General features: G+C 34.1%; 14 protein-coding genes, 3 long non-coding RNA genes and 1 pseudogene across 25 annotated transcripts in view; 8 read left to right on the top strand and 10 right to left on the bottom strand.

Moving 5' to 3' along the window:
* LOC144571695 (dihydroorotase, mitochondrial-like) overlaps nucleotides 1-2,872 on the bottom strand; it is a 4,189-nt gene extending 1,317 nt beyond the window's left edge. Inside the window, exons 1-5 of one of the 2 annotated variants that reach the window (XM_078321059.1) lie at nucleotides 2,656-2,872; nucleotides 1,134-1,390; nucleotides 861-1,042; nucleotides 97-233; nucleotides 1-19 (exon numbers count right to left, since the gene is read on the bottom strand). The exon at nucleotides 1-19 is cut by the window's left edge and continues 147 nt beyond it. In XM_078321059.1, coding sequence (XP_078177185.1) covers nucleotides 1-19; nucleotides 97-233; nucleotides 861-1,042; nucleotides 1,134-1,381 — 586 coding nt within the window. In that variant the 5' untranslated portion in view covers nucleotides 1,382-1,390; nucleotides 2,656-2,872. The remainder of the gene's footprint in view (nucleotides 20-96; nucleotides 234-860; nucleotides 1,043-1,133; nucleotides 1,391-2,655) is intronic. The other variant, XM_078321065.1, reaches the window with a different exon arrangement.
* A 2,070-nt stretch (nucleotides 2,873-4,942) lies between these two features.
* Nucleotides 4,943-14,779, bottom strand: LOC144571684 (Transducin/WD40 repeat-like superfamily protein). Of its 2 annotated transcripts, none has more exons than XM_078321039.1 (16): nucleotides 14,499-14,779; nucleotides 14,192-14,380; nucleotides 13,367-13,546; nucleotides 12,835-13,234; nucleotides 10,882-11,000; nucleotides 9,901-9,978; nucleotides 9,352-9,495; nucleotides 9,178-9,222; nucleotides 8,735-8,901; nucleotides 7,928-8,006; nucleotides 7,320-7,408; nucleotides 6,552-6,681; nucleotides 6,108-6,240; nucleotides 5,813-5,961; nucleotides 5,465-5,651; nucleotides 4,943-5,335 (listed from the first exon to the last, which is right to left on the bottom strand). In XM_078321039.1, the coding sequence occupies exons 1-16, from the start codon at nucleotides 14,616-14,618 to the stop codon at nucleotides 5,127-5,129; spliced, it is 2,418 nt and encodes an 805-aa protein (XP_078177165.1). In that variant the 5' UTR covers nucleotides 14,619-14,779; the 3' UTR covers nucleotides 4,943-5,126. The 2 variants fall into 2 exon arrangements, with proteins under 2 accessions (XP_078177165.1, XP_078177174.1); XM_078321048.1 differs by having other exon boundaries at nucleotides 4,943-5,329.
* Nucleotides 14,780-17,640: 2,861 nt separating this feature from the next.
* Nucleotides 17,641-20,221, bottom strand: LOC144571675 (metal tolerance protein 4-like). Its single transcript, XM_078321026.1, has 4 exons — nucleotides 19,955-20,221; nucleotides 18,427-19,131; nucleotides 18,199-18,332; nucleotides 17,641-18,058 (listed from the first exon to the last, which is right to left on the bottom strand). The coding sequence occupies exons 1-4, from the start codon at nucleotides 20,139-20,141 to the stop codon at nucleotides 17,879-17,881; spliced, it is 1,206 nt and encodes a 401-aa protein (XP_078177152.1). The 5' UTR covers nucleotides 20,142-20,221; the 3' UTR covers nucleotides 17,641-17,878.
* Nucleotides 20,222-25,850: 5,629 nt separating this feature from the next.
* On the bottom strand, nucleotides 25,851-29,499 carry LOC144571664 (uncharacterized). Its single transcript, XM_078321016.1, has 7 exons — nucleotides 29,038-29,499; nucleotides 28,096-28,151; nucleotides 27,939-27,984; nucleotides 27,541-27,624; nucleotides 26,897-27,022; nucleotides 26,601-26,680; nucleotides 25,851-26,214 (listed from the first exon to the last, which is right to left on the bottom strand). The coding sequence occupies exons 1-7, from the start codon at nucleotides 29,464-29,466 to the stop codon at nucleotides 26,112-26,114; spliced, it is 924 nt and encodes a 307-aa protein (XP_078177142.1). The 5' UTR covers nucleotides 29,467-29,499; the 3' UTR covers nucleotides 25,851-26,111.
* Nucleotides 29,500-30,644: 1,145 nt separating this feature from the next.
* On the bottom strand, nucleotides 30,645-33,142 carry LOC144549347 (peroxidase N-like). Its single transcript, XM_078298058.1, has 4 exons — nucleotides 32,880-33,142; nucleotides 32,413-32,595; nucleotides 32,089-32,254; nucleotides 30,645-31,079 (listed from the first exon to the last, which is right to left on the bottom strand). Exons 1-4 carry the CDS (start codon nucleotides 33,108-33,110, stop codon nucleotides 30,664-30,666), a joined length of 996 nt encoding a protein of 331 aa, XP_078154184.1. The 5' UTR covers nucleotides 33,111-33,142; the 3' UTR covers nucleotides 30,645-30,663.
* Nucleotides 33,143-36,029: 2,887 nt separating this feature from the next.
* LOC144549341 (peroxidase N-like) lies at nucleotides 36,030-37,678 on the bottom strand. Its single transcript, XM_078298051.1, has 4 exons — nucleotides 37,425-37,678; nucleotides 36,957-37,139; nucleotides 36,650-36,815; nucleotides 36,030-36,515 (listed from the first exon to the last, which is right to left on the bottom strand). The coding sequence occupies exons 1-4, from the start codon at nucleotides 37,644-37,646 to the stop codon at nucleotides 36,100-36,102; spliced, it is 987 nt and encodes a 328-aa protein (XP_078154177.1). The 5' UTR covers nucleotides 37,647-37,678; the 3' UTR covers nucleotides 36,030-36,099.
* Nucleotides 37,679-45,225: 7,547 nt separating this feature from the next.
* Nucleotides 45,226-47,793, top strand: LOC144571655 (LisH and RanBPM domains containing protein). Its single transcript, XM_078321006.1, has 6 exons — nucleotides 45,226-45,420; nucleotides 45,838-45,994; nucleotides 46,691-46,797; nucleotides 47,059-47,190; nucleotides 47,293-47,449; nucleotides 47,551-47,793. The coding sequence occupies exons 1-6, from the start codon at nucleotides 45,418-45,420 to the stop codon at nucleotides 47,664-47,666; spliced, it is 672 nt and encodes a 223-aa protein (XP_078177132.1). The 5' UTR covers nucleotides 45,226-45,417; the 3' UTR covers nucleotides 47,667-47,793.
* Nucleotides 47,794-49,473: 1,680 nt separating this feature from the next.
* Nucleotides 49,474-51,335, bottom strand: LOC144549331 (small ribosomal subunit protein eS4z-like). The gene is made up of 5 exons (XM_078298047.1): nucleotides 51,182-51,335; nucleotides 50,742-50,819; nucleotides 50,441-50,621; nucleotides 50,204-50,301; nucleotides 49,474-50,069 (listed from the first exon to the last, which is right to left on the bottom strand). Exons 1-5 carry the CDS (start codon nucleotides 51,182-51,184, stop codon nucleotides 49,626-49,628), a joined length of 804 nt encoding a protein of 267 aa, XP_078154173.1. The 5' UTR covers nucleotides 51,185-51,335; the 3' UTR covers nucleotides 49,474-49,625.
* Nucleotides 51,336-56,440: 5,105 nt separating this feature from the next.
* LOC144547384 (expansin-B15-like) lies at nucleotides 56,441-58,202 on the top strand. The gene is made up of 3 exons (XM_078296018.1): nucleotides 56,441-56,630; nucleotides 57,375-57,681; nucleotides 57,863-58,202. Exons 1-3 carry the CDS (start codon nucleotides 56,441-56,443, stop codon nucleotides 58,182-58,184), a joined length of 819 nt encoding a protein of 272 aa, XP_078152144.1. The 3' UTR covers nucleotides 58,185-58,202.
* A 1,354-nt stretch (nucleotides 58,203-59,556) lies between these two features.
* LOC144571640 (uncharacterized) lies at nucleotides 59,557-64,269 on the top strand. The gene is made up of 3 exons (XR_013517545.1): nucleotides 59,557-60,048; nucleotides 62,633-62,741; nucleotides 64,001-64,269. It is a non-coding gene; the product is annotated as an uncharacterized LOC144571640 (long non-coding RNA).
* Nucleotides 64,270-68,537: 4,268 nt separating this feature from the next.
* Nucleotides 68,538-73,250, top strand: LOC144571634 (uncharacterized). The gene is made up of 3 exons (XR_013517543.1): nucleotides 68,538-69,029; nucleotides 71,614-71,722; nucleotides 72,982-73,250. It is a non-coding gene; the product is annotated as an uncharacterized LOC144571634 (long non-coding RNA).
* Nucleotides 73,251-79,915: 6,665 nt separating this feature from the next.
* On the top strand, nucleotides 79,916-82,730 carry LOC144549320 (glutamate decarboxylase-like). Its single transcript, XM_078298037.1, has 7 exons — nucleotides 79,916-80,051; nucleotides 80,644-80,848; nucleotides 80,939-81,139; nucleotides 81,224-81,438; nucleotides 81,574-81,827; nucleotides 81,966-82,018; nucleotides 82,123-82,730. Exons 1-7 carry the CDS (start codon nucleotides 79,966-79,968, stop codon nucleotides 82,561-82,563), a joined length of 1,455 nt encoding a protein of 484 aa, XP_078154163.1. The 5' UTR covers nucleotides 79,916-79,965; the 3' UTR covers nucleotides 82,564-82,730.
* A 914-nt stretch (nucleotides 82,731-83,644) lies between these two features.
* Nucleotides 83,645-85,161, bottom strand: LOC144549311 (fasciclin-like arabinogalactan protein 21). The gene has a single exon (XM_078298030.1). The coding sequence runs from the start codon at nucleotides 85,121-85,123 to the stop codon at nucleotides 83,894-83,896; it is 1,230 nt and encodes a 409-aa protein (XP_078154156.1). The 5' UTR covers nucleotides 85,124-85,161; the 3' UTR covers nucleotides 83,645-83,893.
* A 565-nt stretch (nucleotides 85,162-85,726) lies between these two features.
* APC6 (anaphase promoting complex 6) lies at nucleotides 85,727-93,168 on the bottom strand. Of its 2 annotated transcripts, XM_078320969.1 has the most exons (16): nucleotides 92,802-93,168; nucleotides 92,556-92,690; nucleotides 92,373-92,446; nucleotides 92,242-92,281; nucleotides 92,110-92,155; nucleotides 91,836-91,915; nucleotides 91,120-91,301; nucleotides 90,726-90,851; nucleotides 90,366-90,440; nucleotides 88,112-88,237; nucleotides 87,746-87,815; nucleotides 87,554-87,636; nucleotides 87,264-87,377; nucleotides 86,863-86,962; nucleotides 86,701-86,736; nucleotides 85,727-86,042 (listed from the first exon to the last, which is right to left on the bottom strand). In XM_078320969.1, exons 1-16 carry the CDS (start codon nucleotides 93,045-93,047, stop codon nucleotides 85,950-85,952), a joined length of 1,626 nt encoding a protein of 541 aa, XP_078177095.1. In that variant the 5' UTR covers nucleotides 93,048-93,168; the 3' UTR covers nucleotides 85,727-85,949. The 2 variants fall into 2 exon arrangements, with proteins under 2 accessions (XP_078177095.1, XP_078177104.1); XM_078320978.1 differs by lacking the exons at nucleotides 92,373-92,446; nucleotides 92,802-93,168.
* Nucleotides 93,169-95,901: 2,733 nt separating this feature from the next.
* LOC144571601 (transmembrane 9 superfamily member 2-like) lies at nucleotides 95,902-100,549 on the top strand. Of its 2 annotated transcripts, XM_078320959.1 has the most exons (9): nucleotides 95,909-95,995; nucleotides 96,027-96,156; nucleotides 96,550-96,590; nucleotides 97,021-97,297; nucleotides 97,850-98,158; nucleotides 98,542-98,679; nucleotides 99,127-99,283; nucleotides 99,373-99,857; nucleotides 100,035-100,549. In XM_078320959.1, coding segments are annotated over exons 1-9 (1,758 nt in total). In that variant the 5' UTR covers nucleotides 95,909-95,994; the 3' UTR covers nucleotides 100,255-100,549. The 2 variants fall into 2 exon arrangements, with proteins under 2 accessions (XP_078177078.1, XP_078177085.1); XM_078320952.1 differs by having other exon boundaries at nucleotides 95,902-96,156.
* Nucleotides 100,550-102,039: 1,490 nt separating this feature from the next.
* Nucleotides 102,040-105,842, top strand: LOC144571571 (uncharacterized). 5 transcript variants are annotated; one of them, XM_078320937.1, is made up of 8 exons: nucleotides 102,040-102,130; nucleotides 102,728-102,756; nucleotides 102,793-102,898; nucleotides 103,269-103,371; nucleotides 103,969-104,079; nucleotides 104,236-104,310; nucleotides 104,423-104,536; nucleotides 104,648-105,842. In XM_078320937.1, the coding sequence occupies exons 1-8, from the start codon at nucleotides 102,041-102,043 to the stop codon at nucleotides 105,625-105,627; spliced, it is 1,608 nt and encodes a 535-aa protein (XP_078177063.1). In that variant the 5' UTR covers nucleotide 102,040; the 3' UTR covers nucleotides 105,628-105,842. The 5 variants fall into 5 exon arrangements, with proteins under 5 accessions (XP_078177063.1, XP_078177054.1, XP_078177045.1 ...); XM_078320928.1 differs by having other exon boundaries at nucleotides 102,728-102,760; nucleotides 102,791-102,898; XM_078320919.1 differs by having other exon boundaries at nucleotides 102,728-102,898; nucleotides 104,654-105,842.
* A 13,356-nt stretch (nucleotides 105,843-119,198) lies between these two features.
* On the top strand, nucleotides 119,199-120,859 carry LOC144571562 (protein DETOXIFICATION 49 pseudogene; annotated as a pseudogene).
* Nucleotides 120,860-122,978: 2,119 nt separating this feature from the next.
* Nucleotides 122,979-131,611, bottom strand: LOC144550245 (uncharacterized). Its single transcript, XR_013510221.1, has 3 exons — nucleotides 131,539-131,611; nucleotides 123,503-123,650; nucleotides 122,979-123,099 (listed from the first exon to the last, which is right to left on the bottom strand). It is a non-coding gene; the product is annotated as an uncharacterized LOC144550245 (long non-coding RNA).
* Between the last annotated feature and the right edge of the window lie 10,756 nt (nucleotides 131,612-142,367).

The following is a 142,367-nucleotide window of genomic DNA, read 5'->3' as shown; positions in this document are numbered from 1 at the left end:
CGGTTACCTCACCATGTACCTAAACAAAATTTCACATAAACGGCAGTCAAGTTTTTATTCATCTAAAAAATAATAAATAATATAACAATAACTTACAAGCAATGGCATTTCCTGTTTCACCATCTCCTCTAGAACAGGCAAGCATTTCCCAAAAATATCAGTCACACCATCCTGAGAATTCGTAGTTGCACCAGCTGGGTACAATTTGACCGCAAAAACAACCCCGCTGTTCCCTGGAGACACAATTTTGTCACACAATTTATAACCTAGAATACTAATACAACAACGCACTTGCATACATAGGAGCTTTTCAGTTCATTGATTCTAAATCAAAACTCAGAATTTCCGGGCACACAGGCACATACAAGTTTAAAGTTAAGACCAGGAAGCACAAATATTGGTTATGTTTGGAGTAAGAGGTGGAGACCCCTTACTCCACACTTAAGCTGTCAAAGTAAGAAATAAAACATGAAGAGTAAGATGGAATATAGGCGGAATAAGTTAAACCACCTCTCTAGACGGGTTAACTTACTCCACACTTGCTCTTACTATGCCTTTAAGGCCCATGTCATAGACAGCTTCATTTCCAACATCTTACTCCACAGATTAATTTACTCCGCACTTAAAGCTGCCAAACGAGGTGTAAGATAAGAGTACGATGGAGTAAGCAATGTAATCCTTCTTAAATTTAAGTAGCAACCAAACATGACCATTAAGATTTAAGAATATTTAGTAAAATCAGTAATAAACTAATAATGCCCCCTATTAAACCCAGTTCATCCTCAGTTGTGTTCTGAGGAGGGCATTCAACTTTCACTTTTGCAGCAACATGATTAAAAATTTAGAATGTAAATGCTTACTGGCAAATTTAATCTCCTCTGGACTGGTATTATCAGTCAAGTAAAGTGTCATTAAAGGATTGAAATCACAGTCAGGAGGAAGTGCTTTCAATATAGACTCTCTATAAGCCAATGCCTTAGCGGTGGTTGTGATCGGCGGTTTCAGGTTTGGCATCACAATCGCTCTCCCGAATTGCCTTGCACTTTAATTAGAGCAAGAAATTTATTAAAAAAAAATAATAAAATAGCTCCGATAAAGCGAAGTGTGATAGGCAGGAGATAAAAGGAACTGACCTATGAGGAAGAACGGACTGGAGAAGATCGCCGTCGCGAAGGTGAAGGTGCCAATCGTCGGGTCGAGTGAAGGCAATGGTCGTCTCCATTTGCGCAACCACAGAACTTCTCCTGATTCTCAGGCTTCTCCCGTGCGACGATGAAATGGAGGCGAAGTCCTTGGATCCGGGGCGTGCATCAGTGGAGAGCATCGAGAGAAAGAGAGGCGAAGGGATGAAGGGCTGTTGGACTGGAGAGATCAAGTTCATAAATTTTATCTGTAGAATTGAAGGGTATTTTTGGAAATATCAAAATACATCTTTTATACAATAATTTTCAGAATAATTTTAATCCGATATGTATATTAAATGTATAATTGTGGCAATTTCATAATTTTAGACATTTTAGAGTGGCAAATTGATAATTTTAAGTTTTGGGATGGCAATTTGATAATTTCCAAATTTTGGAGTGGCATAAAAAAAAATTTCCCTTAATTTTAATGCTAAGCTAGTTTTTTTTTAATTATAAGTATGAAAATATGACTATATGACTATGTATTTTTAATAAATATTGAACGAGCATCTTGTAAATACTTAAATAGGTCTTTTAACATTTCTAGTTCATTTTAATAGATGAGTGAGGCTATGGTATTATGTATAGCACAAATTGGTCTGTACTATAGTTTCATATCTCCGTTTTTAATGTCCTAATGGTCGATAAAAGTTCAACATGATTTTCATATAAAAATGTACTTGGTGAGTAAATTGATATAGTTAAGCCAACAAGCAATTACCAAATATCCAAAATGCTTTATAACATCAAAATTGCTGATACAAACAAAAATCAGAACTGTGTCAGTCTACTAGTCACATTAATTTATCAGCTGAATACACACAAGCTGAATACACACACCAGCTGAATTCACAGGAACTTGAACTGTGCCAGTCTACTAGCTACATTAATTTATTGTAGTTGATTATTTCTTCAATACCATTGATCAAGCATCTAGCACTAGAGAGAACCTGAACTGGGTTTCAGAATAAAAATGTTGCGCATATATATGGATGAAGAGGGGTACTACAGAGATATTTAAAAAATTCAATTAATAAAAACAGAAATTTGATGTTCACTGAAAATTAAGTAATAACTTTCCTTTAATATACTCATTTAAAATCACAAAAATGCACAACACCACAGGTACTAAATTGGTACAAAAACCCAACCAAACTAAACTTGTACAAATAACATGAAATAGTTTTGAAGCCAGACCCAATTACCCAAAACACAATCTTTAGTACCAAAGCACCAAAACACAAAACTTTAGTGCCAAAGCGCTGAAGGCCAATTAGATGTAACTTAGTTAAAGACCAAAACACAAAACTTTATCATATTTTAACATTGTTCTTTTATAAACAATTTTTAAAAAGTAATATTAAAAAACAGTAATGTTGGGTTGTAGATTAATTAGATGTAACTTGGTTGAATTGATGTACAGTTTTGAAACTACCAAGTAGAGAGAGAGTGAGAGAGAGTTGTACGGTACCTTTGTTTGTGTAGGGTTTGGAGCAGGAGGAGGGCAGAGACCAAAGTCGCCCAGAGAAGCGATCGAGCAGCGGAGGAAGAGAGAAGTAGCGGCTCGAGCAGGATTGGAGAGAGCGGCGGTGCCAGAGCGAGATAGAGAGAGAGGTGGACTGAGAGCGGTGGCGATGGCGATGGCGATGGCGAATAGAAGGGTAAAGAACGATCAAACGGGCTTGTCCAGTGGCCAACTCAATGGACAACTCGATGGACAGGAATGAGCTGTTCAACGGACCGTTAAATTATCGTTCAGATTCGGTTCGGATGTAAAATTTTATTTGAACATGGACCCAATCACAACTCGCCCAGCGTCAATTCATTATCGTTCAGATTCGGTTGTGGAGTAGATATGGAATTGCGCGATGAGGATAAATTAAAGATCTGAAATACTTAGAATTGTTAATGCAAAAGTCGATTGAAAGATCAAAAAACCTTTAAAATCGCATAAAGCAGAAACCCTAGACGCCTGCAAGTAGTGACAATATTGTATACAAGTTGTCTTGTGTGACAATCTATATCGCATGCGGTAATGACAGTGCCGTATGCGGGGTAGAGAAACGTCGAAATTATACTTTGTTTAATTTAGAAGGAGATGGTCTGAACTCTAGAGGCTCTCTATATATGTTTGTATATGTGATTTAATTACAATTAGCATCACCACCTCAAAACTATTATAAACCTGAGAACTTAGACTAGTATATGTTGTTAAATATTTAAGATACTATTCCTGTGGATCAACACTCAATATTACTACACGGTAGAATTATGAGCTTGTGATCTGAACGAAAGTAGAATTAGAATATAAAAGATATATTAATTTATGTTACTAATTTGGTGCATCACTTATGACCAATACATTTTTTTTTTTTGAAACTTAGTAGGTGCTATCAAGTTAATTCTACGACCAATACTTAATCCAAGAAAAATAATAAAAAGTTCGACCAAAAATTCATGTTACTTTTTACTATTTTGATAACCATATATGATTAAAAAAAATCTGCATTAAATAGTCGACAATACAATCCAAATATAACAAAAGGTTATGTTATAAGAAAAAAATGACATACATAATAAAAGAAATGACTGCTATTCAGATATTTTAACTTGGAAGGACCAAACAAGAAAAGTGCACAAAACAAAATATAGAGCAGGAAGCTACGTTAATTTCACATGGAATAAAGGACATGAGCCAATTTGCTTCATCCAGTGATCCTAAATTCATATTATGTGATAATCTCGGTATCATTGTGCAGTGCCAACTGCCAAGTACATTACCATGCATTTTAATTCGGTGTAAATGTCACAGTTCACAAAACCAAGGAGCAAAGTGTGTGGCTGAGACGATGGTTAGGTGAACTGCTAAAAGGTCTAACGCAATTACGCAGCCCTTTTTGAAATCACAAGTGATACAATGTTTTCAATATCGTAACATTGTCCCAGCTTTTTATTCTGAAGGAAACAAATGTACAGACAGATTTGGTATATGCTGTCAAACTTAGGCGTTGTCATCTTAATGAAATGAATAATAATTAAAAAAAAAAAACTCAAAACTCAATAAAAAAAAACGTAGAGGTACTGGTAGGGGAAAACGGTGCGGATAATATCCGATCTATATTCGATCTGTATTTGAAAAATTAGATATGAATATTCGATATCTGAATATCTGTGTGAATAGGAATACATATATAGTTTTACATTTTAATTCTCCGTATCCGAATAGTAATTTAATATATACTATGAACAAATTATGTTATCTATCACTATAATTAGATAAATATTACAAAATTCAATATTTTTCAATAATATTTTTATATATATATTTTTTAATATCCGACCCAATTAACATTTGTATCATTTAATATCTAATATCTAAAGAATTAAAAAGGATATGAATATGGTTTTATCACTGTCCTCTTTGTGTGGCATACTCTTAAAAAGAATGTGCAACTAGAGATTAATTTCGTGTAGTACCAAAAGTTGTTGCAATTGCTCTCTTTCATTTCAACATTCAGAACCCATACAACATAATTCTAAACCGTAAAATCTTGATTTGTTTCAAGTAGATCAGGAGATCATAAAACAAAATTACAAAACAGATGAATTGAACTCCAAAAGATGAAATAGGCTTTATAGGACATACTGTTCAATAGAACAATTTGCATATGATTTTGAACATTCAATTTGTACCTCACCAAGGACCAATACTTCATAGCATAAATAACGCACGAGCAAAATTTAATTAATGGTAAATACAAAAATACAACTCAACGTGACAATATAAAGAATAATCGACTTGAGATAACCTCTGAATTTAAATATATTTGTCACAACATTAAGATAAAAGCAACACAAAATATAACAAAGCTACAAAATCGGACCTTTCGCAAAAGAAAGGGGAAGGACTTGACATGAATACATGACACTGCTAATACACAATCACTGGCTCAGTACATTTTGCTTTTCTAACAAAGATTCCAGAAATTGAGAGCACAACTTAGAGAGAGGAGGCAGAGCATGGGATGACCCGCTAAAAATGGTCTCCCACGGCCTTTCAGACGGTACGAAAGGGACATTGTCTGAACTTCTCTGTTTTGTCAAATCAAATGAGGGCAGCTCCCCGTAGATTGAAGCATAGCCAACTGCAAAAGCAAAAAGAAGAACAGATCAAAGCCATCAAATTGAGTGTCATTGCAGCATAGTTTTAGGACTAAATCGATTAAAATTGATAAATAATTGTGAGAGGTTGACGCATAGGTTAAGAAATGAAAACACACCATTTTCATCATCAGAGTGAACTTGAGGCCTCCTAGCAGTTTTGCAGATAAGACCTTCAGTTTCTTTGATATCTGAAGGATCCAAAATAATGTATTCGTGTTCACCATTTATGTAGGCCAACAACTGTTTTCCATCTGCAGCCTCTCCCGATTTATTGTTAATAAAATTTAGCCGACCCCATTTTGCCTGGGAACATAAAAACATACAATGTCAATTATATATGTAACATGTAGGTTGTCATAATTTAGAAGCCTAAACCAACTTTACCTGCTCGGGGTTTGTATGTACAACTGAGGATATAACATACTAAAAGAGTGGTAATTATTCGAGCAAAATTTTACAAGTACCTTTCTCACAAACCAAGTTGAAACTGGAATTGGGTTTTCTACATCAAACAGTAGTACCATGCCATCTTTCTCTGTTGGCACTGACTTATCTGAATAACTAATAAGCGCAAGTACCGCAAAACGAGATTCACTTGTCATTGAACAAACATCTGCAACAAAATAAATAATAAATAAACATATCAATTGCACTATAATCCTTTCTGGCAAAATAGAAGTAGCAAGGATCAAAACATCAATCAATCAAATTAGAGGGCCTCAATATGAGAAAGCAAAATAATGAAAAAGAAAAGTGTACCTTCAACTAAAAGCTTGTACGACCAGTGCATAGATAAGGTTGAAGTGTTCCACAGAACTAGATGTGCTTTTGCACCAGCTGAGAAAGACACAATGTATTCTGAGCTTCCAACAAATGCGAGTCGTCTGATTGGCTAAATTTTTTCAGAATAATATTGAATAAAATAATCCACCTTAGTTCCAAACTTGACAAGAATTGAACCAAAAACATATAAAATGAACTAATAGACCTCAGAGAGCCTGCAAGTGTTAACCTGGTAACTGAGGTATGTATGACAATAGTTGGCCCCACCAGAATCAGTAATGCTTTCTTAATTTGCATGGGTTTCAGTCACATTGGATCCTAGATTGGTTCCAAGTCCACAATATTAACATTGCACAACATAACACCATGTGTTGGTTCTGACCTGGCGACAGTTAGCACACCTCTAAAATTAATACTTACCGAGAGGGAGTCTCCAATGACAGCAACAAGAAGATTGCTGTGTGGATCCCACAAGGTAATCACAGTCTCAGCCGCAATTGCTAGAACCGATCCATCCCCACTAAATGCTGCAGCTGTCATGGGTGTTCCCCTTTTTACAACGATCAAATGGTATATAACATTAGAACTGTTTTCAATGTGATATGCTATTAACCATTGATCAAATAGTTCTGCTGCTGCTGTCTTATATCTTTGCTTAGTTACTTGCTTAGCTACTACTGACCATACTGGTCTTATTCTGTGGGCTGTAATATTTGTTCTATCCTTGCAAACTTTGCTATGTCTGCTTAGATATCTCCTAAAGGCTTTCCCTTTAGTGTGATTCCTATGTTTTAGTATTTCAAGTACTTTTGTGATGTAAGAACTATGTTGTTTCGTAATGAAACAGGTGGGTACTCCCCACTTTATTCAAAAGAAGAACATTTGATATCTATAGTTCATGAACCCGAACCCAATGAATATTGGTAGAAGAAGTATAATAATATTGATATTAACGGTCGATTAACAAAGTTTGAAGCACAATTTTTATTATGATATCATTGAACCAAAGAGGGTGCAAAGGGAATATTGGTCTTGTTTGAGGCTAAATTGAGTTTCAATTGAGATAAAATACTAATGCAAAATTGGAACTAAATAGTTGCTTAGGAGAACAATATATCTCAAACAAGTTGCGTACAGTGGCAAATATCAGAAATATTGGGTCTTAAAAGGTCCATTTTAAATCCATACTTGTATGAGCCGACAGATTGGCATCTCCAACCACCTTTTTCCTGTATTTCATCTCCAGTATGAATAAAAGACGAGCTTTTTACCCACATCTACAGCAAAAGTTAAAAGACTATATCATACAATTGAACTCGTATAACAAAAAAGAAAAAAAGAAAGAGAGTGCCAGTAGGTTGGAATAAAACAACATTTTTTTCATGTTTTCTGAGTACAAAAGATCTAAATAAATTGAAAGCGATCTGTAGTGGACTTCACTTATACATGTCAAATATATTAGTCCAGTCAGTTCATTCCCACAATCCGACCAATGAGATCTTTAGCGCACACATCATTATCATCTATATCATACCACTTTTAAGAACAATTCTCATTTTTTTTATTAGGAATTAGCAATGGAATGATAATTATATTGTACAAAGACCAATTACATATTATGTTTATAATCATGTAATTATTTGACAAGCTGCTCTAAGTTTTCAATACAATATCACATTCCTAATAATCGTCAAGTCTTAGTGATAATAAATATAAGTTTCATTTTTTAAGCCTGACCCGACCTGTCAACCAGTATGTAATGAGATCCTTAAACTGTCAGTCATAACCATAGATACCTTAAAATTGCCACAGTAAGAAGTGCTGACAGCCATGCTTCTACCAGGACAGAAAGCCACGTCAGATACACCTCCATTACTACATTTCAAACAAGGTGCTTGATTAAAAACCACAAAGACATGTATCAGTTCAATTAAGTAAAGATGAGATGTAACCCTCCAAGGTTTCATAAAATTTCAGTTAGGTCTACTATGAAAAAGCATTCACAAGACACGTAACAAGCAATATTATGCTTAATATATATGCATCGTTCATCATGATACCAGTACCAGAACGATCAAAATCTAATTAACTTGTTTTTCGTTTGTCCTTATTCACTTATAGGGCTTGCCGTAAGACAATTCAGGGTTAATTGAGGCTAAATATGCAGGTATTTCATCAGTCAAAACCAGTTAAAGATACCAAATAGCCAGTACAAATCCTTGGCTAAAGGTAATGATAAGAATTTTCGATAAAACACACGACATGGTGCACAGTTTTTTCTGTCGGTATAAAAAATGAGTTGAAATTGGACAATTTACTTGAGAGTACTACAATTAGATGATTTTATCCCTCGCAATAATAATAAACTTGAGGCCTGTTAGTGCTAACGTTCATAAATCATTATCTGCATTATATCCACGAATCCAGAGCCCGGTCAATCCTATTTCACTCAATCCTTTCCCTTTTCCATGACCACAACTAATACTTGCCAAGTAATGGGCTGTGGGGCCTAATTTTTGACGCCCAAGCCTCAAGCAAAGAAAGTAACATAAAAAAGAGAAGTAAATAAAATGAACCAAACAGGTATACATCCAATGCCATACCTGTGAGGCTCATATATGACAGTGGATAAGGTGTAATGTCCAGTGTGGGATCCACGTGTCCAGAACTTGAGGCTGATGAGTCCACCTAAACCCATTTCTTGGAGCTTCTCCTCGACAGTACACATCATAGACCCATCATTTGACACTTTTACCAGTGATATGTATACCTATCATTTAAGAAAATAAAATAGTTTCATATAAATTAGTGCAACGGATCATTTAAAAAATAGCATCTCCTTTGAATAAGCATTAATATTAACACATACCAACGCATAACCTTAATATCACTTTTCATACTTTCTTATTTTGCAGAAAAGTATGTAACATTCCAAGGCTATGCAGGACGCAAGAAATATCACTTGTACCAAGAGAAATAAAGTATACGTAATATAGCCCTACAAAAGAGTTAGTCTCTTCCAAAGAATTACAATAAGAAATCTTACTGTGGTTTCGTCCACAGGATCATAGTTTCTTTCGATAACTTGCACCTGAAAAAGATGATAAATATAAACAAAGGAAAAATTAATTGAATATAGTACATTTTTTTATATATACATAAAACTTTTCCCAAAACACAAATGTAAATAGAAGGCCGGAATTATTTATAATTTGCTCACATGTGAAATCTCGGTGTCATCAAATAAGCTGAAGAACTGTACACAATAATCCATTGTAGGTAGCACAACAATCCCATTCGACCGGTCAAACCCAAGGGTGACATGGGACTCTCCCCTTTGTGATTCCGGCAAAACAAGAGGAAGCTAGAAAGACAGAAAGACAATGTATTTTTGCATGTCAATTATTGTTTAAAGTATAAACAGGATATTAATATACCAGGTTTCAGTTCCAGTACAATTTAGGTCCAGTAGTGTTATAACTATTTTGTTGGTTGGAACAGATATGTCAGCCAAAAAAATTATTTGCTAATAATTTCTTTTTAATAGACTATTTTTCATCTCTTTTTAATAGTGTGCGAGTGTCAGGTGGACTGGAAGGGGGGCATCTCTGGCAAATTATGTGTTTTATCGAGGTTTCATCTGTCCATAAATTCAAAAGCTAGTATTGGTATCATATCATACCCATCCCATACTGGTCAGGTTTGGGTACTGATCAAACTTGACTCAAACTGCACAATCTTATTTGGATAAAGCAATAGAATAACAAACCTTAATTCCGGAAATTGACTTTATTATATCCATTGATGGCATTCTCAATAGATGGATTCGGTTGTCTTCACAGGACACCTAGTGAGACAATTTATGCATTATAAATATTTCAATCTAGTCCTTCAATTACAAAAAAAAAAAAAAAAATTTACTTTTATCCACAATCCCTGTAAAAAAAAATACAAATGTCTCTGAAGGATAAATATAATGGGTGGCCTACTATAGCCTTAACAACTATTTTACATCACAATACACAAAAGAAAACTTAAATAAACAATATTAATGAATGAAAAGATTTCAGTCCTCGCAATCCAAGTCATTAAGAAACTGCAGGTATACAAACTCAGCTATCAGAGTAAAACTCCAGCCAAGGGATACAGAAACCAGAATCATTGTGTCCCTTTAGGGACTAAATGTTCAATTTTTTAGGCTTGAATTTTGATTTTATTTTACTAAATGACTCCTTCAAATGATAGCATTCAGCCATTGAATCTCAACAACATTTCTTTACTGTATCAGTGACATAAAAAGAAGATGAGAGTAGGTATTTGCAACTACACTTGACATTTTACTCATTTTGCAACCATCTCTAATATTCAAAGTGGACACCCAACATTCTGTAGTCATAGAAAATACTAGAAATACTAGACGACATTTTAACCAAAATTTGATAAGTTTCCGTCAACACCAACTTAAACTTAGCTTGCAAATAGTGTTTGGGCAACGGATTCGTATATATTTGGTAACCAACATCCAAATCAACCTAATTTTTCATTAAATTTGTGCCCAATAATAAAAAGGGTCAGAGTAACGGCAAAACTATCCACTTATGTATTATAAGATATCTTAAAAAAATATTGCATATTATTTGCAAACACTATGAAGGTGCCATCTGCCAACAAGTAAACACATTTGCAAAAGAGTAGCAATTAAAGAAGAAGAAAATTGAGAGGAAAATAAAAAAGGTGTTAGATTGCATACACAAGAGAGGGAAGGGTCAGGAGAATCAGTGAAATACATGAGCGGCGATGCTAAATTTGTTTTGTAATTTTTATTTCCCGTATCCAACTGCCAGACCACTATGACACCCTCCTTTGCACCTATTATTAATTCAAGTATCAGATTAGCTACAGACAGATAAAACAAGTTGTATGGACAATATTCTGGCCACTAAAAGGTTACTTGCACCACATAATGCGGGGTTTAATGCTTTTTTGGTCCTTATATGGGTATGTAGTTCAATATAAATTCAAATGCAATCATACTTGTCAAAAAAAACAGAAAGAACAAACATAAAACACTGAACTCTATCTGGTTTAATGCCATCAAAATAAAATAAAAGGGATTATTTCCCTCTGCATGATATTAAAATAAATAAAAAGAAATAAATTGCATAAACAGTCCTCAAAGTATCATCAAATAACCATTTCGGATCCTTAAATCTCTAAAAATATCATTTTGGATCATAGAGTTTTCAATTGAACCCAATTGGTCATACCTACATCCATTAAAGAAATATAATATCATCTTGGTTTGCCACTAGCGTCGATATATAGTCGCACGAGCAATACAAATAACATAAATTCTAATAATAATTATCAATGCAATCATAAATTAATTAAAAATAATATTTACATACATGATACATATCACCAAATATATCATTATGACACGGACAAATGTGGAAATCCAACTAGTTTCTTTTAACTGTGATAAATTGTAGGACCAATTTGGTATAGATTCAAAACTTCTAAGGACCAAAATGACACTTTTGAAACATTAAGGACCAAATGGTAAATGACTGACACTTCTAAGAACCGTCTGTGTAATTTACTCAATAAAAAGGTATGAATTCCTAAAAAGTGAAAAGCATCCTACAAAAACCTCTGAAAATTGTAAACATAACATATACCCATTTTGATATCTTCCGTGACGCACAAACCGCTACTCTTTAGTCTTTACTTTGTGGTTAAAGGTATTTAATGTACAACAATTAGGGGTGTCTAAACATGACACGATCTGACAGGTACACAAGACCTGGAACCACTAGCGGATAAATTCGTTGGATATCAATATGGAAATTTATAACCAACGAATGGTTGGGTCAGGACGGTAAATAGGTCAAGTCCCAATCCGTTTAACAGAGCTGCGGTCAGTTTCTGCATAAAATTACCAAAAATGACCAACTTGACGGGTGGATCTGATCCGTCTAAGAACTGCCCAGTGGATACATACAAATAGGTTGGATACAGATCAAATATTTCTGACCACTTGACTGGTGCCAGGCTTATGACTTGTTTAACACACATATTAAAAATTTAAATAATGCCAAATTGCCAACCCAACCCATTGACACTCCCTAACATCAATAATCCTCATGTTATTTGGCATTCAAGATATTCTCTGAATCTTTCTTTCACATGGGCATATATGTTATATCTTGAAACTCGCAGGGTACAGATCAAAATTATCCAAAAAGAAACATAACTTTCACAAATTTCATGCATTGGTTTTTAAGTTTGCAGATACAATACCCCCAACATTTCTTGTGCTGCACTAAAGCCCAACATTTTATGATAACAAGAAAAATCAACCATCAGATTTGACAGATGCTTCATTACACCAATTGTTTGTGAACCCATGTAAAACCAAAATTAAACCAAGATGGCTTCAATATTAGGTCTGAGTGCGTCTGATTAGTGAGGGTGAGTTTAGTCAACTTATTTACTTCTCATTTGCTTCAATTATTGGGTTTTTTATAAACATAACCTACCGAATATCAAATGTCAGTTGCAGATACTAGAAATAAGGCCAACAAGTGACAGCTGTAATATGCAAAATGACAAGAGATGATCCAACAACAGAAACCATCAACTGGCACCGAAAACAGGTTTCACCGTTGCCACATTTTGAAAAAAAATGAAGTGAGCTTACCTGAGAATAGATAAGCCTCATCAGAAGAAAACAAAAGAAATCTGATCTCAGATGAATGCCAGTGCCAAGTTGAGCATGAGTCAGCATCATCTCCATCTCTCACCCCAGGCCTATCTCCCCTATCAATTTTCATTTTACCCCCTCCATCTTGTGATAATCGCATCTTGCCAAATCCCCTCCATATAAGGATGCGACCAGACACATCACCAGCTGCTACAATAGATTTAGTTGGGTGGAATGCCAAACAACTTAGTGTTCGTGTGTGGTGCAATTTCAACTTTTTCATGTTCTCAGACTTCAAGTTTTTATTGGGTACTCTCCATATGTTCAGCTGCTTCTGCTTCTTTATTCCCACAAACTCCCCTGACTTGCTAACTGCTAGTATTTCGGGCTTGCGCGTCTATTTACAAAATTTTAATCATTTATGTTAGATCATTAAAAAAAAATCATTTCTGGCTAGTTTGCCTTGAAATTGTAATTAATGTAGAAGGTCATAAAAGGTTTTCTGAGCATGGAGAGGATTGAAATATACCTCCGCAAGGACACCGCCCACACGGGTGGAGTTGGTGAGATCATAAATCTGAATCAACCCACATAAATGCTTGACATCCACAACTTTTCTATTAGCATCTTCCACTGAGACAAATGCATACAGATTTGGGGATGCCTTGTTGGTGCTTCCTATAGAAGCACTCAGTATGTGAGGAATGACCTGCATTATACTTAGCTATCAGGCACTAAAAATTAAGAAAATATAGATAAAACAAAAAACTACCATAATTTTTTTCTATTATGGTGTTTGTACTTGCCGTTAAAAACCATACCACATAAGTTGTAAAATTATCCAAAAAAAATCATAAATCACAGAAACCTATGCAAAACAAGAAACCACCCAATAAACCTTTTATGCATTGGCACAAGAATGTGCAATTTAGTGGCAGAACAATGGGAATGGTAACTCTAAAACCATGACAGTACTTCTCTGTTGGACATTTTTATACTAAAACTCATGGGGACGTCCTTCAATATTATTAACTGAAGGACTAAATGATTATTATGGTCCATACATCATGTAAACACTTTAATTCTCATCCACTCAAAGCGATCTGGAATAGAGGCCTAAAGTTGTGCGATTTTAATATTTTTTTTTTGCTGCTATTTTTCCTTGTCATATGTGGATTTGATGCTGACTTGCTGTTGTACATACAAATTTATTATGCTCTTGTCCTTCTTAAAATTTACAATAAAATATGAAAGATACTAAACTAAAGAAGCAGCTTTAGTTAATCTGAGGAAATCATTAACAAATTAAGTGACTGAACCTTAAGTAATTAAATAAGTGAAAGATGCAACCAACCATGGAATGAACTGGAAGGTGAACATTGAGCTTCTTTAACAAATCGGGCGTAGAAAAGTCCCAGTAGAAAAGCATCCCATCAAGCGAAGAGGTCCAGCAATAATTTGAAAATTTGTTACCCGCTGAAGTGGCCACAGGAACCACAACAATAGAAGTCACCCGATCAGTGTGCCCTTCCAATTCAGTTATCTAACATAAACAAACATTAGATGTTAAATTGAAAATAAGCTAATAATGAACAGTAGAGTAGCATCACACAATCTGAATATGAACAACAAAAAAAAATTAGGGATGGATTATATATTACGAGCATTCCTGTGGAGGTGCTGAAAACGGAGACGGTGCAACCCGTGCACACCAAAAGTTTCTTCCCATCATGAGAGAAAACGGGCGCGGAGGAGACGAGGTTCTGACCCCCGACAATCATGGCGGATTACGGTTCTCTTATTAGGTTTTCCTCTTTGTTTTTTCTGTAAAGCAAAGAGCAGCTGGAGAGGAGAGGAGAGGAGAGGAGGTAGAAGCGCGGAGAGGGGTTTTGCGTTAGGGTTTTTAAGTGGTCCGGTGTGCCGCAGGAACAGATAAGCAGCCAATGAGGTCCGCTGCGGCTAAATCCACATCCTCTGAGTTAACAGAATATTTCTGTTTGTATTACGACCGTCCGATAGGAATCCGGTCCGAGGTGGATTCTGATTGGACGGTCCAGATCCAAATAGGTGATACGAATTGCCCTGCGGCTCGGGACAAGATTCCATTTTACATTCTCACGTGCCTGATCCCTTCCTACGATCCAATCTGTTAGTTTATGATGAGATTCGTGCAAGCTGGATCTTGATTAAACCAAATGAAGGTTTTAGAAATTAGAAATTGGTCAGGTACGTTGAGGATTTGTACTGTTAACATGTGGCAGAAGAAACTAAACTATACCTCTAAAAGTCGTAGAAGAGGATTGAAATTGTTGTCAAACGACTGAGGAAGCAGTCCGATTAGAAGTTAGAATCAATGGAATTTGTGCGGGACCAGAATGAATGAAATAAAAAGATCAGTTCTCTATTGAGTTTACCCGAAATAAGAAAAAATAACATTAGTTAACATCTGCTACTTTCAATCATGGTGAAAATTAAATTATTCGGATTCGGTTTGGCAAGGTCAAAATTTCGTAATTTGAGAATAATTCGGGTATAATTCGATAATATATATATAGAGAGAGAAGTTGGTTACTCTACTTACATAAGCATATGAGGGTATATGCTTATAAGTCATTTTTTCGTTTTTAAAATCTAAAAAGTCAATCTGAACCGTTATATGTGATCTTTATATTGAAGTGTGCTTGGAGACCAAATTTTACATTTTTCTAAATTTTTTTACTATTTATTAAGTCACTTTGAAAATTGTTAATTCAACGGTGACTTAACAAAACAGTAAAATTATAAGAAACATAGGTATTTGACAATTTAATTAGTGAGGGTTATTTGAAAAACACAAATGATCTCTTATCCGAATTTCAAACTCACGATCTCACACAGAAGGTGTTACTTTCTGTCACTAAATCAAAACTTAATTTTTAACAAAATACTTTTTTTATCTCACGATAATTCATTTCTCTTCTTTTACAGTAGATCTTTCACTTTTTACTTTTAAATTCCGTCATCTCTCTTTTCTCTCTCTCAAATTCTATTTAATATTTTAAATAATAAAATAGATCAATTAAGATGAGTTAATAGATTATTTATCAACATTTTAAAAAGTAGCTTCGTTCTCGAAATATATTGAAAACATACCTGGAATATTGTGATTTACATCGTCCAAAGCTCAAAATGGAAGAGTATCCTCTCCAATACGTGTAAAAGATTCTCTTCACTTTACGGTTTAAGATTTACTCTAGCCGCTTTGAGATTCATGCAAACTTAAAAGAACGGTCCGGATCCACTAATTCTAAAAGATTCTATTTTACGGTACTCGGGAGGATGTGAATTCAGCCTAGCAATTTTCGGGTGCGTATCCTCTGAAATATCTCAACTTTTGCGTGACCGACGTGTCCGGTGCCTATTCGGGGATGGTGTGGGGTGGCAGTATTATGTTTGCTTTGAGATTTGTGCAGAACGTATTTAAACGGTTGGGATTTTCCATAAAGTCACGCAAAGTTTGAGATATCTCAGAGGATAAGAATTCGCAATTTTCTCATACACGGACGTTATAGTTTAAAGCATCCATATTTTTTTTTCTCTCGAACGCTACTATTTATAGCATGTGTTTTTTTTTTCAATGTAAACTATCCAGTTCAATCAGTAGAAAATTAAAAGAAAATAAAAAATAATTATTTTTAATTTAGATAATTTGTCTCTAATTAAAAGTGAAATTATTTCTCAAAATATTATTTACGGGAATAATTATTTTAAAAGCAAAATGTTATTTATAAATGATTTGTGAATGATTTTCCTTTTAGCTTTATTTGAAAACTATATTGGATTCTTTATAATTTAATCCGCTCAATGATCAATGTCAGATTGATCTCAATTTTAATTATGTAAAAGTTAGAGATTTGAACTACCGAATTAGGAGGAATTAAACTCTCCGCTAAGTCCTTCATTGAAAATTTGGTCAATTGTTTATCCGTACTGCATAATGTATACAGAGTGATAGTAGTAAAATCATATCCACATTTTTTTTAAGTTTTTCGGATACAGATACATATAGGATAACAGATATTTATTAAAAAAATATTAAAGTTTATAATATTTATTTAATTAAAAATATTAAAGTTTATAATATTAAAAATATTAAAGTTTATAATATTAAAGTTTATAATATTAATTAAAGTTTATTAAAAAAATATTAAAAATATTAAAGTTTATAATATTTATTTAATTAATTATAATGATGAATAACATATCGTTTTCATAATATATATATATTAAAACATATAGTATATATCTACTATTTGGATATGGATAATTGTAACATAAAACTGTACCAGTATCCATATCCACACGAATATTCGAATATCAGATATCTATATCTAATTTTTCAAATACGAATCAGATATTATCTATACCATTTTCAACCCCTATCAGGGAGTCTTAAATATAGGGAAAGAGTAACCTATGTAATCCAGTTTCTCAATCCTGCCTGTATTATAAGTAGATGGGCAACAACTATCTCTTCTAGTTACATATTTTATCTTAAACCCCTCAACTTTTCCAATTAATTTTCCCCAAATTCAACAGAGATACCAGGTTTTTAGAGTCAGTTGGGAACTCACATACAGCATACCCCTTTTCCACCACAGCCTTCGTGGCGAGAAGAAGAGCCAATGCCTCCATTTGAAACGCAGAAAATTAAAGCCTCCCCCCCTTGTAACTGGTACTGTACCAGTTCCAGTCCTCCCCCCTAAATGTTGGAGCAGACCCTGAACGTCATAGATTAATTATCGTGTCCGGAATTTTAATCACAGAGATTCAAAATTTTTATTATATTGCACACCTTCACCCAATTCCCTCCATAACACAAATGATGATACTTGTGATGGCCACAGTAGGATCTAAACACATACACTGACTTATACAATGCATCATGGAAATTAAATTTACTTATCATTATTACTACTGCTACTAACTCCATATTTGAACTTAGGTGATCCATGGAACTTGAATGGATCTAACCCATGCATAAGATAAGGGCTCTTAAAGCCTATGTCTCCATGTTGGGTATCTTGCTAAGAATGGAGTGCTCAGGCTTGTGGCTGCACTCAAAATCGAGATGAACAAAAGCACGCTCCACCTCCTGCAACTCCTCAATTTTAATTTGCAGCGACTCTCCAATCGCATGTGCCTCCTTCAATGGCAAATCTTCTGGAAGCTCTATATCTACCTATTATATATCACATATGAAAGTTAACAATTGATCGGCTAGCTAGGCCAAACAATATATATTTTATAGAGACCAATCAAAATTGTATTACCCAGTAACTGCACCATATAAATCTGATCCCTATATATTAACATACGTACCTCAACAAAGTAAAGCACGCCGAAGGTGTAAGCTCGTACTGTATCAACCCGCTTAATCATGGTGTCATGCCTCAACACAAGATATGTTAACTTCTGTAACATTTCTGGTGGAGCAGATTGACCCACTAGTGATACTGCATTAATTAAAAAGACATAGCATTTTAGATATTAAATCAGTACAGACCAGTACTGTGCTCAGCAAACAGGACATATAGAATGTTAATTTACCAGCATTTTCCCACACAGTTCCGGACCAATTAGTGATAGTGTAAATGGCAAGAAGAATAGCCCCTGCAGGGTCAATCCACCAATAATATTTGTCTCCCAAAGCAGCTGCAGCAAGCCCCAACACATTTGTCACCACATCAAAATAATGATCCTTGGCATAAGCACGAACTATCTTGTTACCAGAAGAGCGGCAATAGAACCAAAGAGCAAGTTTAACAACAGTTGCAAAAAGCATGATTGAATAAAGCCACACCAGCTGCATGAAATTCATTCTATCTGGACTCACATTTTCTATCAATCTCTCCACTGCTTGTACTAGCACTTGGAAACCTAAAGTAGCCATCACAGCAGCAAATACAATAATGCCAACAGGCTGTACACGCAGCTTCCCAATCGGGTATTTGTATACATTTATGTTTTTCATTGACAAATGTGTGAACCACAGTATTCCACCAGCCATCAAATCTAGTAACGAATCAAGCGTCGATGCTGCAATTGCTATTGAACCACTTTTTATAGTAGCATAGATCTTCAAAGCCAATAGAGCAATATTTGCATAGTTGGATATACGCATAGCGAATTCACTCTGCTTCTCCTCTGCCAAGTCTTGCGCCTCGTCCAGTAGTACATTCCCTAGGTTCATTGAGTCGACCTCCTCAAATGACTGTAGAGTCGCAAATTGTTTCTCATAATATTCTCTCTCCCCTGTAAAATTTCAATTGTTAACTGTAACTACACAAAATTAAATGGATTTTCTATATTTTTCAAATTGCCCCATTTATGAAGAATTTGAGATATTAATTAAAGGGAAAACAGTAAATGAGGATCCATCAATTGCACTATATTACATAATTTTTAAAAATTATTAAAACTAATATGCATGAAATGAAAAGATTTTGATATGTCAATGTTAGTAGCCAATTTTAGTTTTTCTTAGTAATAAGATAATTCAAGTCCTTGGTCAAATTCTAAATTTGAATATTTAAACACCCAATACAGTTTTTGGCTTCTTCTTTTTTTTCTCATAGAAGGGTTGACTTTGTAAAAACATTTCTCAATTTGGACACTTGTACCTGATGAGTTGGCTCAACATGCAGTTATTTAATTTGGTATTCATACATGTTCATTTGTTTTGTTGAAAATTATAATATACTGCATGATAGGGTCTCACGTCTAGTAGGTAGAATATTTTATGAAAAGAATTAATTAATGAAACAAAGTTCCCCTAACTTTATTGATAATGATTTTGCTCGCCCCAAAAAATTCAATTAGATTCTTATTCACTTTTTAATTGCTAAAAAAATAAATAAATAAATAACGAACACAGTATATATATTTCAAGATTGAATTATGCATGAATTATAAAGCGAAAAAATGAACGTTAACAATACGATCACTGGATCTGAAAGCAGATCAAGGATGAAAAACAGAAACGATATATTTATAGAAGGTGGAATTAATATGTATGATATGAATGCAGGGGAAAAGGAAAAGGAAAAGGAAAAGGAAAAGAAAAATGAAAAGATACCATTGTGAAGGTTCTTAGCGAGAGAAAGGTCGAGGGAGGAGGGTTGCTCGGGGTCCACGAGGCAGCGAAGCTTGTCTGGGAGACGAGCGAGGAATTGGCCTCTCATGCTTCGGACGGAGTTGTTCCTCCACCATGTCAGCAATGGCGCCTTCAGGTCTGCTTCTTCGTTGCTCCTCCTTTCCTCCATTTCCAACGCTTAATTTGTAAATTAGGGTAGTAGAGTTTAGACAGGATGAAAATGAAAATGGAGGGAAACCCGAGAGAAACGGATGTAATTGTAATGTGATAGAGAGAGAGAGAGAGAGAGGCCTCATTTAATTCATTCAGTGCTCTTGTCCTTTGTATTATTGCAATTTATTAGGGAGGGACTTTTACGTTATGCTCCTCAAATGTTTGTATATTTCACAAGTATGAAAATTCTTTTGCGTTACTTATGCCCCTTCTCCACGTCGGGTATTAATTATTTGATTCTTTTCACTTAAAAATAGGCGTTATGGGGTTCGGTTATTAAAATTTCAAGAGCGTTAAAAATGAATAGAAAATTGCAAATCAAGTTCATTAGTGAATTTTAAGGGTTGAAGTGAGTTGAAGTTCAATTAAAGGAAGGATATAGGATATGTATGCAAATTTGATGGTGATGTCAGAATATCAGATAGATAGAGATGGAGAAAATAAAATACGCTGACGATTGTTCCCCAAAATATAAATTAATTAATTAATGAAACAAATACAGTAAGTCTGTCCAACCTACCTAGGACCTTTCATCACAATTATGAATGAGTGAGTCTATGGTACTATGCATATTACGATTTGTTACTATGCTACGGCTCTATATTCGAGTTTTCAAATTCTAACGGTCGATCTGAACCGTTCATCTTGTTCTCAATATTAATATGTGTTTGGAGACCAAATTTTACATTTTTTGAATTTTTTTTACTATTTTTTTAGATTTATTGAAAATCACTGTTTTTGGATGGTCCGGAATTTTCAGATCAATTGATTTTCTAAATATCTAAAAAAATAGTAAAAAATTTTCAAAAAATGTAAAATTTGGTCTCCAAACACATATTAATATGGAGAACAAGATGAACGGTTCAGATCGACCATTAAGATTTGAAAACTCAAATATAGAGCCGTAGCACGGTAACAAACCGTAATATGCATAGTACCATAGACTCACTCATTATGAATTATGTAATTCATTTCATCTCTTCTTTCGTTTTTGTCACTGTCCCTTTCTATGACTATTCATAATCTAATTCTCTCACCATCAATTAACAATAAATTTATAATCTGATAATTTTTATCTTCTTTATATATTTGTGCATCTATGTGTATAGAAAGCATTTTTTGGGAGGTGCTATTCTTTTTTTGGGCAAACCGAGAATGAAGTTCAAATTCTTAGAAATCAAAGTTCGAAATAGGTCAAACCGAACTTCAATTGCGGAATTGCGTTCTCTTCAAATTTTGCTGTGGCAATCTATGAGAAGATTCAATTTGGGAGTTCAAAAAGGCATTAATTCCGAACTTCATTTTTCATTTTCAGTAAAGACGATTTATCTAAAAAAACAAAAATTGTAATTAAGTTGTGATATTCTTCATGATCGACTCTTGACGATCGATCTAGGCTAGGCTGCTATTCTGCTCTTACCCGCTGTCTTCATCACCAGATAGTGAAACCTGTCAAATGATTCAATAAGGAATATAACTGTTTTCATTTTTTTTTTTATTATTAATTCCTTTTACCAAGTTGGAAATGTTTGAATGATTAAGGATTATGAACATTTTCATTACGGGTAGCAATCTTGATAGCGGTGGCAGATGTGAATTGAATGAATTGTTGAATTTAATGAATTTTTTAAAAATAAAGATTCTTGAAAATTTTTTTTTTTTTTTTTTTTACTGGAAACCCGTAGGCAGTTTTATTGATAAAGAAAGTTATATAAGATTAGACAACAAGTGTCTGTGAAAAACATACAATTAAATAAAACAAAAAACGTGTAGGCCGGTGTATGTGCATCTTGTTGACGCAAATTAATCATTCTTGCTTCATTAGAGTGATAGGAGCCTAGCGATGGTTTCCTCTGTATGCATATCACAGCCGAGAGGGCACTGAATCCAAACCAGACCGGTAACTGAATGGACCGAAACATGACAGCCACCCATCAGTTGAGAAGGCACTGAATCAAATTAGACTGTAAACTAAATCAATCAGTTCAAGACAGTTACTTCGAAATAGAAAGAGAATAAGAAGAGGCGAAAATCAACACATAACATCATAAAAATTAAACATTTATTTTCTAGCTAATTATTTATTCTACTATAATAAAGTAATTATACGTACTACTTATTCACCCCCTTTGCATTGTCAAAGAGGAGAAAAAGAGTTCAAGAAAAAATAATAATAAAAAAATGCTGGCATTGAAGAATAAAACTCATAAGATTCTTGAAAATGTTGGTAGATAAATTTTAAATGCAACTTCTCAAGGCTGTCAGAGATCTCAAATCATTCAACGCATGTTACCAGGGTCGGGTGTCGGTCAGTATCTAGACTTCTTCATTTATTTTATATTTGTCATTGTGGTGATAATTATTCATGTAATTCATATTTTTTACATGTCTTACCATACGCATGTAATGTACTTTTATTTTTTAAAAATATATAAGTGACATAAAATGTGATTTGCATAATTGCATTGTCTAATCTTAAAACTGAATATTTTAAACATATACAATATTGAATTTAAATAAGAGGAGGGATCCACTTACAACATTTGAAAATTAAAATGCACTTGAAGATCAATTTTATTTTATTTTTGATTTTTTATCTATTTATTAACCATTTTACAAAACTGCTGTTGTTAGATAATTTTGGACCACTGAAAAACAACAGTTTTGTAAAATACTTAATAAATAATAAAAAAATAAAAAAAAATGTAAAATTTGATCTCCAAGTATAGTTTAATATAGATATCTTGTTGAACGGTTTGGATTGACTTGTTTGAACTTTGAAAATCATTAAATCGAATTGTTATAAAATGTTATAACTTTCAAATCTCGTAAGTGGATCCCTCCTCTTTGAATAAACACTGTACTAGTTGTAAACACTGTACTAGTTGGAGCCTGAGATACTCCGTTTATCTATTGAGATTTGCTCCTGTATATACACCATTTTTTTAGTGAAGAAAATTTTAAAATTTATTTTGACCACCCATTAACAAAGGAAGCATTGAAAACAATAACTTCAATTATTTTTTTATAAAGATTATCATAATTGAAGGATTGTTAAAATCTTTGTTTTAAATTTTAAATGAAATGAGAAAAGAAAATGTTTCTAGCTTCTCAAGCTCATTTGAAACTATACATTAAAATAAAATATTTTAGAATAAATTTAGTACAAACTAGATGGATAAGGTTGGATCATTAATGGCGGTGTAAGAGTTGGGCTGGGATCATTAATTGGAAAATAAATCAGCTGTTATTCTCATGGAATAACAGGAATCTGTTATTCAGATTCCAACCGTTGGTCTTCATTGAGATCCGTGCTTAAAAACTTACTTTGTTGAGATTCGTGTATAAAAAAGTTTGAACGGTTAGAATTGAAATAACAGGTTATTGTAATTCTCAAGGAATAACAACAGATCTATTTCCCATTAATTGACTGCCCTTGTTCTGTGCGTTGTTTGGTGGCCAGAGATATTTGAAATTAATATTTCTTTTTATCTCCATTTTATTATTAACCGTGTTGGGTATCCGATCCGCCAACGGCTACGATTGAAAGATAAAACTTCGGATTTGATCTCAACCCTCCAATTACATAATTTATCTTCTTTTGATTAAATGCATATGTTTTATGTATGTAAATCTAAATTTAGTTAAAAACATACTCTTTGTTTTCATATATCTCATCTTCAATTGAGAATATTTCATCTTTTATTTTCTTATTTTTTTTGTTTTCTTACTTCTTCTTCATTTCTATATGGATCACAACGATTTTTTTTTTAATTTCTTTATTTCTCTTTCTTTGTTTCTATACATATTGTTGTCAGAAAATTTTAAAATATATTTCCAATATAAAATATATCAATGTGTGTGTATTCTAAATTGAAAACAAAGAAGAAGAAGAATATAAATTGGAAAGTGTGTGAATATATATTTCTCTTATAATATGTGTGTGTGTATATATATTCTATACACACACACCGATAACACTTTTTATTTATATTTTTTGATATCATATTATCTGTCGATATTGAATTGTTGTACGATATTTGATATTAGATTCGAATCGAGCTATTATTTGATATCATTGGTACTTAAAAATAAAGAATCATCACATCATCAAATTGTTATCAGAGACCACGATTAAAGTCAATTAAAAATACAGAATCATATAAATTTTCTATTAACATGTGTCTTAATTTTTGAATAATTATTACTTTTATTGAATTTTTTTTTCTTATAATATATGTCTCTATTGCAATGCACGGGTATGATACTAGTAGTAGAAGAAGTTGGCAATAAGTGCGTAGTTTGTGGATTTTTATTTCTAAATATCCATTTTACCCTTTCACCTTTTTTTTTCTCTCTGAGTCATTAATTAAATAAGTTAATAAAGGGCTTCAACGAAAGTTTCCTTCCTTCCATGAGAAAAAAACAGCACCCCAGTTTATTGTCCCTTCCATGATTCTAGATTTTTGATCAATTCTTGTATCTTCTTTCTCCTCCAAACTTGTTTTAATTTGAAATGTTCTTCAGGTGTATCCAAGAATAGAAATGAATCATACCATAGCTTCTATTATGATAGTACTGTTGGCTTTAATAATTTTTCTTTGACAACGTAAGATTCTGGTAGTAATATATATCGTTCCAGTCAAGGATCATAGTCGTATAGAATCATGAGTTATCATGGTACCAGTCATATGCTAAACTACTGAAGCACGGTACTAATAATTGAAACTACTTACCAGCAGTATTTGTCAGAAATACATCTCTAAAGATTATTTTTCGTGAGCCAAATTCTATCCAAAATCATTCATGGAATAAAGCATATATCATCCTTTAAATGACCTGGTTTTGTCAAATTGGAGTTGTAGCTCGTCCAATACTTGACTTGGCTCAGGCAATATTAATTTGCACTTTTTTAATGTGATATTGAACTCTTATGTAATACATCAATACTTTTTATTGCCTGTGGCATAATAACCACAATTATTTCTCAAAGAAAAACAATAATACACCAACATGGTTATATTATAAGATTAATCTTTCTTGTTAACTTATATTAAAGGAGTTTCAGGAAAAGAATAAGAACTATGGGTAAGTTCTCTTTAGGATTGCACAAAAATACAACAAAAGCATCAGAGCCGAGTGAAATCAATTGTCTTTCATTGATTGAATCAAAATTTTCAATATGTGCTTGAAAAGTTTGCAAAGGAGGAGAAATTTGATGGAAACCGGATTCAAAAATATTTCGCAACTCCTGATCTTGCAATTGTCAGCTTGTTGAAATTAGGATGATCTCAGTAACGTGTCTTTTATTTCCAGCTATTTAGAGTTCGTAGGATCATTTCAGTAGTGCATCTTTTTTATTTTCATCTATTTAGCGTTTTGTCTTTTTTACTTTTTACTCTAGAGGGCATGTCTTCTACTTGTAATGTACTCGTAACCATCATCTTTATTTAAATAGATGCGACCACTAGAAAGGTGATATATAATACACAATACTTTTAAGTGTAAATCATCAGGCGACCCTGAAAGAATTGATCATATTCAAGTAATGAAAAAAACAGGGCCCCTTTTGCTTTATTTATTTAATTATTTCTAATCACAAATAAGAATCTTTCTTGTGTGAAAAACAATCTATATATCTCCACCAAAACTTGTGCCAGCAACAATAAACCAGAATTGCATTGCAGAGCTACGTCTCTTGACCAACTTGTTAGTTTTAATGTTACAGACATCAGAAGCAAACAAATTGCAGCTAAGTCTCTTTCTCTCCTAATTAATCTACTCACTCACAACCTAAGTGACCTAATTAACTAACTGACATGCAATGAAAATAATACACTGCAGTACGAAAGGGATAGGGATACAATGTACACAAATACACATGCCCCAACATCCAACTAAAATTAAGAAAATAAAGACTTGTACTCTAATTTCCATGGACATTATTGTTGGCGAGCTCGGTAGATGGGAGGAGGAGAGCTAATCTCTGTTTGTATCTCCTTATTCTTACTAGCCTTTCTTTTGTTAACCTGTATAATAACAATTAAATATAATTAATGAACTTAATAAAAATATAGCACCATTAATAGGATCAACAGAAATTGCTTCTTTTTGGATGAGAAGTTTGCATGTGAAGATTTTGTATCATACTGGTCAAGCTAACCAAATGCGCAAACCTTTACTGGTTTACCAACTTTAAGCCCTCTTTTTTGTTTTCTTCTCTGCCAAATGGGATAAATTCAAAGGCAAATTAAATAATAAGCATCCCATAGAGGAACAATGACAGATTTGAAATTATGAACATTGAAAGCTCCGGCTGAAAGTCTGAAAGATTGCAGTTCATAGGGTCAATAACCAAAACTTTTACAATAACCGTAAGAGGTTTGAGATAATTACATGCAAAAAAGAGACTTACTTGGCACGTATCCGTTTAGCGCGCTTTATGTGCTCCTCCAATAGAGAACGTGTAGTGAATGGTTCCACAGCCGCTCCATCCTGAATGAAAACTTAACAAGTCAGTATTGCTTGGCACTCAGGTCTAACTCAGATTATCATTTTTGTTAACAGCAATGCCAAGTCATTATCAGAAGCAGGGACTCATTAGTAGTTGTCACGGTATGATCTTCTTCATGTGTTTTTGTAATACATTTAAATTTGAGGATTTGCAAGGAAAAACAAGGGATCCAAAATGGAAGGAAAGAAAGAAGGGACCTCATTGTTAGCAGCATCTGAATCATTGTCTTGCTGGTCTTTTTCTTCATTTTTGACCTCATCCAAATCAGCAAAAGAAGCAGGCAAGGGCCTAGGTAGAATTCTCTCATTGTTTCCGTAGTTAGACTGATCAAACAAATAAGCTAAAAGTTAGCCAGGAAAAATGTAGAATTGCAACTGAGTGTTGATTTATTCAAAGTTGGTTTATTGAAGGTTAAGTTACAAATGAGGGTTGATTGATTATGCACAATTGCAGGAAGAAAGTGAGAATTCATCGGTTAGCAGTATAATGAGGGTAAATTACATTGTTGGTTAGCAGAGGCAAAATTGAATCTTGGTGAGTTGATTGCAGCAAGGTTCTTTAAATAAATTGCATGGACCAAAGTTGAGGCAAACAATGGAACATATGGGCCTCATACAATTGGGCTTCATTGAGGCAGTGATAAAAATGAGGCTTAACTAGATGTCCCAGAATTGACTGGTGCAAAAATGGTATGAATCTAAACTACTAAATTTACAAAATGTAGGATAAGTTGAGGAACATTAGATGGATCTAACATAATACTCATGCAATCCCAACTCCAATTTCAAACCACCTCTACTATAGATCCAAAAAATAAAAAAATGTTGACAAAATTAAGTACCAGAGTTTCATGTGGTGCGCCATTTCTAACCCAAGACCGGCAAAGAGAATATAAGGAACATGGTTCTCCATCTGTCAGTCTCACCTTCAATTCCATCGATAAAATAAAACAAAAATTCAAGAATAGCTTGTTAGCACCTTACTGTAGGAAAAAGATGTGGTATTTTCTTTTCATCCTTGAATTCAGTTGACTAATTTGAACCATTACAAGGCAGTATGGACAATAGTTCCTCTTCTCTTGTTTGTTTTTGGACTATTTGCTTTCCAGCAAGGGCTTCTATGGGCAAACTAGGGATAACAAATTTCCATAGCCATGCCACACCAGTACTACCAGTACTTGCATGTGTACTGGTCGGTTAAGGCAATTTGTGAAACCAAAGAGACCAGTAATCATCTTACCTTTCGGTCGTTAATCACTATAAATGTGTCATCTCTGTTTCTTTCCCTGAAATGTAAAATATCAATACATCAAGATAAAGTGAGTTAATAGTATGCTTGTTTATATGGGAGATGGTCGGGGGGGGGGGGGGGGGGGGGGGGGAGGAAGAGGGGTTACCTCTCTCTAGCCATGGCGTACTCAAGAGTCTGTGCAACAGTAGGCAGTGTTTGAGCCTGAGTAACATCAAGTCCCATGTAATATAGAATTATTTTAGTTAAAATTTGAAAAGGGAATCCATTTTGTTCTATTTGCTTGTTGCTCCATTTGTATCCTTGCTAGATTGCTTTTAGGAAACATTAATTACAAGTGATGCCCAGCGTTGTAATCTTTGAGTCAAATGCTTGTGTGAAAGGTTAATGGCATGTTTGTTATATAGCTTTGGGCACAGAAAGTTCAGTTTCTAAATTCAGCTTTCAAGAGATGATAGGTATTTGGGCACAATGTGCAAGCCCCAAGGTATTTGGGCAACATTCACAACCCACAACATATTAAGCATAATCAGACAACAGCCATAGTTTTCGTGGTAGCCATGCTAGACTTTTGGCTGGTTTAAATGGGTTTGAAAATGTAAGAAGAAGAGCAATCCATCTGAAGATATCCCCATTATATTTAATTGAATTGGTTTGCAATTGCACCAAATGTCTCTCTCTCTCTCTCTCTCAAAGAGTTGCAAACAATTAATCTAAGAACCATTAAATCTAATAATATAAGAAACACAACGTAATGAAGTCCGAACAATTAAGTTTGCAAAATCTAATGATTGAAAATCACTTCCATTTTCGCCAAGTAATTAATTTCATATAAATTGTTTTCTAGTGGATCCTTTTGAAACAATATGCAAAACCATGGAACTTGTATAATCAATCAATTGTATGGAGTATCAACACATCTTAAAATATAAAGTTTATGGTCACAAATGGTCTTACACTAAACACAAATTTCTTCATAGTTGTATGGTTTTTTCTATCCAAATTTTTTTCTTGTGATTATTAATTTGGTTTCCTATGACCGTGGTTTTCAAATGCAAAGAGACCATAAAGGAGGAGGAAAGAAGGAAACCTTGGGATGGGTTGCAACTGGAACTCCCTTCAAAGGAGGAGCAGCAGCTGGGGGCCCCGCTGTCGTTGGCACAGCAAAAGAACTCGGCCGCACATGGTGTTGGATATCGGATCCAGTATATGCAAATCGGTGTTGGTGTTGATGTTGATGTTGATGTTGAGGCAGGTGACTTGGGACGTGGGAAGTTGGTGGAGCAGTGGGGCGAGCGTATACCGTGGGGTTAACACCGGCGACGGTTGGCAAGGAGCGGGAGGAAACGGGATAGATAATGCCATGAGGGATGATGTGATTAGGGTTAGGGTTTAGTGAAGGGGAATTGGGAAGAGGACGGGCAGTGAAGACAGGGGTTGTGGAGCGTTGAAGAGAGGGGTTAGGGTTAGGGTTTAGAAGGTGGGAATTAGGAGGTCGGTTACTGTTAGAGGCAGCCATGGCCTGGAAGTGAGCAACAGAGGGGATTGGCGCGGAGAGGAGACTATTCACTATTTGAGGGGGATATTCCAAACTGGAGACGATTAGACGATAGCGTTTCGTTGAGACAGTGATAGCGTTTCTGAGAGAGTTCATTCGTTCGGATGTCCTAAAGTAACTCACAAATAGATCCGAACCGTCAGATTAAAGAGGCCCTTTGTCTTTGTGCTTCATTTCGGACTGGATTGATCCGGATTCGAATCAGACGGTCCGAATCTAAACAAAAAAAATCGGTTACTTTAATCGAATATATAAATCGCTAATAATCAGATTTCATACATTTTTTAGTGCATTGAGGATTGTTAATGCCAAATTTTAAAAATTTCAAGTTATTTGATGGACAATGAAACATACCTCGAATATATATTGTCATTTTTCACAAACATGATATGTGAATTATAATTTACATCATGCCTATAACATTAGGGAGAATTTCATGTACACCCTTCAGAAACTTCAAAATGACGTATTTTTCCTTCTAAAACTCATAATATCACATTTACCCTTCTAAATTTAAAAAAACTCGCGAATTTACCCAATTTATTGATTTTTCTATTAAAACTCATTTTAATTTATATAATATCTATTTTACCCTTTAATTTAAAAATGATGTAGCATAGAAAAAGTGTTTTGTCTCCTAATTGATCGGTTATGAGGAAAAAAATGTTCATTTTCTTACTTGTAACGCGCACGCAAACATCTGCCTAAATGCCACTATGAGTAGAGAAATAAACCATTTGTCATATGGAAACCAATCAATTAGAAGTCTGAATATTTTTTTAACACATACTACATTTTTTTTTTTAATAAAGGGTAAATGAGTATCTTATAAATTTAAAATGAGTTACAATACAAAACATTCCTTCATATATATTACAAGAAATAGCTAAAACAACAGCTAAATAACGTAAAGGATCACATAAACATGTACAAATATAAAATCAAGGCTTAAATATCTCTCCTTAATTAATTTGCATGCAAAATTAAGGCCCCCTAATTAATGACATGCAGTGCATCAGCTAGCTCTATTAATTATCTAGGAATTAAACTGTTTCCATATATCAAGCACTAATAAGGCAAATTAATACATCCATTGCTTAAGCTTTAGCATATATTAATTCATTGTTTATTTTGGATAGCCAAACTATAATTAATTAATTAATTAACAACCCTGCAATTTAGGCGAACTTGCCCTTGTGAGCCTGTGAGGGGACTAATGTTTCCCATCTTAAGCATCGAATTAACAAAATCACAGAAGAATTTGTCAGTGCTGTTGCTATAAGTCTGCACAATTGATTTTGTGGAAGCAATTCCTTCATCACTAGAGAAGAGACCTTGGTCTGATGACAGCAAACCCTTCTGGTTTAGAAGGTTCTGGAAGTAATTGTTGTCGAAAACATCTGTGGAGTTACGGTCGAGACCAGTCGTGGTATTGCCGTCACCGGAAGAGCAAAGCGACTGCAGATCAGCAGCCAAGTTTGAATCCAGAGTCGGGTCAACCGAGCTGGTGGCGGAGAAGTTGGATAGCCGATTGCTGAATGATGTGCACCGGGCCTGGCCAATTGTGTGCCCCCCTATATATATTAATTGTCATACATGCATATATATATGCAAAACATTTTATCAGAATCAGACTAATTAACAATAAATTATTGTAACATATATATATATATATATATATAGAGTAAGGCTTGGGTGCTATGGATAGCATAGAGGCCTCTATGCTACGGCTCAATATTTGAGTTTTCAAAATCCAAACGGTCGATCCGAACCGTTCATCTTATTCTCCATATTAATATCTGCTTGGAGACCAAATTTTACATTTTTATGAATTTTTTTACTATTTATTAAGTATTTTACAAAATTGTTGATCCAACGGTGGCTGCACAAAACAGTAAAACCGTTGGATTAGCGATTTTCAAAGTGGCTTAATAAATAGTAAAAAAATTCAGAAAATTATAAAATTTGGTCTCCAAGCAGATATTAATATGGAGAATAAGATGAACGGTTTGGATCGACCGTTTGGATTTTGAAAACTCGAATATTGAGCCGTAGCATAGAGGCCTATATGCTATCCATAGCACCCAAGCCTTACTCTATATATATATATATAGAGAGAGAGGTTGGCTAAGATCAAAGTGGTAGTTCTTGAGCTTTGGTGCTACCAATTCATTTTTCAATTTTCAAAGTTCAAAACGTCGATCTGAACCGTTCAAGTTGTTCTCCATATTAAATTGTGCTTGGAGACCAAATTTTATATTTTTCTGATTTTTTTTACTATTTATTAAGCCACTTTGAAAATCGCTGATCCAACGGTGGCTTACAAAACAGTAAAATCATAAGCCACCGTTGGATCAGCGATTTTCAAAGTGGCTTAATAAATAGTAAAAAAATTCAGAAAAATATAAAATTTGGTCTCCAAGCACAATTTAATATGGAGAACAACTTGAACGGTTCAGATCGACGTTTTGAACTTTAAAAATTAAAAAACGAATTGGTAGCACCAAAGCTCAGGAACTACCACTTTGATCTTAGCCAACCTCTATATATATATATAATTGTCTTGAAAAAATGAGCAATTACCAGATAAGGCGACGACATCAGTGGTATTGAGGCCAACAGCATTAAACTTGGAAATGATAGTATCAATGGCGTCGGTTGGAGCAGGGAGACCGCTGTTTGCTCCTGATTGATTTGCTACTAATCCATCTCTTCTTCCTAATAGCACTGTCCACCTTGGCCCACCACTCTGACAAGTGACAACCAATTGCAATAAAATTAACTATGAATTCCTTGGCAAGCAAATATATATATATACTCACAAAAAGTAACACAAGCTCTACCATGCAAATTAACTATAAAATTAACTATGAATTTCTTGGCAAGCAAATATATATATATACTCACAAAAAGTACAGCATATTTAGCAGCAATGGCCAGGATGTCAGCGCAAGATACCGTCCCATTGCACTCGTTCTCAAGGGCAGTCTTTATGGAATCAACAACATCGAATCCCCTGACTGAATTCAGGTTTGGGAATGCAAATTTTTCACCGTCGCTTCCGTCGAGGAGTATTGATCCATCGCAACCCTGAAAATATTATAGATATATATATATATATATATATATATATATACTTTTTCATAATATGTCCAAACTAACACAAATCTTAAGTACTGCATGTGTTTCATTAACAGTATAAGTACGTACAGTGATTTCTTTAATATTTAAAAATATATATAGAGAATATATATGTGTGTGTGTGTGATCTCATGCATACTGTAATACTGTAAATGCATATGCATGTCCATATATATATATATAAATTATCAATGAACGAAAGAAAAAGAAGACATGCAATTAATTATACGTACGTTAACAAAGCAATCATGAAAATGAAGCCTGAGGAGGGAAGCTGCCATCCTTGTTTCATTCTTAATTGCATTTAGAACTTGAGTTCTGACAATGCTGAGCGCATTTGGACAGCTCTGTGCGTAGAAATTAGAGCTCAGTTGGGACCGAGCCGTAATCGGACCAAAACCCATTACTACTATCAGTAGGAAAAACCCTAGAAATAACAAGTTAGATCTAGAGCCCATTGCCATTATATTTCTCCTTGCTTAATTAATTCAACTCTGGATGAATACTTGAGTTTAATTGGTATTTATAGATAGATAGATAGATAGATAGATAGATAGATATTTTGATAGATGGTTAACTTTTATGTATAGTGGATGTGTCTGATGAGTGTATAGTGGGCGGCGCTATAAGTTTGTGTCACAGCGCACAATTAATTCTATGTATATCTTTACATGCCATGCATATAATAATAAAATTGAAAGTGTGCATGGTAGGTACAATTCCTCCATATAATCAAGTAATCAACACATCAAGTAATGTTATATACATATATACATTTATACATTAAAATTATTTAATTTTATACAACTTATAATATATATAGACGGCTCAGAAAAATCAGATTTTGATCTAGTGACAAAGATAATACTCTCCATTTGCCAAGTGATAAGTTCAAAATTCAAATAAAAAATCACTTAAAAATATTAAATAATTGAGCTAAGACTTGATCTCCAACTTTTACTTATTAAAAAATAAAGGCGGCTCAACGGAAGTTTTTAATTCACCAATTAGTTGGTGCCCTGGTGCCCAACGGTTATTAATTATTTGAATTTAAACTTTTTTTTATCGTCTTTCCTGTGCAAGAAAATGCCCACTATATATATAGATGATAAAAAGTGGTGATATATAGTATTTCTTTACATGGGTGATTAAAATAGTGTTATTTGAATAATTAGTAAAAATGTTATTTTAATTGTACATTTAATATAGTGAATTATTGTAATTGTAAAAAATAGTGTTAACAATGTGTTAATTAAGAAGAAAAATAGATAAATGAGGTCTCAAACGAATTATAACGATGTGAAAATAACAAAAGTGGTGTCAATTTTGTCATTTCAGAACTGTGTTGATGAAAATTCGAGAAAAAAATATTTTTTCACTCTCACACTTTCAAATAATAGTTATTCCATAAACATTTACCAGAAATAAAAAACAGCAACTAATCTAACTATTTTTCAAATAACAAAAATAATATTGTTCGTTTGTACATTGTTATTCCAAATAGTTCATGTTTTCAAACAATCTCTATTCTCTATGCCCCTTTTATATATATAGAGGTTGGCTAAGATCAAAGTGGTAGTTCCTGAACTTTGGTGCTACCAATTCGTTTTTTAATTTTTAAAGTTCAAAACGTCGATCCGAACCGTTCAAGTTGTTCTCCATATTAAATTGTGCTTGGATACCAAATTTTACATTTTTCTGAATTTTTTTACTATTTATTAAGCCACTTTGAAATCAACTGATTCAACGGTGGCTTCTGATTTTACTGTTTTGTTAAGCCACCGTTGGATCAGCGATTTTCAAAGTGGCTTAATAAATAGTAAAAAAATTCAGAAAAATATAAAATTTGGTCTCCAAGCACAATTTAATATGGAGAACAACTTGAACAGTTCGGATCGACGTTTTGAACTTTGAAAATTGAAAAACGAATTGGTAGCACCAAAGCTCAGGAACTACCACTTTGATCTTAGCCAACCTCTCTCTCTCTCTAACACACACTCATATAGAGTAAGGCTATCATGCTTTGCAAATTAAAGTTGGTGTTTTAATTTGCGTTCATATCTCTAGTTTCAAAGTTCAAAACGTCGATCTGAATCGTTAAAGTTGATATCCATATTAAATTGTGCTTGGAGACCAAATTTTATTATATTTTTTTGGAAATTTTTTATGTGAATTATAATTTACATCATGGCTATAATATTAAATTTTAAATTTAAACTTTATTCTTAAAGATTGTTAATATTGTTAATATAAATTAGGGAGAATTTCATGTAAACCCTTCAAAAACTTCAAAATGACGTATTTTCCCTTCTAATACTCATAATATCATATTTACCCTTCTAAATTTCAAAAACTCACGAATTTACTCAATTTATTGATTTTTATATTAAAACTCATTTTAAATTTATATAATGGAATATGCTAGCATGTTATGCATAGCATAGAGCCCCTCCGTGCAATGCCTTAGATTTCGACTTTTCAAAATTATAACGGTCGATTCGAACCGTTCATCTTGTTCTCCATATTAATATGTGTTTGGAGACCAAATTTTACATTTTTTGGAATTTTTTTACTATTTCTTTAGATTTATTGAAAATCATTGTTTTTTTATGGTCCAGATTTGCTGAAAACATCGATTTTCAATAAATCTAAAGAAATAGTAAATAAATCCAAAAAATGTAAAATTTGGTCTTCAAATACATATTAATATGGAGAACAAGATGAATGGTTCGGATCGACCGTTAGGATTTTGAAAAGTTAAAATCCAAGGCGTTGCACGGAGGGGCTCTATGCTATGCTAGCATATTCCTTTATATAATACCTATTTACTCTTTATTTAAAAAAAGATGTATCATAGAAAATTGTTTTGTCTCCTAATTGATTGGTTATGAATAAAAAATATTCTTTTTTTATCTTGTAATGCACACACAAGTGTATGCCTAAATGCCACTATGTATGTGTCATGAGTAGAGGAATAAACCATTTGCCTTCTGGAAACTAATTAATTAGAAGACTGAATATTTTTTTTTTAACACAGACTGCATTTTTTTTAATAAAGGGTAAATGAGTATCTTATAAATTTAAAATGAGTTATAATAGAGAAACACAATAAATTGAATAAATTTGTGAGTTTTTAAAATTTAGAAGAGTAAATATAATATTATGAATTTGAAGAGATTGGCAATCCATTTGGTTTTACCTTCAATTTCTTCCTCTCTCCTTTGCATGCAAAATTAAGGCCCCTAATTAATGACATGCAGTGCATCAGCTAGCTCAATTAATTATTTAGGAAATCCAACTCAATCATTTCTATATATAGCTAGGCAACTGTTTCCATATATATTACATCTTAATTATCAAGCACTAATAAGGCAAATTAATACATCCATTGCTTAAGCTTTAGCATATATTAATTCATTGTTTATTTTGGATAGCCAAACTATAATTAATTAATTAGTTAACAACCCTGCAATTTTGGCGAACTTGCCCTTGTGAGCCTGTGAGGGGACTAATGTTTCCCATCCTAAGCATTGAATTAGCAAAATCACAGAAGAATTTTTCAGTGCTGTTGCTATAAGTTTCCACAATTGATTTTGTAGAAGCAATTCCTTCATCACTAGAGAAGAGACCTTGGTCTGATGACAGCAAACCCTTCTGGTTTAGAAGGTTCTGGAAGTAATGGTTGTCGAAAACATCTGTGGAGTTACGGTCGAGTGCAGTGGTGGTATTGCCATCACCGGAGGAGCAAAGCGACTGCAATTCAGCAGCCAAGTTTGAGTCCAGAGTCGGGTCAACCGAGCTGGTAGGAGAGAAGTTGGATAGCCGATTGCTGAACAATGCGCACCGGGCTAGGCCAATTGTGTGCGCCCCTATATATATATATATATATATTAATTGTCATACATATATATGCAAAACATTTTATCAGAATCAGACTAATTAACAATAAATTATTGTAACATATATATATATAATTGTTTTGAAAAAATGAGCAATTAATTACCAGATAAGGCGACGACATCAGTGGTATTGAGGCCAACAGCATTAAACTTGGAAATGATAGTATCAATGGGGTCAAATGGACTAGGGAGACCGCTGTTTGCTCCTGATTGATTTGCTACTAATCCATCTCTTCTCCCTAATAGCACTCTCCAGCTTGGCCCTCCACTCTGACAAGTGACAACCAACAAAATTAACTATGAATTTCTTAATTGGCAAGCACACACACACACACTTGATCTATCAAAAAATAAACTTATCATGTCTGAAGGATATTTAACATGAAAAATAATATATATATATATACTCACAAAAAGTACAGCATATTTAGCAGCAATGGTCAGGATGTCAGCGCAAGATACCGTCCCTTTGCATTCGTTCTCAAGGGCGGTCTTTATGGAATCAACCACATCGAATCCCCTCACAGAATTCACGTTTGGGAATGCAAATTTTTCACCGTCGCTTCCGTCCAGGAGTATGGATCCATCACAACCCTGAAAATATTATAGATGTGTATATATATATAGATACTTTTTCATAATATGTCCAAACTAACACAAATCTTAACTGCATGTATTTCATTAACAGTACGTATAACTGTATAAGTGCAGTGATTTCTTTAATATTTAAAAATATAGAGAATATATATGTGTGTGTCTGTGTGTGATCTCATGCATGCTGTAATACTGTAAATGCATATGCATGTCCATATATATATCTATATATATATATAAATGATCAATCAACGAAAGAAAAAGAAGAGATGCAATTACACGTACGTTAACAAAGCAATCATGAAAATGAAGCCTGAGGAGGGATGCTGCCATCCTTGTTTCATTCTTAATTGCACTTAGAACATGACATCTGACAATGCTGAACGCATTTGGACAGCTCTGTGCGTAGAAATCAGAGCTTAGTTGGGACCGAGCTGTAATCGGACCAAAACCCATTACTACTAGTAGGAAAAACCCTAGAAATGACAAGTTAGACCCCATTGCCATAATATTTTGCCTTGCTTAATTAATTTAGCTCTGAATGAATACTTGAGTTTAATTGGTATTTATAAATAGATAGATAGATAGATGGTCAACTTTTATATATATATAATGGATTGTGTCTCATGAGTGTATACTGTATAGTGGGCGGCGCTCTAAGTTTGTGTCACAGCGCACAATTAATTCTCTGTATAATTAAATATCTTTACATGTAATGCATGTAATAATAAAATTGAAAGTGTGCATGGTAGGTACAATTCCTCCATATAATCAATACATCAAGTAATGTTATATGCATGTACATACACATTAAAATTATTCAATTATATAAAACTTCTAATATAGACGGTTCAGAGAATTAGTTGTTTATTTAGTGATAAAGATAATATATAATTTCCGTTTTAAAAGTTACATGTTTGAAATTCAAATAAAAAAATCACTTGTAAATATTAAATAATTGAGCTAAATTTGATCTTCAACTTTTACTAATTAAAAATATAGCTAGGCGGCTCAACAAAAGTTCTTAATTCACCAATTAGTTGCACTACTACAGAATAAGAGATTGCACACGGACATAAACGGAGCAGCTACACGGATTTCCTGCCATGTACGCTGTGAGGGTGTAGAAATCCTTGAATAAATACACACGGATATTTACCTGTATGCAATTATAAGATAGCTACACAGATTATTACATAAACAGCCGTGTACAAACACTTGCCAGTGTCACTCCCAGTATTACCGAGCTACACGGATTATTACATAAACAGCCATGTACAATTACTTGGTCTGGTCCGGTCTGAGTTCACGGGTAGGCCGGGTTTTTTTTCTCTGTTTTTTTTGTTTTTGTACAGAAACACATATGAAAATTTTTCGGAAAAAATAGTTTTTTTTTTATATATATTGTATAGTCAAATAATACTTATACATATCATTTTTATATACTTTCAATATTATATGCCCCTTCAAATTTATAAAATATTTTCGGACCGTTCATTTTCATGCGGGGAATCAATGGTCGATCTGCAATAAAATCTTTCCAAATCTGTTTTAAAATGATCAAGGAAGAACATAACCAACATAAAAATTTAGAAGTTTTATTAGAAGGAATTCATCGAAAACCCTAGAGACTCCCTAAACTTGGTTTACAGCAATTGGCATCTCCACCTATAAATTCGCCAGAGTAAACTGTGAAATCAAACTGCACCTATATTGTTGTTATTATTATTATTTATTATTATTATTTTTTATTTAGGATTCACGCATACCAAACAAACTCGAAGAACCTAGACTAGTATTATTGTTGTTAAACTACTAAGATATATCTCTGTGGATCGACACCCGACACTACTACACGGTAGTGTTGGGGTTTCACGGTGCTGTAACCAAAAACCCGTTTAGGCTTAAGTTGCGGAATGACCGTAGAACAAAAATTTCTACGACCAACTTAAGCTCAGGATTAAATGGGGTATGTCAGGAAACTTTCCAAGGCGGTCCACCTTCAGTATTCCTTTGGCATCAAAACCCAATTTAATCCTTTTTACAGATCTACTCCATGATTGATTTCTAAAACTTTAATCTACTTACCAATTAAATAGATTAATATAGCATATTTATACCTTGTTTCCAAATCACAGTTGGAATGCAGACCGAGCGAGTAGAGCCTCACCAGGGAAGGAATCGACTCGGAGTATCACACGTGTGATACCTCTATCGGTTATCCACCAGGACTAACCGAAGAGCGGTTTATTTCTTCTGCCAGAAATACCGTAAACCGCAGAATTCTGCAAAAACACTATTCACAGGAAAAAGACGAAAACCCGTAAACACGAATTTTCGGTTGCTCAGTTTCATCAATATGCAAAACTGACATACCACGAAATTCGGTAAAACACTATTTATCGATCCCGTAAATATACTTCACAACAACTCGCAAGATTATACGTCAACTACGTATAACTTTCTTTTCTCAACCGAAACACTATTTGGGAGAGAAACCGAGAAAGAGAGAAAATATCAATCCGTTTCGATACGAAACGGTATGAGTGAATTAGCAATTTTTCTCTCTACCCCTCCACCCTTATTTATAGGGTTTAGGGTCGGTTGCCAAAGGACCAAAATGCCCTCCAAGTTCGGCTTATTTACAAGATATGCCATTGAATGGATAAGGATGACATGTCATGTGGATAAGATCAATGACGTGTCATCTGGATAGGATCGATGACATATCATGCGGATAAGGACGAATCTGAAAAGACCCGAATGTCCTCGGCCCGAACACAAATAATGCTCGTATAATTATTCTGAACAATTATATATATTTTTCTTGCGGTTGTTGTTTCGGTAATTTATACAACGTGTCCTGCACATTTATAAATTAACCGGTTAACTTTTATACAACGTGTCACACACGTTTATAAATTAACCAATGTTTTTGCTTGTTATTTTTACATAACATTTATAATTTAATTATAACACGTATAATTAATTATAACCATCTTACTATTGATCATAACCAATTTATAATCAATCACAATAAGATTCTCCGATTAACTCCTATATGGTGTGACCCAATAGGATCTGTGTTATGTTGGTAAACAGAGTTAAAACTGTTTTAACTTCTATAATCATGAGCGGCATCTGGCAACACATCATGACCATCCAATTACACAGATGATGCTGTACAGTACAATATCACGATCCAGTAAATAATTTACTTGTGTCTGTTCTTCTGTCTCATAGCTATCAGATTAGTTTCAAGGTAGATGTGTGTCATCCTTGCTAACTGAATCTTTTCTTGATCTTGAGCAGATTATCAAATATAATTACTCTTGTAATTATACCGCTAGCAGATAATCTTACTCTATCAAGGGGCCCAGTGATGCTATAGCTCGTATAGAGATACGAGGGACAAATAGTATTCTTGGTAAACCATCACTACCTCAGCTAAGTCATGTATACCGAAGAGCTACCGTTATAACTGCATTTTACCGACAGCGTTTGATAACAATCACACATATACATTTCTTAGTAGGAAAGATGAATACCTCATACTTTAGAACTTAACACTGAATGAAAACATTAATGACACGAACACAATTCTATTTAATGTTTCATTCGGGGTCTGTCAAATACCATGTTCCTAGAACATGTATCTATGTGATTAAAATGACATCTCGTGTCAGGTGGTTTGTAAAACTTAACCATCTTTTAATCCACATACTAACCTTATCGCGGTAATTAGTGTTCCTGCTAATTACCTTGGTCAGTGACTTTTTAAGAGTATATATCATCTATATTATGGAGTTTCACAATTTCAGTCATGAACTCGAAATGATCCATAAATTCAATAATACTCAAGGCAACAAAATGATATTAATCATCCAATTCATGAACAAAGCTTTAGGATAAATTATCGTATTATTGACTTCTAGATTATTACAAACTAACAGGTAGGATTATGCACTTGTAATCCGACAGAGTATCATTAGGGTAAGTAAGTATATATTTATATATACTAAAAGTTAGTAGTCTCATTTAGAGTCATCAATAACCAAAACCCTACAATAACTTTTCTACACGGATATTTAGCTATAAATCCCTGTAGAAAGCCTTGAGAGAGCTACATGGACTCTTATATAAAGAGCCGTGTAGAATTACTCTTTCTACACAGACTTTTATATAAACAACTGTGTAGAATTCTCTTTTTTTTCAAATTTTTTTTTTTGGCTAGCCTCCATTTTTGCTAGCCAGTATTTCTATGTTTTCAGATAGCAAAACAGAGAATTTTCAAAACAGAGTAAGCACAATATGAAATTATGAATTGCTAACAATAAAATGAAAAGTGCCAGTAGGGTTTACAGAGGGTAATATGAAAATATCAATTACTATTAATAAAATGCATGTATCTTCATATTACCCACTGTAAACCATCTTGGCACTTTTAACTCATGTCAGAATTTTGCTTGTTCTTCTTCTCTTGCGAAGGTGTTTAGTTTAGTATTGAAGAAATGAAGCAATTCACATGGGAATTCGAGATGTAGGTTATCAATTATATCGGACCGCTCATCTTCATATATGAGCTCCAAAAACAGTAGCTCATCTTGATAGATTTGCGATCCGAAATAATTGATAAACCTAAATCTCCACCCAATTGTTAACTACGAGAGGGAGAGTATTAATTGATCAAAACGGTGCTGGAAGGAGAAGGCCTTTTATATAACCAAAACCCTAAAATAACATTTCTACACGGCTCTTTATTAAAAGTTTGTGTAGCTCTCTCAAGGCTTTCTACACTGTTATTTAAACAAAAAACCGTGTACAATTTCTACCTTTTGACACAGCTCTTTATTAAACATCCGTGTAGCTCTCACAATCTTTCTACACTGTTATTTAAACAAACATCCGTGTACAATGCCTACCTTTCTACACGGTTCTTTAATAAATATTTGTGTAGCCCTCTCAAGGCTTTTTACACTGTTATTTAAACAATAATCCGTGTACAATTCCTAATAAACGTCCAAGTAGCTCTCTCAAGGCTTTCTACACTGATTCTTTAATAAATATCCGTGTAGAAATCCCATAGATATTTCAGGCCTCCAAAAAATTATAATTTCTACACAGTTTTTATATAAAATTGGCAAATCCGTGTACAATATGCAGGGTACAATGATCATTTCTGTAGTAGTGTTGGTGCGCGTTGGTGCCCAACTGTTATTTATTTGAATTAAAATTTTTTAGTCTTTCCTGCGCAAGAAAATGCCCACTATATATATATATATAGAGAGTAAGGCTTGGGTGCTATGGATAGCATAGAGGCCTCTATGCTACGGCTCAATATTCGAGTTTTCAAAATCCAAACGGTCGATCCGAACCGTTCATCTTATTCTCCATATTAATATCTGCTTGGAGACCAAATTTTACATTTTTCTAAATTTTTTTACTATTTATTAAGTATTTTACAAAATTATTGATCCAACGGTGGCTGCACAAAACAGTAAAACTGTTGGATTAGCGATTTTCAAAGTGGCTTAATAAATAGTAAAAAAATTCAGAAAATTATAAAATTTGGTCTCCAAGCAGATATTAATATGGAGAATAAGATGAACGGTTCGGATCGACCGTTTGGATTTTGAAAACTTGAATATTGAGCCGTAGCACGGGAGGCCACTATGCTATCCATAGCACCCCAGCCTAACTCTATATATATATATATATATATATGATAAAAATTGGTGATATGTATGTATATATATAGTATTTCTTTACGTGGTGATTTTCAAATTAGTATGAAAATGGTGTTATGTAAATAATTAGTAAAAATGTTATTTGAATTGTACATTTAAAATAAAATAGTGAATTATTGTAACTGAAAAATAGTGTTAAAATGTGTTAATTAAGAAGAAAGATAGGCAAATGAGATCTCAACGAATTATCACGATATATATGAAAATGGCAGAAGTGTCAATTTTGTCATTTCAGAATTGTGTTAACAGAAATCAAAAAAAAAAAAATAATTTCTCTCTCACACTTTCAAATAGTAACTATTCCAACATTTACAAAATAAAAAATAGCAGTCATTATAATATTCCGAATAACAAAAATGTTATTTGTTTACATATTGTTATTCCAAATACCTCATATTTTGAAACAACCTCTATTATCGGTGCCAAATATATCACAACCACGCACCGTCCCACGACCACCAACAAATTAATTAGAAATCAGTTTCAAAAGAAAGTATCCACCGTTCATTGAAAAACCCACCCAAAAATATTGTGAAACCATATATAACCGCTTCAAGACCTGACGCAATCTCAGTCTCAGATCTCGACTCTGCTATTGATGGATCTCGAACTCGATTTAGTGGAATTAGAAACAAAGAAATGCTAAATAGCAAAAAGCGAGAATAAATCTCTCTCAAGAAAATATATATTGATCAAAACGTTGTTTTTCTCTTACATGAGCTCTCATTTTATGGGCCATAAGAAGGAATTAATTTGCAACATAGAAACAAACAAACATAAATAACTGCTTAGGAAATGTAAACATAAAAAGAAACAAACATTAAGAATTATATATCTAGGAAATGTAAACAACTATTAATATTTTTAGAAAATGTAAATGGTCAATTCTCAAAATATGGTCCTTCTTTAATAGCAGCTGCACACTTCTCAAAGCGAGACTGATTTTGAATCCAAATCCGACTTGAATTGGTTCTTGTCAGGACTGTTTATTCACATTTGAACCATTAATTGATCACGAGTGACAAACTACATATGTAGGGTAACTATAACTAATTAAGCACTACTAGTACGTTTGTCTTAAGAAAATATCGAGTGCTTGATTTGTGCAGCAATAAATTTATAAGTTGGTTCTGACTTGTACATGCATGCATGGACCTCTCTTCTTTTTATCTTTTGCGTTAATTGCTTGAGGTAAATTAACTAAAATAAAGGAAAGAGATAAGAAGCACTAGATCCGTAAGATAAGTAATTATATTGGTATTTGGATCTCTTAATTAAGTAATTAATTAAATCGGACAAGCTAACCACATCTTCACGTTAACACGTGTGAAGCTAAGTTTGGTAAAGCTCAAATTAATTAATGAAAGAAATTAAAGTGTACGTAAATATCTCGATCTACTGAAGGCGCACATCCGGAATACCGCTGTTGGAATATATATTATATATATACCAAGAGAAGAGAATGAAATTGGGCACGAGCTCAGCAGTTCTCATACTCAGGCTTTACATCATATCCACTCTTCTCAAATTTATAACAGCATGTTTTTTAGTACTATATATATGTAGTTGGTTCCTGATAAGATGCAATCATGTGCACTTTGAACTTTGTATTATGCTTACTGTTAAATGAAATGCCTATGGGCTGTTTAAACCAAAAAAAACAAAAAAAAAAACCCTCTCTCAATATGTATATATATAAAGAGAAATCGACTAGGTAAATGAATATTAATTACTTCTCCATTCTTCTTCCTTAATTTTCACCATAAAATATCTTCTTGTTCTCTTTACCTTGCAAACTAAAATGCTTGAAACTAAGTTTTGATGATAATATTGGTAAATTTAAAGAAAATTGAGTATAAAATTAAGTCTCTAAATTTGAATTCATTTAATGAAAAATTTCTAGCCGATTGCAAATTTCAAATGCAAATTATTATTATTTTTTTCCTAATTCTACTGAATTATTATCTATTTTGGGTATGATGAGAGAAGTTAATTTGGTATCTGTGCTGGTATCCTTGGTACAATGAAGAGCCCAAAGAGCCTGAAATCCAGCAATGGACCGGGTCTTGGGCCTTCGTGTTTTTGTAAAAACTGGTCACCGATAATTGCATTGGTGTCCTCTGCATTAACTCAAAAAGGAATCTTTTGTGTTAATGCATATGGACCGTCCAATCATCTTTATGATTCGTGTGAATTAAATACGCACTAATATTAATGACCCTCATGTTTTAGACGGGGGCCGGATGAGCTCCGTTTACAATCGGACGGCTGATATGTATTAACTCAAAAGATGCGAACTCGAAAGATGCTCTGAGTTAATGCAGACGATGCGGACTCTGACACCATTTCATCAGTCAGTCGGTCCCACATGTCGGAACTCTTGAACAAACAAGGTTCGGACAATCCCAAGTTCCCAACTCACCTCGCCCCAATCAAGTCTCTTGTCTCCACCGAAGAGAAGAGAATCAACTAATTCCCGTTTCGTAGCAGCTGCTCAGCTCTTCTCTTCTCTTCTCGCCATACAGTACACAATGGTAATTTTCCTCTCTCTTCCCTTCTATTTATCCATTGTTACGACCTAGGTTTTTTCCATCCTGGCGTGATTTTGCTCCTTTCGATTGACGCACGAAGACTGTGAGAATTAGGGGTCCGATCAACGACTCACAGTCATCAGAGAGGATTTGGATCGGATCGGATCCCCTCTTTCCTTCTTAATTCATGTCATTGTCATTTGGGGTTAATTAAGATTTCATTTCTTGTACAAATTTGTTATTGATGTGATGTGCTTATATAATATAGATTGGTAATTCTGTCCAATTACTCACATTAACTGTTGTGGTTCTAATGTTGCTTTGATAAATACTTTCTTTTACCTTTTCAAAATGCCTATATGGGATGGGAAGTAAAGAAAACAATAGTCTGATCGTTTTCTAAATAATTTCTTATTTCAGTCGGCAAGAAAGGTGATAACTCGTGATGAGTGGGAGAGAAAATTGAAGGAAGTGAAGATAAGGAAGGAGGATATGAATCGGCTCATAATGAATTTTCTTGTAACTGAAGGCTACGTTGATGCAGCTGACAAGTTTCGTCTTGAATCTGGCACTCAACGTATCCTCTTCTCCTTCTTTTCTTATACTTTTAGCGACTCTTTTTCTATTTTGGGATTATTTCATGTACACCTCTGAAAACTTCAAAACCTACAAAAATAGAATTATTATATGTGGTCTAAAAGAGAGGAACTATAGGGTGTGACAGTAGAAACTCACAGAGTATCCTATATACTCTCTCCTTCTCAAGTTACTGGAAAAGGTACCTAAAGTAACTCGATGTTTTACTATCTGAGTTTGCATAAGTGGAGGAAAGAAGCTTAATTTGAGTATTTATAACTAGTTTACGACAGTATTTATGTGTGATTCATTCATTATTTAGTGGGGCACATTACATTCTATTTATTCTTTACAGGCCTGCCGGTTGATGTGTTGTTTACAATTTTAAAGCGTGGTTATTTTTCATTTTTTTAACATTCCCTGTAATCTAGTGCATGCTGAGAGCTCAACCAGCATGTGCCAGCACCCAGTTTCACCGATTGTTGTTAGACTGTTAGCACAATTTTTTACTGGCAATAATGGGGTTTTCGTTAACCGTATCAAATAGCCATAGAATTCTATGTAAAGGCGGTAGAGTATTCGATACAGTCAATCATGTACAGTTCTTTCTTATATACAACATAAATATGATGGTGTACTCTAATTTTCTGTTTGAAGAATAATAATTGAGTTCAAGGATTTGCTTAATGGGTTTTAGCTGATATTGACCTTGCAACAATAACGGATCGAATGGCTGTAAAGATGGCAGTGCAATCCGGCAATGTTCAAGATGCTATTGAGAAGATTAATGATTTGAATCCCGAGGTCATTTTGCTTATTTTATTATCTTCCCTTCTTCCTTTTCCTGTATCATATTCTTCTTCTTATTACTATTTATCTTTAAAATTGGCATCATACTCCTATTGTAAGTACAGCTGCTGTTGCTATTATTACTTATTAGAGTAATAATAAAGCAGGCTAGTACCAGAGTTTCATTTCAAAAAGAGAAGCCAAGCAAGTGATTTTCTTCTTCAATAATACTTTTTAATATTTTGGAAAATATATATAAATATATATATGAAGCAGATACTGGATACAAACCCAGAGCTATATTTCCACCTTCAGCAACAGAAGCTGATAGAATTGATTCGCTCGGGCAAAATTGAAGAGGCTTTAGAGTTTGCTCAGGAGGAGCTTGCACCTCGTGGAGAAGAAAATGTACTTCTCCTCTCCTTTCCTTATGACTGTTTGCATGATAGATAGATTATATATAATTGGGAAGGGAATGAATTTGATGGTATTGGTGTGCTGCAAATGCAGCCAGGTTTTTTGGAGGAAATAGAGAAGACAGTTGCACTGTTGGCGTTTGAAGATGTGAAGAATTCACCGTATGGAGAGCTTCTAGATATGTCTCAGCGTGTGAAAACTGCCAGTGAGGTCAATGCTGCCATTCTCACCAGTCAAAGCCATGAAAAAGGTTTTCTAGTAATATATCTATTCATTCTTGTACCGGTAGCTTTTGGTGTGCAGATAGATCATAGCTAGTTTATTGATTGCTGATACACCTTACTTTTGCAGATCCAAAGCTTCCAAGCTTGCTAAAGATGCTAATCTGGGCTCAAAACCGGCTGGATGAGAAGGCGATATATCCCCGCATCAATGACCTCTCCACTGCCAAGCTTGAAGATGTTTAAAATTTGTAAATCCTTCCTCAATTGACATTTTAAACTTGTAATAGATCATCCTCACAAATTAGATAGTATTGGGATTGGAAGCATTTATGAATATGTTGCTTGAGCTTGTGTTAATATTTTGCTGTTCTCTTCCTTGTTTTTTTATTTATTATTTATTTATTTATTATTGTTTTTTTTTTTATAATGAAGGGGTCGAGCCCTTTATTTTCTAATATCTAACTAAAACCAAGTGCCAAATAAAAAAAAATAAAACCAAATAACTGGAAAGTATTAACTGCCAAATTATGTACCACTATAGAGTATAGACACCGCAATGAAAGTTGCCATCAAGTTTGTATTAACTGCCAAATTATATATTCGGACTTGACAAAGAAAAAGGTATCCATCGATCTGTGCATCCATTCATGCTAAAGTCCTGCAGCAAGTTTATTACTTGGCGGGCCCCACCGGCAGAGACTTAAATTTCTTCATGGTTCTTCAACAAATGCAAGCAAAGAGAACCCAATTAAACCCCACTCCAATTATAATGATTAGCAGCAACTAAGATTTGCTATGGTAGAACCATAAGGAGACTAGGGGTGTACAAAAATACTGTCGACCCACCCGATCCGTCAGACCCGTCCGACCCGACCCGTATTTTACCGGGTTGAGATGTTACTGGGTTGGGTACGGGTTGGATTTTGACAAACCCGTTACTCTAGGTCGGATCATGAATTTGCTCTTAATAACCCGTTTATATCCGGACCCGGCCTCAAATATAGATTGAATATAGATTGAAGGCATGTCGGCTAATATAATAAGTACTCTGTTATTCTTTTCACATCTGCTCAAGCTCTGGGTACCATGCATCATGGAATTCTTATCAACTTATAAGGTAATATTATATTATTCCTAAATAAAAAAGCTAATATTATATTTCTTTTTAGATCTGAACCGTTTGATCGGAATTCACACAGGTTCTGTGTATTTCATTTCGGGATCGGGTGGTCTGGATAAAAACATAAATATTTAGTTATCTCATGATATGAATTTACTGACATAAATATTTATAACTTTATATGATTTTATTTATGTTTGTCACTTTTATTTGTACCTAGTTTTAATAAAAATAGTAAAAAGACATATAATAGATTTTCGATCAAAATTATAACCCGTTTAACTCGTCTAACCCGTATATAAAAAAATAGATGGGTTGGGTTGGGTTATGGGTGGGTCAAGTAAAGAATTTTTTTAACCCGGTGTAATCGGGTTGAATTCAAATTTTAATAAAATATTATCGACCCGCCCGTTGTACACCCCTAAAGGAGACAGTATTTCACAATGCATCTAGAATATAATAAGAATATAAACATCATTTTGTGCTAAGATGCGTTCCCTATTACTGCAATTTCCTTGACAAAGCGGCCATTACTTTAACTTGCTTCCTATTTGGGCCCCATTTATTTCCTTTTCCTCGGTTTTAAGCCATGAAGCGTTGGTTTTTGTAGAACAAGGGATGGTCATGGACCGACACTTTCGCTTTCAAGTTTCAATGTGCACCGATATATGACAAGATAATCGTGCCAATGGCTTGTAGAATCACTAAAATAGAGGGAGGCATGCATGTCTCACTTGCAACGTGCCGGTATTGGTTTTCTCTTTTCCATTTTTAGTCAAATAGTTAAAACTTAGGACTGCCATGGATGATATGTCTAGGCAACATAAAGTAGAGATTATAATTTCTTTATCTAAATAAAATTGCACCGTAACCTTTGAACACCAACTCTGTCCACAAACTTTATCAGAAAGTTCTATAAATTGCAAACACTGAAGCTCGTGACAATGCCATCTTAACATTTTCACCACCATTCAAGCTAGTACAGTAGAACAATCCATAAATAACATCTAAAAGGAACAAACAAAAGCCTCAATACAAGTTCAACTCAAACATTCAAAAACTATATGAAACCCCTAAAAACATCAAGCTGTTGCAGTTGAGGCAGTTGTAGCTGCAGCGAGCCTCTTCCTGGCCTCTTCAATGATGCTCAATTTGATTCCTTTACCCTTGGGCAGAGAAATCCATGGCTTGGTACCCTTGCCAATGGTAAACACATTGCCCATACGAGTTGCAAACTCATGCCCGGTAGAATCCTGCACGTGGATGGTATCAAAGCTTCCCTTATTCTTTTCACGGTTTTTTATGACACCAACCCGACCTGTGTTGCGTCCACCGGTCACCATCACCACATTACCGACATCAAACTTGATGAAGTCAACAATTTTGTTGGTCTCCAGGTCCAACTTGATTGTGTCGTTGGCCTTGATAAGTGGGTCCGGATACCGTATTGTGCACCCATCATAGGTGTTCAGGTAAGGGATCCCCTTGTTACCAAACTGGACAGACCTCACTTTGCACAATTTGAACTGAAAGAAAGAGAAGGGATAATTTACATTAAGATTCTATTCAGAGATATGAACTTTGCATAGAACACAATGTATTTAGAACAAACAGAAAATGCACAAGGTAAATTGTTCCCAAATTTATTTGAAGAAAATACCTTGGCCTCGTCATCTCTGACAGAGTGGAGATGGAAGCGGCCCTTGGTGTCATACAGCAACCTGAAGTTCTCAGTTGTCTTCGGGATTGACACAACATCTGCTCAAGACCAACATACATTTATAGTAAAAAATGTAAAAACCCTCAGCATAGCATATACAAGAATAAGAAATAATTACTAAAATAATCTCAAAAAATAAAAGAAACATTGGGATATCGGAAATGTATGTATACCCACCCATAAAGCCAGCAGGGTAGGTCTTGTCAGTTCTGACCTTGCCATCAACCATGACGTGTCGCTGCATGAGAATGGCAATGACCTCACGGTACGTCAATGCATACTTCAACCTGTTTCTCAGTATCAAGATCAGGGGAAGACACTCCCTAGCTTTGTGGGGCCCTGATGAAGGCTTCGGGGCCTACATTCAGATTTAGTACCAAAATAAAAATTGAGCAGACAACACCAACAGTTAAGTTTACAGCAAGAATTTCAAATGCATCAAAATATTGTTGGCAATTAAGTTGTGGAATGAACTTACAAATGCACCACCGAGTTTGTCGAGCATCCAATGCTTGGGCGCATTTAACCTCTTCAGATGCTTCTTCAAACCACGAGCCTACACAATAATTGGAGTTCAACTTTAATCCAAATGTTAAAATTAAAAAAAAAAAAAAAAAAAAACAATGCCTGGCTCACAAAACAGATTAATCTCACCAAAACCTAAATTTGTAGACATCTAAATAATACAAATAACTCTCACAAGAATAATAAGTACAAATCCATACTAAAATCTAACAATGAGATTAATTCCATTGAAAGGTAGCCTTAATTCTGTTGTACAGTTCATGCATGTTTGTCATATACTAGTAGAAATGTAGAATCTACAATGTACTTGTGAAATATAACAAAGAAAGATATACATGTAATTTAACAACAGGAAACAATGAGGAAAGCAAAGAAGATAGGTAGAAACCCAACCATTTTTGGCGCTAAATATAGGGTTCAGGTTCAAATTCGTCGGCAGAGATGGAGTGTCGCTTGTATATCTCGGGCGGCTTGCTCTAATGCTCTCTCAACCCCGACTATATCTCTCTCTCTTTCTCTCTCGCGGCGGCTGCGCGAACCCGATGTTATATAACAAAGACCTATTCAGGGTTCAGGCGGTTCGACACAATGAATCGGTTGAAGCGGACCGGATATGGAGCTTTAATTAATTAAATGCAAATATGAATACAATTTTAACATTTCACACTGTCTTGGCCTGTTCTCCTTGGGGAAAGCAGAAAGCTAATTAGCTAGCTATTATCTTATCTTATATGGTCCAAAGATGGGCGACGACGGAGGAAAGAAAGAAGGAACCTAGTAGCATTGAGGGCTTTACACTGGTTCACCAACATCTATGATCCATATAAGCCCATTTAAAAGACGAGTTCATTTACAACAGGCCTGTATTTGTATATCCACTGGTTCACCAATTGGGCCGATATCTTTGTTTACGGTCTTACGGACAATATTCATGTTTTTAGAATTTTGATAAACACTGCCACATAAACACTCGCCATTTTTGACGGGTGCTGACCTTGAGAGATTTTCGATATTCCTTGGTTGCAAACTTGCAATAGAACTTGTATATGCAGTGCTGTAATGTATAGTTAATTTTTTTTTTTTAATCTTTTAACTTGTTACGTTTTCTTTCTTTTATTCGTATAAATATGGATTTCTATAGCGTGCACACTTTTATTTTATTAATGAAACAACAGTATGGGTGGGGCCTACACCTCATTACTTAAATAAGATCAAACCCACAAGATGAGAAATAACGCAAGGTCAATGCCTCCAATACCTCAGCCTTACATGAATCAATATATCCAGTTACTTGAAGAAATCGCCTAATTACCAGGTCAAATTGCAAAGTCCATGGGGAAAGGGAAAGGGGGGATGTAAATATGAAATGAGCTCTAAATCTGCCCAAATTCAGGGATTTTGTTCCAAAAGATGAACAAGTTCATTTCATTATGTTTCGCTTTCGTTGAGCTTAGATTAGGGAAAGAAATTGATTTACACCCTTTGCCTAGCTAGCTTGGTCGGCTGTTGGTCACCTATATATTAACTGAAATAACGGCCTTTCTCATAAACAATCCATCGGGCATGTCATGTGCTTTTATTTTATTTTAGAAAGGAATTAATTTAGGCATTTCTATTCTCCAACCAAATCAAATTTCCAGGATCCTGTTTTCTTTTGCTAGAATATTTTTTTCCACATAACTAAGTTTGTATCGACTATTATTTTTTTTTTGCGATGATGGGCAGACGTCTTAAGTTAATTAAATTCCTAGTATGCCAACCAGAAATTATTTTAAATAATTTGATTTAAATATATATATATTATATTTGTTGATCTTTATTTTTTTTTGTAGCTGTTGTTGTGGTACTAGTGTTGGTACCATTTCACAAATACAATGTAATGTGGTTTTCGTTCTATTGATGAAAATTGGTGGGTTTATACCCACTTCTTTCAAAATGAAGCACATTTTATCATATTCATCATGTTGAACGGTTTAGACTTTAAAAATATAGGATGTAATCCGGTGTCATCATTTTATATATATATATATATATATATATATATATATACAGAGAGAGAGAGAGAGAGATGGGCTATGGTGCATTGCAATGCACCAACCCTCTTATGCATTGCACTATTAATCATGGATTTAAAGTCCAAACGACCAATCTGAACCGTTCATCTTGTTCCTCATATTAATATGTGCTTGGGGACCAAATTTTACATTTTTTGGAATTTTTTTACTATTTATTAAGCAATTTTGAAAGTCGCTGATCTGATGGTCCAGAAAATTTTACTGTTCACAGCAAAACAGCAATTTTCAAAAATACTTAATAAATAGTAAAAAAATTCCAAAAAATGTAAAATTTTGTCTCCAAGCACATTTCAATATGGATTAAACATCTAACGGTTCGGATCGGTCGTTTGGACTTTAAATCCGTGATTATAGTGCAATGCATAAGAGGGTTGGTGCATTGCAATGCACCATAGCCCATCTCTATATATATATATATATGTTGGCTACTCTACTTCCATAAGCATATGAGAGCATATGCTTATAACTCATTTTTGCGTTTTCAATGTCCAAATAGTTGATATGAAGCGCTCAACATGTTCTCCATATTAATATGTGTTTGGAGACCAAAATTTATATTTTTTGGAATTTTTGTACTATTTTTTCAGAATTTTTCAAAACGGGGTTTTTCATATTTTTTTATTATTATTTTTAATATTTTTTATGACTGTTTTGAAAAATTCTGAAAAAATAGTAAAAAAAATTCCAAAAAAAATATAAAATTTGGTCTCCAAGCACATTCTAGTATGGAGAACATGCATGTTGAGTGTTTCGGATCGATCATTTGGACACTAATAACGCAAAAAACGAATTATAAGCATATGTCCTTATATGTTTATAGAAGTAGAGTAGCCAATCTATATCTCTCTCTCTATATATATATATATTAGAGTAAAGCTAGCGTGTGACATGCTCACCAAGAAAGTTTGGTGAGCATAACTCCAAAAGTATATCGGATCGACGTTAAATGCCAAATCCAAACCGTTGAAATCCATGTACTTCATGAGTGATGCATATACATGCAAAATTTTGCAAGTTTCGAGTTTATTTGCTACACGGTCAAGTGGTCAAAGAAATAATAAAAATTAAATATATAAAATAACTTATAATAAAATGTTCATTTCTTTGACCACTTGACCGTGTAGCAAATAAACTCGAAACTTTCAAAATTTTGCATATATGTGCATCACTCATGAAGTACATGGATTTCAACGGTTTGGATTTGACATTTGACGTCGATCCGATATGCTTTTGGAGTTATGCTCACCAAACTTTCTTGGTGAGCATGTCACACGCTAGCTTTACTCTATATATTATACCTGAATAGTTAGCATAAAATAAATATTAGTTAAATTTGCAATGAATTCTTGTGCTTGTTAATTGAAGTGTGGGACATCCAGTAGGTCATTTGAGGGATTGGAGATAGAAAATAAATAATTTTCTGTGATAAAACTTAACTAATACAAAGAGACGTAAAAACAAATTAAGTAGCAAAACCTTCATATTTTTACGAGGTGCAGGGCACCTTTTGCCATTGGATTAACCTCATGATTCATTCAACTATTTAATATTAAAAAAAAAAATTGTTCCTTCTCAATTTCAAACTACAACATTCCACAAGGAAGGTATTGTCTTTGTCACTAGATAAAAGATTGGTTCTCAATTAACCTCATAATTCGTGCTACATGCATGATAAAGAGATCAGACATTTGAGATCACGCATTTATATATATGTATAAATCCTGCATACCACAAGCCTGATAAGTGCAAACATAGTAATAAGAAAAGGTTAATTTCAGAAACTCATAAGGCATTATTTATTTATTTTGAAAAGAGTGGAACCGTCCACCGATTTTCATTAAACTGAAAACCCATTCATCATTCATTGTTACCAACATACTAGTACCAGTTGCCAAAACAAAGATCACCTATTGGTATTGAGAAATACCACTAAAACATCCGAAATCAAACAACAAATTATGATACAACCAATCAAGCACAAAACATAACAACACATATGCATTATATACCTTAAAACACAAGTATATAACAAAACAAATGAAATAAGCAACAAAGTCTCTAAAAGATTAAGAAACTGCAATAGACAATAAGGAGCTGCAGCTACTGTCAGTGTCTTCACTAGAATTGTGCTCACCTCTACTTGAACTGATCATTGTTCCAAGCATAAGGATTGAAGTCTGTGTAGCCCCTAGCTAGTGTAGATCCTATCAAATCCTTCAAATTACAATAAAAAATTAAATTCAATTGATAAGAGAGATATGTTTTTTTTTATTTAAAGCTCAAAATCTAGCAACTGCTAATATTTCTTACCCTAATACATGCACATCCTGCACCTGTCCCCTTTAAGATTTTTGTTATTTTCAAAAGGCATTATTAATTACAAGAAAATTTGAATGACCGGATGTTGGATTTATGAAAATAAAATATATAAGGACTTTTCAAAGGAAATAAATTATGTTATGCTTTAGAAGATGGTTTCGTGGTGCTAAATTTTAATTAGTTTGTTCAAAATAAAAATTATGTTATGCTTATTTTTCTTACATTTTATATATTTTTGTGCTATAATATTTGGTAAATATTTTATTTTATTTTATGTTATCTGTTAGTTGGTTATTACCGGCTGATCTTCAATACAAAAGATGTGATTACTACAGGGTTGTTCGACAACAAGGAATTAAACTTTCTTAAGACTTAATTCGTTTTCTTTAGTTTTCTTAGTCATTTAATCAATATTGGTTCCTCAGTACGAATTAAAATTACCTCCTTTAGCCTCCTTTTATCCAGACCTTCTATTCCTTCCTTTAGCTTTTTTAACTTTCATTCATATATTAAGACAACCAAACATCAATTCCTTAGCGCTCCTTAAGCTCTTAATTCTTCACTCTTAATCTCTTGTTACTACATGTGAACAGCCCCAATGAGATTAATTTTTCAAACTCTTTGATTCAGACTAATAAGGATATTTTCGGGCAACTTTTAAAATTAGAAAATTAATATAAATTGGAAAGAAGTAGTTTTATTATTATTGACTTCTACAATAAATTATACGGGGATTAATGTCTAAAGTAAATTAGTGGAAAATTATCTAAAGGGAATCTCTTATATAAAATCTATTTAATATTTTAATGATAGAATCAACTATAAACAAAGAAAAATCATAACATGTCATATTAAAGTCGTTCAAATGAGAAACAAATATTGTATTATACACCATAACATATTTAGAAAGAAATCTCAAGTTTTGTCTCCTCGAGTAAAACCTGATCATCTTTGATGGATATTGAAATCGAGGTTTCAATTGCTCCTGTAATAAATTTTTTGATCCTGATAAATTTGGTATAAAAAAAATACCAAATTATTGACCAGAATTTAACAACCTTACGTAGTACTAATCTTCACTAAGAAGAAAAGGCTACACTATCTCTTAGCCATGTGTAACAAATTGACCTAATATTAACACGTACCCCCGTGCTGTCTATAAATAGCTCATTTTACCAGACTCAATTCATCAATCCTGCAGTACTCTTCTTCTTTTTCCTCAGAAATTAAGAGATCTCAAGTGACAATTAATTAATTAATGGCTCATTTTGTTATCTCTGACATGTTCTTCACGATTGTGTTAGTGTTAGCAATGGTTATCAGCCCAGGAGCTTGTTGCCAAAGCCGCAAACTCTTGAACTTGAATAACACCAGTCTTGCTGCTTCCTCTGGCTGGTCCACAGGTGGAGCCACATGGTACGGAAGCGCAAACGGTGCTGGCAGCGATGGTAATTTGCATCACACACATCATGCATATATATATATCATCATTTATTACCATGCACCAACACCATCAATATTTGTTTATCCATATTATTGTTGCTGCTTCGATCAATGAGTGCAGATTGCAACTAGTATTTATATACTTGTTAGCAATTAGCATTTCATCATATATTATAGCTTTTTTATGTGTTCATGCATGACGAGGAGGTGCATACAGCATATATCTAGCCAATTATCTAGGGGATGTAACTAATACGTATGTACCGAATTATAACTCATAATTAACAAAGAGTTTTTTAAATATGCTTCTAATTAAGTTCCAAAGATTTTGAGGTTAGGTAGGTGTCGTTTTGTTAATTTCAGTAATGAAAAACACACGTGCATACCAACAATTTCAAGAATTTCATAAAACATGAATATTACATTAGTTTTCATGCATGCAATTAATTAATTATTCTTATAATTAATTATATATGTACATATATGATTACTAATATTATGTCCAGATAAGTTGTATTTATTTAAATAAATGAAAAGTTCTATATATATCTGACTTTCCTTATCACTCGCAAGTTATAATTAGTAGCTGTTTAATTTGTGGAAAAAAAATTTGTTGACTTTTTAAACACAGCCAACAATATTTGAGTCACCTATATGCATGAAATGTGCACGTGCACAGTAGAGATCACATGAGATAAGTGATCCATGCATTATGCATAACTTTTAAATAACTGTGTGTGACTTTTTAGGTGGTGCATGTGGGTACCAAAATGCAGTTGATCAGGCTCCTTTCTCATCAATGATTGCCGCCGGCAGCCCTTCAATCTTCAATTCCGGCTTGGGTTGCGGTGCTTGTTATCAGGTCAAGTGTACTGGTAATGCGGCTTGCTCTGGTAACCCAGTGACTGTTGTATTAACTGACGAGTGTCCTGGTGGTCCCTGCCTTGCAGAGCCCGTTCATTTTGACCTCAGTGGAACCGCTTTTGGAGCCATGGCTCTGTCAGGCCAGTCTGATCAGCTTCGCAATGCTGGTGTTCTTCAAATCCAGTATACTCGGTAAGGGAATAATAACCAATAATAATTAATTCTCTGCTTTCAATTGCTCAAACACACTCTATATGATCTCTTTCTTGTGATCATTCTTTAATACATCTTTCAGAAAGAATGCATTTACTCTTCCATAATAGAAAATTAACTTATAGGCTATATACACACACATATATATATATGCTTGCAGTGTCCAGTGCAGCTACTCAGGCACCCAGATCACATTTCGTGTGGACTCAGGGTCAAACCCGAACTACTTTGCGGTACTGATTGAGTTTGTAGGAGGAGATGGAAGCCTTTCAGCAGTTGATCTCATGCAATCAGGATACGGCTCATGGAGCTCAATGCAACACTCATGGGGTGCCGTCTGGATGCTAAACCCAGGGTCCACACTTCAAGCCCCTTTCTCGATTCGTCTCACCTCCGACTCGGGCAAAACCCTAGTGATAAATGATGTGATTCCTCAAGGGTGGCAAGCCGGTGCCATTTACAAGTCGACTGCAAACTTCTAATGAAGAAATCTTTCAAAGCAAAACAAATAATATTTCTTAGTACATGCATGCTTTATATTACATTAATTGTTGTCTGGATCTATGTTTAAGTGTGGTCCTGTAATATGTACGTGGTAAAATTATGGAATAAAAATAAGACGGAGAGGTAGAGGAGGAGGCGGATGCATGAGTTCTCCCCTTCTCCGGTAATTTAAGCAGATATAGTCTGCAAGTTTGTTACCTAGGCAGTTTATGTAGTCGTGATTAATTAAATTATATATATATATATAAATGTTTTATGATAATTACATGCATGTTTAACGGTATCAGCAAACATTAGTTGACTCTTAATTTATAAACTTCTATGTATTAACGCCATATGTTTGAGTTAAGAGTTGTGGTTCAGGCATTTCATCAAATATCTCAAAATAATTCAATTTTGCTCCATAGCATTTTAAAAAGGTATATATCCTTTTTTAGAACAACATCTCATTAATTTATTCTTTTAAGTATGATAATGCTTGGAAGTTGGAATCATAGTAAATTTTGTGTCTACAAATTCATATATATATTAGCACATTTACAAGGATTGTAAATCTGAAATTTAGTTTCAAAATATTTGACCTAACTATTGAATGCTTCTGAACTTCTTTTTGACATTGTATCAATAGTAAGAAAAGTTTTTACAATATATATACTGTTATATTCCGAAATTTTAAAACGTGATTAATTTGCTAAATCGATCATTTCGCTTAAATAAAAATTTTTAATTAACTTAAGGATCTTTCAGAAATTTTCTGACCGACTAAAACAAAACTAAAATTTCGAAATATAAGTAATGTATGAAATTATGTATATTAAAATTTAGAGATTTAAAAATAAAATAAAATATAACACTAGGAATAAAATTATAATTATTCGGTAAATTAGAAACTTAGAAAATTCGCTACAATTCCTTGAATTTTTAGAAAAGAAGGAATTTATTTAATTAGATTCGTGTAAATAAATAAATAATTTAATTCTAAGTAAGAGTATAATTATACGAAGTCATTCGTACAAATAAATTGTAAAATTTACAAATCTCGTTCGTTAAGGAATTATAGAGATTTAATTAGAAATATGTGTGTATGAACATATTATTTGATATCGAATTATTCGAATCTTAAATTGAGGATTAAACGTTCAAAATATACATACAAATTTAATTGTAAAATTATTACGAACTTCTATTTGAAATTATAAAAGAAATAGACTTTAAAATCAATTAAAAGAAGTAAGAATAATATTTTGAATTATTTAGGCCATTCGATTTTGCTGCAGCACGGATCTTAAAGCAGTCCCATTTAATACCCAACTCTCTCCCTTCTCTCTTTCTCTTCTCTCCCTCCCTACCCGTGAGACCCCTGCTCCCTTCTTCTCTTCTACGCCAACCCACCCCCCTCTCCGCCCCCTCCCCTCTCCCGTCGCCGGCGAAGCCCACAAACCGGCCACCCCACTCTCTCCTCTCTCCCTGCCGTGAGCTCCACCACCAGCCGCCTCTCTCTCTCGTTTTCTGCCTCCCCCGCCCTCCGTGCCACCACCTCCTCTCTCGCTGACCCGAGCCACCACCACGAAAACCTTCCTCCCTTCTCTCTCTAACCCGTGGACCTCTCTCCCGGCTGATTTCTCTCTCTTTTTCACTTTTTGCCTCTGATTTTGAGGGAACCCGAAAACCCTAGAAATTGGGGGTTGTCACTGTGGCTTGCGGGTGCTAATCGGGTGTCTCTTGGTGCTGATATGGTGTTTGGAGATGCTAAATCTGTGGTGGTTGATTCAATTTTGGTGGCCACAAGGCGAGGCGAAACCCTCGGAAATTGCCGCTTTCTTTCGACCTTCTCTCTTTCGGGTAAATTCTGAAATTAACTTCTAAATTCTTGATTTGGGCCTTAATGAGTCGATTAAAGACCGTAGCACTTGAATTGACTAATTGTCGAGTTCGGATTGTTGATTTTTCCGACTCGGTCAAATTTAATTGATATCGTAGCATAATTGTAGGAAGTGATTTGTTAAGCATAACCGTAGGATGTGAATTTGCTAATTTTCGGGTGCGGGTTGTTGATTTTCCCGACCCGATAGAATTGATGATAGTTTGTGTGACTTGTATCGATCGATTTATTTAGAGACCGTAGGAGTGGAATTGATTAATTATTGAAGTACGGGTTGTTGATGTTCTCAACTCGATCGAATTGCCCAATTCCTCTTTAGATGACTTTGTTGTGATATTGGTAATGCATAAGGAAAATAAAAGAGGGAGGGGCTTGACAATTATTGATAATATTAAGGGGTGTATTGTAAAAGCCCTTGAAATGTATAAATAACTTAAGTATACGGACCTCTATGCAAATCTGAAAATTTTGAGTTATAATTCGGCCTTAAGAAATGCATTTTTGAATCGGGCCATTAAAGCGTTGAAATTGGCTTTGAATTGTTAAAATGGAATTTCCATAGGTTAACGTATGTTCAATATATAAGTACAAACATAATAAGTAAGGCAAGCATATACCTTAGATTAAGATATAAATAACGAAACTCGTCTAAGGATAATTAATTGGTTATTTGCATGTGTGCGTCTATAGGCATTATTTAAACCGGTTATAAGCTATGTATTATGTATCTCCACACTATGTACTCAAAGGCATATGGTATGTATTAAGATTTCCTAATGAATTGTATAAAAATATCAAATGTTTTATAACAAGTTATTAAATATAGTTCTTATCATATAACATAATGCAAAATGTACAATATACAAGCTAACCTATAATTAAGCAACTAGCCATTTAAGTAAACAAGTGATGCATCATAGATTAATAAGCTAGATTGGCACTTCTAACTTCGCAGCGAGATAAAAATTAGAATTTTAAGATCATGTGAATCATTACATAAGTATATCACTATATGAATTGTGTTAAGTAGTATCAACACACTCGGCTCGTGAGCACTTGAATCTTTTTATCAACTAAAATAGGAAACCTTAAAATCACTTGACGCATATGACACCTTAATTATATTTTGATTAAAGTTCTAAGACTGCCTAAAATTATTATGTTAAATAAGATTATATGCTAATATATTCGAATGACTAATATAGCTTAACAAATTAGTTGAGACAATACTTGCCGAATAATATACGTACATCTACAATAACACTAAATTTTTATCTAAAAATTTAGAACTAAGGAATTAGCTTAATAATTAGTAACTGAGTAAAGTAGGCGTTTTTATAAATTAAATGTGTATATACAACTACCATAATATTAAGGACATAAATATTCGTTAATAAATATGATTGCTATATCTATTCTTAAATTTGTAATGTAATTTACCTTACTTACTTATTTGTAAATATATAACTATCTAGGTCATTAAGAAATTTAATTAAAATTAGGATAAACCGTCATGGTAATTATATTGATAAAATGTAACTTTTAAATAATGAATGAAACAAACCAAATTAAAACACCCAACACATTAAATTAAAATAAAAGTTTCATAAAAAGTTTTTAAAGTTAAAATAGTTCTTTTAAACATTTTTGTTCGAACTTGTACAAAAATTCGTTGCTAATTAATAAAGGATAATTAATTAACAACGAAAAATAGTTGTTATGGACTTAGATTCGAAACGGCTAAGTAAACGTAGAGATTTAATTAGTTATAAAAATAACGAATTACGCGACTTAGCAATAAATTAATTTGAAACACGTAAACCAATTAAGGGTTTCGTTTTTAATTTTATAAAACGAATTATACAACTAAATTATAAATTAGACCTAATTGTTAGAATAAATAATTTCAAACTTGAATCGAAATCGTGAATTTTATTATGGCTTATTTTATTTAATTAATTGTATTTTTAACTGAGGCATGTGAAATTAGTTTAAAAGGGTACGTTTCTAAAACTTTAATTAAACTAAAGTTTTGAATAACCAAATGCAACCGTATATAATAAAATACGTAACTAATACGAATTGATATAATAACTATTAAATTAACATATTTTATCGTAATATTACAATTAGGAATTTAAATTATAATTTAGGTTTCGAATATCGAATTCGAACGACGGGATTAATTATAGTGAATTAAAATAAATCAAAGAGAGTAGATAGTAGAATATATTAACTAAGTATAGCACATTTAAAAAAATTACGGGAGTTCGTTAGAATATAAATTTGACTAGGATTAAATTAGATTAAACTAGACCAAAGTGAATGATCAATAGTTGACAAACCTGTAAATTAAGATTAATGCTACGCTCGATGACATGAAATTAATTAATTAATATATGCCTAATCGGATCAGTCCGACTGACTGAACCGATAAATTTTATAAAATCGAAGTAATCGAGAAATTGACTTGTACATTAATTGGGACGAGGGTTAGAATAAAATTAGCATAGATTTTAATTAGTTTAAATTACGTGATCACAGATCAGTCAACTCCGTGCGAGTCCGACCCGTGGGCCGATCCGACTGACCCGCAGTTCGGAGCATACGCGGAGCACGCCGATTATTAGCGACAGAGACTCCAGCCCTACAGGTGTGGGATATCTGAATTATTTTCTTTCGTGGGCGTACTCTTACCAGTCGATCCATCTGACCTGACATTCGCACTTTATTTTAAGTAGTTGCACTGAAACTGTAGAGCATGTTTATTCCTTTCTGCACTGTAGGTAGAATTGCATAAACCCTGAAAAATCCGAATTTACTGTATTTTAAGAGTAGAGTAATTAAATAATATTAAATATATACCTTATTAGAATATTAGGTTATTAGTTGTCTTCTTCTCGTAGAAGACTATATTATTATATTACGTGCATATGCATGCATTGGTGAGAGCTGAGCAGAGCCGAGTGACTTCGTTCCGTCTTGGTGTCACTTGGCATGGGACGGCCCGACAGCCGCTGAGCCGAGCGTCACTTGACTCTCGGATGGCTTTAGAAATATATTATATGTATAAACTTGGATTATATATCCTTTTCGATCATTTTACTATTTGACGTGAGCAGTTCCGATCTCGAGTTCTGTGGCACGATACGATTCGGGAATTTATTTCCTTCCCTACATTAGGAGCTACTTTGCCTAGAACGGAAGTTCCCAAGGCTAGTGCAAGCCTTGAGGAATGATGTGCAAGTGCATAAGGTCGACGAGCCTTAATGCACGGGGTCGACGAGCCCCTGATCCTATTGGTCTGGCCGGACGGTAGAGTTCTCTCCTGCTCATGAGGGAAGAGATTAACTTTTTACGACATGCATTGTATGATTTCTCCTATTGGATATGTTTGGGTGATGAATCGTTAGGCGAGATGACACATTGGATTTGATATAACCATCGGCTAGTGTGCTACTATCTTGTGGAGCAATGCTCGATGTCAGTAGGCATCGTGTATCATTGCACTCTGATCACAGTCCTTGGATTATATTGTTTGGATCTTTTGATCCTATTGGCAAGGCACGGGGTGATTACTTTATCCATATTATTATTATTATTATTATATTTGGGCACACAGTGCGAGGTGTACTGGATTCCGACTTGATTTCTATCCGATATTATACTTTGATTTTACTTTGGGTTTATTTTGCATGTTGGCATAATAGAATAATCGCATCATGGCATCCCTGAAAATTATTATAAAATCTATTAGATATTGTTATAGGTTCACACATGTGCATATTTTCAATTGCGTTTGTTTTATAAATAATAAAAGTGCTTTGACCGTAGAGGATCCCTGAGGGGATAATTCTGGGTCACATACTGGGCGATTCGTCGCTCACCCACAAGTTGTTTCGTGGGTTTTAGGTACAGGTTCTGGCGGTCCGCAGTTGGAGATGTCACGAGCTGTCCCCGAGGGCCACACCACTTGACCTAGTTAGGATTAGGCTTTTGATTAGGTTTACGAGTCTCGTATTTCCTGTGTTATATATACGGGCTCGATAGATCATGTATCCCCTTCTATAGATGGTGTTATTTGGATCCGAGGTGGATCGAATTATATGTCATGTATGTGTATGTTTATTTATTTGCTATGTGACTGATGCTTGACATTTATATTATTTTGCTTCCGCTGCTGTTGATTTATTATTTATGATTAGCCTTGCGTGCTTAATGACTAATTAAGCACGAGGCGAGGTTGATCACACCTAAATCCAGAATTCTTGGTTTGGGGTGTGACATCCTTAGGGTGGTATCAGAGCTCAGCTTACCGAAATCCTTACAGGCTGAGCTGGGTATCACTCGAAGAAAACCGAAACCAAGCATAGTCACATGCCCATGATTAAATATAGCTATATGCATATACATATATATATACGAGTCAAAGCACTTTGACTATACTTTTAAAATAAAACTTTGCATATAGATACTTAGAAATCAAATTCTCCTCTTATTATACGTCCCCTCCCTATTGTACTATGATTAGTATAGCTACTCTACTTCTCAGTCACACGATGGACGACCGTTATCGTCCCCTAAATCGAATTGATAATTAGCGAATAAATAAGTGGTATTCTGGGTAAATAATAATTTTTAATTAATTAAATGATAGTCGATGCAGTAAACTAAATTATATAAAGTGATTAAATTATGAGATTATTGAAAATCTGGTCTAGGTGAATTTTCGAACGATTATTAATCCCATTAAGGGGAAATGTCATATAATAATTTGTGAATTTAGATTTATGGAGTTATTAATAAGATTTAAAAATCTATAAAATACAAACCGTGAATGTTCAAAATTATCATACGAAATTTAACAAATAAATCCCGTGGCAACATAGAACCGTGTCTCAGCTGCTGGAGCCTCACCCTGAACTCTCGGCGGTCAGCGCCTCGTTTCGATCACTAGCAGATTAGTCTAAGCATCAGTCAGTATTCGTGACAGAAGAATAAATCAACCGCGTCTTCATTTTGAACCTTACGGTATTGATACGCGAGACTTCGACGTCCCACTAAGTCTAGCATGGTTGACCACGCACCACGCCATAGTAAAATATAAAAGTCAGATCGTACGATTCAGTCGTTCGAATGACGTATCCTTCTTACTCAGAGGAAAGAAGCTAGGGACAAGGATTCCGATTTACATCCGCACTCCAAGCAGGCCAGATGATGGATTCCGGATGGAGTGCATACATTGCATCATATTGAGTTAAGGGTAATGACACCCTACAAATTTACGTACGACTGACAGAAGCTAGTTATGCAACTCTAGAAAATTTAGAAAACCAATTAATTCCCTAATTTTAATTTATTTTATTACTAGTTCTAAATATTTCCTAGAAAATTTCAGTTAGGATTTTTGAGAGGGCCTTAAGTGAAATTATTTTAGGACCCTCTAACTTTCTAATCCATGTGTTTACTTCTGCCTCGTTAACAAGCTACGACCTATATTGATTATAAATATGATTAAATCCTTTTATGAAAAAAATAAATTACAAAATTTCTTATCATCCAACCGTTTGACTTCTACCTAATTAAAATTTTCTTGACCCTGTCTAATTGGTTTATCAAGACCAACTTAACAAGAATCGAAGTCCTTTTTCCTACCATAAACTGTTGAATTAGGTTGATTCAGTGTAAACAAGTTAACTCCGATTCGATTATCCATATCGTATTCGATACTTAAGCACCAATGCAGTAACTGCCTCCCAAATCGATTCGAATCTTAAATCATTTTTTTTCTAGATATCAAATCACTCCTTTAGGAAACTGACGAAACACTTAAGTTATATTTACACCATCAACCATAAATTCCTTCTTCATTTATCACATGGACCCCCCTTGATATAATTCCTAGTAGAATAGTTATTCCTATCATCCGAACCATTTGATATAATAATATTCTTATTCTAAGATCTTAACTCGTTAACCACATGGATTTCAATTCTGCTGCCAAACCTGAAACCTTTCTCAAAATTTTCAAAGGACCTCCCATCGATAAAATACCAAATGAATCATTGTCACTACCACATGCACAATAATGTGACCGTCCTAGATCCCAACTTGTCGTCCAATCACTACGCTCTTTATCAATTTTATAAATTGGCTTATTCATTGGCTATTTCAAATTCTATCTAATTCAATTATGACTACTTGACTCCGCTAAGATACATCTTGACCAAAGTTAAATTGATTACTCTAAATGGAATTAATTAGAGTTAATTCTATGTGTGTCCCATATAAGAATTGAGCTAAGCCAACTCAATCTAAATTAAACCACCCTTCATATAACAAGAAAAGGGTATCATTCTATTTGAGCTTAAGCAAACATGAACTATCCAATCTGAGAATTTATTTCTCATACTTGACCCTTGAGCTAATTATCAATATTATAAAGACTTGTTGGTCTGGTCAAAATGTTGTAATTAAATTATGTCCATTCTAATCGATATATTAATTGAAACACATTCTTGATTTTGATTAGATAGTCTAACTTAGTAAAACGAATTACGTCTTAACTATCTCTAAGATAGTTTTATATATATTGACTCGGTTTCTCTCAAATCATTGTCATTCCTTAAAATGTGATCCTCTATATTTATAATTGAACCTCTGACCGAGTGTCAAACAGTCTCTCCTTTAATCCAGCTTTAATCATAATATTCAATTCCCAATTCAAAAATTTGTTTCATGTATGTGAACCCTTGATTGATTAAATTCTTAAAATTGTAATACAAATATACATAGTGACATCGTACTTATAAAGCCATGCACTATAATGAAGTTACTACCGTGCTTCAATTAGGCAAATTCTTATGATTAGTTGATTAATATTCGATTTCCTATTCGCAATCCTCGTTATTTATATTTTGATGAACTCTCCTCATGCGAAACTATTAATCATCAAACTAATTTATTTCCAAACAATACTAGTCCAATTCCTGAACTCAATACATCCGGTAAAAGTACCCTTCATCAAATTTAACTCTAGTTACTTAAACTAATGGTCGTTCAGACCAATTACCTACAGTTTTACCTAAGACTGTCCAACCTAAATCAATTCAATTTTGTTGAAATTCCTTTACCTAAGAATTTGATTATAATGTATTCCAAATTAGATTCCATGTTGAATGCTTGAATTTATATGTGGTGTCGACCTTATCTTGATCACAAACTAAGAACTTAATTAGAAATGTTTCTTATACCTAAATTGTCAAGTAACGATTGATTTCTTAAGAAGGTTAATTTGGTTCTCACTTAGTCTCCTCTAATGTGTTCATCCGAGATCTCAACCATTACATGCCTGTGCTTACACCATAATTTAGAAACCTAACAAATCATTACTTATCTTAGAATAGACAACCTAATTAAAACTCCATGTTCAAATTAACTTTTAGAGAGAGAGAACGTGATATAGATCATAGTCGATACCTCGACCCAGGTAACACATACGTATTAGATTTCGGGCCGTTACAAGTCGCCCAAAGTCTGACCTACGAGGCCCGTTCAATACGCATTCTGGACGCACATGATACACAGCTACGAAGACGGGTTATTCACCGAATACTAATGCAGTGGGAATATCATACTCCACGAGAGAAGACTTGGGAACTCGAGGATGAGACACGACAGCGATACCCACAGTTATTCGCATCGACAGAGTTGTCCCAGACGTTCGGGACGAACTTTTTATTTGGGGGGGAGGTTGTTATATTCCGAAATTTTAAAACGTGATTAATTTGCTAAATCGATCATTTCGCTTAAATAAAAAATTTTAATTAACTTAAGGATCTTTCAGAAATTTTCTGACCGACTAAAACAAAACTAAAATTTCGAAATATAAGTAATGTATGAAATTATGTATATTAAAATTTAGAGATTTAAAAATAAAATAAAATATAACACTAGGAATAAAATTATAATTATTCGGTAAATTAGAAACTTAGAAAATTCGCTACAATTCCTTGAATTTTTAGAAAAGAAGGAATTTATTTAATTAGATTCGTGTAAATAAATAAATAATTTAATTCTAAGTAAGAGTATAATTATACGAAGTCATTCGTACAAATAAATTGTAAAATTTACAAATCTCGTTCGTTAAGGAATTATAGAGATTTAATTAGAAATATGTGTGTATGAACATATTATTTGATATCGAATTATTCGAATCTTAAATTGAGGATTAAACGTTCAAAATATACATACAAATTTAATTGTAAAATTATTACGAACTTCTATTTGAAATTATAAAAGAAATAGACTTTAAAATCAATTAAAAGAAGTAAGAATAATATTTTGAATTATTTAGGCCATTCGATTTTGCTGCAGCACGGATCTTAAAGCAGTCCCATTTAATACCCAACTCTCTCCCTTCTCTCTTTCTCTTCTCTCCCTCCCTACCCGTGAGACCCCTGCTCCCTTCTTCTCTTCTACGCCAACCCACCCCCCTCTCCGCCCCCTCCCCTCTCCCGTCGCCGGCGAAGCCCACAAACCGGCCACCCCACTCTCTCCTCTCTCCCTGCCGTGAGCTCCACCACCAGCCGCCTCTCTCTCTCGTTTTCTGCCTCCCCCGCCCTCCGTGCCACCACCTCCTCTCTCGCTGACCCGAGCCACCACCACGAAAACCTTCCTCCCTTCTCTCTCTAACCCGTGGACCTCTCTCCCGGCTGATTTCTCTCTCTTTTTCACTTTTTGCCTCTGATTTTGAGGGAACCCGAAAACCCTAGAAATTGGGGGTTGTCACTGTGGCTTGCGGGTGCTAATCGGGTGTCTCTTGGTGCTGATATGGTGTTTGGAGATGCTAAATCTGTGGTGGTTGATTCAATTTTGGTGGCCACAAGGCGAGGCGAAACCCTCGGAAATTGCCGCTTTCTTTCGACCTTCTCTCTTTCGGGTAAATTCTGAAATTAACTTCTAAATTCTTGATTTGGGCCTTAATGAGTCGATTAAAGACCGTAGCACTTGAATTGACTAATTGTCGAGTTCGGATTGTTGATTTTTCCGACTCGGTCAAATTTAATTGATATCGTAGCATAATTGTAGGAAGTGATTTGTTAAGCATAACCGTAGGATGTGAATTTGCTAATTTTCGGGTGCGGGTTGTTGATTTTCCCGACCCGATAGAATTGATGATAGTTTGTGTGACTTGTATCGATCGATTTATTTAGAGACCGTAGGAGTGGAATTGATTAATTATTGAAGTACGGGTTGTTGATGTTCTCAACTCGATCGAATTGCCCAATTCCTCTTTAGATGACTTTGTTGTGATATTGGTAATGCATAAGGAAAATAAAAGAGGGAGGGGCTTGACAATTATTGATAATATTAAGGGGTGTATTGTAAAAGCCCTTGAAATGTATAAATAACTTAAGTATACGGACCTCTATGCAAATCTGAAAATTTTGAGTTATAATTCGGCCTTAAGAAATGCATTTTTGAATCGGGCCATTAAAGCGTTGAAATTGGCTTTGAATTGTTAAAATGGAATTTCCATAGGTTAACGTATGTTCAATATATAAGTACAAACATAATAAGTAAGGCAAGCATATACCTTAGATTAAGATATAAATAACGAAACTCGTCTAAGGATAATTAATTGGTTATTTGCATGTGTGCGTCTATAGGCATTATTTAAACCGGTTATAAGCTATGTATTATGTATCTCCACACTATGTACTCAAAGGCATATGGTATGTATTAAGATTTCCTAATGAATTGTATAAAAATATCAAATGTTTTATAACAAGTTATTAAATATAGTTCTTATCATATAACATAATGCAAAATGTACAATATACAAGCTAACCTATAATTAAGCAACTAGCCATTTAAGTAAACAAGTGATGCATCATAGATTAATAAGCTAGATTGGCACTTCTAACTTCGCAGCGAGATAAAAATTAGAATTTTAAGATCATGTGAATCATTACATAAGTATATCACTATATGAATTGTGTTAAGTAGTATCAACACACTCGGCTCGTGAGCACTTGAATCTTTTTATCAACTAAAATAGGAAACCTTAAAATCACTTGACGCATATGACACCTTAATTATATTTTGATTAAAGTTCTAAGACTGCCTAAAATTATTATGTTAAATAAGATTATATGCTAATATATTCGAATGACTAATATAGCTTAACAAATTAGTTGAGACAATACTTGCCGAATAATATACGTACATCTACAATAACACTAAATTTTTATCTAAAAATTTAGAACTAAGGAATTAGCTTAATAATTAGTAACTGAGTAAAGTAGGCGTTTTTATAAATTAAATGTGTATATACAACTACCATAATATTAAGGACATAAATATTCGTTAATAAATATGATTGCTATATCTATTCTTAAATTTGTAATGTAATTTACCTTACTTACTTATTTGTAAATATATAACTATCTAGGTCATTAAGAAATTTAATTAAAATTAGGATAAACCGTCATGGTAATTATATTGATAAAATGTAACTTTTAAATAATGAATGAAACAAACCAAATTAAAACACCCAACACATTAAATTAAAATAAAAGTTTCATAAAAAGTTTTTAAAGTTAAAATAGTTCTTTTAAACATTTTTGTTCGAACTTGTACAAAAATTCGTTGCTAATTAATAAAGGATAATTAATTAACAACGAAAAATAGTTGTTATGGACTTAGATTCGAAACGGCTAAGTAAACGTAGAGATTTAATTAGTTATAAAAATAACGAATTACGCGACTTAGCAATAAATTAATTTGAAACACGTAAACCAATTAAGGGTTTCGTTTTTAATTTTATAAAACGAATTATACAACTAAATTATAAATTAGACCTAATTGTTAGAATAAATAATTTCAAACTTGAATCGAAATCGTGAATTTTATTATGGCTTATTTTATTTAATTAATTGTATTTTTAACTGAGGCATGTGAAATTAGTTTAAAAGGGTACGTTTCTAAAACTTTAATTAAACTAAAGTTTTGAATAACCAAATGCAACCGTATATAATAAAATACGTAACTAATACGAATTGATATAATAACTATTAAATTAACATATTTTATCGTAATATTACAATTAGGAATTTAAATTATAATTTAGGTTTCGAATATCGAATTCGAACGACGGGATTAATTATAGTGAATTAAAATAAATCAAAGAGAGTAGATAGTAGAATATATTAACTAAGTATAGCACATTTAAAAAAATTACGGGAGTTCGTTAGAATATAAATTTGACTAGGATTAAATTAGATTAAACTAGACCAAAGTGAATGATCAATAGTTGACAAACCTGTAAATTAAGATTAATGCTACGCTCGATGACATGAAATTAATTAATTAATATATGCCTAATCGGATCAGTCCGACTGACTGAACCGATAAATTTTATAAAATCGAAGTAATCGAGAAATTGACTTGTACATTAATTGGGACGAGGGTTAGAATAAAATTAGCATAGATTTTAATTAGTTTAAATTACGTGATCACAGATCAGTCAACTCCGTGCGAGTCCGACCCGTGGGCCGATCCGACTGACCCGCAGTTCGGAGCATACGCGGAGCACGCCGATTATTAGCGACAGAGACTCCAGCCCTACAGGTGTGGGATATCTGAATTATTTTCTTTCGTGGGCGTACTCTTACCAGTCGATCCATCTGACCTGACATTCGCACTTTATTTTAAGTAGTTGCACTGAAACTGTAGAGCATGTTTATTCCTTTCTGCACTGTAGGTAGAATTGCATAAACCCTGAAAAATCCGAATTTACTGTATTTTAAGAGTAGAGTAATTAAATAATATTAAATATATACCTTATTAGAATATTAGGTTATTAGTTGTCTTCTTCTCGTAGAAGACTATATTATTATATTACGTGCATATGCATGCATTGGTGAGAGCTGAGCAGAGCCGAGTGACTTCGTTCCGTCTTGGTGTCACTTGGCATGGGACGGCCCGACAGCCGCTGAGCCGAGCGTCACTTGACTCTCGGATGGCTTTAGAAATATATTATATGTATAAACTTGGATTATATATCCTTTTCGATCATTTTACTATTTGACGTGAGCAGTTCCGATCTCGAGTTCTGTGGCACGATACGATTCGGGAATTTATTTCCTTCCCTACATTAGGAGCTACTTTGCCTAGAACGGAAGTTCCCAAGGCTAGTGCAAGCCTTGAGGAATGATGTGCAAGTGCATAAGGTCGACGAGCCTTAATGCACGGGGTCGACGAGCCCCTGATCCTATTGGTCTGGCCGGACGGTAGAGTTCTCTCCTGCTCATGAGGGAAGAGATTAACTTTTTACGACATGCATTGTATGATTTCTCCTATTGGATATGTTTGGGTGATGAATCGTTAGGCGAGATGACACATTGGATTTGATATAACCATCGGCTAGTGTGCTACTATCTTGTGGAGCAATGCTCGATGTCAGTAGGCATCGTGTATCATTGCACTCTGATCACAGTCCTTGGATTATATTGTTTGGATCTTTTGATCCTATTGGCAAGGCACGGGGTGATTACTTTATCCATATTATTATTATTATTATTATATTTGGGCACACAGTGCGAGGTGTACTGGATTCCGACTTGATTTCTATCCGATATTATACTTTGATTTTACTTTGGGTTTATTTTGCATGTTGGCATAATAGAATAATCGCATCATGGCATCCCTGAAAATTATTATAAAATCTATTAGATATTGTTATAGGTTCACACATGTGCATATTTTCAATTGCGTTTGTTTTATAAATAATAAAAGTGCTTTGACCGTAGAGGATCCCTGAGGGGATAATTCTGGGTCACATACTGGGCGATTCGTCGCTCACCCACAAGTTGTTTCGTGGGTTTTAGGTACAGGTTCTGGCGGTCCGCAGTTGGAGATGTCACGAGCTGTCCCCGAGGGCCACACCACTTGACCTAGTTAGGATTAGGCTTTTGATTAGGTTTACGAGTCTCGTATTTCCTGTGTTATATATACGGGCTCGATAGATCATGTATCCCCTTCTATAGATGGTGTTATTTGGATCCGAGGTGGATCGAATTATATGTCATGTATGTGTATGTTTATTTATTTGCTATGTGACTGATGCTTGACATTTATATTATTTTGCTTCCGCTGCTGTTGATTTATTATTTATGATTAGCCTTGCGTGCTTAATGACTAATTAAGCACGAGGCGAGGTTGATCACACCTAAATCCAGAATTCTTGGTTTGGGGTGTGACATATACTTCCTGTACATGAGTGAAATTTCTAATAACTATCTACTGAACTCAAAAGTACCAGATCGAATACCAGAATTGCATAATCACAAATTAATCATATTTTCCCTAGCAAAATCATATATATACGTATTTATTATCTTGGGCTGACGATCGATATTAATAGATACAATAAATGAATTGTTTATGTTATGGCCTCATCCCTTATGGGTTATGGGTAGTTGATATGAATATATATGATGAATGGGAGAGCCCAATTAGCAGTGGAAAGCATAGCAGCGGAGAGCCCGCAACCAAAATCTCGGCCCAAAACTAAAAAACAACTATCAATCAAGTCCATGGAAATAAAAAAATAACAAATAAAACGCCCTTGCTGTATAAATATACATAAGAAATCAAAATGTGTCAAACAAATCTAGTATTCGAATATTTTGAATTCAACCCATTTTTTTTTACCTGCTCAGGTGTCCCCTCTTAATTTCTCTCCACCAATCGACCTGTCCCGCTTGACACCTCCCCCTCGATGCTTTAATTTTAGGCAAAACCGGACACGCCCCCGTTGATGTATTCTATTTCTTCTGCTCAAGTTTGACTTTGAGCATCAAACATTCAAACGCACACTTTTTCATAATAGTTCATTATTTAATGTGGATTGAATGCAAGTTTTAATTTTGAATGGTCGAGATGATGATCGACAATGGTATGACTGGATCTGTCAATTGCTGCCTTCATGAGAAAAAGAACTGAGAGTTTCATATGTATTATAATAATTTCAGACAATGTAGGGTTATATTTGAAAATATGAGTATCGTAAAGAAGATGTCGGTGAGAGTAGGGCTGCTAATGATTAAGGTTCGGCTCAAATTCGGCTCGGCTCGTCAATTGTAGCCCAATGCTTCGGCTCTTAACTCGGTTCACTTTTGAAACAAAAAACTCGGCTCGACTCGGCTCATGTAAACACTCGGCTCGACTCGACTCGGCTCACGAGCTCGCGAGCCGGCTCGCGAGTTGGCTCATATTTTTAGTTGATGTTTGATTCATATTGCCATTAGAGGGTAGATGTGAGATGTAACAGTAAATTTTAATACGGATAATGCAATGTTGAGATCTAACAGTAAATTAATACGGATAAGGCAATGTTGAGATGTAACAGTAAATTTTGATTTGGATAAGGTAATTAAAGAAAAACTATCAGTAAATTATGAATGCTCTGTATCAGTAAATTATGAAGTCAAGCTAGATTTGGGCCCGCCCAAGCATATTCTGACCTATAAACGAACACCACGCGTCCACTGGGTTATTGGACAGAATTTTTTTGTGAATAATATTGTGATTAAAAACAATTTGAAATTTGAAATTTGGAAAATAAATTGAAATTTGGAAAAAATTTGACATTCGAAAAAATTTGAAATTTGAAAAAAAAATTGAAATTCGGAAAAAAAAATTGAAATTTGGAAAAAATTGAAATTTGAAAAAAAAATTGAAATTTGGATAAAAAAAATTGAAATTTGAAAAGAAAATTGAAATTTGGGAAAAAAATTTGACATTCGAAAAAATTGAAATTTGGAAAAAAAAATACAGTTTGAAAAAAAATGAAATTTGGAAAACAAATTGAAATTTGGAAAAAAAAATGAAATTTGAAAAATAATGAAATTTAGAAAAAAATTTGAATATTCTGACCTATATCAATGTAGATAAATGAACATTTCTCAGACAAATCTTAGCTAAGATAAATGATGCAGTTTCTCATAAATATGATCAATCGTTTGCATTGGAAGGAAAATAAGTAAAACTATGAGCCGGCTCACAAGCTCACGAGTCGAGCCGAATCGAGCCAAGTGTTTACATGAGCCGAACCAAGTCGAGTTTTTTCTTTCAAAAACGAGCCGAGTTGAGTTTGGGCTTTTTTTCAGTTTCGAATCCGATTCGTTATGAAATATTGAGCCGCTCAACTCATTGATTCGTTAGCCGGCTCGACTCATTAGCACCCCTAGGTGAGAGTGAGACATGGCAAATGGAATCGACTGTGTGAAATGCCTCCGTTGTCAATATATATTTCCGCTTGACGCGACCGTATCACTAGCCCTCCGGGGTGCAGGAAATTCCTACTCCTAGAGCCACTGCCGAGTGGAATCGGGATAGATCCGAGATCAAATATTTAAATATTAAAAGTGATTCTGACTCTATTCGGTAGTAGCTCTAGGGATAGAAATTTCATGTTTCCAAAGATGCAGAAGATTCGGCCTCTCACTTGACACCTCATGACCTCACTGCTTCCAGACATTTTGTTAGAATAAATTTCAATTGAACCCAATTTTTTAACCTGCTCAGGTGCCCCCCTCTTAATTTCATCCACCGACCTGTCCCGCTTGGCACCTCCCCTAGATGGTGCCTCCAAACAAAACAAGAAAAGTCTCAATATATATATATATATATATAGAGAGAGAGAGAGAGAGAGAGAGAGAGAGATGGGCTATGGTGCATTGCAATGCATGGAGGGGTTTGTGCATTGGACTATAAATCTAAAATTCAAAATCCAAATGGCCGATCCAAACCGTTCATCTTGTTCTCCATATTAAGATGTGCTTGGAGACCAAATTTTACATTTTTCTGAATTTTTTTACTATTTATTAAGTATTTTACAAAATTGTTGATCCAACGGTGGCTGCTGATTTTACTGTTTTGTTAAGCCACCGTTGGATCAACAATTTTGTAAAATACTTAATAAATAGTAAAAAAATTCAGAAAAATGTAAAGTTTGGTCTCCAAGCACATATTAATATGGAGAACAAGATGAACGGTTTGGATCAACGTTTTAGATTTTAAAATTTTAAATTTTGACTGTATACATATCATACCATATGCATATGCACATTAGTCACTCTATATATATATATATATACACACAACAACTTTTCAACACACGTTGCTCCCTAAATTTTCTCGATAAATATAATTAATGCTTTAGAATTTGTGCCCTAGTTATTAATTATTCAAAATTGAGTCCTTAAATTCACTTATAATTGATGGAGGCCCTTACAATTAAAAAAAAATCCGAATGGAGAGAATGGAAAAAAAAAAAAAAAACTTTTCAAGATATCAGTATCGTAATTGAGAGAGTTTCATACAATTGCTGCCTTCATGAGAAAAGGAAATTAAGATAAAAAAAATAATTTTAGACAATGTGGGGTTATATTTGAAAAATATGAGTATCGTAAAGAAAATGTCGTTGAGACGCGGCAAATGGAAGTCAGGGGGCCAGACGAGAAGCCCCGACGCAGTTTCTGGAAACCACCTCCATATTCCACAATTTTACTTTTTTTATTCTTTTCCCCCAACCCTACGAAATACGAACAGAATGATTCCAATCCAAGGTGCTACCGTCGGTCGACGCCACTTTCTAGTTTCTACTTCCCCTGGTTTTGCAGAATTTTTTTTTATTTATAGAAATAATATAACATATTAGATATATTGTTTGATTTTATCGATTCACTAGAAGGAATTGGGCTCAGAAACCAGCTCCTTTAAAAATCCCTAAAAATCAAACCCAAAAACCAGTTACTTTAGGATAATTAGAATAGTAAAATTTGAAAATACGAAATGAGAATAGAGAAAAAAATAGTGATTTTCATATTAGTGTGAAAATAGTACTATTCGGATTAGTAAAAATATTGTTTGAATTATACATGTGGAATAGTAAATTGCTATAACCAATAAAAAATAGTGTTAATAAGGTGTTAATTAAGAAAAAAAAGATAGGTAAGTTGGATCTCAAATGAATTGTCACGATGTTGAGATAGCAGAAGTGGTGTCAAATTTGTCATTTCAAAACTGTGTTGGTGGAAATCCGAAAATTAAGCATTTTTTTTTCTCTTCACTTGAGGTGTCAATGATACCCTTTTAACTGTTATTCGATAAAGTGGATATAAGTAATGTTTTTTTTTTTTTTTCGTTAGCTTATTAGGTATGGATATGTGTAAGGATGTCTTTTCGTAGCTAAACGGATAAGGGTATGGGTAAAGATTATTTCGTACCTGTTACTCTATAGGGTAATTATATAAAATATAGTAATATGATAATGTTTGAGTAATAATTAGTGAGTAGTTTTGTTATTTAGTGTATTGTTATTGTTGTAAGAAAAATATTAAACATATTGAGTAAAGCTAATATACACTTAAGTGTACCGCACACTTAACTTTATAGCCGTCAGATTTCTTTAAAAGTCGTGTAGATTCTTTAAAAGTCGTGGTAGCACGAATTTTAAAGAAATCTAATGGTCCTAAGGTTAAGTGTACGGTACACTTGGTACACTTAAGTGTATATTAGCTTTACTCAAACATATTACTTTTATTTGCATGTCTTGTTCTTTAATTAAATAATTGAGTTTGTCGGAAGCTATATTCTTGTTTTTGAATTATCTTGTTTTATAAAAAATACAATTTAGTTGAAATTGATTGTACATTTATTTTTATTTTTTATTAGTAATGTCATTGCATATGTGCAAATAAATGAGTTTTGATGTTCTATTTGTAAAATATAATGTAACTATTTATTATACTAGTATTATTCGTTATTCATCCGCTACCGTTTCGTTACCTGATAATTTTAACGGATAAGAGTATGGTAGTGTAAGATCAATTATTAATGGGTAAGGATAGGGTATGAGTAAAATCATTTTTAGCGAGTATGGGTATGAAAATACTTTTACCCTATCCGTATCATACCCATTGACGCCCCTACTACTCTTCACACTTCCAAATAGTAGCTATTTCAACATTCACAAGGAATTAAAAATAGCAGTTATTCTAGCTATTTTGAATTGCAAAAATGTTGTTTAAATATACATTGCTATTCCGAATAACTACTATTTTAGAGTAGCCTCTATTCTTGTGTCATTCACATCAAACTTTAATTAAGAATCGGTTCCTTTAAGAATTCCTAATGGAAACAAACTCCATGATCGATTCCTTTACATAAGAATCGATTTCTTTGCACACCACACCAAACTTTACATAAGAATCGGATCCTTTAAGAATTCCTAATGGAAACAAAACCCATGATCGAATCTTTTAAGTGTTAAATTTTGTTTGTGCTGCTATAATTTTTTTTTTTTAATTTCTTACAATGTTGTGTGTATATAAAGTATAAACCCACTTCTCTTCCTACTCCAGTCTTTATTTTTCCTGTCTAATACATTTTCAACTTCACAGATATATATAATACTCCTCCGGTTCTCCTCCCAAAATTATACTTTATGTAACAAACAAATCTAAAATTGTCAAGAAAATGAAATACATCTCCAAAGGAACTTAGTTCTTTTATAAGTTTTGAGTTTTTTCTGACGCTGAAACAAACAATCATTCGTGTTGAGTGGTATCTAAACAGGGTTCTAAATAGCGCGCTATAGCACCCTGCAAATGAATCGAACCGAATTGAACTTACCTCAGTTTGAGTTTGAGCTTGAATAAAATTCAAACCGAATTGGTTTGATTTGTTTCAGAATAAACTAATTTCAAATCAAATTGATTGCGAACTACAAATTTTTCGAATCGAAGTCAATCGAATTACAAAGTACAATTTTTTTTGGCAGCCTTAGTTATACCGCTAGTTTATGCATTAGTTTTCTTCGCGCACAACAAAATTCACACAGTTTCCTTTTATCTTTCACAAATTCATACTGATGGATTATAGACCATTTCAAGATTCTCTTTTCTTTTACGGTGCTTGATTGATTAAAATCACGGCATAGACCTAGTTAAATAAAACTTATTCCATTGTTAATTTGTTACGATACTGAAACATTTTTCTATTATAAGTTACCATTATATTAACAATTTTGAGCTCTGATATATGTTCAGTTCCTACATTATTAAAGATTAATAGTTGAATCCATTAGTTGCATTATTTGAGATTCAAACCTAAATAATTTGCAAATTAATTTCGAACGAATTATATCCAGTTTGAGTTTGATTTGAATAAGATTCGAACCGAATTGGTTTGATTTGTTTCAGAATGAACTAATTTCGAACCAAATTAATTGCGAACTTTTTTCGAATCGAATCACGAACTACGAAGTTTTTGTGCAGCCCTAGTACCATTGTAGCATTTTCGGACCACAAATGCTATGACGCTATCAACACTATAGCCGCTATAGTGACACAATATGACAATAATGTTATTTTTTTTACCATTCCACTATGACGCGATAAACGTTGTTTAAACCTTGACATATAAAGGTACTGGTTGTTGGGATCGGTTCCATTGTGGATTTCTAATTCCAAAATCCGGTTTCTTCTAGTAAATTGATAAGAGCAAACAATCCATCTAATAATCTATATTATTTCTATTATTTCCATATTTAAAAATTCTGTGGTTTTGCTTCGCTGCAATTTCCCTTTCTTTCAAAACATGACATCTCATTTACGTCCTTCCGTTGTACAAAATACTTTTATAATTATTTGACTACGTACTGTAGCCACGTTTATTCTCCTCCGGGTAATTATAAATGAATGCCCTGCCCCTCATCATTTCATTACATCAACTCCTTCCATAGATTAATTAGTCCCTGTATACAAATCTAATTTTATTCTCTCCATTAGTATAGCTAGCTAGCCATGGTACTCTCAAGGATTGCCTCGCAAACTGACGTCTCCGTTCACTCCACATTTGCTTCCCGCTACGCACAGTCTTCCCTTCCAAGGTCATATATATTATATATATATTGCTCATCGTCAATTCAATGCTTGTATATATATATATAGATAAGCTAATGTGCTTTCGGTAGCATATGGGCCGAAATACACACGGTCCAAATTTGAAATTTCAAAATTTTAAAAGTTGATCTGAACCGTTCATCTTGTTCTCCATATTAATATGTGCTTGGAGACGAAATTTTACATTTTTCTGAATTTTTTTACTATTTATTAAGCCACTTTGAAAATTGCTGATCCAACGGTGGCTTAACAAAACAGTAAAACCGTTGGATTAGCGATTTTCAAAGTGGCTTAATAAATAGTAAAAAAATTCAGAAAAATGTAAAATTTCGTCTCCAAGCACATATTAATATGGAGAACAAGATGAACGGTTCAGATCGACTTTTAAAATTTTGAAATTTCAAATTTGGATCGTGTGTATTTCGGCCCATATGCTACCGAAAGCACATTAGCCTATCTCTCTATATATATATATGGCATCGCATTATGTAACTACCGTTCAAAATGATGTTGCCGCGAGTAATTAAGCACTTTTACTCTCGCACATACTCAGAGATTGTTGTATTTACTGTAAATCAGGTTTCGCTTGCCGGAGAACTCAATCCCCAAGGAAGCTGCATATCAGATAATCAACGATGAGCTGATGTTGGATGGAAACCCCAGACTCAATCTGGCGTCGTTTGTGACGACCTGGATGGAACCGGAGTGCGACAAGCTCATAATGGCGGCAATGAATAAAAACTATGTCGACATGGATGAGTACCCGGTCACTACTGAACTTCAGGTTGGTAAAGAAAGAAAATTGTGTTACTGTGCTCATAATCAATGGACCTTTTTATTATTCTGATATTCTCCTTTAATTGTGTTGGTGCAGAACCGGTGTGTAAACATGATCGCACACCTGTTCAATGCTCCACTTGGTGAATCAGAGACTGCAGTTGGAGTCGGGACGGTGGGGTCATCAGAGGCGATAATGCTGGCTGGATTGGCCTTCAAGAGGAAGTGGCAAAATAAAAGAAAGGCTCAAGGAAAGCCTTATGACAAACCCAACATTGTCACTGGTGCAAATGTCCAGGTAACTAGCTAGCTAATTAATAAGGGAAATTCAAAATTAAGCAGCAATATCAATTAATGAATTATCTATTAATTAATTTTATAGGTTTGTTGGGAGAAGTTTGCACGGTACTTCGAAGTGGAGCTGAAGGAAGTGAAGTTGCAGGAAGGATACTATGTTATGAACCCGGAAAAGGCGGTGGAACTGGTGGATGAGAACACCATTTGTGTCGCAGCAATCCTTGGTTCCACTCTTAATGGAGAATTTGAGGATGTTAAGCTCCTCAATGACCTACTAATCAAGAAAAACTCACAAACAGGGTATATATATAATTAATTAGTTTTTGCTTTTGCTGCCTTATTTTTCTCCAATTAAATTATATATTGAAAATCAATTCAAAATATATATAATCAAATTAAATAGAGATCAGGCTAAGTGAAAAACATTAATTGCAGGTGGGATGTACCGATCCACGTCGATGCAGCGAGTGGGGGATTCATAGCTCCCTTCTTGTACCCGGAGCTTGAGTGGGACTTTCGGCTACCGTTAGTCAAAAGTATCAATGTGAGCGGGCACAAGTACGGGCTCGTTTATGCTGGTATCGGGTGGAACATCTGGCGTAGCAAGGAGGACTTGCCAGAAGAGCTTGTTTTTCACATCAATTATCTCGGCACTGATCAACCCACCTTCACATTAAATTTTTCAAAAGGTAATTAATTAATTTAATTACACAAGATATACATACATACATATATCGATCGTTAATTTGGTATCAGCCTAGCCTAGCCTAGCTATGAAATTAATATGCATTATTTTTGTCATTTCTTTCTTTTATTGTGCAAATTAGGCTCTAGTCAAGTTATTGCCCAGTATTATCAGCTTATCCGCTTAGGCTTTGAGGTAAATTAATGCATGCAATTTATTGGTTAATTTTAACTAATTTTTATGTAATTAATTAGAAAAGTTTCAACCTAGTTAATTAAATGAATATAGTTTCAATGTAGGGTTATAAAAATGTAATGGAGAATTGCCAAGAAAATGCAATGGTTCTAAAAGAGGGGCTTGAGCGTACCGGCCGGTTCACTATAGTCTCAAAGGATAATGGCATCCCGCTTGTCGCCTTTTCTCTCAAAGACCATAGTCGTCACGATGAATTTGAATTGTCTGAGCATCTTCGGCGGTTTGGTTGGATTGTGCCAGCATATACCATGCCGGCAGATGCTCAGCATGTTACTGTGTTGCGTGTCGTGGTAAGAGAAGATTTCAGTCGCGGCCTTGCAGAACGGTTGGCTCTGGACATTGAAAAGGTGCTGCATGAGCTTGATGCTCTGCCTCCTAATGCCAAGTCACATAATAAGCATCCTGCCATTAACATGGAAAATTGCAAAGTGGAGTTGGCGAATGGTCACATTGCGAAGAAGCTTGCAATTGAGGTGATTAATTAATTAAAAAGAGCAATAGCATCTGCTAGCTAGTACGTATACAACCGTCGAGGAGGGTTTAATTTTGATTTGTAATAGACTATTCAATAAGTTGTGAACTATATTAATTACACGTGCTGTACTGTTAATTTATCTATTATGATTGATGAAATTGAAATTTGATATTGTGCATTTGACACAAGATGTTTATGTTGATTTTATTGATTTAAACAAATTTAATTACAATGAATCAAACAACTATCATTCATAGATCTCATTTCTTTTTATTCTCATAAAATCATCTAATACTACTTATATATACTGTTAAACACTATATTATATCATTCTCTATTTTTTTTTCACGACCGAAGTTGCTTTCATCTGATAGCCGCCGCACTTTAACGATCGGATAGAAAGGCTCTTCTGTATCTCATTACTAGATTTTTTTTTTCAATTTGAAATATTAAAGCATAAATTGACTAAATTTATCAGATTTTAAAATTAACAAGGATAAATATAATATTATAAATTTTAGAGGAAAATATACTGATTTATTTTACTCATTTTTATACGCATATATTAATTGGAAGTTATTGAGATTGCAGCGAGCATTTTCAGTCCTAAAATTGCTAATTTAAATTTATTTGTCATATCAATATTTTAGATTTCTTTTCACATTAATTTTTTTTAAAATTCATCCCTGCAATTTCAAAAAAGTAGCCAACTATAAATATTTGGGAGCTAAAATCACCGAGTGAAGCATCAGTTATCCAATCACAAGAAATGGAGCGATTAATTCAGCCCAATTTTGTTGCTCGTTGTTGGGCCTCCCAGTAGCAATCTATTATTATAGTCCCTGGACTTTATTTTGCCCGATGAATATTAATTTCAATTGTAAGCTTACCAGTATGTTAAATCCAATAAATACCTTTTCAAAATATAACTCAAATGCCCCGCGAACTTTATACTTGTATGTAATCGATGAACCAAAATTCTAATAGAACCACTAATTGAACAGACACCAAAGAAGAAAGAGACAGAGAAAAGAAGACGAGATGAGAAAAAGAGAGGCAAGATTGACAGAAATTAAATGACAAAATAAAAGTTTCTATCAATTCACAACAATTCGTTGCGATATTACTTTTCGTTATGAAGAAACTCTTGTACAGACCGATACTAGCTACCACACCAATAACCAACCTTTTCTTAACATCAATTGCTCTTCCAATTATTAATTTCTACCAAACAAAACCAAGCTAAATCTCACAAGAAGTGAGACAAAAGTAGGACAATTTCAAAAAATAATCGACTCAGACCTTCAATATTTGAACCAAGTCACAATTCATAGCTAGATCTAAAGTCCATCATCTCCAAATCCCATAAGCCTTACTCGTGTTGTGGCCCCCGCCTCAGCCGGTGCTGCAGCTGGCCCCACCGGTCCAGTAGCCACTACCATGTCATTACACTGACCAGTAGCCAACCTTGCACGGCACATTTCCTGAGACTCACCAGTACCTCGCATTATCTCCAGTCCATTAGCCATTGCATCAGCAAGATACAGTCTGGGAAATGGTACTATCAGACCATGTACTGCCACACGGGAGTTGATCACAACATCTGGATCCTTAACTGGCACATAATTGATGCTGAACAAACCTGATCCGACAGCTCCAACCGAACCCGATCCCGATCCCAACCCGTGAGTCACTATCAGGTGCTGCCCTTGCACAAGAGTAGGCAACACTGTACCAGTTGGTAGCTTGATCAAATCTTCATGTGACATGAGCTGATCTGGTACAATATGGAACCGCACCTCAGTCACATACTCATGAGCCCCCCCAGTGAAGATCGCACCATCAGTCAATGCAAAGATCGTCATGTTGTTCAGAGAGACAAGCTCTGGATACTTGACCCGCATTGCCAGGGCCACAAATCCGTACCCGTTCTTATGCAATCTTGAAATCGTATCCTCTAGCATCAGAGGCACAACAGATCCGGTAACCAATCCAGGTACACGTCTAGGAGGTGGTACATGATGTAGACAGGAGAAAGGAGAGAGAGGGGCAATGAAGCCCTGTATGCCATGGATAACAACCTGCCCGTTGTTGAACAGATCAGGTTTGGTAATCTCCAAGCCATTGACAAAGAGCTTGGGGTTAGGGTTTGAGGAGTTCAGAGCTGAGGTGGAGGTTAGGGTTAAGCACCGACCAGGGGAAGCGGTGGAGAGCTTGGAAGAGAAGGGAAGGGAGAGGAGAGATTGTAGAGGGAAGAGACCTGGTACGATGTGATCCCTCAAGAGGCGTAGAGGTGTGCAAGAAGAATGGAGACAAGAATGGAGGGAAGAATCTGAGGGAGCGAAGAGGGTAACAGGACCGTTCCAGGATGAGAGAATTGGAGAGGAGAGGGAAGGGAGAGCACTGGCGAGGGTGATGTAGCCGAGGGAGGAGAGAATGGGTGGAAGGATGAGAACTTGATGAGGTGGCGATGGATCTTGAGGTGTCGGTGGCAATGTAGAGGAAGGGGAGGTGGCGCTGGTTAAGGGAATGGAGATGAGGAAGATGAGGAAGAGTAGAGAGATTGCCATGGCCACTACAGAAGTAGCTAATGAGAAAGAAAATTAACGGGGTGAAATGTTTCAGTGAGAAATGTAGCTGTAGGGGTTTATATCGGAACGAGGAGGTGTCATATGTAGATCCTCAGTGTCCTATTGTTTACAGTTTATTGTGTGTACTTCTGTTTAGATGGCCTTGGAGGCTTGGACTTGTTTTAAACTTATGGGTGGGTGACACACAAATATCTATAGTAATTACCGCAGAAATATCCAGTGTCTGGAGCATCGAGGCAGGCAGTTACGGGCGTACGGTTTTTGTTACCACCGTTGCGACAAAATCTTGATTGACGTACAATGACAAGAATGCCCTTTCCTGGTCAACTCTTAATTCTCTCAGCAGGTTTTGATTCGCTGACGTGGCGCATCTTTTCATTTAGATGTCTGTATCAATTTACATTTTTTTATTTCCTTTTAATTGGCTTTCTTTCCATTTACAATTCTTTATCGAGGCATTTCCAGAGCGGCAGAGCCTGGTTGTATTAAAGATTTAAAATAGTTTGGCAAAAAGAATAAATAAATTAATAAAACATAGAATGCAATGATCGCATGATTTTCAGTGCCAAATCAAGAGAACTGTTAAATAAATTGTCAAATATTTATTAAATACTATTAATACCTAACAATAATTTCAAAAAGGATTGAATAAATAATCAGCTCCTAAGCGGAAAAAAAAAATGAAAAAGAAGACTAGGGGAGCGCTAAACATGTCGACATGTTACACATAAATAATTTGAAGTACACAACGAAACTGAGTTGGTTCATCACAGGTGTCTCCATAAGATCATATATATGCAAGATATCATAAGAAATCTTTCCTAGTCTGAGCGTCGTCCTCAATTGCAAGGTTAAGCATATCTGTGCAGAACTGATCGTCTGGTTTCAACCACAAGGCCTAGACAGAAAGACAGAAAAGAGAAGCTGTTAACTAACGTTAATATACAAATATTGCATTGTATTTCAGTACTTCCAGTACATGCATGCTCTCTATTACCCCCAAAAGGGAATCTTTTACAATTAGTGAATTCAGATCATTCTTTTAAATTTTGCACGAATCTCAAAGCCAAATAATACTGCCCCCCTGTGCTAGCCCGAATCCCAAAGCGGCTGAGATTTAATCTCAAACCGTAAAGTGAGGGAAATTGTCTACAGTACTGTAGAAGATACGGATCCGATAACACACCTCAATAATGCCCCAACTTAATTAGTCTGTATCAACTAATTAGTTTGATGTTTGCATGTTAAGCAAAACCCAAGGCCAAAACTATCTAACTACCAAGTGGTTTGACTGCAATCTCATCTAATTCTAAGGGAAATTAATGGCACAGATAAGCAAGCTCCTATAGGTTGGTTTTCACTTTTTAGCACTCAACCAAAAAAAAGAGCACCAAAGAATATATGCTATACATATCAAACTAGTAACCACCGAATACAAACTAGTACGGGTCTTTTATCAACTAGTAATAGTGAGGTAACAATATCCCCAAACCATACACAGGCATTGCTTGTATTACTGATAATAAAAGCTGTCCTAAATTATGTTTTGCTTTTACCTGGTGATAATATGTTATTGCTTCATCATACTTATCCTACAATGCAATAATTAAAGCCAGTTAGAAAACAAATACCAACAAAACTTAGGAAATTTTGCAAGTTGCACCTAAAATCAGAAGAGAGGAGAGATGGGGAAGACAGAGGGGGAGAGAGGGCGTTACCGTAAGGTGGTAGGTATATGCAAGACCGGCAAATGCACTTAAACTTCGAGTTGAGAGAGCAAGGGCCTTTTCATAATATATAATTGCTTTATGGTATTTCCTGTTAATGAGCTCAATTGAGCAGATATTTAGTACTTAAAACTAAAAATAATGAATACAAAATTCAAGTTGTTGAGCCTCCTGACTCCTGAGACTTCTTTTTCTTATTTATTTTTCCTCTAAATTATTATTTTAATATTTCTACATTGCTTACAAAATTTTGTCAAGAATGTCACTGCCTGAGCTGGTGAAATCTACCAGTCTTTACCATACTCATACTTATGTAAGTACAAATAGCCACTGTTGCAACAATAATATATATTTTCTTAAAAAGCATGTCAAATCTTTCAAGGAAGACTTACTTGAGTTTTCTCAAAGAATGTGCGAGATTGACAAGTGTAGGTTCCCATAGCTCGCTTAGAGGAAATGCAAGATTATCTAGTGCCAACTCAAGCCATTCTGCTGCTTTTTCATAACTGAAAATTAATCAAATGCAGCATTGTTGTTGTCAGCATCATTGCCCTAATAATATGGCGTGAGTAGTTTATTCATGCATTTTTTTATTATTTATGAGTGATGCAGCCAATAAACCCAGTTTTACTAAGCTGCTATGCTAAGTATGAATATACAAAGAAGGAAATACTTGTCTTACTCCTTCATGTGGTATGCAACGACTCCTAGTTCATTGTACACAAGTGGATCATAAGGACACTTTTTTTTCGCCTCCAAAAGATACTGCACACACCCAACAAATAAGGTATCAATCAGTAATGAGACATTTTTCGTCAGAGGTTCAACCATCCCCAGCCGTTTAAACCCCTTCAAAGGAAAAATGAAAGGCTACCTGTTCAGCTAGTTTAAAGTTCCGAGTTCTCATGGATTCCATTCCAATATACAACATTGGTAAATGACATCTGATATAAGCAATAATGTAAAATTAGAAAGAATTAATAATATAAAGTATATATAAAAAGTTAGTTAGGCTATTGTAAAAAAGTTACAAACATTTGTCCGTGCTAATGCTATGGATCCATAACTCTATTTTCAAAGTTCAAACAGTTGATTGGAACCATTAAACATACATGATCTTCATATGATGCTTAATTGAGGTTTTAAGCAGGTAGGGTAGGGGAGGACAACTTTTTATGATGCTTAGTCTTTTGAATGAATGAACAGGTTATATAACATAACATAACATAACAATGGTTACCCAGGAAAGAGACGAGCTGTGGTACGGTAAGCCGTCAGGGCATGATCATTCTCCTGTTGTGCGGCATAAGTGTTACAAGTCGCTATCCATGCTGGAGCATATGTCCCCTCTATACTTGTTGCCTTGCTAAAAATTTGTCACAATAATAAAAATTAGTCAGGATACGGTAACTGCTATACTAAAAATAAAACAATACAAGTTAGTTAGTCAAAATGCATTATGTAATATAAATTCACTTAAACAGCCTTGACCCTTTTTAAAAGAAGATACACTGCCATTGGACATGTGTATCCTTCTTCCCCTTTTGTTGTCCATTTATTTTAAAAATGCCCAAACTACCCTTTTATGCTGTTTATCACTCTCTTCATACCAAGGAAACATAGAAATAAATTAATTTTTTCAAATAATATTATGAGAGGAAGTTGGTCATTACCACTTTCCATGTTTCAAATCGTACATGACTTTATTAAGTTTCTTTTTTTCCTATTCCCAGAGTTATATGTCATGGTTCAATGCCTTTTGAGGAGCATATATGAAATTTTCCAGTCAGACACCACAGCAGCTCTAATTCCAGATTTTGTAGTAATGGTGACAAGCTAATATGTTACCTGTTTCACTAGTTGTGCAAAAAAATCTACGACAAACCCTAAAAAGCTCTCTCAAAAAGAAAAGCTGGAGACTCAATCATAATTGCAAATGCTCCATTGCAACTAACGCCACATTCTTTGAGTTAATTGACAAATAATTTCTGAATATATGAAAACAGGTATTTGACTTAAATGAGGAGGGTTCAAATGCACCCAAATTTTTGTGCCCAAATGCACCCTATCTTTTTTCTCCGTTTTCAAAGTCCGAATAGTCAATCCGAACCGTTAGATGCGATCTATATATTAAGATGTGCTTGGAGACCAAATTTTACATTTTTTGGAATTTTTTTACTATTTATTAAGCCACTTTGAAAATCGCTGATCCAATGGTCCAGAAAATGTAAAATCAGCGATTTTCAAAGTGGCTTAATAAATAGTAAAAAAATTCCAAAAAATCACATCTTAATATATAAATCGCATCTAACGGTTCGGATTGACTATTTGGACTTTGAAAACGGAGAAAAAGGATTTGAAAGATGGGTGCATTTGGGTGCACAAAAATTTGGATGCATTTGAACCCTCCTCGTCTTAAATTGCCTTTCATATTCATAATATCAAAAGCACGATCTTGGTTTATATGAACTATGTATCAAAAAAAAAAAAATTAGTTTGGATGAATCCCTTGTACGAGGGGGGAACTGAAAATGAAACCTGTCCACGTTTAGCAGATTGTTATATTCTTTAACATCAAATTTACCTAATACATGGGTATCACTGTCACAAGCTCAGCTTAATTTGGGGACAGGAGAAGAAAAGAATAGAAATTGGGGCGAATTGAAAGAGGGAGCGGCACTGACTGGTGGGACCGAAGTTCCAATTAGACAAGTAGCCGTTGGAGATTTAACATATATGGTGAAAGGGTCCCAGGTTGTCAGTACTGGAGAGAACCAATTAATGAAGTAAACACGGAAGATTGGAAAAGGAGGCAAAGAGTTGGTTACAAGGTGTCAGCGCAGTTATACTAAGCGCTCCTGAGGTGTCAACACACGATCCAATAGGGTAATCGGGTGAATAAAATTGTGATCCGTTTGTTAGAATAGTATCGCCTATATAAAGGCTTTTTACCGAATTGGATTTTAGGAAATTTGTTATCAATTTTGTATGGACTTATTTCCCTTCTGGTGCTTGTCACCATTGTTGCTCTTCTGAGCTCATTTGCAATTAATACAAATTGTTTGATTTTATTACAAATTCAATCTCTATTCTTCAAATAAGCTCAAGAGTGTTACAATCACTGTTATCAGAAAAGAAAATTTCTGAAAGAATGTTGGTGTTACCACTGATATCTGAAACTTCAGAGAAGATGTTCTTAATCAATATTAAGAAAAAATTATCCCTTCAGTACCACACATTTCTTCCAGAATAGAGTAGAAGAGAAAGGATTATTAGAATGTTTGGGAGTCACAATGCAATTTTAATAGATGTAATTAGATAATGGATAGAGGGTAGTTTTGTATTACAAGATCGATGAACTTTGATTTTCTTATGGGAGAAAGAGTAGGAATAAGATATTTAGGAACTTTTGTTCGCCTCCCTCTCTCCTCATAATACTTAGCCGTTAAAGAATTGAAGTTTCATTTTTCAAACCCAGATAACAAAGAACTCACCTGAAATGCTGTCTCGCTTGAGAATACTTTTTTATACAGTAGTAGTAGCAACCAACAGCAAACCATGATACAGCCCTGCAATTTTTCAATAAGAAAATTTAATTTTTCTACGTCTAGCGTGAAACTGAGAATTTCCAAATGGTGAACGGCAACTATTTGATACCTATAGTAGGTTAGGTTGATCATATGCACAGTTTAGTTAAAGGCCTAAGTGGATTCATCAGAAATTTGAGGCTGTACACCATTATAAAAGGTAACAAGTTCCTCTGATTCTGTAACCAATTAACCAAGCATGTAACAAACAAAACTCATATTTCTCAAAATATTATACTTTTAAGAAAAATGAACACACATACTTACTTGTTAGGATAATTTTTGACTAGGCTGTCAGCCATCACATAAATGTCATTTGGTCGATTAAGTTCTACTGAAGCCACCAGATAATACAACACACATTTTAGATGGAAAGCATCTTTTTCAAGTATCCTGAGTATAAATATTTTGAAGCAAATTAAAAAAAGGTATAATATCATTTACAGAAAACAAATAGCCTATACATAACATACAGAAGCAGTAATAATAGGCAAGTAAAGAAGTGTATTGTATCTGCAAAATTGGCAGTAATAATAGGCACAAACAATAACAGTGTTCTATTTTGAATATTCAAAGTATTTCTTCAAGGCTTTTTGCACGTTATAGATAACTTCATTTAAATAAAAACAGCAAAATCGTACGTAAGAATTCAACAACTTACGCTGATGTGAGGTCAAAACATTTTTGGTACTCGCCACACTGGTAGTAATATTCGGCTTTACAAGCCATAAGATCTGCGTTGTATTTTGGACTTTTATTCGAAGAAGAATTTGAAAAGGAAACACCGCTTGTTCCTTCCTCTAGGTCTCTAAATTTGGCCTCCAAAACACTTGACTTTTCATGCTAAAAAATAATGAGAATAAAAATTGATCAAAATATCACACAGTAAATGTGAGAAGGATTTTCATTTGACCTCCCAAGAAGATTAACAAACCATGTATATAAAAATATCCCTGACAACCTACAAGACAGGAAACATATGCCAATTGTAACTCATTTCATATTTTCTCTTGTGTAGGGGCACAGAATATTCACATGTTTACCAGAATTAGATCAAACACTTTCACTTTTGAAGTGGAATACGAGAAAAGTTATCCAACTGAGCCTGTTGGGTTTTGAAAATCTTTGTCAAAGAACAGAGTTAATAATTCAGAAAAAAAATGCACATCAGGTTCTGTACTGGTACCAGACTCCATAGTCCATACCAGCTCAGTAGCAGACTCATGGGCATTGTTCTTTCTTCTGTTTTGTCTAAAAGGTAATCTCAACATTTAGCTCGGTTCTACAAATATGCAGTTTATCCAGGCCCAATTGGTGTAATTAGGATGTTGTGAAGAACTTCAATACAAGGAGACAAATTAAAAAATCAAAAGTTACCTTACTTATCATACACGAGTAGTGAGCATATAACCATTGATCTTCTTTCCTAAAATTTAGGGAAGATAATAATCTTTTCTCTGTACAGAAGAAAAAATTAAAGGAAAAACAAAGTATTGCTTCAATTTTATTTGTTGTTAGAAATCAAGAATGAAATTAATATTTGCTATGAGAAACATCAGGAAATAATTAAATTATTAAAATAATAATGGTTAATACTCGAGGAAATCGGGCATTACCGCATTACTAGGAAATCTGGGAAGTTAGGGAATACCTTCTTCGCAAGTGAGCATGTAGTTGTCAACCAAGCATTCCATCGCCTGAACCATATTTCAGCAGAGTAAAAGAAGAATGAGAACATACTCATTATCTATTCATTAAATTTTAATACTGTGTTGTGGCTCACCTCATAACACATAGGATCTGCTTTGACAGCCGCTTTGAACCTTAATCATACAGACAAACATGCATCAGTCAATTTCTATTTGTTTTTGACCATCCAAAATTGAAAAACAATAAAAAGATAGACAAAGTAACCATTGTTTGGCTATGTCACGATTGTCTAGTGCTTGATATGCCTTTGCTCGAAGAAGACATATAGCTGATAATATCTGATATATATATATATAAGAAATGACAAAACACGAGTAAATCATAATAAGATAAATCAGTTTTCTTTCTTAGGAACAGAAATAAAGAAAGATAATTTATTGTTGGTACATTAATTTCATGATCATCAGATTGTTTATCCAAGTTCATCATGTTGGTATCCTTTTGTGAAATTACGTTGCCATCGTCATCGACTTTAGCTTCACCGAGCATTGTGAGACAATCATGCCATTCCTTCAACTCCTCCTTTTCCAGATTTAAAAAAGCTATGTTAAGAGGAGGTAATTAAGTAAAAAAAAAAAAGAGAGAGAGAAAAAAAAAGGAGGTAAATAGGTAATAAGTAATGAATGAAATTACAAGGCATTTGGCAGCTAGGCATCTGAATCGAGGGTCCCTCAAGAGAGGAGGAGAAGAGGTGAGGAGATGCAGTGCACGGCGGTGGTGACCAGCCAATAAAAGAGCCTGAGCCTCCATGTAGATATCCAAGGGATCTGCTGTGGCTAACGCCACGCGGCCAGCGTAGAACGTAGCCGACGCATACTCATGCCTCCCAATGCAGTCTCTCACAATCGCTCGCAACCTCTCCACCTCCTCTTCTCTCATTTGTTATTATGGGGCTAATAATATTGCTCTCTTTCTTTTGGTTTGTTCAATTGCGAAAAGCGCGCTAAGACGAAGAATTGAAGATGGGTTCTTGTTTTGGGGTTGTAGCATCGGCTAGGCCTAGGGTTTATGTTTATGTTACGTTATGTTATTCGACTGCTGTCGACTGTCCTGTCGATTCAAATCTTGATTCGGCCCGAGGCCGGGGCCCGGAAACGAGTAAGCGTACCATTAAAATGAAATGCTCTGGTGCTTAATTTTTGCCATGTATTGTTCATCATCATCTCATTCCTCTCTCCTCCTCCTCCTCCTCCTCCTGCTTTTAAACTTCTTTTTCTGACTTTCACACTGACTGTTCTTCTTAAATGAATTTGTCCCAGTTTAATTAATTTAGTTCTTAGTTTAGTTTGATTCAGTGCTTCTCAGCTACACATTTCTCTAAACAGTGACTGTCCTAGTTCGATTAATTCAGTTCTCGATCCGGTTTGATCCAATGTCTTCTCGATTGTGCTTTGATTTAGTATGCCAGAAGAAACATGACAAATAAAGGAAACAATTATTAGGCTTCTATAATTTCAATCAAGCAAGGATTAACAAATTTGTATCCACGGGATGCACATGTTTTTTATTTGTTTTTACAGTTGAAGGCTTTCAAAGATACTTGTTGTCTAATATCATGTAACAGCTGCTTGTAGCTTTTTAAATCAATGCAAATGCTTACGGGTTTTCAACCAACAAAAAAATAAATGTATTGTTCGTCTTGAATATTTTAGTGTTCAGTCCAAGTATTTTATTATTCAATTTAAATATTTTACGTTCAATTTAATTTTCTTAGTACATAATTCGCATACTTTATTATTTAATTTCAGTATTCAGTATGCATGCTATATTATTCGCTATATATGTTTTCACTGAAGCTTCACCTGAAGTTCACCGAGGTCATGTTTGATTGTGGAGTAAGGGGTGGATTAAACTCCTTACTCCACACTTAATTTACAAAATAAAGAGTAAAATTGATGGAGTAAGTGGGAGTAAAATTTGAATTAATCTGGTTTAGCTTACTCTATCAAGAGAAGTAGTTTAGCTTACTCCACCAAACATGATTAACTTAATCCACCTTAACTTGGAGTAAGCAATTTACTCCGGATTAAAGTTACTCCACAACCAAACATGAACCGAAGGATTACCGGATAGGGATGGATCCATATCCTCTCAGGTACCTGACTCAACACAATTGAATTGGACGGCTTAGATTTAATTTCAGCCGGTATCTGTTTGGAATGGTGTAGGGGATAGTATTATTTATGCTTTGAAATTTGTATCGGCTGTCCGATTCAATTGTACTCAGTCAGATAACCCGAGAGGATGTGAATTCAATAGGGATGCAAACAGATACATATACAGATCGAATATTAGATGGTGCCATCTACTCGTGCACTTGTCTTACCTTCTATTTCCATTTCAAAACCTCTTTAACTGTGTCTCTCCCATTCCCCCATACGCTTCAACACCAACATAGGCTTCCACTCGTGAGTCAAGCATTGCTGGAACTCGTGATTTTTGTAATAATTTAATTTCAGCCGGTATCTGTTTGGAGTGTTGTAGGGGACAGTATTATTTATGCTTTGAAATTTGTATCGAGTTAAAAATTCTAATTTCAGGCTGTCCGATTCAATCGTACTCAGTAGATAACCCGTGAGGATGTGAATTCAATAGAAATACAAACAGATACATATACAGATCGAATATTAGATGGTGCCATCTACTCGTGCACTTGTCTTACCTTCTATTTCCATTCCAAAACCTCTTTAACTGTCTCCCCCATTCCCCCATACGCTTCAACACCAACATAGGCTTCCACTCGTGAGTCGAGCATTGCTGGAACTCGTGATTTTTGTAATAATTTAATTTTTCCAGTGGATTCTTTTTGTCAGTAATTTTGTTATTGTATCATTTTTTTTCTTTTTTTAGTTAATTTAATTTAAGATACATGATTAAAATTATTAAAAAAACGAGGATGGCTAAGTACCTCCTTTCATAATTATCTGAATTAAACATTGATCACTCGTGATTTTTTTTTTATTTAACGATACAATTAGATAATGTTTGTTGTTGTCACTGTCCTTTTGAAGTACAAATTAAATATTGTAGTTTTATTTATATTTGTTTTTGATGGATAGATAATATTTTGATAGGATAAAAATTTAGAAAAATTAAAATGTTGGTATGATATTGATAAAAATCGCAGTGCAAATGACGATGGGATGGGTAGCTAAATTTGGTACAAGTATGCGTACACATACAGGGGGTGAAATTAAGTCATTGTTTTTTTTTTTTTTTATGATGGGGGTTGGGAGGGAGAGCACTAAAACAAGATGTTTGAATGCCAAAAAGGTTCGTGAATTTGAGTGCTCTGCCATTCCCATTGATTCTAATCAATCATTTACAGAACTTCCTTTTATAATATTGTTAAGTAGGCTGAAGACATCAACTTAAACTTAAAAAAAAGAAGATAATATCATGATTAGAATGATGAAAGAAAGAGAAGAAGCACTTGTTATCATATAACAATAAATGATAGATAAGTCATAACCCACCGACCTAACCTAACAATTTAGGGAACCCATCTCATTCTCATCTCGTGCTTAATGCCATCCTACCAAACGTCTCACTCCTCTCCAGTCCATCGAAAACCGGAGACATGAGATCTTCACTCGAGATCTCTTCTTTGTACCTGACAAGTGGACGCGGTGCAAGATTGAACTGCAAACACGATTCCACTGACAATGGGACTCATTAAACAATGGTCCACAGTTCCAAATGTACCCGAATCTTACCTTAAATCTCTTCCATCCCGAGGGAAGTACCCTTTTCCTCTCGTCAACGCAACGAAGGGAGAATTTTATAAAGAGAAAGAGAGAGGGGGTTTAGTCAGAGAGAGAGAGAGAGAGATGGGCTGTCGAGTAATAAAGTCGACAATGTCGGTGGTGCTTCTTCTTCTCTGTCTCGGCGTCACTGGAGTTCACTCCGGTGCCAGCGATCACCGGTACAAGCCTGATGAGACGGTCCCCTTGTATGCTAACAAAGTTGGCCCTTTCCATAACCCTAGGTCAGAATGCGGATTCTGATTTCTTATCTTACAAGCCATCTGATGATGAAATGCATCTATCCTGTTAAAGTACAGGCCAATTGATTGAGGCTGTGCCTGTGCGGTTTTAATCTGCTAAAGCATCAGAAAACATCTTCACTAATTAAGTCTTGATCTTCCCCTGAAAAAACTTCATCAACAAGAAATCCTTGAAAAAGAAAAGTTGAACAAAAGTTGTCAGTTTGAGATCTAGGTGGTTTATCTGGTATGTGCAGTACTGCCTGGTGAAGTGTCATTGTGAGAACCATTTGAGTTGTGCCAGAAATTTGAATAGTTTCTCATTGCAAAATATATATTCTTTGATTTTGCTTATAATTCTCAATTATCTTACTTATCAAACTTCCTTTGTTTCAGTGAGACGTACCGGTACTTTGATCTTCCATTCTGCACTCCAGGTCATTATTCCCATTCCTTTTGATTCAAGAACAGTTCATCATTCAACGTTTTGTGCATGGTTTTAATATATGCTTGCATAATTTCTGAACTTACTTTTTGAAACAACAAATATAGCATACAAAAGAAAATCTGCAGCTCACCATGTAGTTGAAAGTCGAAACATTGTACTTAACTGGCACAGATTGGATGGTTCATCACTTAATACCATTGGCTTCTAAATAACTCAATTGTTTAAAAGATATGAAAGAGGAAAATGAACCTACAGATTTAAGCAACAGTTTATTTAGAGCTGACCTTGCAATAAGAAAGAAAAAAAGAAAAAGAAAAAAGGAAATCAACATGTCGTTGTTATTACCAACATTACATCTTTATGAAGTACATTGTTTTCTAGGTTATCAATTATTTTTAAAATTTAACTACCGTGAATAGAGCATGTGAAGGAGAAACGAGAAGCACTGGGAGAAGTGTTAAATGGGGACCGGTTGGTTGAGGCGCCGTACAAGCTTGAATTTCGTGTAGACCACGAGTCAAAATCAGTGTGCAGGAAGAAGCTGTCAAAAGAAGATGTTGCTAAGTTTAGAGATGCTGTTGAGAAAGATTACTATATCCAGATGTACTTTGATGACCTCCCTCTATGGGGCTTCATTGGGAAGGCTGATAAGGAGGGAAAGAGTGACCCCAGCGAGTACAAATATTTCCTTTACAGGTGCAGTATTGTATATGTGCAATAATGATACTAGCTTTTAGGGATGAGAATAGGATGCCTGCCTCTAATTGGCCATCACATCTTCACCTGGATTGAAATCTGTCTCGTTAGCAAAAACTTAACCAAGACTTGCTACAATACATACTATTGTTTGCTACTTTTCGTTGTGATATCAGATTCCTCAAAAAATGGTGATAGATTTCCTATAATTCTATCAGTTTTTCTACAACTTGGTTCTTATCTGTGGCAATCCTGAATCAACCGCTATCAGTTTTCTCAAAAGTAATGTCTAATTCTGGAATTAAGCTCGTTTCCCAATGCAAGTTTTACAATGCGGAACCACTTTCAATTAGATTTCATATATTTCAGCCCACCTAACATTAATCTAAGAAAAAGGATGATCAAAGTCACCTTCATTTAATCTGCATTTGTTGTGCATTAAATTACAAGCAAATACTAGGAAATTTCGAACTTGTTCTTAAAATCAAGCATGCTGATCTATGTTGCACTAAATATTATTTTTATTGGTGGTCTGCATTAATGAATTGACAGGCATATCCACTTTGAGGTCCTGTATAACAATGACCGGGTAATAGAGATCAACGTGCAGACAGATCCGGCTGCAGTGGTCGATGTCACAGAAGATCGTGAAGTGGAAGTGGAGTTCTTATACTCGACCAAGTGGAAGGAGACTGTGATCCCTTTCGAGCAGCGCATGGAGAAGTATTCCAAGTCGTCATCTCTGCCACACCATTTGGAAGTTCATTGGTTTTCTATAATCAACTCTTGTGTGACAGTCCTGTTGCTCACTGGCTTCTTAGCCACCATTCTCATGCGCGTGCTTAAGAACGATTTCATCAAGTATGTTCATTTTTTTTTCTTTTTAAAATATCAAACAGGCTCCAAGTTTCTCCCCGAGAATTAATTATGCAATATCTCTTCTTAAAGCAACCCTCCTTTGATCTCACCAATGGAGATTGCAAGTAGTTTGTTTTTCCTTTTGACAGCATCAATTGTTGCTGAACATGTTAGGAATTCTTATGCATTCCCATAGTGAGGAATTGTATGTATTTTTATACTTTATATGGAAGGAAAAGTATGGGAGGAGGGGTTGTTTAATATGGCTATAAGACCATTTGTTCTTGTAGGTGTATATGATAAATTGATAAGTTTAAATTTGTAGGTTAGTTATCCATAAATCATTGTCCAAGAGCATCCATTTTATTTTTTTAATAATTTAAAAGGTATGAGCATGATGAGGAGTCGGCTGAGGACCAAGAAGAATCTGGGTGGAAGTACATACATGGTGATGTGTTCCGCTTCCCTAAACACAAGTCACTGTTTGCTGCTTGCCTTGGAACTGGCACTCAGCTCTTTGCTTTGTAAGTAATTTTACTGTTTAACCCCTTCATGTTTCTTTCTTCTTAGATTGCGTTTCCTTAAGGTTGTTATGTATCAAACAGGTAAATTTAACCAATAATAAAATAATCAGCCATGTACCTGGAGTGGCCAGACTGTAGGCACCATTGATTGTTTACTGATTGCAATTAATGCAGTTTAGCCTAGGCTAGGCCACTGATTGAAAGTGGGTAAGTCAGTGCTCAATTTGGTGCCGGCACTATGCTACCCTCTACAAACCATAGTTTTCTGCAGTCCTTGTGGTTATTATTACGACATCTTTAATTTGATAGTTTTTTTTTTTGGCATCCTACTGTACCACACCAGAGAATGAGATTATTATGCATCATGGTACTTGTACCATTGCCTTTACTGTTGCTTCAGCTTTAATTCTTGTTTTTCACAAATAAATTTCTGTAAAAAAATTGTAGGACAATCTTCATATTTATTCTGGCTCTTGTGGGTGTTTTCTACCCATACAACAGAGGAGCCCTTTTTACTGCACTGGTTGTCATTTATGCCCTCACCTCTGGCATTGCTGGCTACACTGCTACTTCTTTCTATTTGCAACTTGAGGGGACCAACTGGGTGGGTACATCTATCTTTTTTCTTTTCTTTTGGGCTTACCAAATTAAGTTTTTCTTGATTTCTTAGATGATACTTTTTAATTATTTCAGGTGAGGAACCTCCTCCTAACAGGATGTCTATTCTGTGGACCGCTATTCCTGACATTTTGCTTCCTTAACACTGTGGCAATTGTCTACAGTGCGACTGCTGCACTCCCCTTTGGCACAATCCTTGTCATCCTCCTTATTTGGACACTTGTCACCTTCCCATTGCTAGTCCTAGGTGGAGTGGCTGGCAAGAACAGCAAGGCCGACTTCCAGGCCCCCTGCCGTACCACTAAGTACCCACGTGAGGTTCCACCCATGCCTTGGTACCGGCACAGCATACCACAAATGGCCATGGCTGGATTCCTCCCCTTCAGTGCTATATATATCGAGCTGTATTACATATTTGCAAGCGTGTGGGGGCACAGGATTTATACCATTTACAGTATCCTGTTTATTGTCTTTATCATCTTACTGATCGTCACCGCTTTTATTACCGTGGCTTTGACGTACTTCCAACTTGCAGCTGAGGATCATGAGTGGTGGTGGAGGTACGCTTATTATATACTTATTTTCTACTAAAATATTTAATGTTTTTCCTCAAGTTAATTGTCATTTATGTCGTTTCATATGGCGTCCCTATATAAAACATTGGAAATAATTTCATCTGCTAATTTTATTAGAATTTGGTCCATAATGTTATGTTCTTAATGTGTCAAAAACTGTAGGGCTTATCTGTGTGGTGGTTCAACTGGGATCTTTGTGTATGGGTACTGTTTGTACTACTACCATGCTCGATCTGACATGTCAGGTTTCATGCAAACCTCATTCTTCTTTGGCTACATGGCATGTATCTGCTATGCCTTCTTTCTCTTGCTTGGTATGGTTGGTTTCCGTTCCTCTCTCCTCTTTGTTCGCCACATCTACAAGTCTATCAAGTGTGAATAGAGAGAGAAACTAGACTCAGATATCATTGCAAAATTTTGTCGAAGTCACAGGGGTAGCAAAGAAATGTTCAGATTTTAGTGTAGGATTCTATTATATAAATACATATATATATATGAGAAGACCTTGCAAGGCCTATAAAGTTAGTTTTTTTAAATGTTTAATTTTAAGTTCTTGTCATAAATTTCAGGTTCATTCAATTATTAAGTTCCGTTTTTACTATGTATTTTTCTTGGAACACTAATGTAACATTTTGTACTGGTAAAATACAATGTGAAGCAAACTTTAATTTTTTAAAGGTTTCTCTCATGCAGTAAGGAATGAAAATTTCTGAAAGTGCATTGAATGTTTGGTGGATATTAATGTCAACATTGTCATTTTTAAACTTGTTTAAGGGTACACAATGGACAAAGCAAAGGATCCGCCAGAAGCATACAGACTTTTGTTCAGTTTATATATACATTTTCCAAAATATACCATTTCAGGAAAAAGTAATTCGCAGTGCCATCGGTAGCGGTACATGGAAGTTTTTCAGTAGGGTTCCTTTCTATTTCGTTCTCTTGACAACTAGTTGGTATTACTTAATTGAATGGAAAGCATTATTATTTATTACTAGAGGATAAAGGAATTTCAGTAGCTCCTCGTTACAAAATGATTCATGTGAAAATCACTATTCAGCAACAATTGATTCATGTGAAAATCACTGGCCATCTAAAATTCTAAAGCCATTTCGTTGTTTGCCCAGTGAACAGCTTCAGTTTATATGCCCATTGGTCCAACCTTACTAAGTTAAATAAATAAAAAAGACCTAGTGTAAATAATAAATAAATAAAATATTAATTAAACATAAGAGGATACAAGTTACGGGACATTCACTATTATGGTGTTTTCACACTATTTTATTACTATTTTATTCAGAATAAAGTTAAAAGTGTGATGTGCTTATTAAGAGGAGTTGATAAGTACAACTCTAAAAGACTATCAGATTGTTTTCAAACGATAAATTTAAACTGTTGAAATTCATCTATTTCATAAGTAATCGGATATACATGCATGCATTTGCACAAAGAATGAGAGAGAACGAAGCAGAAAGAAAGTTGCAAATCCAGTTCTCTCCTCTCCCTTCCCCTCCCCATCACTTCCTTTACCCCAAAGGCTAGAAGGAATTCATATCACCCCAGGTACTTGACTCAAGCAAATTACAAACGGATGGCCCAGATTAATCCCAGCAGGGCCTATCTAGTACATCTTTAGTGTAACCATAATTCAATTCTTGTAGTACATTTTATCGGACTTCAACAGAAAACATTTTTTTTCGGATTTATGTTCTTAAAGCAATTCGGACGGTAAAAGAACTTTCAGATTCAAATTAGAGTCATATGAACGTTTTATGTTTTTTAATAAAATGATAAAATATGTATTTTATAAGTTTAGAATCTGCTTTCATATAAAAGACAACTATGAAAGTTTTTTTAAAATTTTTGAATTCATTTAGTATAAAGTTAAGCGATAAAAATAATAAACATATTATAAATTGTTTTATTTATTATTTTTTTATCATATTTTTAACCGCTTAATCTTGTAATAAAATAAATTCGAAACTTTTAAAATTTTACATGTACGTACAACTCATAAAATAAACAGATTCAACAATTTTATTGTTCCAAAAACAATTCAATAAATTTTTGATGTGTGCTCATCAAACCTGACCTACATTTTAGCCGCCCCTGATCAACTGTGTATATATATATATGTAATGTATGTAATTTATATACTTGTTGAAATTAAGATGCCCATCGTTGTCTTTCTTATTCTTATTTCGATCATCATCTTAGACGCAATCCACGAATACTTAATTATTCTTGCCACGATCTTGTCGGTAATTTTTCTTTCTTTTAACAATTACTTTCTTTCTCTACTTCTCTATCCTTTGATTTTCTTTTTCCCGATTGTTCACAAAATCATGATTTTACTGATTCTTTGTTTCGATTTTCATCTTTGACATGATTTTCGAAAAAACAAGTTGTTTTTCTTTGCTTTGCATTAAGCACTATAGTTATCTAGGAATTGCAAATTATAAAGAACTATTCTTCAGTAGTTCTGTCTCTCTTTTTCTTGGTCCAGGGGCCAAAACCCTTTTCGTATCTGACTAGATTGCATAGATTTCACCTATTTCAAGATCCCGTCTTTTTTTCTTCTTCTCTTTTACACTTTTCGTTTACAGTTGTTAATTCATCCTTTATTGGTCATCACCTCTTTTTGTTGGTTTGCTTTTCCATGCCTTGTTCAACCTTTTAGTTTGTTCCAATCAATGTTGAGCCCAGAATCTGTCTGTTGAAAAGCTTGGTCAAGTTTGACATCTGATTAATTTTTATAGTCAAAATTAGTGAGTGTTGTGTTAATTGAGCTTCCTTTCATATGTAATTAATTTGATATTGTTCCGGTTATATGTAATTAATTAATCTTGACTTGGCAGATAATATTACCCCCACCAGTACCAGTACCAGTATCAGTACCAGTACCAGTACCAGTACCAGTACCGCCAGTTCATACAAGGTCAAGTATGCCAGAACCTGATCCTGATCCTGGCTGCTCACCACCACTCAATTTGCCACCGTATCAGACACTACCCAACCCGGAATCAACTGTGTGTTTTCTTTACTGTTAAATTGTCTTATTTTAGGTTCATTTAACAGAATACTTTTATTATTCACGTCAGATTTATTTGTTACCTTAATTATGTGTTTTGTTATATGCAATCTAACTAAACCAATATGTAATATAATAAAAGACCGGTACTGTGTCCTAGAAGCACATACCCCTCAGCTAAGCTATTGTACCATGATCAATAAAATACCAGTACCACCTGTTCTCTATCTAAATTTCATTTTGCATTTGGACTTTCTGATCGTGTACATTTAAATTGTCCGTTTCTATTATAATTAATTATGTATCAGTGATCTTGCAAGCCATATTGAGGTTTCTTTTTCCTTTAAATTTTGTGTTCTCCTCCATAGTTACAAACAGTTCCAAAGAAAATTCCCATTTTAACTGATCTGGTGACCTCACACACTACCAATGTACCTCACGGAACCATTCGACCAATTGCTGCTGTACCTGGTACACTTGGTCTTCTTTTTTCTGCTATATTTTGCTAGCTAGGCTAGCATTTTTCTGTAGTTTTATCTGCAAAATTGATAGGAATTCAAGGACTTGAGTGCTTAGTGTTACTCTGAACCTACATTTATCTCCGTACCAGTAAAGATTATGTGATCCTTTCATTTCAAATTTTTTCATTTTATGTTCCCATTTTCTGGGATTATCCTTGATGCTTATGTTGCAAGTACCAGTTCTGCTCGCATTGATTGGGTATTTTATAGTTTTCTTGATGAAAGTGTGAACATAACCAAATTTATAGTACTTGCAACATCCTGTTCCAAGTCATTTATAGTGGGTAATAACTGTGATTATTTATAGTACGAGTACATGCCGTTGCACAAAAGTAGAATTCCTTTTTGGTCTTTATAAATTAAGCCATTGCTTATCCCAGTTTAGTAATGGGACCTGACATCTCTTCATAACAGAAGTACTTCAAAGTAGTCTTAGACTCTTAGTACCATAACCTTTGTGCCTTTACCAGTTATAATGCTGTAAGGAGCAAATTAAGCTAATACCTCGTCACTGATTGCATCTAACACAAAACCTCTCATCTTGCAGAAAACCGGAACCCATTGGGTTTATACAGTCTGGATCAACCGCAACAGTGCTCTGCCACAACTGAGTCTGATGATTGTACCAGCGTGGGAGTGATTTCACACATTGGTACAGGTATGTTGAGGCTAGATCTGTCTTTGTAATACACTGTAGTATATTGAGCTAATAACATGTTCTATTCAATTCCTTTTTTTTATTTTTTTATTTTTATAGGATTGTGTTTTCTGATGAATTACCCAAAAGTTAGTTAACCTTCTTCTCTTCTTCTAGGCACCGCTGAAAACCTAGGTTTGTCCAGGATTGAGTATGACAGTGGCAGTGAGACATACTTTGATGCAGATACTGGTACTGTCTTCGTTTCCTTAATCGTTTCTTTTTTCTTACTCATGGAATCATGGTGTTTGCTAGCAAAATGATAATTTAACATGTTACTTATCTGGTTCCATTATTTTTTTAGGTACTCCTGGAAAATTGGTTTTCGACAGGCTTGATGCTGACAGCAATGCAGAGATCTATTTTGACATGGACACTGGTACAAATGCTGATAGTCAGATTCCTCTGGATGTTGTAGGTATGACGTGCCATTTGCTTTAATGCTGTTCTTTCATTGTAGTCTATGTTATGTAGTACTAGTATTATTCCCTTTATAATTCTAGCTAATGAGCTTCTTTCTTGCTCTCAGTTCTAGAGTTGATGTCAGACCTCCAAGGAGCTGATTTAGATACCAGGAAGGCAGCAGCAAGCACTCTCAAATGCATATCCCTAACTCCTGATACTGTACAGCTTATTGCAACATCTTGTCTTCGGCCGCTAGTTGACCTCATTTTCTCTGGGGATGATGCAGCAATATCTTTGGCTGCTAGGATTCTCAGAGACATCTCATTGCAACTGCCGGAGAAACACCGACAGTTGATGGCTGATGCTAGGGTTATCCCAGCCATGGTTGAGATTCTCTCGTTTTGCAGCATACCACGCTGTCAACAGTATGCGGTTCAGACCTTGCGTAACCTCACCAAAGGCACTCGCATCAGTGATGCTATGCGTAGACTTGTAGTCGTTGAGGGAGGCTTTAAAAGGCTGATTCGATCCCTGAGTGGGCCTGGGTCATATGAAGTTGAGGCTGAGGCGCTTTGCTATATTGCCCCTGCCACTCCTGTCTCTCTCCTCCTTTCGCAGGGCATTATACCTCTCATGGTTCATGTACTGAGGCATGAATCGTCAGCTGCTCGACAGGTTATTGCGGCCACAATTCCCAGTTTGCCTAGATCAAATCGTCTTCAAGCAGCTTTTGGGAAATCAGGTGCCATACACCTTCTTACTAACATGTTGGATGAGGATTTGACAGCATCCCATGAGGCTGCTGCTAGGGCCCTGTGCTGTCTGTTGCGGTGCAATAAGAACCTCGACATAGTAAGAAAGGACCCAGCTTGCATTGCTGGTTTGGTGAGGATGCTGAGGTCAGATACGGTGAGGACATGTTTGGTGCCGGCCATTGCTTGCCTTCTGTACCTCGTCCCAATCTGGAGATGCCGAGAAGAGATGCTAGCACAGGGTGTGATAAAGGCGCTCAAGGATTTAAAGATACAGGTTCCAGGGGCTTGGAAGCTGATACAGAGACTCGAGGGCGGCACTTGGATGGAAAAAGTGTTATGTCTTGCATAGTTTTTTTTTTTGGTCGTCATAATTATCATTATCATGTTATTTTAATCATCATAATTAAAACTTTTGTTAGTATCATATATTCATATAGTTATCATTTTTGTTCCCCAAGTGTTTATACATAGGTTCTACAAAGTCATTTTTCTGTTAATTTCTTTGGTAAATAATTTCTGTTATGTAAACCGTATATAATATACACTTGTCTATCATTATTGGCAGTGGATCCCTTCTTTTATGATTGTTAATGATTATTTATAGTACTAGTCAAGTGTCCGTGTCTTGCAATGGGAAAATAAGATTTTTAGTTATCAAATATTTATTCTTTTTTTAAATGTGATTAATGATTTTTTAATTTATTAAAGATCTCATACAGCCATTCTCGTAGAAGGTAGAACAATTTGATTAAAATAGAATAGTTGTAATTCATCTTAACATTTTTGAAAATTAGAATATAATTACATAGTTACTGGTACAATTATTACCTGGAACTAAAATATAGGAAAAGATTGAAAAGAATGAAAAGAATTACTGGTACAATTATTATTACTTGTATTCTTTGCAAAAAAAAGGTACCCCAATATTAACCAGTGCATATTCACACATTAATTTTATTTGTTAAGAACTTAAGATAGATCATGCTAATAACCAAACAATACAAGTATGAAGATCATGAAAGTAACAAAATTAAATCGAACATGATAAAATGATGTAATATCTGGACAAAACTGCTAGCACATTAGTAAATAGTAAAACATAAATTCTTTCATAATAGAGGGATGGTTACATAGCTTCCAAATGGCTGATGTTGCCATTTAAACCTCCAAAACATGAAAAACAAACAGAAAATTGATAAAAAGTAACAACAATTCATACTACCTAAAACATCTTAAGACTCGAAACAAAAACGCGTACTTGGCTACGACTTCTGTTGCCTGTCATGATGGTTACTTCTTCTGACCTATCATCAGTTACCGCTTCCACCAGCGTCTTGCAATCCGACACATAACTTGCACCTGATCTGCACTGGAAAAAAGAAACAGAGATAAACAATCACCGTACCAGTATGTACAGTATTTTGTTTCATACACAATTTCATATTGCTCAAAAGTTATGAATACAAACTTAAAACACTAAAAACTATGGCTTAATTTTTTATTCAAAAAAATATTATGGTTTAATTTGAAACAAGACTGTCAAAGAGTAAAAACGAAAATTCGCTGTTTTTTTCTGAAACATCGATTTTCTGATAAGGTGAAACGCAGTTCCACAGTGCCAGGGGTGAAACGCACCTCCGAACTGTTAAATTATAAACTTAATACAATTATGTATGGCCATTTGTACAAAGTCAATTCGAAATTTTCAAAATTTTGCTTAATTCATGATTCTAAAATTAATAGTACATTTTTAGTAGGGATGTAAACGGATCTGGATTATCGGATGGATATGATAATATCTAGAAAAGCTAAACGGATTGGATATCCGAATATATCGAGTCCACATTGTCTGCATTAACTCAAAAGAGCATCTTTTAAGTTAATAGATATCGGCTGTCCGATTGTAAACATAGTTCATTTGGCTTCCGCCTAAAACATAGGGTTTTTAATATTAGTGTGGATTTAATTCACACGAATCTTAAAGCTGATTGAACAATTCAGATGTATTAACTCAAAAGCAAAATGACAATCCATATGTATTAACTCAAAATATAAGTTAATGCAGAGGGTACAAATTTGAATATATCTGTGTCCAGACCCGGACTGAAACCCTCGACTCCCGCTTAGTGTTTGGTAAATGCCCCCGGGGGCCCAACCCGGACCGTGCCCGTGCCACGGGTATGCACGGGTACACGAGCACGGGTATTAAACGGGCCTGACCCGATTTTTTGGAAAAATACCCGTGAGAAACCCGGACCCCCGTACCCGTGACGCCCGTGAACCCGTGCGTTCGTGCCCGTGGCAGAATTTTTTTTTTTATTTATTTATTTATTTTTATTTTTACTTTTGCTCTAAAATTCAAAATTTAAACTCAAATCCCCCCCGCGCCCACCCCCCCCCCCCCCCCCCATTCCCCCCATGCTCCACAGCCCCACTTTCTACCTGAACCCCTACCCGTTTTTTTTTTTTTAATTCAAATTTTAATCCCTCCAAACAAAATTCTATAAATATACACCCATTCCTTACAAATTTTCACATCTCTCTCAATATTTTCAGCTCTCATTCTCTCAATCTCAATCTCAATATTTTTATTATTCTCCAATTTTAATTTTATTGTTAAAAAATTTATAGTTGTTAATTTAACAAATACGCAAATGCAAATACGCAAACGGAAACGGAATTACGAAGGTATTCTCGAAGATTTTCCCGCGAAATTAAAAAGGTAACATTAATTTTTGGTAGATTACATTTTGTTAGATTAAATTTTGCTAGATTAAATTTTGTTAGATTGAAATATTGAATGTTAGATTTATTTTTGTAGAGAAATTTAGAATTTAAATTGAATGTTAGATTTAGTTTATGTTAGATTTATTGAATGTTAAGTAATTAGATTTGTTATATTTATTGAATGTTAGATTTATTAAATTTGTTAAGTAATTAGATTTGTAAGATTTATTTTATGTTAGATTTATTTAGTTTATGTTAGATTTGTTAGATGTAGTAATTAGATTTTTTTTTAATATGTTAGATTTTATTTTTAAAATTCGGATTTATTTTTAATAGGTTAATAAAAGATGTTAGATTTATTTTTTTGAATATGTGAAGTAATTTGATTTGTTTTGAATATGTTAGATTTTATTTTTAAAATTCGGATTTATTTTTAATAGGTTAATAAAAGATGTTAGATTTTTTTTTTTTTTGAATATGTAAAGTAATTAGAGTTGTTTTGAATAGGTTAGATTTTATTTTTGTAATTCGGATTTATTTTTAATAGGTTAATAAAAGATGTTAGATTTATTTTTTTGAATATGTGAAGTAATTTGATTTGTTTTGAATATGTTAGATTTTATTTTTGAAATTTGGATTTATTTTTAATAGGTTAATAAAAGATGTTAGATTTTTTTTTTGAATATGTGAAGTAATTTTATTTGTTTTGAATAGGTTAGATTTTATTTTTGAAATTCGGATTTATTTTTAATAGGTTAATAAAAGATGTTAGATTTTTTTTTTTTGAATATGTGAAGTAATTATATTTGTTTTGAATAGGTTAGATTTATTCTATTAAGAATGAGTGCCAACACAGCAGAATCTCATACGCGAGCTCTCAGCCCGATTGCAGAGCCCTCAGTGGAATCTCGTACACGAGCCCTCCCCTACTTCCGCTCAAGAGATCCCGAGGAACTTATGAAAGAAGAAAACCCTGAGAACCTTCATGAAAAGTCCCAACAACGTACAAACAAAGAACCGGTGGATTTTTGCAATCCCTGTCACCAATATGGGAAGAGGAGCAAGATGTTTTGTTGCCCGGAATATTTGCAAGCTTTCCACCCTTCTTGCATTAGCGCCTACCCGACACGCACAAGGGAGGATATAAGGTTCAAGCATTTTATATGCCCACCCTGCGCCTTAGACAAGTCTAAGCGAAGCAGGCAAAAGAGAAAACGAAAGAAGCAGTGGAACTCTGATTCCGATTAGGATTATCTCAACGTTGTATTATTTTTACTTTCAAACGCGAGCTATCAGTTGCTAGTTGTAATTTCCTTTACTTCAATGTTAGTTTTCCTTCATTTATCTCAATTAGTTTTTTACTTTCAAAATTGAGTATTTATGACTTTAATTCACAACAAATGAAATTTTTATCTTTTGATTTTCTTATTTTGTTTTGTATATATGTATTATTTATTTTTATAAGAAAGATATAATTACATAAGCAATTAAAATGTGTTAATTATAACAAAAATTATTGAGTTCAAAAACAAATATAATTACTCATATTTCAAATGGAGAGTGAACAAATAAATTAGAATTTTTATAGGTTATAAAAATAAGTTATAACCTATTTTTAACAAATATAATTACTATGTCAAATGAATTTTAATAGGTATGAATTTGGATTTATAATTTATTGGTTTTTAGAAAAAAAAAAAACAGAAAAACAAGAAAAAAAAAAGGACAAAAAAACCGAAAAAAAAAGAACAAAAAAACCGAAAAAAAAACATAAACAAAAAAAACAGAAAAAAAACCGGTCCTGACCCGTACCGGACCGGACCGCCTGGCCCCCCGTATCCGGACCGTCCTGCCCCTGAACCCGTGACGGGCACGGGTATTAAATGGGCAGGGCAGGATTTTTGAAAAAAAAAAAAACCCGTGATGCCCGGCCCGTTGTACTCGTGTGCCCGTGACCATTGCTACCCGTGCCCGTGCCCGCAGACACGGGTATTAAACGAGCAGGACAGGATTTTTGAAAAAAAAAACCCGTGACGCTTGGCCCGTTGTACCTGTGTGCCCGTGACACCCATGACCGTAGTTACCTGTGCCTGTGCCCGAGTTTTGCCTGGACCGCCCGGCCCGGCCCGTTTACCAAACGCTACTCCCGCTATCAGACATCTGAAATAATACCGCTTGTTGTGGGACTAACTCAATCATTCGGAGTTGCAAACAGGATACATATTATTTTCTTTTTAAATTACAGTCAAATACAACAGGACTGTAAGGATGGCAATTTCGTAGTTTACATTCTAATCAAGGGTCACTTTGTTATAAAAGCATGATATGACTTATGAGCCACGCTGCCAAGGAATCCCAACAGACTAAAATCCCGATAATATATTGGATCTATGTTGCATGGGTATCGAATCAGATACTATGCGGATATGGCCATATGGTAATTTTTAAAATTCTAGATACGATATGTTTATTATATATATTGTTTTTTTATTAGTTTATTTATATTAGCCATAGAACCAAGGTTCGACTCTTGGTTATAGCATGATTTTTGCTCAATTAATTGAGTTTGCGCGGCTCACGGCTTGGTGCGCAAAAAAAATTGAAATGGAGACTACATTTGAGTCCATGTGCGGTCTACAAAAGGAAAATATATTCGTCTGTAGCCATGTCAGTTTCGTATCTGCGCGGAAATGGGCCGTATCAGCACGTTTCAAAGCGTATCCTGACCGTATCGGGAGGTTAAGGATACGCCACGTCATCAGATATGCCAGTTAGCGTATCGTATCCGTATCCGTATCCGATACGCACCTGATACAGATACAGAGCCCATTATGAAGTATCCGAGTAAACTAATTTATCGTTAAGTTTAAGGTATCCAGTTTATTATCCAATTTATCGTTTAAAATCAATAAATAAACTTTTAAAATTGTGCTCAATAAACTCTCTTGATAAATCACCACACCCTAACTTTGCTCCTAAAACATTATCGATTAATAAAAAATATTTGACAACAACAAAAATAATATAATAATATCAACTTCTAATTAAGTATCTATAAATGAGATTCTTTATAGATATTTAATTAGAAGTGAAAGGTCGACTTGCTTATTTATTTTTGAAAAAGAATTAAGCAATTATAGATAAGTGTTTAATTATCTCAAATATAAAGACCCATATATTCCAATTTTCCTAAAAGATATTAATAGCAAAAGTCCATTTACAATTAATGTAATGTAATGTAATGTAGTGTAGTGTAATATCTACCTTTCAACTTGTTCACACAAAATGTTGAAAGTTGTTTGACTTGGACGCAGTCATACAAATATATGGACTTGACTAATTAAGTAAGTCAAAGTCAAGCCGACATGGGTTACACTACTTTGTCATTGGAGTTATATATTATAGGAAAGCGACTCATCCAATACCTACCCAAATTTTTTTACTTACGACTCCATTAAATTCAAATTAATTTTTTTTAGTTATTATGTCTCTATTTTTTATTTTATTTTATAACAATAATATATCTAAAACTTATATATCAAAATAAATTAAATTGTTAGATGTAATATGTATTATTTTTTCTACATACATATATAAAATTATCACTTTTTCGATATTGTTTTTATATACATAATTCTCATTTATTTAAGTTAATTGAAAAATAATTGAGATATATTTGAGAGATAAAAAGAGAAAGAGAAACATTAATCCAAATCCTTATGGTGCCGACATCATTTGATATCCATGTTGCTAGATACATGCATGCGGAACTAGAAGTGCAGAATTTCAATTTGAATAATTTAAAAGTCGTATTTCCTCTGTACACATTATTCATTTGTCTATACACAGTGCCATTAAAGGTTAAGAAACTCATATCATATCATGTCGGCATTAATACTTACAAATTAGAATGCTACTTAATTAATTGCCTATCGTGCATAATTCAAATTTCGTTCTAATTAGGTATCTTTACTGTCAAAATTGTTCTAAAAAAAAATCAACGCGCATATTCTATAGCTAAAGACAAAATTAGGGCTCATCTAGAGGGGTGAAAGTCGAACGACGGTTCAATTTTTGTGCCTCATTTTCGTTGCACAATTTAGAACACCGCGACTTCAATGATAGTGACATGCATGTATAATTCTTTGTCTGTGCCTGTTTCTTTTTGTTAATATTTTTCTTAAGAGATAACAGGGGTGTGTGTGTGTATAGATAGATAAGAAATATTCTTTTAAGTATTGAGACTACATATTGAGTAATGAGCAAAATTAGCATGTAATATGCTTATTAAGAGAGTTTACTGAGTACAATTTTAAAAATCTATTGAATTGGCTTCATATGATAAATTCAAATTGTTAAAACCAATATACTTTACGAGTAATGCGTGTTCATTTAGTATCAAATTAAGTTGTAAAAAAGTTTGATAAAAAATAAGGCATCAAAACAACTTATAAAATAATTTATAAAATTTCATTTTCTTACCGCTTGATTTTGTAATAAATAAATTCGAAAATTTCAAAATTTAACAAGTACATGCATTGCTCGTGAAGTATATCAGTTTCAACAGTTTGAATTCGTTGTTTATTTAAACCAATCCGATAGGTTTTTGAAGTTGTACTCACCAAACCCTCTTGGTGAGCACATCGCATGCTACTTTAATCTTAAATAATTATAAAAATATAAAAAATCACAAGTATGTTAAATATATATACAGTTCTTTGTATAAAGTTGGATCCAATTTGAGAATCAATTAATCATCATTGAAAATTTTGGAAAATTAACTATTCACTTTTATCCACACTTAATCACTAATTAAATGTTTTTTCGAATTATACTCAATTTAATAGCGTCCCATGCAAACTATACGTACATAAATTCTACAATTTTACTTTCTTAGAATTTAATTATCATTTTATTAGTTGGTGCAATTGTGGATTATCATTTTATCACTTATCACAATTATTGATTATCATTTTATATGAGTAGTCACAATTTTTTTGCAAATGATTGTCAATATATCTTTCTCTCTTTTTTCAAATATGAAACATCTTATATATATTATTTAGGATGCTGATAATTATCTCCGCACTCCCATCTCCTCATTTATCCCCCCCATTAATTTCCATAACTACCATGGGACCATAAAAACAACAACACTGATTTTTTTTAAAGTATTAATACTTACGTACAAAAATATTTATCTCTAAGAACGAAAGTATTTATACCAATATAAACAATTTTTACATAAATAATTGTGTCTCCAAACAAATTTCAAACTACATGGGGGGCCATGCACCTTTTTAGAGGTGAGTTTTTTAATCTTATTTCAATCTTGTCCACATTTCTGACGATCTATAAGAAATTTTGCGAATCTAAAACCACCAACGTCTTCTAAGTAATTTTCTCTTTCAAATGAGATCCATGATGACATACTTTCAGACACGTCGTTACACATGTATTTATACATATACTTGCAAATATTTTTTACATATAATAGTGACTGACATATGAAAGTATTAATATCAAGTATTACAAGTATTTATACTTATACACTAGAGTATTTATACCTATGTAAAAAATACTTGAATAGGCACCTCGTATACGTTTATCGTGATGAATATTTTTTGTATGGATAAATAATTAGTGCGGACCATAGCACAACCTCTAATTTTAAAAGTGGACTCTCTAATTTTAGAAGTATTTAAATAATTAGTGAGGGCATAGTACAACCTCTAAAGAATTATCACATTCCTTATTTATCTTGGACCCTTTAATTTTAGAAGTGTTTAAATAATTAGTGGGGACCATAATGTTATCTTTCTAAATTGTAGTTGTGGGGATGGAGAGGGATATGAGTGTGGGGTTGAATATAATTGTTCTATTATTTATAATTTGTGAAGCAAGTTTCTTAAACACCATATTAATAGATATGCTGATTAACCATAGAATCTTCCCTTTGTTTCATAATTAGGAACTAAAACTTGTTTGTGTTATATGGACGAGAACGGAGTAGGTCTGATGGACTCCAGAATCATAAGATCCGTTTTAAAATTGGTGTGCAAAAAATTTGACATGAGCGTGCACAAATATATATATATATATATATATATATATATGAGCTAGGCTACGGTGAGTTGCGAAGTAAAGCAACTATTTTACTTCACGCTCATATTTTGCGATTTTAAAGTTCAAAACGTCGATCCGAACCGTTCATCTTGTTCTTCATATTGAAATGTGCTTTGAGACAAAATTTTACATTTTTTAGAATTTTTTTACTATTTATTAAGCAATTTTGAAAGTCGCTGATCTGATGGTCCAGAAAATTTTACTGTTCACAGCAGAACAGCAATTTTCAAAAATGCTTAATAAATAGTAAAATTTTGTCTCCAAGCACATTTCAATATGGATTAAACATCTAACGGTTCGGATCGGTCGTTTGGACTTTCAAAATAAAAATACGGCGTGGAGTAGAAACGCGTTTTACTTCGCAACTCACCGTAGCCCACCTCTATATATATATATATATATAGAGTACGGCTAACACGCTTCCTCTAGCATATGGACCGAAATGCTTCTGGTGGAAATTTGAAAATTTAAACTTCAAAAAGTCGATCTGAACCGTTCATCTTCTTCTCCATATTAATATCTGCTTGGTGACCAAATTTTACATTTTTCTGAAATTTTTTACTATTTATTAAGCTACTTTGAAAATAGCTGATCCAATGGTTTTACTGTTTTGTTAAGCCACCGTTGGATCAGTGATTTTCAAAGTGGCTTAATAAATAGTAAAAAATTTCAGAAAAATGTAAAATTTGGTCTCCAAGCAGATATTAATATGGAGAAGGAGATGAACGGTTCAGATCGACTTTTTGGATTTTGAAATTTCAAATTTCCACCGGAAGCATTTCGGCCCATATGCTAGAGGAAGCGCGTTAGCCGTACTATATATATATATATATATATATAAAAGAGAAAAGGTAATGTCCCTCGGGCTACAGTCCCCCAAAAATCTTCATGTATAAAAGCCTTCCTTTTTTGGCTTAGTTCTGACGCATTTTTAACTGCCATAACTGTCATAATTTCAACTGCTATAATTTCAAGTACAATATGTATGTTTACAGAATTATATGTGCATGTTTACATAATAATATGTGTATGTTTACAGGATATTATGTGTATGTTCACAGAAGGTGGTCTCTAACAGCTGTCACGCGTTTTTAACAACTTTCACGCGTTTTTATGTTTACAGGATTTGTTGAATTAGTTTACAGGATTTAGTATTGATGTTTACAGAATTAGTTGAAAATATCCGGGAATTTTTGAGAGACTGGAGTTGGGGGACTGTTAGCTGCTTCCATATAAAAAGAACACACAAATCTTAAAGCAGATCGGACGATTCTGGAGCCCATCAAATTTAAAGTAGCTAGATCTGATGGGCATCTATCCTACTCCATGCTACGTACTCAGCTGCCACCACGTTCTTGACAAAGCTAAATAATTAACCACCTCGATCGGAGAAAATAATTAATAATTTCTTGAGACACGAAGATTTTTATTTGTTAGGTAAGTAACGTCAGCTTGCCCGTTTAATTTTCAAATGATCGAGTTCTAGAACGAGAATCTACTTAATTACATTTGTTTGAATCATATCCAATGTGAATTCACTTTATACATTCAGATGGAGGGTTAATTTTGATTATCTTTGATGTTGAAAGTTCGCGGATGACAGCACATGCATGCAGGACTTCTTCACTGGTATTCTATAACCAGAATTAAAGAATAATGTTATTTACAACAGTTGTAACCTTACTTAATTAGTAGCTTCTACTGATCAGTTTTTCAAAAAAAGACTACAGCACAGGACTCGCGAGTTGCGATGGTGCATGGGATCGTTCAGTAGGACTATTATTTTATTTTAAATTTTTTTTTTTTGCTAACTTTCAAGCCCGTAGGCATCATTTCCATTGATCACAACCATTACATTTTGAACAGAGTACCAAATATAGATTATTAATTAGCTGGTAGTGCAATGTTGTGTCTTTACAAAGATGGAATAAATAAATAAAGTGTATATACATAGTCAAGTTGAAGCTCTCTAATTACCTAGATCTAACTGGCTTAATTAATTGCAGAACATATTATGGAAAGATGCCTAACTAAAGTTAATGTCCACTTAATTTCATGCGCTCGCGCGTATCTAAGACGTTGGTTTATAATTAATTTGGCTTCGAACAGAATATATAGAATCCCACTAGCTATATATATATATACCACAACCGAAAGAAATTAATAACTTCTTTTATGTGTTTATCTCCAACTTAATTTTCATTTATCTAATTAACCAGCTGTTCCATAGCATCTCCTTTATTTTCTTTTCATCTCTTTTTGTTCACTTTAATTTATAAGGCGTACCGTTTGACACACGTAATTAATAACCACTAATTTTGAATGGGTTTTAGACTTGAGTTCACTAAGGACATTGGTGAACTTAAGAACACTCCAGTTCTATTAATTCTATTCTAGATTAGAAAATGAACAAAAAAAAAAAAAGATTGGGTTTTAATTAATTGTGTATCAATAACGTACGTATAAGAATTTGTGTTTGTCCTATGATGAGTAAGAAAATAAATAAATATCATAGGGTTTTGTCTTGAGTTATATTTGAACATGTCAATTTTAATTATTAATTTAATTCCCATTTCTTTGAGAAATAGCTAGCTAGCTAGGTTAATGTTGCAAATTCCTATCGAAGACTTAATTAAGTCGACTGATCTGAAGATCGATGGACAGTTCTTAATGCGGTCCTGAAGATGGAGACATACACACACATATATATATATATATATATATATATATATATATATATATATATATATATATATATCAGCTAATTAATTAGCATGAGCTAGCTAGGCTAGCTACCCGGCCGTATCGATCAAATTAAAGCACCTCTTCATCTGATCGAGCATGCATGCAGTTACAAATTAATTAATTAAGTGATTCCATGCATATATATTAGATTTCTTTTTTACTCCACTTATCAGCAGTACTACACGCCCCCTGGACCCTAGCTAGCTAGCTCTCCTGACCTATATATATATATAGATCGAAAGACAGATCGATGATTGACATCTTTAGATAAATTTACATCTAATTTTCTGCACAATTAATATAAAACCTAACAATTAATAACAACTTCAAATTTTATTTATCCTTTTGAAATATTGTGATTTGATCACTCAATTAAAGCCTAAATAATTAATTACATACGGATCGACTTCCATTTGTACTACTTAATTTGATAAAATTATGCACTTGTAATTTGAATCGATAGAAAATTAAGTAGGTTATAAATTTTTATTAACTCTGATTTTCTTCGATCAATCATTATATTGACGGTTTCTTTCAAATAACAGTAGTCAATGATTCTAGCAATCTTCACTAATGGTTCTATTAAGAAAAAAACTGTTAACGAAAGTGATAAATTATCACTGTCAGTTTCTTCCAAAAATGCCAGTGATGATTTCAACAATTTGTTGTGAGATTTTTTTATTTATTTATTTTTTATTGAAAGTGACCAATTATCTCTGAAGGTTTCTTCCAAAAAATCATTAGCGATTAGAGAAGATCTACAAGAATGGAACAGTATCGAGGATATTTGCAAGGGTATTGTTGCGGGTATTTTTGTTAGTAATACCGACACATTCAGTAAAAACACTTTTCTATCAGTGTACGTGGATAATTAATTATATTTTATCCTCGTGGATACTGTCTTATTCATGTATATGTAGTTTATGTAAATAGCTGTCATAGTTGATTCACTTTCACTGACGATTTATTTCCAAAAAGAACCATTAGTGATATTTCCAATTTATATACCAATTTGTTATAATAAATTAACACTACAATAATTTACATGAACTGTCACTAATGTACTTGGTGATGATGGGATGTTTTTTTACTATATAGTGTGTCCAATATTATTTTCACCTCAAGATTAAATTGAATTAATTACAGTTACAACATGTACATTAACGTGTGATGCCAATTAATGTACATGCGATGCATGCACGTCGACTTCGCTTCAAAATCAAGCTAAAAATATAATTATATATTAATTGTTTCAAAAATGTCAAACTCCATTAATTAGAAGCAATATGAGAATTGTTATTATGATAAAAAAAATATGGAGTTTGACATTTGACATAGAGATTTATGTTCTAATCAACTCATCAAGCTGGAAAATATAATTAGAAACAAGTACTCTATATAGAAGTCAAATAATAAACTATATATAATATATGTATACCCGTACATCCAAAAATATATGAAACTAATTGGTAAACTATTCGTTGAGACCTTCTCCAGTTCAAACAAATGATTGGATATTTGACGATTTTTTTTTTTGTAATTATGTAATTAGAAGCAACAATTTAATTTTCTTAAATTGTGGTTTCTTTATATTAAATAATGGTTATGGACATCATTAATAATGTTAAAAACAATGAGATATTGACATTTCAGGTGTTGATAACCTGATATATATATATAGTACATATTCATATATATCATGTCTTTAGAAACATAATGAGATTTGATGCATGCTCATCATTAATTTAAAAAGATTTGAGACTTTGAATTTAATGATTGATGGATCATCAAATAGTAGTCAAGTTCATGTGGTGAGCGAGAAACAAAAAACATTTTGTATGTATATATATAATAAGATATTGTTGGGAACAGAAAGACCCTCGGAAATTATGAGATATATCCTGTTTTTGTAGAAAATGGAGTGAAGTCTTGACAATGCAAAAAAAAAAAAAAAAATACTAGAGTGGACTTTTTTTGAGTGTTATGAAAACAACTTAATAAAACAATTGGATGAAATAAAATAACATTGTCAAACCATCTAAACCAGCAGCATCCTGCTGAATTAATTCAACTCGAAACCAGCAATTATTAGGATATAAAAATATAACAAATAAGAAAGGGAGAAACAAAAATCAGAAAGTGGGGCCAACAGCAAGTTGAAACCATCTATAAAAAGAGCAGCAGCTTTGTTTGTCCAACACAAATATAACCATTCCTTGAAACAATTAAATCATCTCGATCGCTCTAACCTTTTCCCCTACCAAAAAAGGAATTCTTATATCTTCCTTCCCTTTGGGGAACATCCACCACACTCGATCGTGCGGCGCTCAACAAATTATATATATTAAACAACAAACATGTCTCACCAAGACAATAACAAGAACAAATCTCTCACAACCCCTTTACTAAACCAACATGTCATCAACGTCACTATACAAGATCAGGTAGAGGTGCCACTCTTAGGCAAGAAACACAAACACGCTGCCACCAAGTCATTCACCGAGGCCGGAAAGATTCTCTCCCTCGCCACCCCCATGATTCTAACCGGGCTTCTTCTCTACCTTCGATCAATGATCTCCATGCTATTTCTCGGAAGACTCGGGGGCCTTGCACTTGCTGGTGGATCCCTTGCCATTGGATTTGCTAATATCACAGGCTACTCTGTCCTCTCTGGCCTGGCTATGGGGATGGAGCCCATTTGTGGCCAAGCTTTCGGTGCCAAGCGCCACAACCTCCTCGGTCTCACATTGCAACGAACAATCCTACTACTGCTCTGTATTTCCATCCCCATTGCACTGCTCTGGACTTGCATGCGCCCCATTCTACTTTTGTGCGGCCAAGATGAATCCATCTCAAGCGCAGCGCAACAGTTCATCCTCTACTCAACTCCTGATCTTCTTCTTCAATCTTTCCTCCACCCGCTACGCATTTACCTTCGCACCCAATCGGTCAACCTACCATTGACCTTATGTGCCACACTAGCAATTGTGTTGCACCTACCCATTAACTATTTATTTGTCTCTATTTTGGGCCTTGGAATCAGAGGAGTCGCTCTTGCCTCTGTTTGCGCTAACCTAAACCTCCTTTTCTTCCTCTTTGTATACATACTCTTCTCCGGCATGCACAAGCGTACTGGTGGGTTCTCTCTGTCTACCGAGTGCTTCAGAGGGTGGGGGTCGCTTCTTTCTCTAGCCATACCCAGTTGTGTTTGTGTCTGTCTCGAGTGGTGGTGGTACGAAATCATGATTATTTTATGCGGTTTGCTGCTCAATCCACAGGCAACCGTTGCTTCCATGGGGATTCTGATTCAAACCACTTCTCTTATCTACATTTTCCCCTCATCCCTCAGCTTTGGTGTATCAACCCGTGTAGGGAATGAACTTGGTGCAAACCGGCCAAACAAAGCCAAACGTGCCGCAACAGTTGGTATGGTGTGCGGTTTTATATTGGGAATGGTGGCATTCGGATTTGCAACAGCTGTACGAAATGTGTGGGCCAGTATGTTTACGGTGGATCCAGCAATCATCAGTCTGACAGAAGCTGTACTCCCAATTCTTGGTGCATGTGAGTTGGGCAACTGCCCGCAGACAACAGGGTGTGGTGTATTGCGTGGCAGTGCACGGCCAAAGGTCGGTGCAAACATTAACCTTGGTTCATTTTACGGGGTGGGAATGCCAGTTTCTGTTGCTCTGGCATTTTGGTGCCGACTCGACTTCAGTGGTCTGTGGTTTGGTTTGCTGTTTGCACAGTTCACTTGTGTTCTTCTCATGATTCCTGTGATTCGAAGCACAGATTGGAAGTCTCAGGCTGAAAGGGCACAGTTACTGACAGGCGGGGCCGGTGTGGTGACAGTAGAGGAGGAGGAGGAGGAGGAGGAGGAGGAGAAAGCGGTGAAATCAGGAGTGATTAGCATAAGGGTTGACATCGCCAAATCAGGAGAGGGATCGATCAATGGAGATGAAGCCTAATTAACTGACTGGAGGGTGCATGCCTTCTGTATACTACCTAACTAATCTTTCGATCATCACATTATTAATTAATGGGATTAACAATTTTGTAATTCCTCTTTTATTATATGTTCCTCAATTAAACTTGTAACAAAGAAATCAAATGAGACTACGTATACGTATATATAAAACATCCATCTGCTCAAAATTAATTCATGTCCTTATCTAATTTTCTTAATTTGTTTTCAAGTACTTTCTGTTGCTGCTGGTTTCAAGTAATATTTATTTATCATACAAGTCGGTCGCCAATGTATACATAACAGTTGTCAATCAAGTGCCAAATGGATGGTATAGATTTCATCAAAAAGAAATGGATGGTGTATATATAATATATACAGAGGCAGTACGTGTCTTGTGTTTTGTTTGACATATAGTAATTACTGTTGTTGGACCCCACATTAATTAATTAATTAAAGCAGACGCGTGAAGACTCGGTCTGTTGCTCGATTGTTCTAAATCCAGCTAGCTGTAGACCTGTAGTGATGTGCCACGTACTGCCACACATCTTTCTTCTTCATGGGTTCTGTTAAATGATCCGTTTGACCCAGTTAGCCTATACTTATAGCCTAGCCTAGCCTAGGCGGGTGAAAAATACAAAACACAAACCAAGAAAATGACTGCTCCCGCGTCCGACGACCCAGTCAACGACTCATGGTCAAAAGTCAAAACTAAATCTATATACTGATTTCTTTTCTCTCGCTCGTATCACAACTTTAATTACATATATAATACATACAAATAAGATACATACAAAATGCACACTCCACCTCAAATTAAAATCTCACCTAAAAATAATGTTAAGAATAGAGGCATAGTGGCATACTCCCATCTCAAATTAAAACCTCACCCTAAATATCTAGATTGTCGCTTTCAGTGTTGGCGAATGGAGAGAACCGCTTGGCCTTTGTACAGTCCACAGGAGGCAAAACAGAAAAAACATAGAGCATTTTACGGTTTTTGCACGGTGCACACGAAAGCGTTGAAAATAGAGACGATGTTATACGGTCTTCACTCTAACGTCACCTTAATACTAAAAATATGAAAATTTATATCGCAATTAAAGTAAAATAGAGTGAGAGAGAAAAATTGACACACCATATGTCCGAAATATTTATACATAGAAAAATAACCGAAATATTTATACATAGAAAAATAAATATCCGTGTGAATAAGGGTATTGATATCCTTTTATGTTTAAATTATCTGTGTCCGAATAATAGATATATATCATATATTTTAATATATTTTATAAAAAATTTATGTTATTCACTATTATAATTAGATAAATATTATAAAATTTTATATTTTTATATCATTTTATAAATATCTAATTTGATCTTGATCCGTATCCATATCCGTCTGATATCCGCTCCTTATCGATATCTGGAAAATGAGAAAAGGAATGCATATATGATTTTACCACTATCTGCTGCGTATCCGCTCCGTTTTCACCCATAATTATATTACGAATAAAAAATATTGTTCTTAATTATTTGTGTTTCTAGCTTTCTTCTGCAAGTATTAGTAGACAAGAAAATAATAAAGTTATAGCAGAGATAGCAAGACTGCTGAAATAATGAACTCATGAGATATTATTTAAATTTTGAAGGTTAGGAGAATGCAAAAAAATAATGGGAAGAAGAAAAAGAGAAAATTTGCAATTTTTTTTTTTTTTTTTTTTTTTTGCGTGTTAATTTGCAAGCTTGTCTGTTGGAAACGAGCATGAGATGGGTGGTAAACTGGTAATTAATTGTGGGATTTGATCGGGACCCTGTCTCCTGCTGTCCCTGCATTACTATTTAATTACTATTTATGCGCCTAGTTGCATACTTGCATGCCAACAACTTTTCCTTCAATCTTATTTGGAAAAGGAAATAATAAACTTGAAAGCTAATTAAGTCAATATATTTTATCTTAACAAATAAAATCACACCATTTGTTAAGCAAAACTGCATGGATATTTTTCCTCGTACCCAGAGGAGTCTAAATTTTTTTTTTTTTTTTTTCCAAACGACATATATAATATGTCCAGTGTCATGTACTCATGTAATCATAACATCCCAGAACATAAGCATAAATTATAGTTTCTGTTGGATATAAATAGAAAAGGACATATAATATATAGTTGGGATGCTTCACCAATCACCATTGACAACATAATTAAGAAACAGTGGCATCAATGGCTTGCTGTGGTTTTAAAATCTTCAAGCTGGCAGCTAAACAAAAATAAGTATTTAATTAGTTGACATATCAAAATCTTGAAACATGCATCCGTGCTTAGGCTCAAGCTAGCCTCGTCGTGCAGTGATAACATTAATTATTCCATGAGCTGACTTCTTTCAATGTCAAATTATAATTCGCTAATTACATGACCAAATTTACAAATATAATTAAGTAGGCAGTTTATTTTAAGGAATAACTTTGTATATATAGCATCTCGGTTCGGAATATGTACTCCTACAAAAGTCAAAAGTGAGATTTACAAATAAAGAAATTAAAGTGGGACATTTATCCTGTTTTATAATACAAAACTTGGTTGCAGGTGCAGCTGTGCTGGAACTGGTAATATTTTAATGCATGAGTCAGTAAGGGTCTGATGGTTTAACTCTAAGAATATACCTTTAATTAGAGTATGTAGGCATGCATTTTATGTCATGCCACATTCAGATTTATCACAAAGTCAATTTCACAATTTGACAAATATAATTCCGACTTACGATTTCAAATCTGGCGGCTTCAAATTACCCTTTCATGCTTCAGTCTTCCTCTGACAAATTGTTAAATTGGAACCACAGATTAGTAATAAGAAGTGTAGTGTCACGCTATATACATAACTTGGCACAAATTTCAGCTTATGAATTTGACAAAATAAAAATAAAGTTTCCAGAAAGCTTCAGACCCACTGGAACAGTGTTTTACAAATCAGGTTCTGTACCAGTATGAATTCAACACTTATACGTCTGATATAGGAGACATTAATACAAAAAATGTGGATATAAATTCAACACTTATACGTAAATACGAAACTGGTACAGAGACATTAATAGACAAAAAATGGACAACCTGGAAATCAACGTGAAGAAAAGTAAACTAAAACGTCTGATGCTTCAGCTCTTGACTCATTGCTAAGACACCAAAAGTCAATTACTCTACATTAGCATCTAAATACAACTGCCAGAACAGATCATTAATTGACTCAAAAAGTAGTAAACTAAATGCAAAGAATTTAGTATCCAGAGTAGAGTATGCAATAACTGCTGAGAATGGATTGGTTTATTCAACATTTTTTTTTATGTTGGTCATCGGGTTTTTTTATTAGTTATTGATACACAATACATGTAGCTGGTACAGGAGTGGATACTTTTAAACAACTAAACTTTAGTCAGAAGAATTAAACCAACCATCATTTTAAATTTATGAAGAGCTGACTTATATATATATATTTTTAGGCATTTTCTAATTTTTATCCTTTCTGACTTCATTACATATATATATTTAGCTTTCTTCACATAAGAATTCAAACAATAGTTTTCCTTTCTTTGGGGCAACAACAACAAGAACTGAGTGTTGACCTCTTGTGCAAATCTCTAATTTAGCACCTTACATTAATTAGCCTATTTTTTAAATAGAATAGCTGATTAATTTCTCAACTCCACAGCAGAAACTGTTGGAACCTTATTGTTACACATAAACAGTTCAATTCAATGTGCCACTATTAATCTACCTATGCCAAAATGACCATCATGCAAAATTCATCAATTCTTAGGGAGCAGACGCAATACCTGACTCCATTAGCGTATTTATGCAAAGCTTCTCTCAAAACCGGTTGATGAACTTGTAAGACAGCGGCAAGAAAAACTTCGTGCCGATGTAGAGGTTGAAGCGTTGGCGGACTCCTTAGTGGTAGGATAAAGCCTTCCAAAGCTACAAGACTGCCCTTGTGAGATCGTGTTCACAATTCCTTAATGATCTCACATCTCTATTCTTTAATGGAGAGAAGTAGAGAAGGCTACATAATTAACTAGATGACGGCTAGAAAATTCTGCAACTTTTCGTATATTCTTGTGCTTTGGAGACCAACCTATTTATAGAGATGTAGAGTCGGCATATTGCCAAATTCTAACCCTAACCCTAAACCAATTTTCAGCCACATGCCAACTTAAAAAAACGTGCATAAAAAAATGTTCAACTGCATCAAAATCCGTGCAGAAGCTGAAAATTTGGTTTCCTTAATTGCAAATTTCAGAATCAGTCCATCAATGATTTGATTTTTGCCTAAATTGTTCTACACATTTGTGGACCACATCCTAATGAATATATTGATTGTCTATTTCCTTATTTGATCACTTTAATTGACAATCATATATGACAGTAAACAATGCATAATTAGATTACATATATGCTCAATGTTGGCATTAAATCCAACGAGGTTGGCAATAAATCCAACAATCTCCCACTTGAGCAATATGTCATGACTTTTTAATTATGCATTGTGTTCCTTATTTACGCACATTTCTTTACTGTCTTCCTTATATATTCCCAAACCAATTCGGTCCATCAACTATACTAGTAAAGGACTAAAGCGGCATTCGTCGCATTTATTCGCAACTAAACCCTCAATAATCACATTACTAATACAGCTGAATGACATGAATCATGATGTGGATGTGTAGCATAGAAATTACATGTAATTGTGATCTTCACATGCCTATTTCTAACTTGGTCTCCCACTTAAATCTTGAAACTGAATTTCATAAATTAACTGAATATTCAAACAGAATGTCAAAACTTCATAATATATATAACACTTGTTACATGTCACAAGTTATATATCCAAAATTACAATGAAAAATAGAACATTAAATAACAGACTCCCACTAAAACTGAATATTCTTAATAGAGATTACACCCATATGAGCAACATGCTCTTCAAACTTAGCCGGTGTCAATCTCTTAGTAAGAGGATATTCTAACATAGAGTCTGTTCCTACATGTTCTATTTTCAATTCACCATTCTGTACTCTTTCCTTTATTTTACTTTATTTTAGCATTGTTCCATTAACTGAATAATACTTGGAGCACTTGTTGAGATTAGATTTGTCTCCATTCCCTATTGAGATTTATTTTCTGGTTTATTATTTTGCTTGTCATACTTAAGGATAACCTTGGGATAAACTTAGAATACTTTTGGATTTTATCCCTTAGTATTTCAATCCCTAAGCTAAATGATGCACCACTAAAACCTTCCAACTCTAAATTTTTTATCATAAAGTTTTTTAGTTTATTGCAACATATTTATATCGTTATCGGCAAGCAATATGATATCCACATATAAAACCAGAAATACAAACTCACTCCCACAGAACTTAAAGTATACAAAATTATTCAATAAATTTATCTCAAAACCAAACGAGATAATCTCACTATGATTTTGTAATATCATTGTTGAGACACTTTCTTTAGTTCATAGATGAATTTCTTAAGTTTGCACACTATAGATTTTGCGTCTCTTGACACATAGGTTTCTAGTTGCACCATATAGGTTGTTTCATTAATGTCACCATTTAGAAACGCTGTCTTAATATCCATCTACTAAATCTCCAAATTAAAATGCATAACCAATGCCAATATGATCTTTAAAGATACTTTCAAAAAATAGAGTATTGATGATTCAAATAACATATCAATCAATATGCCTTCCTTTGGACCGACAATATTGATTATATGTAAACATAATAATCATCACTATACTTTATGTGCACATAATTTTAACAATCATTAACCTTCCTTTGGGCCGGTTAATGCTTGCATTCATTAAATAAAATCAAATATAAAATATCTTAAATCTTTGGCAACAAGACGAGCTTTATATTACTCCTCATTACTAATGAGTTTCACATCTTTAGGTAATAGAGTAATTTCCTAATGTCATTGTCAATTAATGATTATATTTTTTTATTGACACTTCTAAATTTTTTTGAGGATTTTCAGTATTGTCTGAAACAATCTGGCGTACAACAACATCTTCCAAAACTTCATGCAACCTTGAGTGGCCTGCACCCGTCTTTGGATTTTTATTTTATGTTGTTTCATCTTGTTGAGTTTGAGTTTCAATAATGATTTCGTCCGTACAAGTGTTTTGAGTAAAACTCGGATCTATATCCACAAAACTCGCAATACCTAATAGAATATTTGCATATTCCTATTCGAAATCAATTATTTTCTCACCCCCACAAACTCAACATCCTCCAAAAATTTTGCATTTTTTTTTGTCTCAAATACATTATGTTATGTAGGATTATAAAATTTATAACCCCTTGAGAGCTCATTAATGCCTCTTCATGAACCTCTTCATTATTATAAGACACATGCGATTAGACCTGTTTCACTTTTCCTTTTCCTTCTTTTAATCAGAAGTACTTGTATCCGTAATAGTGTGACAAGTTTCTCTAAATGCATGGTCCAGATCCATGACACTGAGAACTATTACTATGTTCTCATGTCAAAATTTGAAGTTGGTTCTATTTAACATAAAAATGTTGTTTAGGCCTTTAACAATGCTAACTGAAAAATCGCGAACTAAATATCATAAAGAACAACACGAATAAAAAATCTGAATTTATAAATTACATTCAAATAAAGGCCCAACTTGCTCAAAATATATGAGATGATTTTCCCTTTCGTTACTATACACACGAATTTCACAACCAGGTAAGTTCCCAGGTAAGTCAGGAATCCCTAAGGATACACTTCGAATTCCGACTTGCCTAGACAGAACTTTCCTCGACATTGTTACATTCATAGTATCGTAACTTATCTCAATAAATCACCAAATATTTTATGAGTCTTAATATCATCATAAAACCAAAGTATCATTTTCCATTGGGTAACGAGTCAATTTCTTATGATACTTTGGCGCAATAATAAAGTACTGATAACCTAGAACATACCGAACAACATGCCTTCCTTTGGGCCGACAATGTTGACATATGTGTAAAATTTTTGATCATCACTATACTTTATTATTACTCACTTGCACAAATAATTTTTGTAACCATTACCTTCCTTTGGGCCGATAATAATTACATCCATTAATTGCACCTTAACTTCCTTCATAAAATGCATTCGAATTAACTTCATCAAAAGAGGTACCTTTGGGTACAATTAGGAATCAATTAATTCAAATCCAAATTACATATCCCTTTGCCTTTAAAAGAACAATAATTTATACCCTAATTATATAATCTAAATGTGCAATCAAACTAACGCAAAAGGAAAAAATTTAATTGCTTCACAATAATCTGCAGTTTCCAAAATTTGATTTTATTCTATAATCAAATTATTGCATACTCTGTTGTGGCCTAAAAAAAAAATAGCAGCGGAATACTTTTAAAAAATTGGCTTAACATAATTGCGTTACTCTGTTATGAATTTCGTTACTCAGTTATTCGGAAATTAATTCCTTTCAATGATCAATAGTTAATGGCATATAAAAATTAAACTATGCCCAAATACAAATCTGGAGGCGCAATATCCGAATAATACCAAAATTTTTATAATAAAATATCAACCATTGACCTTGATTAAATCAAAACTATAGGCATGAGACAGATCAATTGATCACATATAATTTCCCAAAAAAATACAGTAACAAAATTCAAAACATAGTAATACGTAATTTCCGAAAAATCCACAACATAGTTTATTATAGCAAGCAATTCAAAGCAATTGAAAAATCAACAATCAATTGCTTATTCTCTAGATCAATTCTAAACAAATAATCCAAATTGGCGTAGGAGTGGCTCTGATACCACTTGTTGGAACCTTATTGTTACACATAAACAGTTCAATTCAATGTGCCACTATTGATCTACCTATGCCAAAATGACCATCATGCAAAATTCATCAATTCTTAGGGAGCAGACGCAATACCTGACTCCATTAGCGTATTTATGCAAAGCTTCTCTCAAAACCGGTTGATGAACTTGTAAGATAGCGGCAAGAAAAACTTCGTGCCGATGTAGAGGTTGAAGCGTCGGCGGCCTTCTTAGTGGTAGGATAAAGCCTTCCAAAGCTACAAGACTGCCCTTGTGAGATCGTGTTCACAATTCCTTAATGATCTCACATCTCTATTCTTTAATGGAGAGAAGTAGAGAAGGCTACAGAATTAACTAGATGACGGCTAGAAAATTCTGCAACTTTTCGTATATTCTTGTGCTTTGGGGACCAACCTATTTATAGAGATGTAGAGTCGGCATATTGCCAAACCCTAACCCTAACCCTAAACCAATTTTCAGCCACATGCCAACTTAAAAAAACGTGCAACTGCATCAAAATCCGTGCAGCAGCTGAAAATTTGGTTTCCTTAATTGCAAATTTCAGAATCAGTCCATCAATTATTTAATTTTTGCCTAAATTGTTCTACACATTTGTGGACCACATCCTAATGAATATATTGATTGTCTATTTCCTTATTTGATCACTTTAATTGACAATCATATATGACAGTAAACAATGCATAATTAGATTACATATATGCTCAATGTTGGCATTAAATCCAACGAGGTTGGCAATAAATCCAACAGAAACAGCATTGAACCCATCATAAATTTGAGTTGTGCTACGGGGAACCATATCTGCCAACTGATCAATATAGCATTAGTAATTGTACTATAAGAAATCTTTGTTTTTCTCAGTTTTTGCATTGCTGTGCCAGTATTGGCAAAACTCATCAGTGTACTAACATTTTGTTTCAGGCAGCCTAGTAGTAGTAGGATACTGATCATTTTGATGACCATCTTACCACTATAATGGCAAACCGAAAACATTGTGATTTTTTTATAAAACATTTGATCTTTCTAATACCAATATACCATCCATAAGTTTTATTTGCACCTTTCCCCAAGAAAAGATAAAAGACCATGCAAACACGAGCCTATTTCACTGTCAGTGTTATCTTCCCAAAATAAGGGATAAACATAAAATATATCAATACTCAATTGTTACTTCATAATTTGTCTTACTAAACAAAGGAATGAATAAAAAATTTCTCTCATATCCTTTCTCTCCTTAAAGGTCAACATGAACCAACTTTCGGACTTTAACTCGTTGCATTGGCATTGCATTTATAGTGTCACATTCTACGTGATAACAAGATGTGCTCAAAAGAGTACACAATGAGTTCTTTGATTGAATGACCACAACATTAAAAAAAAAAACAAATTAATGATCACTATTGTACCACATTACTAATCTTATATTGGAAAAACTTTCACGGAACTCATCTTACATAAAATATCCAATTATCTCAACATATTATTTTATTTAAAAAAAAATAGAGAATGTACTTTCACAAAACTGTTACGCAATAAATGGTCCCACCTATTGCAAAATAAGAAAGATCATTGTCATGAATTTGCATTCTTTTCTCCTAGAGCGAAGCAAAAGATGATTATTCTATTACAGTCTCCAATCACTTTTATTTGTCGACAGTTGAGAAATCGAGTCTTTTTACTCAGTTTTATTCTAATATTTACGATCTTCTCGTATCTAAGAAAATCTCAGCAAATATAATTTAGGAAATTAAAATACAGAGTTCAATTCGTCCAGAAGACTTTTTATTAGAAAATTTATATATTATTCTTGATTGGCCAAAAAAGAAAATGTAAAGCAAGAATACCGCTTCAATGTCCCTTCACTGGGGAAACAAAATAATAAATAGCACGATAACAGTATCTGCAATACCATATATTACATTTTCAAAGAACCACAGATATACATAGAAAAATTCAATTGCTTGTTTAAAAACAGTGGATAATCAGATTTGATCAATTATTTAATCAGTTAAATGTTGTCCACAAGCAAATTAAAATCTTAGATGAAATCAGTTTTCCATGTAAAAACAACAAGTATATGACAGTGAGAGGTACCAACCTAAAAAAAGATTGCATATGATTCTTTTTAATTAGCACTATTCCCACGATTGAAAGCTTAAATCCTCATGCAATTCAGTTACAAATAATAAAAAGGTAATTGATGCAATGAAAAAAAAATATCAACACTAAAAGATTTTGGAGTAAAAGAAAATATGCCTTCTCCATGGGCATTACCAAACTGAGGTTATCTAAATTTATTGAAATTGTGTGATTTATCACTTTCTTACTTATTCAAGAAGTTAAGAAAGCTAAAATAAATTAACTAGGATTTCATTGCTAAAAATCAGAAACCTAAGAGCAGCAGAACAATACCATGAAGATGTGTATCGAAATAAACACCAATCTAGTAACATTTTATTGACTGAGTCAAGTCCAAATTTTCAGTTGATCTTGTTACCAGTACTGCAGTACATAAGAGCTGGTATCTGATATTTATCGGCTGGTACACTTGAAGAGTGTCCCACATGATGAGCCCAACTAATTAAGAAAACAAACCATATTTAAAGCCCCATCTCAGGCCAAAAACAGGTTCGATTATGGGCCTAGTTATATTAGATTAGATAAATAAAAAGCCTAAATTATAGTGCAGAGCTACTTATTATATATTAAATGCCTGAAAGTTTGACATCAAATTCTAAGCATTAGGCTCGAGGCGACATGGGAAACATTTAGCAGTGAATAGTTACAATTTATTTTGGTGCTAAAAGGTGCTGTATTGACCTGAATTTAGGGAAGAATAACCGACCTCGTGTGTTGCTCAGTTTGTAACTTCGATTCATCATTTACCCCCCTCCCCCCTCCCCAACCCCCCCCCCCCCCCCTCTCTCTCTCTAAGTGATTAGAATAGAAGCATTTGAAAGAAAAAGAAGGGAAAAAAGCAAATGGAAATATTGGGCCCAGAATGGATAATGAGTGTGGCCAGAAAATAATAATATGAATTAGTCTGGATCCCCTAATGTAACCCAATTTTGGGTTTAGCATCTCCATCGTCTATTTTATTACAAGGTTTAGATTTAATAAAATTTATATGCTGCTTGTCCAAAGATGCTGTCCATTTTTTTTATATAATTTATATGCTGCTTGCCCAAAGATGCTGCCCATTTTTTTTCCTCTTGCTTAAGGCGATCCCATCTCATAGCACAACCACCCTTAAACCTAAATCGCACTAGACAATTTCTCAGGCAATCTCTCGTCTCTCGCTCCTCTTGTCTCAGCATCACCGTTGCCTTAGAGCACGCGTACTTGACGAATCCATATGCTCCGGGTCCGAGGTATTCGATGAGAATTCGAACTGTTACCTTAGAGCACATGCCATATCCCTTTTTCCTAATTCTTTGTTCCCTAAACCCTAAATCCCTTTTCTCTTTCTCCCAATCGTAGTTCCGTCGCTTTTCTCTCTTGGTCCCGCCACCAAAAAAAGGAATCCTTGCTGAGTTCTTGCTTTCTCTTCTTTCCCCGTTTGACTGACGAGAACTATAAGAGTGATGATTATTGAAGTGGAGGAGCAACTGAATCTAAAGGTAGTTATTGAAAAGCACTTTTAATCTTCATTTGACTATCTTTTGTCGATCTTAACTCTTTCTCTCTAAAAAAAATGCAAACAAAACTCTAACCAACAACAAATCAGATTAATAAGAACTTGTCTGGGGAAAAAAAATCCGATAACCAATTTCACCTGTGACAAACACTTTTCCTGTGGAGCCTATAAGTCATTCTTCCACAGAACCTGATTTGGTCCTCTCCCGTGACTTTACATCGGGTCCGTCAGAGACCCAATTACAAACCCCTTCCAGTGAAGTATGCACCCCAAGTGGCAGCCACACAATCACTTTTAACTCACTCTACACCTATATACTTAACTACGTCTTAGCAATCCCACTTCAAATGGCTTTAACAAAAAAAAATTCTTTGTAGGAGGAATATACTATAATTACGTTGACGGATATTGCGCCTCCAGAATTTGTAAACAAATATGGATCGGATAGTACACTCGGCAACTTGATTTTTTTCGATGATGTTTCTTGTGATGTAATTTTACAAAAATGTCAAATTAAAGAATGCGAGTTATGTTTTGATTACCAACATGGGAATATTCATAAGCCATATATGATTACTATGTTAGATAAAAATGAAGGAAATTTATTTTATCGCGTTCTTTCATATTATACAGAGAGTTTACAAAGTTATTTCATACGCAATAAATATAAACATGTGTATTCAATAGTGTTGATGAAAAAGTTTGCACATCTTGCTCAACACATCAGTTTCTCGAAGGAGTTCAAATCAAGACTTTTGTACATTTTTTTTATATCCCATTTGACATATTGTGCTTGCATTTTTCTTTCCAACTATTTATCTCAATTGCATTTCATACTAGATCAAACAACATGAAATCATATTGTACATGTTTCATTTGATAATATTTTTTTTTATTCTTGCAGGGAGATTTTTAAAGAGATAAAGGTCATTAATGATAAGAGACACACTCATGGTTCCATCAATGATACAACGTTAATTATATGTGCAATTGGTTCAATTCACATTGGTAGAGTTATTGGCATGTCATTGGCCCATTATGTTATTTTTTAATATATTTTAAGATTTGTAAACTTATATTTCTTTTCTTGTTTGCATATAATGCAACTTTGAAAAAATTGTAAGAGACCATGAAAACCCTATTTTTTGAGGTGATATATAAGATAACTCATTTATTTTGTTCATGTATTATCATAGGTGGTCCAAAAGATGATTGGAATGTTGTTGCTACTTTCTTAAAGAACATTAATCCCACGGACATAACTTCATTGTACGACTCTGAAATTTTAGATCTAATTGATCTTTTAAATAATAAAAATAACAATGCCACCGAGTAGGGGTGGCAAAAAAATTCGTAGTTCGTGATTCGATTTAAGTTTGATTTGAGTTTAATTCGATTCAAAATTAGTTAGTTTTGAAACAAATCAAATCCAATTCGGTTCAAATCTTATTCAAATCAAACTTAAACTGGGTGTAATTCGTTCAAAATTGATTCGCAGGCTATTTAGGTTTGAATATCAAATAATACAACTAATGGATTCAACAATTAATTTTAATAATGCAATAATCAAACTTATATCACAACTCAAAATTGTTAATATAATGGTAACTTATAATAGGAAAATGTTTTCAGCAATGTAACAAATTAATAATGGAATAAGTTTCATTTGACTAGGTATATGCCGTGATTTTAATCAATCTAGCAGCGTAAAATGTAAGAAAATCTTTGAACTAGCCCATAATCCATTAGTGTGAATTCGTGAAAGGTAAAAAAAATGTGTGAATTGTACTGCAAGAAGAAAATTAATGCATAAACTACCGGTATAACTTGAGCTGCCAAAAAAATTGTAGTTCGTAATTCGATTGACTTTGATTCAAAAATTGTGTGGTTCGCAATTAATTTGATTCGAAACAAATCAAACCCAGTTTGGTTCGAATTTTATTTAAACCCAAACTCAAACTAGGGTAAGTTCAATTCAGTTTGATTCGTTGCCACCCCTACCACTGAGTAAGTTCGTTATCTTCGCACTACTATAGAAAATTTAGAAATCGAGATACTAATAGTAACTAACATTAAATTGATTTCTCAAGAGTTTTGTTTTCAATCATTTTTTTTCTTTTGCAGTGAGTTAATGATTGAAATGTAGAATGAATAAAGGTCATTCAAAAGAAAAAAAAATGATTGAAAACAAAACTCTTGAGAAATCAACTTAATGTTAGTCAGTGTTGTAAAAAATGGCCTTAACGGCTGATTAATCGGCCATTTAATCGAAAACGGTGGCCAAACCGTCACGAATACACTTAACGAAGTACTTTTTGCGGTTTTTTTCGATTAATTGGCCGTTTATTCCCGTTTTTTCCAAAAAAATTCAGATTTTTTTTTTCGTATTGAATTTTTTTTATATGATAGTGTGTGAAATAAGTTTTATAAATCATGTATTGTAGTTTTATTTGTACTTGGACATACATTTAATATTTTTATATATATTTTTTCTTCTTATTTACTTTAAAATTGATTAATTATTCTTCTATTTATTTATCATATTTTTTCTTGCTAATTACTGATGTAATTTTTTTAATTAGTACGACATATTCATTTATGAAACTAAGTTGTTATTATAAACTAAATTTAGTGATTTTATGTTTGAATGTTTCATTTCTTTCACATAATACAATATTAGCATTTGAAAAAAGTTTAACTCTTGAATTTTTTTTCATTAAATAAATGTGTTATTGACACATGTAAAGTACTTGTACATTAAAAAAGAAAAGTATAGTGTCATGTTATAATAATGAAATTAAGTTAAATTAAGTTTATTTGATAAGTTTAATGAGTTAAATAAATTATGATATATATACATAAATTTAATAAAATGTTAAATTGTCCACATAATTCTGATTAATAGGCCGCATACCGATTAATCGTTTGGCGGTACCCCATCCGTTCGACGACCGCATACCGTTATTTACAACACTGATGTTAGTTATTATTAGTATCCCAATTTCTAAATTTTCTATAGTAGTATGAAGATAACGAAGTTACTTGGTGGCATTGTTGTTTTTATTATTTAAAAGATCAATTAGATCTAAAATTTCTGAGTCGTATGATGAAGTTTTGTTCGCGGGATTAATGTTATTTAAGAAAGTAGCAACAACCTTCAAATTATTTTTTGGATCGTCTATGATAATACATGAACAAAATACATGAGTTATTATCTTATATATCACCTCAAAAAAATAGAGTTCTCATGGTCTCTTACAATTTTTTCAAAGTCACATTATATGCAAACAAAAAAAGAAATATAAGTTTACAAATCTTAAAAGATATTAAAAAATAATTTGAAGGCCCCAATGACGTGCCAATAACTCTACCAATGTGAATTGTACCAATCGCACATATAATCATCGTTGTATCATTGATGGAACTATGAGTGTGTCCCTTATCATGAATGACCTTTATCCCTTTAAAAATCTCCATGCAAGAATAAAAATAAATATTATCAAATGAAACATGTACAATATGATTTCATGTTGTTTGATCTAGTATGAAATGCAATTGAGATGAATAGTTAGAAAGAAAAATGCAAGTATAATATGTCAAATGGGATATAAAAAAAACGTACAAAAGTCTTGATTTAAACTCATCCAAGAAACTGATGTGTTGAGCAAGATGTGCAAACTTTTTTATCGACACTATTGAATACACATGTTTATATTTATTGCATATGAAATAACTTTGTAAACTCTCTGTATAATATGGAAGGACGCGATAAAATTGATTTTCTTTAATTTTATCTAACATAGTAATCATATATGACCTATGAATATTACTATGCCGGTAATCAAAACATAACTCTCGTTCTTTAATTTGACATTTTTGTAAAATTACATCACAAGAAACATTATTGGAAAAAATCAAGTTGCCGGGTGTACTATCCGATCCATATTTCTTTACAAATTCTGGAGGCGCAATACCCGTTAGCTTAATTATAGTATACTACAAAGAAAATTTTTTTGTTAAAGCCATTTGAAGTGGGATTGCTAAGGCATAGCTACGTATATAGGTGTAGAGTGAGTTAAAATTGATTGTGTGACTGCCACTTGGGGTGCATGCTCCATTGGAAGGGGTTTGTAATTGAGTCTCTGATGGACCCGATGTAAAGTCACGGGAGAGAACCAGATCAGGTTCTGTGGAAGAATGGCTTATGGGCTCCGTAGGAGAAGTGTTGGTCACAGGTGAAACGGGTTATTGGTTTTTTTTTTCTTAGACAAGTTCTTATTAATCTGATTTGTTGTTGGTTAGGGTTTTGTTTGCATATTTTTTAGAGAGAAAGAGTTGAGATCGACAAAAGATATTCAAATAAAGATTAAAAGTGTTTTTCAATAACTACCTTTAGATTCAGTTGCTCATCCACTTCAATCATCGCCGCTCTTATAGTTCTCGTCAGTCAAACGGGAAAAGAAGAGAAAGCAAGAACTCAGCAAGGATTCCTTTATTTGGTGGCAGGACCAAGAGAGAAAAGCGACAGAATCGCGATTGGGAGAAAGAGAAAAAGGGTTTAGGGTTTAGGGAACAGAGAATTAGGGAAAGGGGATATGGCATGTGCTCTAAGGTAAATAGTTCAGATTCTCATCGAATACCTCGGAGTCGGAGCATATGGATTCCTCGAGCACACGTGCTCTAAGGCGACAGTGACGTTGAGATGAGAGGAGCGGGAGACGGGAGATTGCCTGAGAAATCGCCTGGTGCGATTTAGGTTTAGGGGTGGCTGTGTTGTGAGATGGGATCGTCTTGAGCAAGAGAAAAAAAAATGGGCAACATCTTTGGGCAGGCAGCATATAAAACTTTATTAAATCTGAACCCTCTAATAAAATGGACGATGGAGATGCTAAACCCAAAAATTGGGTTACATTAAAGGATCCAGACTCAATATGAATTAGGGAATTGTGTTGTGTGATGATTAAGGCCACTCAAGTGAAGGTCCTTAATGATGATTGATGTCAGATCATTAATTGTTTAAAACAAATACATTCACATTCACATTCCAAAGTATGCATGCTTTATTTATAAAAAGGGAAAAAATGAACACTTACACTAGTGGATTAAACTCGGGCAGGGGCAGGGCGGGCCGGGTATACCCGGGCAGGGGCACGGGTAGAGGTCGGGCACGGGTATCACGGGTAGACGGGTATCTTGGGTCGGGTATCTCGGGTATTTTTTTTCAAAAACCGTGCCCTACCCGTCTTATACTCGTGCCCGTTGTACCCTTGAGGAGCAGGGCGGTTCCGTCCGGTTTATTTTTTTTTCTGTTTTTTTTCTCTGTTTTTCTCTGTTTTTTTCTGATTTTTTTTTTTATGTTTTTTATTTTATTTTTAAATTAAAGTGGAGGGAAGGGGGGAATTTTGAATTTTGATTTTTAAATTAAAGTGGGTCTGGTATAGGGGTAGGGCACGGGTACGGGTACAGGGGTACGCGGGTACAGGTATGGTCGGGTACGAGTATGGTCGGTCCGAATAGGGTCGGGTATTTGCCAAAAAAATCGTGACCGGTCCGGTTTTTGCCCGTACCCGTGTACCCGTTTACCCGACCTATACCCGGGCTCGGGCACGAGTACCCCGAGCATAGGGTACGGGCGGGCAGGGTACGGGCTGCCCTAGGCGGACAAAATTAATACTCTAACTTACACTAGAAAAGATAACAGTGGAGATTAGACTAATATAGTAATATAATATAACATGATGTGATGGATGGATGGTTATCTGCATGGATTATCTGTGCAAACAGCAGTGCTATCAAGTCTGTTTTATCATTGTCTATAACAGTATAAATAATACTTTAGTGATCATGATTCCACCAATTATATATATGATTTGCAATTACCATTTTTTAAGGGCAGTTGGCAAGTTGCCAGATGTTAATATATTGATAAAAAAAATTATTTGTAATCTCTTACAAGAGTTTTTCTTTGAATTATTTCTAAAATATTATTTATTTTTCACTTATTTTTCAATTACTTATTTTTCGATTACTTATTTTTCAATTAATTATAAATATGTTTTACAATTACTTATTGTTCACTTTCATAAATGTTCATTTTGCATTTTGAATTTCAGTGGATTATTTCTAAATTCCTAATTTCTCATTTGATAGTTCATGTTTCAACTTTGTTGCTTTTCCGCTTCTTACGTTGCAAGATTGTAGGATAATTAATTAAGGTATGTTTCAGTGAGAGATGAAAAATAAATCCTCTTGACTATATTTTGGTATTAAAAGTTTCAAAAAAATTATTATGGTAATCTACAATTTTCTCAGAAAACTGATACAAATGGCGTAACTACCGATTCTTAGGTGGAACTCAACAATCACTTCATAATTTGCTAAATTAACTCCACAATTACATTCCTTATTTATACACGATTCTAACGGAAATCACTAAATTTGGTTTGCTACATCTCTCTATTTACTGATAGGAGCCTGACTGACCAGCCCGCATCTTCATCCCCTTCAACGCAATCTCTGATTGGATCTTTTTTTTGCGAGCTTGGTAGTGGCTACGATCTCTGACTGGGTCGAAATCAGAAGGGAGATACTGGAGATATAGTAATGATACTTCATCTAAAATGTCTCCGTATGGAATTAGTGAGAGACAATTTAGTGGGAAAGAAAGATGAGGGATTACGACAGTAATTATGACGAGGGCAAAACAGTCTATTAAATATTTTATTAATATTTATCTTAAATTTTAAGGGGTTAAATGAAGAACTGGGGATATAAATAAATTATTTAGTTTTGAGGAGATATAACTAAATTTAGAGTTGTGATGGGATATATGAAAAAAGAGAATTTCTGATGGGATATATATAAATTTCTCTACATTAAATAATTAAATCACTTAATCTTTTACTTTTACTTAATAAAAAAAAGAGTAATAGAACAGTTGAGTCGTCTATAAGTATAAGTAGAAAAGCTAAAATATTTTGTAATGTAAGTGAGATGTGAGTAGGTAGTCACTTTGTAAAAGATATATTTCACGTATTTACTCAAAGATTCTCACGCCTGAATCTGGTTTATAACAAGTCTTCAGATTTCATCCTTCTCACAAGGTGATGTTTCAAGATCCAACGGTCCATAGACGATCGCAGTGCAGATGATCCTGGACCACGTTTTCCCTTGAAGCACACATATACGTTGTCAGTGTCACCCCTCACTGTCCTAAAGAAAGTTAAAAAGAATGATATCCAATAATATCATATGCATTATCTATTTATGAACTTCTACTAGGTACTTTTGGAGGCAAACAACAACCTTAGCTATTAATTACAAACAAGGAATATGAAATATTATATATAGCCCCAATTTTTCAACTTAATTGTAATCAACTCTAATAATTTTCAAAACACATTTTGACTTCATTAAAATTGGGTGATAGATATCAGTAATTATGTCTTAATAATAAAAAAATATATATATATTAATATTATACAAGTGTATATCAGTACAATAAAAAAATTACCATTTGGTTTTGTGCTCCAATATATACAAGTGTATATCAGTACAATATATATTAATTAAAATCGCGTGATAGATATCAATAATTATATCTTAACAAAAATCACCGTCTGGTCTTAACAAAAATTAGATAAATATATATTAATATTATATGAGTCTTAATACAAGTGTTAAAATGCACTATTGGTTTTGTGCATCAATCATATTCCACATCTTTATCTTTGTTTTCAAGGTTCAAACAAATCTATCCGAACTGCTTATCATAATCTCTATATTAAAATGTGCTTAGAAAATGAATTTTATATTTTATGGAAAAAAAAACTATTTATTAAAATAGGTACAAAATCACTAGGACGACTAGACCATTCAAAAACAGTGATTTTGTATTTATCTAAAAAATAATAAAAAGTTTCAAAAAAAATATAAAATTTAAATTCTAAGTATAATATGAATATTATGTTCAACTGTTTAAATCAACAGTTTCAATTTTGAAAAATATAGATAAAGACAATCAGATATAATTGAGAAACATAATTAATGATACATAACTCAACATACGAAGTGTGTATTTGGTACACAAAATATTAACGGATGGTAAGTAGGGGTGCAAACGGGTTGGATATTATCCGACCATATCCGACTCCGTATCCGAAAATTTAATACGAATATTCGATATTCAAATATCCGTGCGGATACGGATACGAATATGGTTTTGAATTTTAATTATTCTTATCCGAATAGTAGATATATATTATTTAGTTTAATACATATTATGAAAAAAATTATGTTATTCACTATTATAAGAAATAGATATCCGTATCCATATCCGATTAATATCCGATCCATATCCGTATCCGTATCCGAAAAATAAAAACAGATACGTATATGGTTTTACCACTATCCGATCCGTATCCGATCTGTTTGCACCACTAATGATAAGGGTAAGAAATTGCCATGTCATCAATCCACTACTGACTGAGTACTGATTAGTAAAAGCTTGCAGTGCAAAGGAGGGGAACATATTTGGGAAGAAAATCTAACTTCCATGCGCCGCCGCACAGTATCTCTTTCTTCAGAATTGAACTCAAATACAATCTCTTGTTGCGTTCGAAAGTGATGATATTTGTGCATCTAAAAGCTTTCCAGCATTGTTTTGTGGACATTTGCTTGCTCAGAGCCTCAGATAATATAATTTAAGTTTACTACACCAGGAATGGGACAGGAGATCAAACTAGTCTTCAGAGGAGATTCAAGTCTCTGTCTCTCTCTCTCTCCATAATTATAAGTTATAATTAATGGAATCGAATCCTCTGCCCCCTTGTGGGCAGGATTTTCCTGCCCACAAGTGTAAGATCGAATCTGAACTGTTAGATTTTGTCAAAATTCGTGTTGATAGATCTTTGGATCAGCGACTCCGTTTATTAATCAAATACTCCGTTAATTTTCCTCTCTCTTCGCTTTCTTGTTTCTTCCCCAATTAAACCCGCTGGCATATCCGTATCCCCCAATTTTATTTCTCGTGCTCTGCTAGAGAAGCACGGCAGACACACCGCTGCCCTCCCCGAACCCACCGACCGTGCCTTCTCCGTGCTCTCCCTCCTCGATCCTCCTGACTGTGCCCTCTTCCGCTCTTCGTGCTCTCTCTATACCAATTTGGATTGTTTTGCTGGAGAAGCTAAAAAAAATGGTCCCCTCCTCCCTTCATCCTGGTCGTCGCGCCATCTCTTTGCCTCTCCCTGTGCGGTTGAGCGTCACCTCTCCTTCTTGAACTGAGAAAGAGCCAACAATGAGTTATTAAGTTATGGGTTTTTATTTTCAAGTAGACTCTGGTCTAGTAACTATAATGAAATGCAAGATATTGATTTGAAGTAAATCGTATTTTTCATTGAATTAATATCCAATTAGAGTTGAGCTTGCAAAGGTAAACTATTTGTTTGTTCTAACCCTCAATTAGTATGTTAGAATAATGTGTCCGGTCAATTAGTATATCAATCGAAGTTTCACTGACCTCTAACTCTCAAAGACAAACTCAATTATAAATAGAAAAAATGTTAAAGGATATAGATGGTGGAAAGTAATGGAGATGCAAATATATTTTTATGTTCTAGTTAGCATTCGTTAATTTTGGTTTTATTTTTGTAGGTATAGTAGTCTTTGCATGAAGGCCATGAAAATTGTTGATAATTTCTGTAACCCCTTGGAATTGTATACCATTGCTAGTGAAAATCTTGAGTCGTGCTTCAACGAAATAGATGAGATTGCTAAGAGTATGAAGGCTGATATGTCATCCAAGCATGTTGGTGACACTGCTGACCAGATTCTTATTGGAAATGGAGAAGGTATTAAGGAGATTAACTACCAAGACCCCCCTCAATCATAGTGCAAAGGGAGGAGAAAACCTCAAAGTTTAAACATCCAATTGAGTAAAAGATGAGAACTTGCACAAGGAAGAACTGAAATTGGAGTCTGAGTGAGATACACTGCAAGGAATTTAGGATCATTT

This window comes from Carex rostrata, chromosome 2 (assembly GCF_964058835.1).
Source record: "Carex rostrata chromosome 2, lpCarRost1.2, whole genome shotgun sequence".
Taxonomy (NCBI): Eukaryota; Viridiplantae; Streptophyta; class Magnoliopsida; order Poales; family Cyperaceae; genus Carex; species Carex rostrata.
The sequence above is the reverse complement of the archived record's forward strand: the minus strand, read 5'-3'. Positions and strand labels throughout refer to the sequence as shown.

Bases quoted from the DNA above. Each gene is read 5' to 3' on its own strand.
- LOC144571684 (XM_078321039.1), bottom strand. From the start codon at position 14,618: ATGATTGTCGGGGGTCAGAACCTCGTCTCCTCCGCGCCCGTTTTCTCT. The intron at 14,381-14,498 runs GTAATATATAAT...TGTTTATGTTAG, and splicing joins GCACCTCCACAGGAATGCTC to ATAACTGAATTGGAAGGGCA. The intron at 13,547-14,191 runs GTTGGTTGCATC...AGTATAATGCAG, and splicing joins ACCTTCCAGTTCATTCCATG to GTCATTCCTCACATACTGAG.
- LOC144571675 (XM_078321026.1), bottom strand. From the start codon at position 20,141: ATGGAGGAAAGGAGGAGCAACGAAGAAGCAGACCTGAAGGCGCCATTG. The intron at 19,132-19,954 runs GTATCTTTTCAT...GAAATTTTACAG, and splicing joins CGCTAAGAACCTTCACAATG to GGGAGAGAGAATATTATGAG. The intron at 18,059-18,198 runs GTACGTATGTTA...GATATATAATAG, and splicing joins GCGTGCTTTACTTTGTTGAG to GTAGATATAGAGCTTCCAGA.
- LOC144571664 (XM_078321016.1), bottom strand. From the start codon at position 29,466: ATGGCTGCCTCTAACAGTAACCGACCTCCTAATTCCCACCTTCTAAAC. The intron at 28,152-29,037 runs GTTTCCTTCTTT...GATGTTACTCAG, and splicing joins CAGTTGCAACCCATCCCAAG to GCTCAAACACTGCCTACTGT. The intron at 27,023-27,540 runs GTACTTAATTTT...TTGTTTGATCAG, and splicing joins GCGCACCACATGAAACTCTG to TCTAACTACGGAAACAATGA.
- LOC144549347 (XM_078298058.1), bottom strand. From the start codon at position 33,110: ATGGCAATGGGCTCTAGATCTAACTTGTTATTTCTAGGGTTTTTCCTA. The intron at 32,596-32,879 runs GTACGTATAATT...TAATATTTTCAG, and splicing joins TTCATGATTGCTTTGTTAAC to GGTTGCGATGGATCAATACT. The intron at 31,080-32,088 runs GTAATTGCTCAT...TAATATATATAG, and splicing joins TGATGTCGTCGCCTTATCTG to GGGGGCACACAATTGGCCAG.
- LOC144549341 (XM_078298051.1), bottom strand. From the start codon at position 37,646: ATGGCAATGGGGTCTAACTTGTCATTTCTAGGGTTTTTCCTACTAGTA. The intron at 36,816-36,956 runs GTGAGTATATAT...GTCACTTGTCAG, and splicing joins CTAAATATGCTGTACTTTTT to AGTGGAGGGCCAAGCTGGAG. The intron at 36,516-36,649 runs GTAATTAATTGC...ATATATATATAG, and splicing joins TGATGTCGTCGCCTTATCTG to GGGCGCACACAATTGGCCTA.
- LOC144571655 (XM_078321006.1), top strand. The intron at 45,995-46,690 runs GTATCCTCTTCT...AATGGGTTTTAG, and splicing joins TCTTGAATCTGGCACTCAAC to CTGATATTGACCTTGCAACA. The intron at 47,191-47,292 runs GTACTTCTCCTC...CTGCAAATGCAG, and splicing joins CACCTCGTGGAGAAGAAAAT to CCAGGTTTTTTGGAGGAAAT.
- LOC144549331 (XM_078298047.1), bottom strand. The intron at 50,622-50,741 runs GTAAGTTCATTC...ATCTGAATGTAG, and splicing joins ACAAACTCGGTGGTGCATTT to GCCCCGAAGCCTTCATCAGG. The intron at 50,070-50,203 runs GTATTTTCTTCA...TCTTTCTTTCAG, and splicing joins TCAGAGATGACGAGGCCAAG to TTCAAATTGTGCAAAGTGAG.
- LOC144547384 (XM_078296018.1), top strand. From the start codon at position 56,441: ATGGCTCATTTTGTTATCTCTGACATGTTCTTCACGATTGTGTTAGTG. The intron at 56,631-57,374 runs GTAATTTGCATC...GTGACTTTTTAG, and splicing joins AAACGGTGCTGGCAGCGATG to GTGGTGCATGTGGGTACCAA. The intron at 57,682-57,862 runs GTAAGGGAATAA...ATATGCTTGCAG, and splicing joins CTTCAAATCCAGTATACTCG to TGTCCAGTGCAGCTACTCAG.
- LOC144549320 (XM_078298037.1), top strand. From the start codon at position 79,966: ATGGTACTCTCAAGGATTGCCTCGCAAACTGACGTCTCCGTTCACTCC. The intron at 80,052-80,643 runs GTCATATATATT...ACTGTAAATCAG, and splicing joins GCACAGTCTTCCCTTCCAAG to GTTTCGCTTGCCGGAGAACT. The intron at 81,140-81,223 runs GTAACTAGCTAG...TTAATTTTATAG, and splicing joins TCACTGGTGCAAATGTCCAG to GTTTGTTGGGAGAAGTTTGC.
- LOC144549311 (XM_078298030.1), bottom strand. From the start codon at position 85,123: ATGGCAATCTCTCTACTCTTCCTCATCTTCCTCATCTCCATTCCCTTA.
- APC6 (XM_078320969.1), bottom strand. From the start codon at position 93,047: ATGAGAGAAGAGGAGGTGGAGAGGTTGCGAGCGATTGTGAGAGACTGC. The intron at 92,447-92,555 runs GTACCAACAATA...TATATATATCAG, and splicing joins CTGATGATCATGAAATTAAT to ATATTATCAGCTATATGTCT. The intron at 91,916-92,109 runs GTATTCCCTAAC...TCTTCTGTACAG, and splicing joins CATGCTCACTTGCGAAGAAG to AGAAAAGATTATTATCTTCC.
- LOC144571601 (XM_078320952.1), top strand. From the start codon at position 95,999: ATGGGCTGTCGAGTAATAAAGTCGACAATGTCGGTGGTGCTTCTTCTT. The intron at 96,157-96,549 runs GTCAGAATGCGG...CCTTTGTTTCAG, and splicing joins GGCCCTTTCCATAACCCTAG to TGAGACGTACCGGTACTTTG. The intron at 99,858-100,034 runs GTACGCTTATTA...CAAAAACTGTAG, and splicing joins GATCATGAGTGGTGGTGGAG to GGCTTATCTGTGTGGTGGTT.
- LOC144571571 (XM_078320913.1), top strand. From the start codon at position 102,041: ATGCCCATCGTTGTCTTTCTTATTCTTATTTCGATCATCATCTTAGAC. The intron at 104,311-104,422 runs GTACTGTCTTCG...TTATTTTTTTAG, and splicing joins ATACTTTGATGCAGATACTG to GTACTCCTGGAAAATTGGTT. The intron at 104,537-104,647 runs GTATGACGTGCC...TCTTGCTCTCAG, and splicing joins GATTCCTCTGGATGTTGTAG to TTCTAGAGTTGATGTCAGAC.